Genomic DNA, 144179 nt, shown 5'->3' on the forward strand with positions numbered 1-144179 from the left:
TACAATTAACATTGAACATGACAATGTTACATATAGATTGAACTAAATTACCCACAATTAAAAGTGTCCTCCAGCCTGTCCTCCTCTCATCCCTCCCAAAGATCACATTGAGACTTGCCTGCCATAATCACCTAGTCACCCTTCCAAACATCCAACCTGATGAAGATTTGGCCTTTCTTCTTTTTTTTGGTTGCATGGCCTTTCTGCACTACTGCTGTCTATAGTTCCTCAGATGGAAGATAAACGATCATGGTTATCAACATTGGGTGACTATTGTTTTAAGGTTGGTGCACTTGTTGGAAAAAAAAAAAAAGGTTGCCTTTATAGTATTTAAATAAGAGAATATTGAAGTAAAAAAATGCAAACATAAATAAAGCAGACCTACATCATTATCTTATCATTTGTATTTTTGTGTGAATTATCACTGAAATCCATAGCATATATTATAATACAATTCTACAGAGAAATAAGTTTGCTGTTCTTGAGCTGCAAGACTCATGAAGGGCCACACATCACTGAGCCATTAAATGTCCCTAACCAGAAATCTGGCACCTGTATCTGCTCCTTCTCAGCTTTGGTCACCATCCCCTAACCCACTGATGTAATTTCAAGTTCTTCATTAAAAACAGCTACAATAGGATGAATAATACCAAGATCAATATTTTTCTCCTTATGTAAAAATGATACAGAGATTTACATTTTGAAGTCTTCAAAATTTAGGGTATATTTCAGTTGTTAATAACCTACTTTATAGTAATTCTCTTGCATAGACAGCTCTAGTGTAGATGACAATTTTTGCTAACAAAATACAATAATCTTTATTATAGAATATAGGATTTTATAATAAATATAAGCTGGGGCCCTACTTTATATCAAGTCTTCTCTGAGGACTGAAATTAAACTAGCAACCTAAGGTCAGAGAAGCATGTGAGGAAAGAGCATTTCACACAGATGGAGAAGCAAGAGCATATCAGTCAGAATTGCTTTTGGGTATAATTACTAAAATCGTGCAAATACATGATTTTACTACAGACATGAGTTCATTTTTTCTCAGAAGAAAATAGTTGGTGAGTAGGGAGTGTTTGGCTTCTGTTCTTCATATAGATTGAAAAATTATGTGGAACTTATGTATCCGTGATTCGCTATCTTTTCCACATGATGATCACTGTTTGTATGTTTTTGTCCACATTACAAGAATGAAAGGGGAAGGAAGGTGGTAGCATTAACCACTTTTTTTCTCTTTTATAAGTAGATGGCTCCTCCAGAAAGTTCCCACATGCCTTTGGTTAGTATTCTGTCACATATTTACTCCCAGAAGTAAGGGTGGCTAGAAAACACATATTCAGCTCTTCTAGTTCCTGGGGTGGAAACTGCAAGTAAGCCTTCTATGATCTGGGTCATGAGGCTTGCACACTTAAGGTCGGTAGATCTGACATGATGTGTATGGAAGTCTGTAATTTAGTTCCTTCTAGTCCTGAAAGGCTGCAAGAAGAGAAATGGGTGGGAGAGAGAAAATGAGGAAGGCTGATAACAGAGCTTGATATTGAGAGGTGAAAGAGCAATTTAGATATATTTGGATATACATGGAGAAATTGAGGACTTTAGGCAAATGGCTTTCTTCCTTGGACTTAATATGGGAAAGACTTGAGCTAAGGGGAATTTGAATATAGACTTGGTTTTTTGTCTCAGGTGATGTGAAAGAAATAACAGAGCACCAACTGTGGGAAGGAGGAAAAATGAGGAATTGAGGCAGTATCCCTGACTCCCAATGTCTTTTTTAGGATACCCTAAATGTCCTTTGTGCTCCAGTGAAGGGATACCAACACATGGAGTATGTTGGTGTTCCTGAATGCTAACTGAAAAAAAAGCAAATGCCACAGGGAAGGAACTGGGGCCAGATAAATTGCTCAGGACAACTGGTGTAGTGATGAGACTAGTCACACCTGTGTGGACACCAGCAGCAGACTCAACTAAAATGCAGATGAGGGACAACATGGTTCCCTTCCCCACATCTTCTTAAAAACACAGTAAGCCTGCACTCTTCCTTGTATTCAGATACCACCTTAGAGGACAAAAAAGGAGAGGGTACAAAATCTGATGATATACTAAGCCATTCAAAGGTGCCCAAACCAGCTCTGACAGAAATTTGAGTCCTGAACTGACAGGTTTTAAAATGAAAAGACATTTGTTTAAATTCAAAGGAATGGAAACTTTTTTTATTTTATTGGAAAAACTTAGTGTATCAGTTACTCAGGTTGGTGGAACCTTAGGGAAAAATAAGATCACCTAGAGACAAAGACATGTTTTCTTGACCCATCAAATGTAGGGTGAGTAATTTGTGACTCCACTGTTCCTCATCTCCATTACCCTCTATTCATTCAAGCTATCTCTTTATTCAGATCAGCATAATGATATTTCTTCTTAACCTCAATATTTGTAAACTGTACTGCACTGTTGCCCAACATCCTCTGCTACTCTCTCTACAGAAAATCTGTTCAACAGTATTGTTTACCCTTTGTGAATCTACCACTTCACTTCCCATTTGTTCCTCAAACCACTCCACCAATCTTATCTGGCTTCCTCTCCAGCACTTTGCTGAAATTGCTCTTGCCATGGTCTCAAAGACCTCATACCTCCAAAATCACTGGAACCTTCACTTCTATCAGTTTAGTCAGAGAGAGAGACCAGTTGGCTACCCTTTTGTTCTTAAAAGTTTCTCTTTTGTGAGCATCTATTACAACATACTTTTGTACATGATTGATTGTTCTAGGAAGGACTCCATAAACCTGATCAACATATGTAGAATGGCTTAGGGCTCCACCAAGGAGCCTCGATACTCCCTCTTTTTTCAATTCTCTCTCACCTGTTCTCGTGGCATTATATCTCAACCCTAGTTGATGAATCTTAATTGTCTTCTATATTGAATCCCAAGCTTGAATATCTCACTGCTTACATGTCTATTAGGAATGCCATCCATCATTGATAGGCAAGTTTTATTTCTAGACAGTATAGTCCCACAGTATTGCAGGCCTTGCCATTTCCACTGCAACACATTAAGTCAGATCATATTCACCTTTAGTTATCACCTATTTCCTCAAAATTCTTTGGCGAGCTACCTTTAAAAGCCTATGTAGACCTGCTCCCACCTTCCCTTAAGATTCCCTGTCATATGTGTCTTCCAAATGCCCATTCGAGAATGCAAATGCACCAGAACAACAAGATTTAAACTACTATTTTCACTAAGATAGCATTAGTGATAGACTGTAAGAGAAAAATTAACTATTCTTTGTTTTGGAAGATACTTTTATATCAATACATTTCTTGCCTACTATTTTTAAAGCAAGAATAAAAACAAAAAATAAAAAAATAAAATGATTATAATATTCCAACATAAAATAGTAAAACAAAAAAAGTTAAGAAAATAATTTTGAGTTAAAATGAGATACAAAAATAAAAATATGACATCATTTTGCAATTTAACTTCATTTTATAAATGAGATTTATCATGAAAATTTACTGTCAGGTGGTCTTCTAAGTATTTTATATGTGTCTAATTTAATCTCCACAACAATACTAGTAAAATTGCCATTGTGTTTATCCTCATTTTATAGGTTAAGAAATTGTAGTAGAGGTTAAAACAAGAAAAAAAAAAAACGCCCAAGTTTAAACAGCTAATAAGCGGTAGAGCTGGGTTTGAAGCCCAGGGCCTTGGATATAGGACCCACACTTTAAATTTTTCCAATGTATTGTCTTATATTGATTTTACAGTCACAGTTGTTTGTTGTTATTTTGTGATCTTGTAATATATTAAATTAATTTACTTATGTTTTTTCATTTAAATACATAGATTTTCTTGTTAAGAATTGTCGTATACCACACATTTAACTTGTCATCTAATCTCATAATTTATATTCAGTAAAAATATTGAAATTGCTTAAAAAAGATAGGCATCTCTCTCTCTCTCACATAATGTAAGTTGATGTGAGAATGTCCAGGGTTTGTGAGAAGTTTCATGCTTATTCAGAGACCCAGACTCATTACCTCTCTCTGCTCCATCATCTTGCAGCACAGAGGTCAACTCAATGTGGAAAATAATGACTGGAGCACAGGTCCTAAACCTCAGGTAGGAGAGAGAGGGCAGAAGGGCAAAATGGCATAGTCCCAGCAGAATAATTTTCACATGCTTTTATCACTGCATTGGCCACAAATCAGGCTGGGAAATTTAGTTTTTATATAAGCCTCCCAAAATATAATAAATGCTCCATAAGTAAGACATAAAGGGACAATAGATATTCAGTACAAAATCAGTTGCTGAAATGTTGTCAGTATATCTGGCTGAACAGCAAGATACTAAACTAATTCTCTTGCTTTTCGGTTGAGTTAATATTCATTGTTGCAGAAGTGGCTGATTTGCAAGTATTTGTAAAGATAATGTTAAATATCAGTCATACAAACTAATTTTGTTAAGGTGTAATATACAACCTGTAATATGTAGTAAATTTTATCCTGTTCCAATAGCCTTAAGGGCATTATTAGATAAATGTCAATATATAGGGTAAGATACCTTTTCTAAGGCACTAGATCATTTCCAGTATAATTCTGAACCTTTGGAGAACTCCATATTTTTTTCTTTTCTCTCTTATGACAGATCTTTAAGGAAGAATGACAGACTTATAATTTCAACTAAGGTGCTGTAAGTCCTTCATAATAGTTTAAACATTAATTATACCCAACATCCCCGTGAAACACATGAAACAATTCTTGTTTTCCCAATTGGATTGCTGAAATAAAGTAAGGGCCCATTCTTTGTTGGATAATTTACTCCATTACTATTAATCCTGAAGATTTTCTTGTTAGGAGATGAACTGCATAAGAGACTTTCTAATTACCCTATGTTCCATTAAAGTATTTTAATGCTTCATTAAAGCTGATGGATGATACACACCTTTGATTATTCAGGTGCTGATTAGTTGTGAAAAACACTTACAACACCAAAGTGTCAGCTAAATGGAGTTCACATCTTATGATATTTTAGGCTGTGCCTGCAAGGAGTAGATAAAGTCGATCTTAGGAGCTCCCTTGGGCATTATTTAAGAACCATTTTTTTCATTATATTTTGGTTTAGTATTTCCATTAATGTCTGGAAATTTAAAGCAAGAAAACTATAAAAAGGCAGTTCTTTACACTTGTAAGATGTGTGAATAGTAAAAAAGAAGAAACAAAGAATTATAGTTATTTTTCTTCCTGTTGTAAGCATTCTAAAATACTCAGTGTCTCTTTTACAATTAGGAGGAAATAACTTGTTATGTTAATTGGCAATGTGACTAAAGTAAAATAGAGGTAAGAAAAAACACATAATCATGAAATTTAGTTTATAAACAGCAAAACCTTCTCATAACATAGACATTGTTCCCAGAGTTTGATAATTTGAAACCCCATGGTAACTAGCAATCAATAAACAAGAAACGATTAAGAATCAGCTTTTGGATTATTTCTAGCTTCAGTTGTCTGTTGAACAATTCAAATACTGATTTTTTTCTAATATGAATTCCATAGCATTAAACGTTCAAAGTTATCAGTGATATTCATTTTAAATAGCTTCATGCATTAAGAAACAGGTGTATTCACATCACTTCTGGGAGGACCCTGTGTCAGAATGGCTTAAACATGCCTTGTAGCCATCAAGGATGGCAAGGACTCTCTCTTTTCTTTCTTATCTGCCAAAAAGCTTGATGTCTCTGTGGTGTTCGTGAAGTATGCTTCATTGGAGGCAATTTGTTAAATTGCTTATTTATAGCAGCATATTTTATACTGCAAAATTATTCCATGCACTATTTGTGTGCTAGTGTATTGGGAGCTGACTCAGATAAGTTCTACATGACCAAATTTTCATGAACAGTTGCAGCTCAAACAATCCTTTCATTGCTTTGGAACCCACAAAATAAGAGATGTCCCTAAGCTATATGTTTCTATGGCAGCCTAGAATTTAACTAATGCCCTTACATTATTCTATAAGCATAATATGTTGTAAAGCCATTAAGATGTCATTTGAGAGAACAGTTTCTGTCAGTAAAGATTAGTGGTGGAATATGTGGATTCTGGATCCTGGCTGCCTGGGTTTGACACCCAGCTCCACCGTTTATTAGCTATACAAATTTTTTTTTCTTTTTTTCTAGCTTCACTGAGGTATATATATATTTTTAAATGTAAGATACTTAAAGTGTACAATATGATGATTTGATAGACATATATATTTTTAAAGGATTTCCCCCATTGAGTTAACTAACATATTCATCACCTCACTTACTTTATTTATTCATTATTTATTTATTTATTTATTTACTTGGTGAGAAACATTTAGGTTCTACTCTCTTAGCAAGTTTCAATCGTACAGCTCAGTGTTCTCAACAATAGTCACCATGTTATACATTAGATCCTCAGAACTTTCACATCTTATAATTGGAGTTTGAACGCTTTTACCAACTTCTATTTCCACCACCCATCATCCCCTGGCAAACACCATCCTATTCTGTTTCTATGAGTTGGGCTTTTAAAAAAAATTCCACATGAAAAGTATACTGTGTCCTATTTGTCATACTCTGCCAATCTTATTATGCTAGCATAATGCCCTCCAGCTTCATTCATGTGGTCACAAACACCAGGGTTTCCTCCCTTTTAAAGGCAGAATATCATTCTTTTCCATGTTCAGTACATACCCATTTTCTTGATCCATTCCCCCACTGACAGACACATAGGTTGTTTCCATAACTTGGCTCTCATGAATATGTCGCAATGGACATGGGAGTTCAGCTCTCTCTTCAAGACAATGGTTTAGTTTCCTTGGGATGTGTATGTGAAAGTGAGATGGCTGGACCACATGATAGTTCTAGTTTTCATGTCTTGAATGCCTCCGCCCTGCGTCCTGATTTCTTCAATGCCTGGTGGTGGGGTCCCTGACAGTTGCCTTCCTGACCCTGCCAACGTGTTTGAAGCCTTTATTTCCCAATATAAAAACTCTTCATCTTCAAAATACTGACACTGGCTGTATTTTCCTGAGTTCTACTTGAAATCCACAACGTACAATGCAGAGCACACAGATGAAACACACAGACATAAAATACTAGACTGTGTTGGAGACATCTGAAACTGATGACACAAATGCCATTCTAAAGTCAAATAAGACTCCAAATAGTATCCTCCACCACTCATGAAAGGGGCTGTTTTTGTTGAAATTTCTAGTTATTCACTATTTACAATCATTGGAAAACTGATACATAAAATGGGGTGAGAAAAATATTCTACTATCACAAGTAGCAATTTATAATATATTGTTGAAAGAATCCTTGCCCAGCCGGGCATGGCTCAGCGGTTGAGCGTCGACCTAGGATCCAGGGAATCAGGGTTCGATTCCCAGTCAGAGCACATGCCTGGGTTGTGGGCTGCAGATGATCAATGACTCTCTCATCATTGATGTTTCTATCTCTCTCTCCCTCTCCCTTCCTCTCTCTGAAATCAATAAAGATATATGAAAGAAAGAAAGAAAGAAAGAAAGAAAGAAAGAAAGAAAGAAAGAAAGAAAGAAAGAAAGAAAGAAAGAAAGAAAGAAAGAAAGAAAGAAAGAAAGAAAGAAAGAAAGAAAGAAAGAAAGGAGGGAGGGAGGGAGGGAGGGAGGGAGGGAGGGAGGGAGGGAGGGAGGGAGAGAGAGAGAGAGAGAGAGAGAGAGAGAGAGAGAGAGAAGAAAGAAAGAAAGAAAGAAAGAAAGAAAGAAAGAAAGAAAGAAAGAAAGAAAGAAAGAAAGAAAGAAAGAAAGAAAGAATCCTTATCTAAGCTAGTTTAAGAGGGTACCTAGCTTCTCCAATGGGGCTAGATACTGGTAGGTGACCAAGAGTTGGACGATTATTGCAGAATGATATTTTACTTCAATCACTGGCACCATAATTTATCTGAGAAAAATACGTAATATATATTATATTCATATGTAATATTCAATATGGAGACCTCAAGTTTTCAAAGAGCCTGATCATCACCAACAAAATGTTGACCTTTTATGGAAAGGAATGTTGGAAAGATCAAGGAGACGCGGGAGTGTAAGAGGGAAAGGTACCAGGTGCGTGCAGTGTGAACCATTGATGTGATTCACAAAGGCTCATTTCACTCTAGTGCAGAACTCTCGATGTGATTGGAGTGTGTGTGTGTGCGTGCGTGCCAGCCAAAGAATAACAAGAACAAATTTTGCTTCCAGGCTGATGCGGGCAAAAGATTGTAAGAACACAGATGCCAGGGGCAGACAGTAGTTTGAAAATATGCCTCTGGGAATCTGCAAACCGTGGGGAGAGTACTTTGGACTTCTTAAAATCCCATTAAAGTCAATTGTACCTGGACTTTTGAAATGAATATTTCACACATTTGTTTGGTTACACATCTCCAAACTAATCCTGAAATTTGTCAAAAGGACACAAGTGTTAAGAGTAACTCCCCCCTCCCCACTTTGCATCATGTTAGTTGGCATAAAGGATATTACTGTTATTTTTAGAAACCATTAGGGAAGTATAAGTAGCAATATTAACCCTGATGTTGCTATTTTAGTTTATAACTAGCTCTCAGATATTTTTCCCTTAAATCACTTGATAATCCTATAATGAAATTTAACCTCCTTACTTTAATCTTAAAAGGATGACAGTCGTTTAACTGTTAAACTACAGGCTTCAGGTAAAAAAGTAAATAATAGAATTGAAATCACCATATTCTTTTCACTATAACTCTCTAAGTGATTCATTTTTCTGGGTTAAGAAGAGGTATGAGTTGAAGAATTTTTTTATTCCAAAAAAATATACTGGGTATAAAGACACAATTTATATTTTCATTCTGCTGTCAAAAAAATGACTCTTTTGATGGCAGTCACTTAAGTCACTGAAAATCAAGTTGATGTTTTTGCTTTATTATATTTCATGGTCAAATATTATTAAAATTGTTTCCTAAAATAAGGCTTCCAATATAATTCTATTTTGTGTCTCATGCAAGAAAAATTTTACCTCAAAATTTGACGCAAACATATTTCTCTTCTCAAAAGACCAAAAACTCAAACCTCAGAATCTCATACCAAATATGCAGCAATGTTTTTGAAATTTGTAAGTGGTTAGTTCAATTTTTGTTGTTCTATTTTCTAGACTTTTAGAGTAAATTTTCCTGCAAAACCAAATTCATAACTGTTACTTTTCTGTTTGCCCTTTTCCAAATGAAGGTATTTTAGTCAGAAGATTTGTACTTTTGCAAATAATGCTTTTAACATATATTATCAAAGATAATTCAGTATTAAGAGCTGGTTCTGGTAGTTATTGTTGTTGATTTGAAGCTTTCTATTTTTAAATAATTTTAGATTGAAAGAAGTGTTGAAACCTTGAGCAATGTCCATGTAGTATAATTTCACCCATTTTCAAATGTTAACTTACATAGCCATAGTAAAACAATCAAATTCTTGGAAATTGATTGGTTGTTTCTCACTTGCACCCCAACTGGGGGTGGGGAATGGACCTGCAACCCACGTACGTGCCCTTGACCAGGAATTGAACCCAAGACCCTCTGGCACACAGGCTGAGTCTCTAACAACTGAGCCACTCCAGCCAGGGCAAAACATTGGTATTAATTTATGATTCCTGACTCTGTTTCCTGATTTTGGTACTAGGTTTCCTCAAAGCCAGTCCCCATTCCCCTCACTCCCCTATTCCTCCAGAAATACAGGACTTGACCATCAATGTGATTCTGTTTCACAGTGTAATCTGGGTAAATCACATTCTCATTATTTTCCTAGTTTCCTAAATCAGGTTGTTTATCCCACCAAAAGGCATCAGTATCACAACTTTTTAATTTCCAAATTTAAGAACATATATCTTCAGTTTGACCTGTAACTAAAATTATCTTAATAATGCACTGGCATTTAAGATGCTATCAATAAATTCAATTATTTCCTAATTAACATGGTTACATTTCAAAAGTAATCTTCTAAAGAGCTAAAACTATGGATAATAAAAATTTCAAGTCATGAGTGTGAATTAATTGGAATGATTAAGGAGTAGAATGCTGTACTGAAAATGGACATGGCCTAGCAGTAGAGTATTAGGTATGTATTCCAAATTATTCAATATTTGATAAAAGGAAATATGCCTTTGCTACTAGGAGTTTGGGATCCATATTGACAAAGTGAGGTGGCCTTTGGGGAACTTCAGTTGTAAACACATAGTTAATTTCTCTGCAGATTAGATTGTTCTGTCATTCTATAAATCATCTGTTCCCTTAAAAACCATGTCTAGCCTTGTAGGTCTCTGCCCTCAGATGATTCAGCATCACAAGGGAGTAATTCTCCACTTGCAAAAAATTTCAGGCTTTCTGTTAAACAGGGAATTTTAAGTAAAGATCCTGGGAAGCATCCTTGGGTCAGTGGGAATTGCTGAGTAACAGATGACAAAATAGGATCTGGAAGAAATGGAGATACTCTTGGTTAGGGAATTACAAAAGCTTAATACAATTTTGGATTAGACTTTATGAGTTCTATTGTGCAAATTAGCCATTTCTACTCTAAAAATTATATACATATTATTCAAATTGGTAAAAATATATTTGCAGGATAGCCAACAATTTATAAAACTTTAAAAAAAGCTAGAAAAATACCAGTGTGACTGACTCATAATTTGAAGTTATGCCATATTCAGAATAAAGGCATCTATGATCCATGATAATATGGTGACTACTGAGATTAGGCTTCACTATGGATTATGATGATAAAGCTGAATATTACGTAACTAGGAAACAGATGTAGAATCAGGTCAGAAAATACATTTAGGTAAAAAATATTCAAGGGAAGAAACAAATAAAACAGTAAATAATCAATGTTCAGCATATGAAGACTAGATAGTTCAAGAGCAATTAAAATCATTGTACAGAGTAAACACTTAATAAACATTGGTTGAATGTGTTGAGAACTGTCATGAGGACTTAGAACACTCAAGTGATAATCCTTGTCATCCCATTACATAAAAAAACACACAAAGATATTATATTGAGAAAACCTATTTTCATATATGGCTTGAATTTTTATCTTTTGGGCTTCTCAGTACCAGTGGATAGTCTATCTCTGGTGTGAAAGTAGGGGACATTCCATCATCTATTACATTTCCATATATTTAAATACAGACACACACACACACTGTTCTCTCTCTCTCTCTTCCTCTGTCTCTCTCTCTCTCTCTCACACACACACACCCCCATGCATACTTTTGTAAACACAGACACATTTTTTTTCTTAATATATCTTTATTGATTTCAGAGAGAGGAAAGGAGAGGGAGAGAGAGATAGAAACATCAATGATGAGAGAGTCATCGATCGAGCCCACAACCCGGGCATGTGCCCCAACCAGGAATCAAACCCTTATCGCCTGGATCCTAGGTCGATGTTCAACCACGCCCAGCCGGGCCAGACACATATTTTTCAATGATTCAAAAGTAGGGTGATTTGTGTAAAGTTACCTAACTAGTAAATATGAAGCTCAGATTTTAATTCAGATTCTTTCACAGCACATTCGATACTGGAAAATTAGGATACAAACCCTGTGGTTTTCATCTACTATAATGTTATTTTCATTTTAATAAACTACTTTTCTAATATGTTTAGCCATGTCTGTAATTTTCCTATTGTCACCTTTGTTAATACCTGTCATTCTACATAGGTACTACCATTACATTCCACATTAAATTTAAAAATATGTATATTAATATGCTTATATCTCAATAAAGCTGAAAAGAGAAAAAAAAAATAGGGATTTGTGGACAGAATCCATGCAGATTATTGGTATAAAGCAGTTAAAAAATGACAGTGACCTAAATGCCTGAGTCTACTGGAAGAAAAAAAGGATGGGCAAGAAACCAGCTCTGTGTAAACATGTGAGCCTCCTGCTCTAAATAGGCTCCCCTACTTCTCTGTATTGCACAATTCGTCAAAACGAATTGATTTTAATTTTTTTCCCTCCAATCTTTGCCTTCTATCATGCTTCATTGAATCTCTTTTCCTTTTCCCTTAACTACATTTTGGGCAACTTCCATTACTTTGTGTTCATGTTCAAGTATGTCAGAGGTCTAGTCAAGTTTAAAAATCTACTCCATGTTCAATTCGTATTAGTTTTTCTCCCTCCCATCAGCACTGGCAAGGAGGGCCTTAGGGAGGGAAAGGTAGATGGTCTTCTTTTCCTGAGATGACTTTCCCTCCAACTCCTCCTCTTCCTTTGTCTTTCTTTCTTTTCTTAGTTTCCTCTCCTCTGGCATGTTCATGTGGGACAGAGGAATAGATCTGGGAGGAAAGTGCCTTCTGTATATGTATTTATTCACTGTTGGAGACCCTAGTTTGCTGCTGTTTTCCCAAGACAGACTTAGTGAAGTTGATCAAATGGATGAATTGGGTGAACAATTCAGAGGACCCTGCAGGCAAAGGACCTTTTGCACAATTTCCTGATTAAATAAATGCAATCCAGTATGGCTTCTTCAGTTCCACAGCTATGTACATTTGCAATATCTTTGTTCAGCAGCCAGTGTCCTGGGTAATGGGTCCTGAGTTATTTCATAAAATAGACTCTCTTCGCAGGGTCCTCTTGATCTCCGGGAGATTCCCTCATTCTTAGCATTGTAAGCCAGTGGGAGGCTGGCTATTCCATCGTTTTCCCGTATATATATTCTCCTTTTCAATGACACTCTTTTCTTCCAGTTGCAAGTAGTAATCCAGAGGCTGGGTCAGTGGGTTGCATAAGCAGATATCCAACAAGGGAAAGAGATGCCCGTCTATGCAATTGCTCTAGTTCTTTTATTATTAATAATGACAATTACTTGTTGTTGTTATTATTATTATTATTATTATTTTATAGCACAGGATGATTATTCCCTATTTGTTCCCAGTTGCCAGTTTTGGTATAATAAAGAAAATCCTGCTCAAAGTGTTATAAACCAAGAAGCAATATAAAATCACATTTTAAAGAAATAAACCCATTGATGCTAGATACCAAGAAGGGACAAAAAAACCCTAAAATTATATGTATATGTTATACCTTTGTGGTCTATGGAGATATGATTAGGAACTTACAGACTAGGGTTTTAAAAACTACCTGGAAGGGATGATGTAGCATTTGTCTCAGTAGAAGCAGGAGGCTAGAACAAAGGCCTATTCTGTTCAAAGACTATAATTTGAAAACATTTGATTTACACTTGATGCCATAGGAGGAGAGTCAGTCATGGGAAATAAAAAATCAGAGCCTGTATCACTCATTGATATGAGATCTGGAAATGCATTTTTACTTGGGGGTAGGCAACCAATACAAAAATAAAATAATAACCTACAAGTTCAAACTCAATTACTACCTTAGGATAACATAAGCCAGAGCTGCAAAATTGTTTTGAAGGAATATTTTATAATCAAGGCATATGGAACTTTCTATAGGGGTGAACATAAAAAGACATTGCCCCTCAAAGGTGAGTTCAAAAATTAAAAGGCCACATCATTAGGAAACAAACTATCATGAGGGGAGAGTCAATTGCTATCAACAAAAGAAATAGCACATTCAGAAAATAAACATAACAGAAAAGTTAAAGGAGATCATGAAAAAGTATTGTAAAACTATGACCAAAAATGTAAAAATGACATACAATCATAAATACTATTTTTTCATTCATAGCTAATATAAAGCTATTTGAAAAATAACTCAATATAACTTCTAAAATAAAAAAAAATATGGTGATTAAAAATGTTTAAATATCTTTTAAAATATATAGAATTATATAATAGATTTGAGGTAATAACCTCTATAGTATATTATAGGAATTTTAAAAAGTGAAAAACATGAAAGAGATGGTAAAAGTGTTCAGTGTATAATCAAAATCCATGGAAAACATAGAAAGAAAGAAGTGTAATCAGTATTCTAAGAAATACTATTGAGTGTTTTCTAGTTTTAAAGAGAATACTGAATTCTTACATTGTACACCAATCTTCAAACATTATAAAAACCCAATCTTTACTCATATATATCATAGAGAGAATGCAGGGCATTAAATGTAGAGGCAATCAAAAGAACTTCAATTGATCAACAGACTTCTCATCAACAAGAGTAGATAGATGGCTGATGACAACTAATTAACATGTTTGAATAGGTAAAAGAAAATATTTAACTGTCACTAGCCTTATGTGTCCATCTAGATTATCATAAAACAACAAGAAAAAATAGCTTTCAGGTCACACTTAGAATTTCATAAAGAAAAAACTACTAAGGAATGATTTTTCACAGAAATCAAAAGGAAGCCATGTGAAAGAAAAATAAATGGTAAGTTAAGGAATTAGTAAATATATGCACTAATTTATTCCTCATTTGTTGAAAAATTAATACTGATAAATGCCAGAGAATTTTAAAATTAGGTCAGAGATAACATGCTACACACAAAAATAATACTAAATACCAAAGGAGAAGGTCTGAGATAAATATTTTATGTTTTTTTTTATTGTTCAGAAGGTGGTAAGTATATTGATTAGTAATTTATAAGAAAAAAAGCTCAAAAAACTAAAGTAGAGAGTTTTTAAAAGGAAGAGTAATAAAGAAAATTTGATGTATCCAGAGGAAGGTAAGATGGAAAACAAAAAAACAAAAACCAAAATGGTACACAAAGTAAATACAAAGTAACATAGCAAGGAGTCCAAATATGTCAAAAATAACACTACATATAAGTGACTTGAACTTGGCTGTTAATAAGCAGTCACAGACTCGAATTTTAAACATGATGCTGATTGACATATTAAAAGTTTAAGGGACCAAAAATATATTTAATGAGGTTAAAAAGTACGGTATAATAAAACAAAGAGTGAAAATTAGGTGCATAGTTGTACTTAGGTGATAAGATGCTTGAATTTAAGATATCAGACTAGAATAGTTGCTAATGATAATATTCAAATATGACCATAGAAATGGAAGAACCTGAGGATCAAAGAACTCAAAGGTTAGGATATAGGGATATTTGTCTACATGGATCTTTGCATTCATCCCAGTTAATACCAACTATTGGGCTAGTAAGGCAGACTTTAGGTGATGAAGTAATCACTAGAGTGAGAAGATCTAACCGGAATATCAATAAAGAAAAAGAAGACAGGTTGACAGAGGCCATGAATCTTAAGTAGAAACAGTTGAAAGCTATTGACGCATGGTGTGGATATTATCTTTGTTTTGAAAAGGTTATTCTTGCTTTGGTTAGGAGCAAATGCAGAGTGGCTACTGCAAGATTGTGAAGATATGGAGGAGTTTGCTAATTACATTTAGGAAGTAATTGTTGACATATAACCTAAGTAAGTTAATTGATGGGATGTTGAGTGTAACAGTTAAAAAGGAGGGATGCTTTGTTTATGGATTATCTCAAACTGAAGCAGCACCCTATGCCCTATATATATATCAGAAGTAATCTGTTCTATTTGCAGACTAGACCATCAGCTGGTGTGTAATAAAAAATGAAGTCAATAGCAAAAAAGCAAGACCAGTTGGTGCTCTTATAATTTAGAGACAGTAATAAAAGTATATGTATGCACTAGAACTATTCAAATTTCAGTGGGTTAAAAATATAAATCTCTAGCCCAGCCAGGAGTGGCTCAGTGGTTGAGCATTGACCTATGATCCAGAAGATCATGGTTTGATTCCCGGTCAGGGTACATGCCTGGGTTGTGGGCTTGGTACCCAGTGAGGGACATGCAAGAAGCAGCCAATCAATGATTCTCTCATCATTGATATTTCTATTTCTCTCGCCCTATTCCTTTCTCTCTCTGAAATCAATGAAATTATATTTAAAAATAAATAAATAAATCTCTAAATACATATGCATATAGTTTTCCTCCTCAGACTTAAAAATTACTTGTAAATAGCTGATCATTTCTGCTCATATCACATTGAATTTATCTGAACTTTGATGAACAGAATTCATGAGGTATTGTATAAATCTATTAAATAAGTCATGCATGAAACACAGCATAACATACGTGAGTCATAAAAGTGTTTTAGGCCCAAAATTGCACACTAATTTTGGAGATATAAATAGATTAGTTTTATTTTCCTTCTAAATCCCAGACTTCACTTTATATGTCCCTATGCTTCATAACTGTTTCATTTAATTTAATGTATTTACTCTTCAAACACATGAAGACCTCATACTTGATCTGTCAAGAAAAAATAAATTTGTCTATATTGATACAGAAATTACCTTTTATTGAATTCTTTGATAGTAGGATATCAATGGTAGTAGATGCAATGGAATCAATAAAGGCAGAAAAAAGAATCCTCCAGCAAATATTACTAGGAAATGGTAAAAATGTATAGCACAAATTGGAGTTTACACTTGATGTCCTGAACTCCTGCCCCATGGAGGTGACTGCATTATTGATATAATAAATCTTTGATTGAAGAGGTCAGAAAATTTGAGAAAAGCTCCAAAATCTATTTGCCACTGATAGCAAAGATAATGGGAGAATGTGATATAATACTTAGGCTCATGTGTAAAACTTCATAACAATAAGCCAATACTATTGAATCATTTCAAAGAATTTTTAAGCTCCTTTAAGAATAGTATGAAAGATAATAAATGGTGGACTGGTTGGGATTTTGCAAATGTATTATAATGGGTGTAAGAAAAGTGCCATAATGCTTATAAGGAAGAAAACTCTCAAATCAACAGTTTCTTCGGTGAATCTATTGGCTGCTATTTTCCTTCCAAGGTTAAGAAAACTCCCAAAGTAGAATGAAAGGGACAATAAGAAAGCCTGCAGAAGTGGCTAACATTACACTCAGTTCTAAAACTGGAAAACAATTAAGTGTATGAGTTATTTGACTTTGTTGATTTTTTCAATCATTACCTAATACATGAGTCAAAAGAATGTCAGATAATTTTTTAAAAAATATTTTTATCACTGATATAAAAAATAAAAAGGAAGTCACAAAGCTAACAACAAAATAGAAATGATTCAATATAATCCTGTAAAGAAATAAAAAGATGGAAATATAGAGGATATTAAAAAAAAAAAATTGGTATGTAAGAAAATTAGAAAAATCAATTTGTGATGGAACACACAGTTTTGAAAAAGATCAGAAAAAGATAACCTTTTTTGCATCATCTAAATCATGTACTATATGTTTTTATTCAATATGTAACATTGCTTATATAAATATGCCATTTAGTAATTTATTCACTAAATTTTTTAAAGACTCCAAGAAAGCCAATAAAATATTTAGAAAAGTTAATAATTAGTTAGATTTAACAACATTCACCTCTTTTTATGTAAAAGTTGGCTTAAAATGGGTGAAAGGAAAATGGCCCGAGTTACTGTTGTTTTTCCTGGTAGATTGAGATGCATTGCTGTAACTTCCTTCCAAGGAAATTAAAATTAAACAGACATGGCAGAGTTGTTATAGCCAGAATATATGTCTTTTGATTTTTTGTCATATGCTACATCTTTCTAAATAAATATGTACACACGTACATACATATATACATTCATATACAAGATAATGTAGTCTAGGTCAGCAAAAATGTCTTTTCTTTGGCAAAGTTATATTTATATATGTGTGTGTGTATATATTTATATATGTGACACACACATTTCTAAAACTAGAAAATGATTAAGTGTATCAGTCATTTGACTTCTTTGTTATTGATTTTTTTCAATTATTGCCTAATATATTCATGCCAAAAGGATGAATATACTTACTGTCTTCATCATCTAAAGATAAAATCTGCCATAGATATGTAAAATATATAGCTATTTCTTCCCCATCTATTTAATTAATTGTTTTCCCTCTTATTTTGTTTATGCTGTTAGAGGTTCACAGGGAGTTAAAAATGATTTAATTACCTGCTTAATATTTTATAACACATGAATGATTATTGTCTCCATACCAAAAATTGTATTTGGAGGCAAAATGTTAGAAGGTTTTATTATAGTGCACTAACAATTATTGAGTTTTAATGGGAGAATTCCTCAGTAGAATAAATTAAAATTGGAAGTTGAAGCTGCACATGTTCACAAAGGGAATGACTATATAATTTTAAGTTGCCAATTTAACATTTTAGTAATGGGTCATCACAGTAGACTCAAACTCAACAGGGGTGCCCAGCAGAAGCATTTTAAGCACTCCAGAGAAGAGGGCTGGCCAGTATTTTACAGTTTCGTCTTCAACTTAGTCATCAGAAATAAATGCCATGTTATACCTCAGTGAGTTTTGCTAATAATATGAATAGAATGTTTCAAAACACTTTGGCTTCCTTAATCACAGGTTTTTATAAAACCTTAAAAGCCATAATAATTTTACAGCCTCAAGGTAGAATGATCATTAAAAAAGTGATATGCCTTATTAAGAAAATATGAATTTTTTTGATGAAGCTAGAGGTTAAGTTTAGAGGAGTGTAGATATTTAGTCTACTATAACACTGACATTTGAATCAATTTAGTTGACTATTATGATGATCAAAGCATAGGTTGTAAAAAGTGTACTAGGCAGTATGTTTTCCAATTTTAAAAATATTTTCTAATAGAAATGAGTAGCCCTAATGTGTCATTTTTGAGTAATTATTTGCATACCCATACAAATCTTATAAACGTTAGGGGCATTTGCTCTAGAACTAGACTGCTTGCATTTGAATTCCACTGGTTGCAATGACTGTGATTACTGCCCATAGAATCACTGGCAATTTATCTAAGCTCTCTGTGCTTCAGATTGCTTATCTATAAAATGGATACAAACACACCTTCTAAGGACAAAATAATTTACTTCACAAGATGCCTGGAACAATAAGTGTTAGCTATTATTGTTATTATTTATCTATTATTATTATTGATGTTTCTTATTTAAGAAAATAAAATGAAACTATGGTTATAAAATGTTTGCTATTACAAACTGCTTTTAAGCAGCTTTTTAACCTGCTTAAGAAGTACTGATAATTCATTTCTTCATTGTCATGATTTCCTTTCTTCAAAGGGAAGAAAAGAGTTTTAAAAGAAATGAAACAAAAGAGAATATTTTATTTAAATGGTGATATTCAGTTTATAGTCAGTTTTCTCTGTTCTAATTTCTATTTCTCAGATGGCACATGATAAGTGCATCTTCGTTTTCAATGGTAGAGCTCAGAAAGCACTGATGCCTAAATAAATATTTCTAAAGAAATATCTCCCCCATAAATACTTATAAATTTCTTTCAGATTTCCATGCCTAAGATAAATTAGATATTGAAGCCAATGACATTAATAATGCAAGAATAAGCTGAAGCCAAAACACTGTATCTCTGAAATTCTCTAAATTTTATAGTACCACTATTTTCCTTATTCTTGCTTCTATAAATTTTCCAGTAAATTATACTGTTTCCTTCTGCTAAAGTTGAAAGTTAACATAGGTCTACTCAGAGATTTTTGCATCACTTGTACTCTCAGAAACCAAAGAATGCCATAACAGAGGAGGTGATTCAAGTTCACATTCTTTCAAGGCAAAAAAGATTGAGTTGCATTTAAGTATGGGTTTTCTATAGCTTGAGAGCCATGCATTTGTGAGCAAAAAGGTACATACCTTGTATCTTTTTGCACTTGTCTTGTATAGTATATTTATAAGGTATTTCTATATTGGTACTCTTTATAATTATTTAAATATTTGTCTTTATTTTAAAAATATTTTTTCAATTTATTATAAATATTTTATTAGAGAGTTACCATTAAATTTCATATATTGGTAATTGGTTGTGTAACCTACAAACATACTTGCTTGACTGACCAAGTATATTATTATATGGGTCCCTCGATATTAGATAATTTGCCCTAGGAGCAGCAAATTCCTCCATACAAAATCATGTTTCTGCTTAGGGATATAATTCAAGAAAATTGAGCTCAAACATCCAAGGGGAAAATTCACGCATACATACATCTATAGTCTGCTATTTCTTTTTTTACCTGGAAGAAAAAAAATCAAACAAAAAGCAAAATAGTACTCTATAATGGTGAAAACAAATTTGTTCAAGTTCAGAATGTAATTGCTACCAATTTCTAATAGATGCTGTTGTTTTTATCACTGCACAGGAAATACATCAGTTGCATTATGTAGCTAAAGTATTTTGCCTCGACAGTGCAATAATTTTTATGACTCGTATAGTAATGACAGGTTCTACAAATGAAAGTCAGGATTATTATTTTATAGAAATGTGTATGGCTTTGCATACATCTATATGTTATAGGAAGGGACAGCTTTTTTACATAAATGGTTTTAGAAAGCCAAATTTCACCTTTTATCGTTGCTCTGCTCTTGATGGGGTTTTGCTTCCTTGGTGGGATTTTGACAGGTATTTTCTACAAAGTACAAAGTCCTCATGTTACTTTTACGCAAGTTGATCAAGTTTAGGAAAGTTTTCCAATATCTTTTATTAAACTAAATTCTTATTACTTTACACTGCTTTTAAATTTTTATATTTTTCCTAATTGTGGAATACAGAGATAGAAATAAAGTAGAGGTTCTGATTTTATTTAGGATGCAGAAAGATGCAAGATATCATTGCTCCTGTACTAACAATGAAATAGCCACGTACCCTAAAAAACATAAAGTTGGGGATGAAGGAAATATTCTGTATATCGACTGTGCTGTGGCTACGCAACAGTCCACACTTGTCAAAACCCATTGATCAGTACATCTAAAAAGGGTGAATTTTATTGTATTTAAATTATACTTCCATAAATCTGAATTAAGTAAATATAAGAAAATAGAAACATCATGACATGTTAGCATTCCCAATGCTATCTTATTCTAACATTTGTAAAATTAATAAATTCATCATTGATCTAATCATATATAAATCATTGTGTCATTCATAGTCTGTATGTGTAAGTTATCTGTTATTGAATAACAAATGGCCACAAACTTAGCAACTTAAAACAACACACATTTGCTATTTCACAATTTCTGTGGTTCAGTTTCTGCCTGGGCACAGCTCAGCTGGATCTTATGCCCCAAGGTCTCTCACAAGAGGACAATTAAAGATTTAGGGCTGAAGGCCTGACTAGGGAGGATCCACTATCAAGTCTGATTGCTGTTGTCAGGATTTCATTCTCATGGGCTCTTAGACTTGGCTTCAGTTCCTTGCTGGCTGTTGGCTAGAGGCTGCCCTTACTTCCTTACCATCTGGCCTCCCTACTATGGTGACTTAGTTATTTAATGACAGAAGTGACATCTTATCAACTTAGCAGTATTGTATTAGCTAGAAGCAAGTCACAGGTCCCACACCCCAAGGGTGTTAGTAACAGGAGGTGGAGACCAGTGGGGTCCATGTTAGAAACTACCTGCCACACCAAGTTAAAAAAATGCAATCATTACATGTCTGTACATTATATTTAGAAAGTCAATGCCTAAGCTACATGAAGATAACTGACATAATACATAATGATTAAAATTATTTCATCTATTATGTTTTGTTCCATATTTTAATTTGTCAGAAATAAATGCTAGAAAATCAATTGTTTAGCTATACACTCCATTACAGTCATTGTTATATTGATTTTCTTTAAACAAACACATTCCTTTTTATGGTCCTGAGCCTGGATATTTAACATAATTCTGTTCTGACTCAGGCATAACATATGTTTAATTGCTCTTAATTTCCACCATTATTATGTATTATGTTAGGTAAAAGATTTTATGCCTTTGAAAGTTATATTTTGGAAGCCAATAATGCCTGTCATTATTTATATACTGCAGTGGTTAAATATGTAGCATATGATTTTCATTAATGTCTGGTTAAGCAAGTTGTCAAGAATTCCACTAGCTAATTTCATTAGCTAATATCAATATGTATGATAACAACTTAATCCTACTATAAAATACTTCAAATTTAGTCAAAACTTTTATGACATATACTTAAAGACTTTATCTAAAGTTTTAATTAATATTCAATGGTTTTTGATATTTTATTTTGATTTACTCTTTCTAAAAAATACATATAAAATATAATTTCTTTCTGAAAGTCTATTTCAGAGAATATATTTTAAAATTTGTTTTATATATTCAATTTTTAGTTTATTATTTTACATGTAATACTTTACATTTAATGTTTTAACATTAGTCTTTTTATATCAGATATTTATTTTATATTCTTTGTCATTCCATTTATTTGTTTTTAAACTTCTAGATCTTAAATGATTCCTGACCACTGCTCCTTAATCTGGAAATTATTCTATATAATGACAGATTATAAAACTTTTTTCTCCAATTGAAAAATGAATTGTTTAATGTTTTATAGCATTTCTGGGGGGGGGGGGGGTTGTGTGTGTTTTTTCATTTCGTTACTAAACATTTTATAGTATAAATTGTGTTTTTATAATTTCAAAGATATTTATTGCTTTAACCATATAGTCTACTTCTGAAAAGCTGAGAGAAAAAAGTCTATACCATTGTATTATTTGAAAACAAAGTTTATTTTAATATGAATGATAAGTTTACTCCCTATCAACCTCTTTGTCAACAATAACAGGTAGACAAAAGTTGCAGCACTGAAAAACACATAGTATATTGTCTACCACATACTGAATTATTATTTCACTATTTGGGCTCTAAGGTATTTATTCTTTTTAACTAGATACAATTAAATTATATAATAACAGGTATTTTACTTTTGAAAAGGTGTTTCAGGATAAAACAGATTGAGGCTATTTCTTTTATACACACACATACATCTATATACACACATATACATATATTTAATTAATATCATTGAAAGATATTTACTGAGTCATGTAATCATTCATTAAAGGAATGTTTATTGAATATGTACTACATATCAGACATTGAAGATGCAACAGTAAATTAAAGTCCCACTTGTATGGTGCTTACTTTCCAGTGGTTCAAAAGTACATAAAATAAATAAATTAATATCTGTCAATTAATGATAAAATGATAAAAAGATAAGTAGAGAAAGTGAACAGAAAGAGGAGATTTGAAAGAAGGAGAAGTAACATGCTTACAATTTATCTCAAGTGCTTTTAAAATTGTTACAGAACTTTAGAGTATACAAGGGAGTTCAGAGTTAATCAAATCAAAGCTCTTTATTTTATAGATGAAGATATTGCAGCCCAAAGTGGAAAGGGGAATGAATCAGCCAAGGTCTTATTAGATCATATATTGGCAAATTTGACTTGGAAACCAAATCATGCATTCCCAGATGCATTTTACATTACTAACTTGTTCCAGAATGTTTTGAGTTTGCTCCTGAGAATTATATCTAAGGTAAAGGCCAGGACCTTTTTTTCTGTACTCCTTTCCTAATCCTCATATCAAAAAGAGCATTGTCCACTCTTTTTTAGATTTTATAATAATGATTCTTCATATAGAACTTGTAGTTTCAATCACATTCTTTCTTACTCTATATTTATTCATATGGACTCTCATAATTATAAAACACTAGAGAATAAAATGTATATTGATGTGTGTGCATGTGTACATGTGTGTGTATATGTGTGTGTCTCCACATCAAGTAACTTAGTATGGTAGATATAGTTCACACCTAAAGCACTCTTGCTGCATTTTATGAGGCACCTGGTGTTTCAGCCAAGACTATTTATAAGAAAGAGTCAAAAGATAAAATAATTTACATACATATTTTGATTGTTGGCCTCCTACAATGCTTTCAATTGGGCCCCAGGAACAAATATTTACAAACCTGAAAAGACCTCAGGAAAAAATGACTAGAGTTGAATTGGCTCATTTATTTGGGTTCTTAAAATACCAAAATCAGCCTAAGGCTGTAAATGGGGCTTGAAAGCTCCATTGGCTTCAAGGGCACATCTGGCTAGAGGGCCATCATCAGGTCTCAAATTTATCCCCTTAGAGTTGAGTACAAATTGAAGCCCACAGCTATGAGAAGAAAAATCTTAGGGTTATTTAAGAATGTAGTCAGTCAATTGGAAGGCTTTTTATTGTGTAGTCAATAACCATCTGCAGTCAATAAAAACTACCCGTTGGCCTAAATATGTAGATGCACACTGGTCACTTGTGTTTGGGGGTAGATTTGGTCCTATGCCCTAGAGCACCTGTTTATACATGCCCAAACACTGTTGTGTAGATGAGAAGAGGCAATAACAACAACACTATGGGTGGGATATGCAATACACCTGCAAGAAAGTATATTCAGATTCTTATCCACACTTGCTTTGGAGGAAGGCTTCTACTAGTCAATGAAGGCATACCAACAAGTTTACATCCGCAAGCCCAAATTTAGTTACAAAATAAAAAATAGAAAAACAGGTGAATATGGTCTTCGTCTACCTTTATTTCATGAAAATATAAGTTTAAATGAGGGTTGCAAAACAACTCCATAAATTGTTTCAGGAATTACAGTGATTCAATATAACTGGAGTCACAGCTAGCGTTGATGTAAGACTACTGTGAAGAATAGCTTTGCTTAAAGGTGCTGCTATCGCTTGGTCAAGGTTGTTTAAAAGTAGGAGAAAGGGCTGTGGAATAAAAGTAATGAATAGCAAAAATGAATAAAACAGAGAGAAAACTATTTGTATACCATGAAAAAATATAAAATCGATTAAAGTAATAACACTCCAATTTACTAAAATTTCTCAAAGTATCTTGTAAAATAGCTCTGCATGATTTCTCCTATTTTCAGCTACAATGCTCTACATAAATGGGTTCAGGTTCTGTTGTGGGTATGGAAAAGTGAAAAGCTTCAACTAGCCTTCAGAAAAACCTAGAGTCAGAAAATAGGAGTTGCCACTACTTGTATGAATTTTGAGAAATATTTGTATATCAGGGATCAATAGTTTCTTAATTAATGAAAAGAAATCACAGACAATAGCTCAAACATCTTTTCTTTTTAAAGAAAAGACTTAGCCCAGAGGTAATTTGCTTTAGGCTATCAAGTGAATAATGAGACCTGAGGCTAAAGTTTATATTTCCAGATTCTGAGTTCAATGTGTTTTTTAAGGCTTTTCTCTTCAGAGTATGGTCCCTGGAGGAACATCAGAGTGACTGGGGAGCTTGCTAGATATGCAAAAAGCTCTCTAGACCCCAGATCTACTGATTCAGAACCTGCATTTTAAACAGATCTCCAGGAGATTCCTCTGCACACTAGAATTGGAAAAGCAACACTTTACAATCTCCTGCCTTCTCACTCCAAGGTTTTTGGTTAACAAATGAGTTGATAATGTAGAACAACTACGCTCAATTAATGCATTATAACTCTACTTAACTGTTGCTTTAAGTATTTTTAATTCAAAATTCAGAACTGAATAAGTATGCCTTTGTAACAATGTCACTAATAATAACCCTCATTTTTATCAAACCCACATATTCCAATGAAACCAAAACTATTCTAGATCAAACTGAGAATAACTATTTTAATTAAATATTCATACAGCACGATGCAATATTTAACCTACAAATATTTCATCAGTGGGTGCTAGAAGAGTTTACAGAATTTATCGTTTTTCTCCTGCTCTCAAAGTTTGTTTATGATTAGATGAAAGCAAAGTTATAATCTAAGAGGAGTGGGGAAATTGTGCAAGAAGGTGGTAAAGGAAACAGCATGAATGTTGAGCCCTTAAAGTAATAAGAGGAGTGGAATCAATCTTAAATTCTCCGTTTAGGTAAAGCACCTTAAATATCGCAATTGCATCTTCTTTGAAATATGCGTCCCCAGTGCTAAATATAGTGCTTGGCTAGACTAAGTGCTGAATAAATATTTTTTACAAGAAATCCTGAAGGGGGCAGGGAAACCAGCTAAAAGCTTTATTTGTTTTTTCCAACTAAAAGAATAAAGAAGGAAATGGAATGATTATTGTTATCACCAGAGGAAAATATGACAACTCTCAACAAAATTGAAGCTTAAGATTTTTATATTTAATTCTGATTTTGACAGGAAGAGAGACTCATTTATGAAACATTGCACTAGTATGATTAAAAAGAGCTTTATGCTCTTCCAATACTGGACAGAATAAAGCCAAATGCAGCTTAATCTTTATGGCTAGAGATAAAGTTAATTTTCTTTTTTAAAGGCAGCATGTAGCCTTAAAACAAAACAAATACACAGAACTGGTTGATATATGTTGGGCTCTATTTAATGTCCTAACAATAAATGCAAACATATGAACATGCAATAAACCATTACTGGAAATATTTTTGATTCTGGAGTATGGTAGACAAAACAATGTCTGCTCGAAGATGTCCAGTTCCAAATCCCTGGACCTGTGAATATGTTACATAAAATGGCAAAAGAAACCTTGCTGATATAATTACAGTTAAGGATCTTAAAATAAGGAGAGTGTCCTGGATTATATAATTTGGTCCAATGTAATCATACGTCTTTAACAGCAGAGAACTTTCTTCAGAGAAGCAGAGGGATGTGTCAGAAAATGAAGTCTGAGAAACTTCAAGTGTGAGAAGATTCAGGGCACTGTTGCTGGCTCTGAGATGTAGGGAGCCATCTCAGGCCTCTAGGAGCTAGAAGGGGCTGATGATGGTCAGCACGTAACAGGCACTTCAGTCCTACAATCACAAGGAACTATCTTCTGCCAACTACCTGAACGGGTTTGGAAATCGATTCTTCCCCATAATTTCCAGTAAAAAATGCAGCCCTGTCCCTATCTCTATTTCAGTCTTTTGAGATCTGAAGAAACGGAACATGCTGAGCCACAATGTGACCAATGTTTTTTTTCTGTTTGTTTGTTCTTTTGTCAATTGCCACCTAAATTATAAAGTTTATTTCAAAGACAATTACCTTAACATTAGTAACTGGAGCCAGAAGGTAAAAATGACTTCATTTTCCTCAAAAAATATGAGCTAGAAGTTATGGCAGTGGCTCTCAAACAAAAATACAGTAGGTATATATTAAAATTCACATTACTAGGCCCTGGTTTCACAAGCTGCATTAATAAAGCTACATGAGAGCAGGAAAGTTGAATTTTGAAAAAAAGCTAAGTGCTTTTCTTATACATGTTTTTTATCATGACCACCCTTTCAGTAACACTACAACATAGTTTTAAAAAATATATGTAAAAAAAGGGACATTTGTAATATTTTAAACGAAATATATATATATATGTAAAAGAAATTATAATAGCAGTGAATTAGAATTAACTTAATGTGTATGTGTGTGTGTGTGTATATATATATATATATATATATATATTATTAAGTACTTTATTTTAATTATGAATGTGTAGAAAGAAGTGAGTGAAAGCTTTAGTATAAACCAAATACATTCAGTTGGAAGTTTTAATGACAATCTGGGCATCAACAGTATCCAGGATGGAACAATGACTATCAAAGCAAAACAATGGCTATATCCACAACCTAGTAATGAATGTAGAAAGAAAATCCAGTACCCCAGTTCTCTATTTAGTGGAAAGAGAGAAACACAGTTCTTTTTTAATAGAGCAAATTCCTCCAATGTGACATAAGAGAACAGCATGAAAAACATTTTATATAGGTTTACAATGAAATAAGATAAAACTTTATGATCACTGCTGAATGATCCTTCTAATTGGCCTGGAGAATTTGGTTAGTTTATTTTTACCTACTGGAATAAACTATCTACCAGTCTATCATTGTTAAGGATTATTGATCTTGATAAATGGTTTCACTTAAGAAATTATAACAGCGAATAAATTGCAGAATCCATACATGATCCATACACACTATGCACATCCTTTATACTAAATTCTGTGGTCCTACACTCATACACATAGTTTGTTTGTTGTTTCTATTTCATTGCAATCTGATAAGAACAAAATGCCTTTCAATAGGCAGAAAAAAATATGAACAGAAAATTTTATGGTCTTTTTACTTTAAACTGAAATACATTTACTCTGGGCATTTCAGGGCACCAACATTTTCCTGTCCCCTCATCCTAACACCATCACAAACAAGGGACCGAGATGTGAAGAAAGAGAAAACGTGAACACAAGTTGATGTTACACACTTCCTTGCTTATGGACTGCAGTACTAATAACTCTTTCTATCATATGTCACAATTATCAGTAATTATATCAAACGTACATAAGGGGGCATGCCTTTTAAAGCACATTAGGGGCTTTTATGTTCTGTTCATTTGAATTTAATTACTTTAAATACTTTAATTTCTCTCAAGCCACCTCAAATTGATAACTCATAATTTTGTTCTCTCAACACTCTTCAATGTAATGCATTTTTTTCTTATGCTATTACCCCTTGTGAAGTGAAGAAATTGACAGTATACTAAACTAGCAATCAGTGGAACATACGGAGACTCCACTCAGGTCTGTCTTGAAATCTTATTTCATTCTTTTTGTTTTCAACTTGTTTCATATAATTTTATTTAGGTTTTTGATTAAACATAATAAAAAGGAAAAAGAATCTAAAATGATTGGAAAACAGTTACCTTTTGTTTCACTTCCTAATGCACCTTTTTCAAATAGTGACTACATCTTCATAAGTTCTCCATTTAATAGCTAAGTTTGTTCTCTGGGCCAGTGTCACCCATGCAACAAATATGAATGACCCTTTTCTACCTGATAGGTATTTTGCTACGCTATACAAAGTGTCCCTCATGAAACTTGATGTTGATGATGATGACAAAAGAAGAGGAAGATGAGGATTATTACAATGAGGACAAAAAGGATGGCCATAGCTAATAATTTTTTAACGCTTCTTACATACTATAAACTTGATAAAGATAATTTGATACATCCATACATATATGCATACATACTTAGGTAATTTATTTTATATTCACTTTCATATGTAATCCTCAGGGCAATCTAAACAATATACACTATTAATAGCAATTAAGAAATAGATTGACAATTAACAATCAAGACAATAGGTTTGAGATGCTTATTAAATTAAAATGGTGGTGACACATATTTTTGAGATACAACTTCTGCAAATATTAATTTAAAAATTAATAAAGTACCTTAATAAGACTGCTGACCATACTTGGTTTCCCAAGTGTACACTTTTTTGAGCACCTACTATTTGCTCAATACTGTACTAAATTATTTACAAAATTTATCTCAAATGATCTTCAAAACCATCCAAAATTGGTACTTTTTTCCAACTTAGTAGACAATGAAATTACTTTTGAGATGTGCCGGAGATCTGATGCAATCTCACTCTAAAATGTAAGCTCTGTTTACCAGTGTTTCCCAGCAGCGTGCCCCACCTCAGCTCCTACATTGAACATTTCAAGCAGTTAGTTATGTCAAAATATTGGCAAGGTCTGTTATCTATAACAAACCTGAATAACTAAATTAGGAATTTTGGGTCACTTAAGTGAGTAACTGCTTTTTTTTTTTAATTGAAGGCATTAAATTTAAATATAATAGCAAAATATTTACGTTATGATTACACATTATTCTAACTCCTCTAAAATATACACGGGGATATTTCAGACAGATATTAATAGAACTTTGTTAAAAGTGGTGGTGAAAAGCACAGGGAAAAGGTGACTGTGCCCTTTACGTGCAACACTCTCCCACACTATGCTTGATAAGCAGATATGATTTATAAGAAGCTTTATTTTCCTGGATAATAAAAATATTATATACAATTTTCAAAATTAATTTTCCCCAAAGACACAATTCTGTTTACTCTGCTGAGACCCAAGTAGGGCGGCCACGAAATGTGGTTTGCAGATAGCCTGCTGCAGAGATCCTAGCTGACTGACAGCCCCAACTGCTGCCTACCAGAGTCCATCACCATGTTTGCGCTGAGGCCGTATTTCCACCTGCTAATTTCCATGAATAGTGGGGACATTTGCACCTGAATAGAAGCCTTCGGACTGAGGACTCCCCATCAGCCTGGCCATTTTCTTTGAGCTGCACAGGAGTCTGACTCTGCCTATGCAATTCACCTTCCCTTTACCCTCTTTCCTCACAGTTGTTGGATCTGTTTGCAGTCAATGGACTCTCCTTTCCTACCCTTTATTATTTACTGTCCTGCCCATCTTAGTGTCTGCACTGCAGAGCAACTGAACTAGCACACCAAGTCAATACATCCTTGCCTAGGACGAGGGCTGAGAATGAGTGCAAGTGAACCATTGTAGTGTATTTTAAACATCATTTCTAAGACCATTTGTTGAATGTAGATACTTGAAAGTAACTTGAAAAAAGAATCTGTTAGATTGCTTGATAAATAAAGTGTTCACCTCCAACCCTGAGAAAAGGAAAAACATGCAATTCCAACAGGTCAATCCTCTTTAAGGAGAAAAAGCCAGGCTTTTCTGAGTTCATAGCTACTTAGTTCACTGTTCACTGGAGAGAGATACTGCACAAAACTGATTTCACATATAAACTTTGGGAACTAAACTCCTTTTGCTAAGAGGGGGAAAGAAGTATGAATGAAGTGAGCTTTGGTTTGGGGATCTAAATGAAAAAGTATCTTTTCATGTGGTTCAAAATCAAGAAGAATATAAGCAGAGAATTTGGAGATATTTTATAATCAAATTAATTTACTTTTCCATTCACTTATTCGTTCATTCAACATTTTTTGAACTCCTAGCTGTGGCAGACAATCTACTAGGGATTTGAAATACAGATGTAAAAAAAACACAAACCTTTCCACAGTCTGATTAAAGTGTCAAGCAATGAAGTAAACATTTTAAATAGCATGAAAAGGTTTGTGGTAAATAAGTGAAAAATGTAAATGAAGCACAAAAGAAAGACACCTAATTCACTCTGAAGGTATTAGCAAAGGTATACCTTAGGAAGTAATGCTTCTGATGAGCCTTGAAAGGTAGAATTAGTCAAGAAAATAGGGTAGAGAAGGCATGTCACTGATATCATGGGTGTGAAAGAAGGGCTTTAGTAGAAATGACTCAAACCACAGAAGCACAAAATAAGTATCGGGCGAAGTGAGATGAGAATTTATGATGAGGATAGAGTGAAACAAATTAGAAAGCACATTGCAGTAGCCCCGCAGTACTAATTACAATATTAGTAGTTCGCTCTCCTAATATTGAACGTTATTCTTTGGTCAGTGTAGAGCTATTCATGCATCTTAAGTAGGGGTTGTAGAGTGAGCTCACAGAGAAAAAGTAGCAGGCTATAACAAAAGTCCAGATAATAAAGAATGAGCATCTGAACCAAAATGGCAGGGATAAAAAAAGTCAGTGGCTTAAGGCAATAAATGTCAATGGAAATTAATGGGATTTAATGACAGATCATGAGAAGTCAGAAAAAGTCTCAAAGGTGAATTCCAATTTTCTAGCTAAACAAGCTGGTGGGTAGTAATGCTATTAACTTGGATAAAGAATCAGACAAGGAATAAAATTAAAAATGAAAGATAGTGCACTTTTGGTGATATTGAGTTTATTGAAGGCACATCTATGTAGATAATTGTATATACATTCTAAACATTAGAGAAATAGTTTTATCTGGTGATACAGACTTGGTGGTTATCAACTTATAGTAGGAAAATCTACAATATGAATATAACCATGCAGGGAAACAAAACAAAGTAAGAAAACAAAAGAATACTGACAAAAGCCTGGAGAATATTACCATTCAATCCCACTGAAGATTAATAACATTTGTGTTATACTAAGTTTGTAAAAAACTGATATTTACAGAATGATATAAAAGAGACTATCTTATAACTTGTTATACTTTAAAACCTGTCTTCTCTCCAGTTTTTAACTGATTTCTTACAATAACATTGTGAAATAGTTAGGAAATGTATTATTTTTCTTATTTCTTTGATACTTGGGAAGGTAAACTTGAACACTTGTGTTTGAGTATTAAATTTAGTGAACTTCCAATATTTCATATTGCAACATGCTCAAATGAAGCTTAAATAAAGTCAAAACAATGACAAAACTTTTGAATTCAATGCCAAATTAAAGCTGATATGTTGTAGTAGTTTCATAAAGTTATTTTTAGCCACTAGTTCTGCAGGAACATATTGAAGTCATATATTTACATTTTGATTTGGAATGTTTGTTGTGAGGGCTAAAGCTGATAACCATGCTCCTTCCCACACGAGACTAAGTCAGCAATACAATTAATAAATAATCATGACACAATTTTCCCCAAGATTAATTAATTACACTTCTCAATAGTCAAAACAGTCTTTGCATATTTCCCTGTACAATGCAAAGGTGATAAAAATGATATGTGATATGGCGATGAAGATTATATATTTTACATAGTAGGTTAAATCTAACCTAGAATCTTGGGAGGCAGATCAAGATAATAAACCTTCATAAATAATTAAATGTTCTATTATATCTGCTCAATGTAAATTTAAGAGTGTGATAATTGAATGAAATTATCCAGAAGTCTTTGAATTATCAACCTGATACCAAAAATTTCTTCAGTTGTCACTGCTGCTCCTCTGGATTTGCCAATGTCTTCCTGCTGCTAGTGTTGCTATGAATATGGGTTTTGGTATGGTCTGAGGCATCGCAATGGGAGTCACCAGTTTGGCTTGTGTTCGCGCTACATCAGAAGCAATCTGGGTATCAGACCCATCACTGTGGTAGGGGGAGGAGATGGGTTGGGGAGAGCCAGGGCACAAGCTCTGCTGTCACAGCTGACTGATTACCTGTGGTCAAAGTCACAGTTACTGCATCCTGACTCTCTGCAGCCTAGGGAGGGACCAGAGTCACAAAAGCCAGTTATTCTGCCTTTCTTTTCCTCCGAAGAGGGCATGATAGGAGTGGAAGGTGGAGTCACAGGTCCTGTGTCCACTGCTGCTACCACACTCACTGGGGCTGTGGTCTCAGCCATCACCACCAGGAGAGGACTGGTGGTGCAGCCACTGCTTCTGCTGCTCATCCCATTCTACCTTCCCTATGCATTTCAATTCCCCTACCTTCAGATATACATATGTGTGCATCTCTCAAGTGTCCCAGTGTGTAAAGCAAAGAAATCTTCGTTGAGTTATATATTTCCCACTAATTGTTTGTAGAATGGAGAAAAATTGATCATCTCACTCCACCATAGTGGTGACATCACTCTCCCTAACTTTATAATGGGTGAACCTTTGTTGGTGCTCCTATTTTTTCCCTCTAGGTATTCTCTAGCTCCTAGTTTCATTGACATACACTGTGATCATCCACCAAGTGTGTCAACTTAGGCTTCACTAGCCTGGAGTCAAACTTCCTCAGGCCTATGACTTCTTATCATCTTGAAATCCAATAGTTTGTTTGTTTCAGAGCCATATTGCCTTTTTTCTGTTTCTGCTCATCATATATTTATTTTTTTTTATCATAGTGCCTTTTTAATTATAATAAAATGTGCCTCTCACACATTTTATCTATGTTGTTGAGATAGAAGCAGAATTTAAGAAGACATTCATATGTTCAGCAGTATACTAAATATTGTAAGTGATTAACACATATGCCCATACACATGCACACACAAACACATGCATTCCTGCCCTCAAGAAACTTATGAATTATTTAACTTAAATATGTAAATTTCCTGATTATTATATAATAGACAAATCAGGAAGATCATAATTGTGCATCACTTTTTACAGATATCAATTAATTTAATTTTTCCTTTGTCAAAATGTCTACCATGTCTCTAAGAACCATAAAATAAAGCTAAAGCATTTCTATTTCCAGAGAGTATGACACTCAAGCATAGATAGGGCCATATAATTTCTGTATCATTTTGCTAAACAAAAATAACCCATGTAGCAATTTCCCCTTTCAACCTTTGGTCTCTAGATCCCTTACTATTTCCTTTTCCTAATAAACCTATCAAATTTACTCCATGTTCTCAATGCCCCCACAATGCTGCCATGAAAATAATACACAGTTATTGAAACAAGCGGCTTTTTCAATGAGCATACATTTTACTTCAAATCTTCTCCCCAAAGGACTTGCTTTCTGTAATACTGTATGAGAATATTTAACTTGTATAATAGGGAAATAAATGATGTGTCTCTTCTATTGAAGCTTACATGGAAATACCTATTACATGTTTTGATGTTTGCTGTATGTGATGTGAAGCTATTATCAATGTAGAAACTCAGAGAAAACATGCCAAATATAATTTCTCAAGCTTTTAGCTTGCTTTTCTTTGTTAATATCTGTTCACAAAAAAGATCTAAGGCAACCAAAAACAGTATGTTCCAAAGATAATAAAAGATAATTCAACAGATTAGATTAGTTGAACTTTACATAAATGTGGGTACATCATGAAAAATTTTGCATCATGTCAGACACCACTGTCTGTTTGCAAACATTATACTTGAAATCCTGAAATAGTCCTCCATTTATGTATGATTTTCATAGTCAAGCAAAACTGAGGTATTTTGGGGGGGGGGAGGGGGGAACAAGGAAGAAAAGGTTTAGATGAGATTGGCAACACATTTACCTAGAATGATTTGATTACATTTGCACACATATTCTGACAGGTCTTATCTAGAGGTACATCAGCATCATTTGACAGTATAAAATTATAAAACAATATAAAGTACTGTCATGCCATTTATATGCAGTGCACACATGCAGATCTTGTTGCTGTTACACTTTAACAATTTAAAATCATCAAGATATTGTTCTGTCTTATTTCCTTTGAAAAAATAATTATATGGCCTGGCTCAGTGCTTGAACATTGACCCATGCACAAGGAGGTCACCCAGTCAGGGCACATGCTTGGGTTGCAGGGTCAATTCCCAGTAGGGGGCATGCAGGGGGCAGCAGATCAATGTTTCTATCTCTCTCTCCCTCTCCCTTCCTCTCTCTCTAAAATAAATAAAAGCATATTTTAAAAAAGAATTATTGTGAATCCAAATTATGTCTTTAGCATTATCTATACAGTCCAAACATAGTTTTATAGCTCTTTGTTAGGCCTTTCCTATTTAGATAGGTTTTTTATTGCTGTCTAACAAAATTAAATACTACAATTGTTTTTTTCTATACTAATCAATAAATGGTGCATAATATTACCTGCATACAAATGAGACCTCTTTCAGTATTTGTATGTGCTTTTAGATACTACAATTTAGTTGATAATTGACTGAAATGAAAAAGTAAAACCTAAATATACTTGGTCTGTCTGTGGTTGCAAAATATAAATGTAAAATTGAATAAAAAGAGAAGAAAGATAAATTGGTCAGAACTTTTGCGGCCAGTTCACTTTATTATCTAGATGGGCTGTAGCCAAATTAGCTAAATAAAATTCCAGACTAATCATAAAAATTGCAAGTGATAAAAAGTACTTAATGATTTCTCCATGCAGGATTTGATATAGTATAGGCTAAAATAAAATTAAATGAAAGCAAAAACTATTAACTAATCAAGTTGGGACAAGTTCAGATGGATTTTACAATGTATAGTTTATAGCTCTATATACGTATTGGAAACAAATTCTAAAAAGTTCTGTGTGTAGATCTGTAATAATTAAGGAAAGTCAAAGACATCAATTCAATATATTTCTGAAGCCAACTGTCAATTAAATTCTAGATATCATCAAATAGATAAGACGGGTTAAAACAGCAGCATAACTGTGATGGCTAATATTATATGTAAACATGGCTAGGCCATGATACCCAAATATTTGGCCAAACATCATTATAGATCTATTTTTGTTAAGGTTTTTTCGGATGAGATTAACACTAAAATCAGTAAAGCACATTACATCCATGACATGGGTGGGCCTTATCCAATCAACTGAAGGCCTTAGAAGAACAAAGACTGACCTCCCCTGAAAAAGAAAGAATTCTGTCAGCCTACATTTCAGATTATAAATGTACTGAATCTACACAATCTAATTAACCAATTTCTCAAAATAAATCTCTCGATATATATGCTGTTGGTTCTATTTCTCTCTGTTGCTGTAACAAATAACAAAGGGGCTTTGGAACTGGGTAATGGGTAGACACTGAAATAATTTTGAGGTGCATGTTATAAAAAGCCTTGGTTGACTTGAAAAGATGTTAGTAGATATATGGATGTTGAAGGTCCTTCTGGTGAGGCCTCATATGGAAATGAGGAATATGTTATGGAGCATTGGATGAAAGGTGATATTTTTAATAAAGTGGCAAAGAACTGAACAGTGCTCAGTTCTTGGGGAAGGTACAGTTTGTTAAAGATGAACTTGTATATGTAGCTGAGAATTTAGTTAATTGAAGTTTCAGCCTGGTCTCTCCTTACTGATTATGGTAAAATGTGCAAAAAGAGTTTTAAATTGAAGAAGGAATTGTTAAGCAAAAGGAAACCAGAACTTAAAGATTTGGCAAATTCTCAGCCTATCCATATTGCAAAAAATGAGAAAGTGTGTACCTTCACAATCATTTGATAAAGAGATTATTGATATGACTCATGAATTTAATCAGATATCTTAGAAGCTAAGAATAGAGATGGGGTTACATCAGTACCAGTAGAAACACTGCCAGTTTGGACTTAAGAGGACAGAGATGGGAAAATGAAAGAAGGCTGTGGACTTTGGGGATTTGACAGGATGGGACAATAGAGTTACCCAAGAAAATGGAAGAATGGCCCTGATATCAGCAGGCTTGCCCTTGCCACCACAAGACCAGAGGGCACATGTCCAAGGGAGCAAGGATGTCTCTTCTTCCGTTCCAGAGAGTAGGGCCACCTTCTTGTTTCAGTGGTCCAGGCTGCTACTCCAGTGGGCCCATAAGTGGAGGTGCCAATCTGGTGGCTCATAGGACAGGGCACTGAGACAAACAGGGTCATTCTCCATCCTGAAAATCTTATGAAATTCACTGCTAGATTTTTTATTTCCTTGGTTCCTGTGACCATTTTTTAGTTTTCAATTTCTCCCTTTTGGAAGGGGAATATCTACTTAGGCCATGATACCACTGTATTTTGAAAGCAGATAACTTGTCTGATTTCATAGGTTCACTACTAGAAAGGAATTTTGCCTCAAGATGTATCATAATTCCAGTGTCAACCATAATAATTTAGGTGAGATTTGGAATTTAGAGTTGATCCTGTAATAGGGTAAGACTTTTGGGTTGTTGAGATGGGAATGAATGTAATTTGCATGTGAGAAATACATGAATGTTCGGGGTCCAGAGTGCGGAGTGCTATAGGCTAAATTGTGTTCCCCCAAAAATGCAGCTGAAGCCCTGAGCCCCAGTACCTCAGAAGGTAACTGTTTGAAAGAAAAGTCCTTTAAAGAGGTGATTAAGTTAAAAATGAAGCTATTAAAGTGGACTTTAATTCAGTCTGACTGGTGTCCTTCTAAGAAGAGGAAATTCTGACACTCAGAGAGACACGAGAGATGCATGTGCACAGAGAAGAGACCATGGGAGGATACTACAAGTAGGCAGCCATTGGCAAGCTAAGGAGGAAGGCCTCAGAGAAACCAAATTTACCAAAACCTTGATCTTAGACTTCTAGCTATCAGAACTGTGAGCAAAAATATTTTTTGTTGTTTAAGCCACCCAGTCTGTGGCATTTTATTATGGCAGCCCTAAGTATCTACTATAATGATTCTAACAGTGCCAGGATGGTTAATATAAATTTAGAAACTTCCAAGAATTTCTTGATTTCAAGACATACTTCCTGGAAATGGCCGATGAGAGAAAAATACTTCAATTTAAATATAGACTAGATTAAATTTTATTAAACTTCTGCTGCTGAAGCTTTTGAGCATGAGTATGTACTTAAATCAGACAGTTCTAAAATTAGCTATGCTCTCTAGGAACTTAAAGTAATGTAAGAAAGTACCAATTTGCACAATTGACTGGAAAAGTAAAGTCATAGCTTTGAGTAGCAGCATTCATTATGGGAGATTATAACATTATTATAGAAGAATTAGCATATTTGCAGTATACCCCTAACCTTCGAGACAGGCATTGCAGAGGACAATGATGCTCTCTAACAAAGCATTACTTGAGAAGTCTATAAAGAAGTTAAAGAGGAGTGCATTAACTATTAACTTCCACAGCACAGGATTTCTGAGATGCTTAAGAGTAAGTTTTTCTTTACAGGAAAATGTTTCCTCTTCCCTCACCCTATGAGTCACATAATTGGGCAAGCTCTATATATAATTCTTCTAGTAAAAATGCAGTAAGAATTATCTTCCTGCAGAATTTGCCACAGGGATTTTTACATATCTCATCAAACTTTAAAATTATTTGGGCAGCTAATGGGGCAGTGTGTAAATGAGGAATCAGATACAAAGTTGCATACTTCAAAAGATCAGGTCACTGTAGTCAAAATTTAAAGAAAATTACAAACCTTAACTTTCCTTGAAGCACTATAATAAATTTAGTTAAATAATTCTAATTCAGTTTACTTAATGTTCTATAAATTAATTTCTTCTTTTTTGTATTGTCATCTGCCTAGACCATGCTTTTATCACATCATAACCTTACTGTTTCTATAGTCTTATAAATTTTATAACATTTACAGTCATGTATTTAAGGTATCTTAATACTTCCCCTATCAAATTTCAAAATTTTGACCAATAATGTGTGAGGAATTATATATAGTGCTCTAAAATAAATGTTTCTTAAGCTAAGTGTACTCACTATATAAAGCATGGAAGGAGGAGTAGATGGAGTGAGGTGAAACTAATACTTGTCAAGCATTAGGCTAAGACTAATACTTAGAGAGCTGTGGTATCACATTGACGGAATTTATTTTAAATGATTAAAAAATATCGGAGCTCACGAATTGGAGATAATTAGGTCTCCAATCTGAAGTCATTTGTATATTTGTGAGTTTTTTTCCAGTAGGCAATTGAAATGGAATTCTTGAGGCCTGGTGGTATAAAAGGAGGGTAATTCACTTTAGGAAAACAGCTGAAACAGAGTCAATAAGCTCACCAATAAAATGAGAGAACAGATTACCTGGACTTAAGGGTACCTATCTATGCATTAGTCACATCCAGAAGGACATGGAAGTATAGCTTGTACCTACGGTGCCTGCTGTAGAAACACAACAAAGAAAAAGCTACTGAAATTGTATTCAGCAGGGTTATTTTCACCTGCCAGAAGACGATAAGCTGTCAAGAACCATATGATGAGCAGTATAAGGGCGGGAAATTTATTTTAAAGAACAAGCCCTGGGTGGGAACCTACTGGATTTCATATCTAAAAGAAGAATGTCAAAGTTCAAGAAAAGAGAAAATGTTTCTTGCCAGTGATTTATTTTAGGAAATAATGATAACACACGTTTTATTGAATGTAGATTCTTTAGTCTAATTTGACAAAGTAGAAAGGAAAATAGTTCATTGATGATTTAAAAAATGTATTCAGTGTTTTCCACATTTCTTGGGATATGGATTATATCCTCAGGGTATAGAGAAGGAAAAGCCAATTAATTACAAAACAAATAAACAAAAGAACATACACAGTGTGTTAGTTACAATTCTAAGGCTGCAGTAAATCAATAGGAATTTAAGGTTTAATTTTATATTACACAATCGTACATTTAAAAATTTTTTTTTTTGTTTTTTTGTTAAAGGAACATATCCTCATTTAAAATTTTTATAAAATGAAAAATAGAGCTGAGCAAAACAAACCAATCATTAAACTTTCTTATAATTTTTTATGAGTTTCCATTTAAAATAATTAGCAGAAATATAAATTAACGTGTAGCTTTGAGTGATTTTGTAACAAGACTCTAATGATTTGGATATTCTCTCAATGTATGTGAATAGTAAACAGATAAGGTCCTTGGCTAAACAGAATAGTAAAATCGACATTGGTGGTTAAGTTTTAAATGTGAATTACCCTTAGTGCGGGAATATACTAGCCACAATATGTTTACATATAAATATATGAATACAAATAAATCATGTAAAGTAATAACACACATAGCAATTTTGGTGTTTTAAAACAAATTTACATAAATAATTCTAAAATTTATTTTAAATTGTCTTATCTGTTTTCTGGCCAGTAAATATAAAATCTTTAATAATTTATGAAACCATTTGTTTGAAAAACTTCTATAATTATTCAATTTAGAGTATCAAACATTTGTTTCATGGAATATTTGTTACCAACTTCTGAAGACACAAATGAATTATCTTGGTCTTATTTACGTGAAATAACCTTGTGCTGACAGCATAATAATACTGAAAAAAAGCTTTTAAAATAATATCAATTTCCATAATACATCATGCATGGTGCATGATAATCAGTTACTCCACAAAACAATTTTTGATGTGATCTTTTCTCTTCATACCTTTTTAAAGTTGCTGAATCATCAAAACATTGTTTCCTTATGAGTTTCAAGAAAAGAGAGTAAAAAAAGAAATCTTGTGACTTTCTCTGCAATTGGCTGAAACTTTCATGCCTTTCATTCAGGTCTCCATTAGTCGAGAGTGGTTTTAGCTAGCTGTACTCAAGCATTTCAGTCAATTACCAGCTTTTATCTTGTTGTTATTATAAAGGACCATTTCTTTGCTAAAATGGTCAATTAAGTTCATGAAAATAAATGGTGAGGAATATACAGTTTGTTAGCCTACTGTCAGAAGTACACAGGTCCTGGGGAAAAAACATTTAAAAGGATTTCTTAATGAATAGAAATAGCTTTCATCAGACTAGATGTTTGTCTGCATTTCTTTTTTTTCTGGCCACAATTCACAGTTAACAACGCAGTAATTGAGTATTTGAAAGCTCTTAAAATACCTACCATATACTTAAAAAAGGGTCCCATGTTTTTACTTAACTATTCCATTTGTATAAAGTACATTTTAGAATCAATTGAGGTAGCAGGTTTTACTTGAAAAGCACCAGGAAAGGTTTATTTATTTATTTTTAATCTGAAAAAATGGGATAGGAGAAAAGCATTTGAAGAAATGGGATATACTCTATACAGAAATGTTATAGCAATTAATATAAAACTTGAAATAGAAAAAAAAAGTGGACTGTAGACTCTTAATTTGCATAATAGTGTAACATTGTGGATGCTCAAAGCAAGAATGCAGGCTTGAAGAGTGCTGCATTCATTTTTTTATACTTTAACTCCTGCTGTTGTTCTTAAAACAAATTAAAAGTATTTGCTGTTTGTCATACCATACTAGGGTCAATTCTAGTGCTGATAGGCAAAACCATGTAAATTAAATCTTGCTATATGGTGTCTACCAGTCTACCCTGGAAAATATGTGCTATAAATGTGAAATTTGACCAACATCTTTCAGGATTATGAATAAGTGTTAAATGGTTAGAGGTAAATCAATTAAAAAAAAAAAATCTGTATATTTTTTTGCTATTTTTATTCTTGCAAATATTTCCTCCACAAATATTTTAACTATAAACACTGTGATTCAAACATTCTCCTAGCAAAAGTATCCAATGAAATGCCAAAAAATAAAAATAAAAATGTATTGAATGAATATAATTATTTCACCAAAATAATTTTCATTTTTCCTTTTGTATTTGAAAACCAGAAGTTAGGATATTAGCCCCTGAGAAAGAAGGAATTATTTCTTCCCTGGATCTCCAGTCTGCCAGTCTTGCTAGCCCCCACAAACACATAAGCTAATTCCTTCTCTCTTTTTCTCTCTCTCCACATATATACACACACACACACACACACACACTTATCCTATTGCTTCTGTTTCTCTGGAGACCCCTAATAGACATTTTTGTACAAATGTGGTGGTACAACAACCAACAGACAAAATCATTGTGCACTAGGAATGCTCTATTTGCAATTTAATGGTGGAAAAGAATCTAACTCATATAAGTACAATGAACTCAAATACATTTCAAGACATCTTTGATACTCTCACATAATATTTTCTGAATGGTATACAGATACATGTTTTTTCATATACCCAAAGAAGGATTTGAAGACAAATGTCTGTGACCTAACAATATTAGTTTAACTTCTGTTTTATAATGTTTCTTTTTTGGTTTGATCACATTTATTATTCTACCTAAAAAGAAACTGAGGCCTTGAATTAGATATTTGTAGTATCTAGGTCAAACAATCTTGACAGTACTTTGGAACATGTGATGTTGTATTTAAAAAATATATATTTAAATGGAAACTTCTCATAGAAGAAATGCAAGATACAGTAAATATTTAATGTAAATATATAATGTAAATATGACATACATTCACTAAATCTATATTCATAAACAATTATAAATTAAAACTCGGAAATAAACAGCTTGATGTGTTCAGTTACAAAGCTGGGACAACTAAAATAGTAAATATTTCCTTGTTTGTGCTCATTCTTTTCCGTTTAATGAGTTTTACATAATAGAAAGCTGTTGATTTAAAAAATGACTTGCTTTTTCAATATGTGCTTTCTGTGAAAATTAAGAATATTTTTATATATAAGAAGTATTTTAGTATGTAAACACAGAACCTGAAAAGGGAGCTTAATATTTAAATAAAGGCTATTTCCACCACATATTTTATTGAGTCTCTTGCTTTCTTTTGTCAAAGTCTCAATATCTATCTATCTATCTATCTATCTATCTATCTATCTATCTATCTATCTATCTATCTATCTATCTATCTATCTACCTACCTATCATCTATCATCATCTATCTATCATCTATCTACCTACCTATCTATCTCATCTATCATCATCTAATTATCTATCAATGTTATTTGCCTACCTACCTACCTAAGTAGAGTATTAATATTTATGAAGAATAGTATGAGAAGAGATAGAGAAATATAAAATTAATAGTTGCTATACTCCTGTCTTTGTTCTTCTTTCCCAAGATTGCTTTGGATGTTGCAAAGATATATGCACTCTTATGTTTATTGCAGCATTATTCACAGTGGCCAATGCATGGAAACAACCAAAGTGTCCTTTGATAGAGGATTGGATAAAGAAGATGTGGTACAGATACACAATAGAATACTACTCTGCAGTAAGAAAAGATGACATACTGCCATTTGAGACAACATGGATGGACCTTGAGAACATTATGCTGAACGAAATAAGTCAGTCAGAAAAAGTTAAAAACCATACAATTTTACTTTTGTATGTGGGATACAAAACTGAAACTCATAAGCACAGACAACAGTATGGCAGTTACCAGAGGGAAGGGGATGGGGAGGTAGTAAAGGGTAAAGGGGGCCAAATATGTGGTGACAGAAGATGATTTGACTTTGGGTGTTGGGCACACAATACAATATTCAGATCATGTATCTTAGAAATGTACACTTGAAACTTATATAATCTTACTAACCAGTGTCATGCCAATAAATTTTTAAAAAAAAGATTATATAAGACAAAATAAAATAGTAATCGAAACAGCATGGTATTGACACAAAATTGACACATAGATCAATGGAACAGAACAGAGTCCAGAAATAAATGCACGCAAATATGATCATTTAATTTTCAACAACAGAGACAAGAATACACAATGAGGAAAGCACTGTCGCTGTAATAAATGGCGTTGGGAAAATTGAATATACACAAGCAAAGAATGAAACTAGACTTCTGTCTTACTCCATACATGAAAATGAACTCAGTGTGATTAAAGGCTTGAGTGTAACACCTGAAACATATCACTTCTCAAAGTAAATACAGAGGGTAAGCTGTGTGACATTGGTCTTGGCAATATTTTTTTTGGATTTGACACCAAAACAAAAGTCAACAAAAGCAAAAATAAACAAGTGGTACTACATCAAACTAAAATGCTTCTGCCCAGAAAAGGAAACCATTAACAAAATGAAAGGCAACCTACAGAATGGGTGCAAATATTTGCAAACCACATATTCAATAAGAGGTTCATATCTACAATATACAAGGAAGTTATACTACTTTATACTTAAAAACAAAACAAATAACCTAATTAAAAAATGGACAAAGGACCTAAGTAGACTTTCTTTTTTCCAAAGAAGACATACAAATGACCAACACATACATGAAAAGCAGTTCAGCATCATTAATCCTTAGTGAAATGCAAATCAAAGCCACAAATATATCACACCTGTTAAGATGTTTCTTATCAAACAGACAAGAGACAAATGCAAGTGAGGATGTGGAGGAAACGGAACTCTGTATACTGTTGGTGGGAATGTAAATTGGCATGGCCACTATGGAAAGCTGCATGGAGGCTCCTCAAGAAATTAAAAACAGAACTACTGTATAATTCAGCAACCCCACTTCTGAATATATATACCAAGGGAAACAAACTCAGTATTTCTAAGAGATACCTTACTCCCATGTTCACTGCAGCATCTTTCACAAAGTCAAAGTATGGAAACAATCTAAGTGGCTGCCAACAGATGCATGGATATAATGAAAATATGAGATAGATGATAGATGATGATAGCTAGCTAGCTAGACAGATAGATGAGAGATAGATAGATAACAGATGAGAGATAGATGATGATAGATGGATGATAGATGGATGATAGATAGATGACAGATGATAGATAGATGATAGATGATAGATAGATGATAGATAGATAGATAGATAGATGATAGATGATGATAGATAGATAGATAGATAGATAGATAGATAGATAGATAGATGATAGATAGATAGATAGATAGATAGATAGATAGATAGATAGATAGATAGATAGATAGATAGATGATAGATAATAGAAAATTATCAGCCTTAAAAAAGAAAGAAATCCTGTCTTTTGCAACAACATGGATGGTCCTGGAGGGCATTATGCCAAGTGAAATAAGCCAGATAGAGAATGACAAATACTACATGGGATCACTTTATATGTGGAATCTAAAGAAATTTTGAAACTATAGAAATGGTAAAATGGCTCTTGCCGGGGCCTGAGGGTGGTGAAAATAGGAAGAGTCTGAGAAAAGAATACAAAGTTTTAGTTATAAGATTAATAATATCTGAGGATATAATGTATATCATGGTGATTATAATTTGTAATACTGTAATATAAAATTGAAATTTTCTATGAGAGTAGACCATGAGTATTTTCATCATAAAGAAAGGAAAAAAAATAAATGAGTAATATTAAAAGATATTTTTCAAACTTAGGTCATTGTGGGATGCTGAAGTGCCTCACCATGGAATAAAAATGTAGGTACCTTCTTGTGACTTGCTGGGAACTGAAATAAGAAGAAAGAGTGTTACAGGGTAGTGAGAAGCTAGGAAGACTCCTAAGCAAGTGGAATAGGGAAACTAAGACAAGAAAATTAAACAGGATCAAACAGTTTGGACAGTTTGCAGCTGGATGTAAATAACAAGCCATTATCTTCCCCAAACCAAGGAAACTTGAGAGCAAATGGTTAATGCCTGTCACTAACCAAAGAATGCAGGAAAGGAGGGAGGAAGGCAAAAAGTAAAAGAGGGCAGTTTTATTTCACTCCATAAACAGAGAAGCCAGAAGTTTTGAGGCTTGGCAAGATAAAATTGCCAGGTGCTTCTCATGAATTCTGGGAAAACATAACAAAGTAAAAAGGGAACCTTGAGAGTTAATCTGTACCAAGATATTTGGCAGAGGAATTTTGAAACATATAGACAGAAGGGTATATAACCCCTTAATATCCCACCAGGCTCGCTTCCCAAATTAGTTGCGAAAGCCCTTCTGAGCTCGAGCCCAGGTGTAGTTTAGTAAATTTGCTTGCCTTGCTTCTTTAATAAATTTGATTGCTTTAATTTTTTTAATAAATTGGCTTTATTACAACACAATTATCTGAAGTCACTTGTTTGAATTCTTTCCCATGAGACTTACGAGAACTGAGGAAGGGCCCGCCCTCTCTCTTCAACTCAGGGCCTGTCCAATAACACCTCTTTTGGTATTTTTGGGTGCCTGTAGCAAGAGTACCAAACTTTCTTTATTTCACAGAACGAGGTCTCTGTATTTCTTCATTAACTACCTTTTTTCCTCCTATGAAACTCAAGTACATTTTTCCTAAATCACACAAGAGTAGATTAAAAATGGTAAAGTAAACTTTGCTTTGAACAACAGCATCTGTGTCATTAATTCTCTAATTTTGCTAAAATGTGCACCTTAAACATTACTTGCCAACACTAACACCCCAACCCCCACCAAAAAAAAGGGTTAAACAAGCAAATGAACATGATTTGACTTCTCAACAAAACACAACTTCTGAATTTTAAAGAATAATTATAAAATGTCTGTGGAAAATTTTAAGAAATGGTTAACATTGTACAGTCAGTTTAAATATTTACGCAGATTCTTACTTCAAAAGGAAAAGATTTCTTCATATAGAATTATTTTAGAAGTGGAAATTGAAAAAAATTAAGCAGACTATTCTACTGAAATATTTTTATTCTCACATTATTTTTAATTAACTTTATTCAAAATTTTAATTAATTTAATTGAAAAATATGTTTAATTAAAAGAGATACTTGTGTATGTTACTGAATGAAAGTGAAAATATTTTTATTAAGGACTGCAAACTATGAAATATTTACTAAAACAAAAGTCTACCTCATAAAACGAAAAAGAAGCTTAATTGGTTAAAGAATATTCTGTTGTATTTTATAGATGAAAAGTCCTACTTTTTAATAAATCAAATCTCATTGAAAAAAAGAGAGTCTATACCAACTAAATATATAAGTTGTCATCTCAGTCTTCAACTCATCATGGAAACATTCAAGGATGAATTCAATTTTAGCTGATTTCCAAATAATAGTATCGTATCTAAAATTTGTCCTAGAAATTTGGGATTAGGTTATACATTTTATTATATATTCTTCTAAATGTAAAAGGAGATTTCTGGAAAAACATATTCTTAAGCCATTATAGAATGTCACATGACCTATTATAATATTACTCTTTTATACTATAATGACTATACTATGCAATATATATTCTATACTGTGTAATAACTAGGAAATTGGGTGATGAGCTTTTAGTATTAAGCAAAATCAAACAATTCTAATGGCTTATATGCAAATTAAAATATTTTAAGGATAACTGCATCTGGGCATACAACTATCTTCAGGCCCATTTTAAACATAATATACATTCTAAACAGTCAACCAATAAGTATAAAATCTCCTTGAAATTAAAGAATGTCTTATATTACTGTTTTTTCTTGGATGTAGATTATTTACCTGCTTTTTATCTCTTTTTTTATTAAGCCATTTTGTTGTGATATGATGGTTTTATATATAGACCTAGGATTCAAATCCAGATTAATTTAATACAGAAATTATATTTATTAAAATTTCTAAGGGTTTTTTAAATGTAGAATAATATTTGAGGCAAAATAATTTAATTGGTAAATATTGTACTGTCTCCAATTTTAAGTTTAGACTTAATATGAGAACCTTCAAATAGCTAAAATTGAGTTATGAAAATAAACACATGGAATCCAAATGTAATTACAAGGTAGAACTAGATAAATTGCCAATTTTAATTCAGATTCTACAAATTATGGAAAATTAAAGAAAGAATATGTATCTCTGTATGAATATACCAAGAACTTGTAAAAATGTGAATTCTAAAATAATAAAGACAAAATATAGTCATACTTGATAAAGATAATTAAAATTGCTAACAAAAACTGGGTAATTTTCTACATTTTTTCCCCCCCAGTTTCCACATAAAATCAAAGAGAGCCAGTTCCTAGCTCCTAAATTCTTTAACAATTAGATACACTAGTAAGAAATAAAATATTTTTAACATATTTGTTTCTAGAGATTTTTATAGCAAATGGAGCTGGGCGCAGATTACGTATACAGTCCATTTACAAATAACATAAGCCCCTCTTTCATCTCAAAGATAAATGAGACCTGGAACATCAATGTTTTTTGAGACTGATGCCAGGTTCATAAAAAATAGTGACAGTCTTAGGCAAACAAGTTTCAGGAATTAAATTCTGGATACTACAGAACTCTAATAAAAGAAAACACAATACAAAGCATGTGGGGATTTTTACAGCAGAAGAGGGAACACAAAATGTGAATTGCTTTAGTTGCATTAAGCTTTCTCATTGTTAGGTTTTCTCAAAGCTTAGATGCTAGTTTCATCTTTCAGACCCTAAATTAACTTTCCGTTCTAAAACAGAAGTAATTTCAGATTATTTATTTTACCTTATCATTTATCATTAACTACATGTATACACATCCTGGATGTTTCATGCATTGAGTAATTCATGTTTTTATTACAAAATTCTCATGTTCATGATATAAAGGTTTAAACAATATACTAATAGAAAAAAAATAAATTAAGCTCCTTCCTCATTTTGCCATCCCCCAAATCTACTCCATATTAGAAACAACCATGTTTGAAACCTCCATATGGTCCCAAAAAAGCAAAGCTGGTTATTTTTTTCTCATAAACCTTTATTATTATTTGGCAAAGCAGGATACTTATAAAGCTATTTAATCAAAACTCAATACCGCAGACACTGTACAAAGTTATCTGTGAGTTTAAAAGTCCCCTAGGGCTCCTTTGCAATACTTTTACTCCAAGGTGTGGATCTTTCTTTTCTTCTTTTAAAAAGCATTCTCACATAGTGTTTCGGAGAAGATTTTATAAATTAATAATATATATTCTATATTGTATATGTTATAAATATATATATTCTATATATTTTTTATTTAAATTCTGTAATAAATTGTAAAATTTAACAAAGTAATTGATCCCTTCATTAAGAAATTTAAAAAATTGCTATTACTTAAAATGCCATAGCTGTTATATAAATCTACATGTAGCTCAATGCTTGACATATTGTAGGTGTCTAATAAATATCCATTCAGTGAATAATGCTAATACTTTTTTGCTTGTTGCATGTGTGTGTGTTTCTATTTCATTTATTTATTTGGATCTAGAGCATTTTAGTGCCTTAAAAATATGGATTAAGCTAGGCTTTGGTCTTCTCACAGTGCTGAAGTGCAGGTGACCCTACCCTTCAGCAATAACCCCAGGGGCTCAAATAAAAAAATGCCTATAGCCTGACCAGTGTGGCTCAGTGGCTGAGCATCGACCCATGAACCAGGAGGTCAGGATTCGATTTCCCGTCAGGGCACATGCTGGGGTTGAGGGCTTGATCGCCAGTAGGGGGCGTTCAGGAGGCAGCCAATCAATGACTCTCATCATTGATGTTTCTATCTCTCTCTCCCTCTTCTTTCCTTTCTCTGAAATCAATAAAAAACATATTTGAAAAGAAAACCTATAAAATCAAATATTTCTGAAAAGTCATTGTTAGGTTTTCTCAAAAAACTTAAATTCCCATCACTCCTAATAATTAGTTGTTTATTTAAGGGAGTTAAAGAAAAGAGTAGTAAATTGAATTTAGAATTTTGTTTCAAACTGACATGCTTGCATATCCTTAAGAATCTAGGATGTAGATAACTATTTTAATGAAGAAGCTAAAGAATAACAAATTAGCCCGGCCGGGCGTGGCTCAGCGGTTGAGCATCGACCTAGGATCCAGGTGATCGGGGTTCGATTCCCTGTCAGGACACATGCCCGGGTTGTAGGCTGCAGCCAATCAATGATTCTCTCATCATTGATGTTTCTATCTCTCTCTCTCCCTCTCCTTTCCTCTCTCTGAAATCAATAAAGATATATTAAAAAAATATATATAATAACAAATTAATATCAGCCTGAGGTATGCATGTCTCTAGACCACGTAAGAAGTTTATACAACTCATCTTAAATATGGATATTATATTCCATGAAATGGTTTTTATTTTTCATATGTAGACCGTTTTTAAAAAAAGACAAAACATGCATATGCAACTTTACTTCCTTTTTCCTAAATTCTGTTTTCTTCCCTGTCTCTGATAGCTTGTCCTCCAAAGCACAATTCCAAGGTCAAGTCAGTAGAAAATCAAGTGAATGATTTCTTTGTTCCCATCAGAAATTGGTGATAGATCATTTATTAGGGAACTAGTTTAAAAAATAAGTTTTTGAAAGTCTGAAAACATTCAGAAGCTATTGAGTCACTAGCTCTTTTATGACATATTCTCTCACCTTAAAAACAAAAGTACTTACAGTAGTTCATACACCTGACACATAAATAAACACTCACCAAGGATTGCTACCATTTTGGGTTTGATTTTTAAACGGAATGGGATACAAAGTTTTAAATATCCTGCTTACTATAAAAACATTTTGCCTCCAAAGTGTCTTCTCAGAATGCTTACAGGCTATCTAAAATTTCATTAAAGTCCTGGGACAAAGATAAATGTAGTTCCTGGCTCAAGGTATTACAAGATCAATTAGCAACATATAAAATATAAATATGATCATAAATACATTAAAATAGAGTCTTTAGGAGAACTAGGTCAATGACAAACTTTGAAAATAATGAGATTTACAAGGCTAAATACCCCAGAGGGCCATGAAATAATAATTTAGAAGAAAGTACTATATATTATATTTTTAAAATGATATTTTATAGCAGTTGACACAACTACAAAAGATGCTCTCCAAAGCTTAACATTTCTAAATTAGGCTTATCGTCTTCAATTTCCTCATATGCCTCTTCAGTAAAGTCCATCACAACTCCCAACATTCTAAATGTATAGTGCACTATATTCCCTGTCTTTCATAAATACTTATTTTTCACACAAATCCTTTTCTTTTTTCCTTAGGGAAAAAAGGGCATACTTTCTGCTAAGTGTATTCCTTTATGTGTATTGTTGAATTCATGTTGTCCCATCTTTTAGAAGAATTAGTTTGTTTTTATTAACTCCCCCTTTCACACTTGCTTAAAATTGTCATTTATTTTCCTTGTTAACTCACAAGGGTCCATACTTACTCTTCCCAATTCCTCATGTTATCATTACATCTGGACTATCACAGGACTTAAGCTATCACCTCTGCATTGAAAATTTTATGATAAATTCGTAAGTGAGAATTAAACATTCCCACTCTCTTATAAAAATACCTATTGTCACAATGGAAGCACTTCTTTCTACATTTGTGATTCAACCAATCCCCATGGATACAGACAACGGTGTGGTGATGACCAGAGGGAAGGGGCTGGTAGAGGCTGGGTGGAGGTGGGAGAAAAAGGGGGGAATGCGGGCATCTGTAACAGTGTCAACAATAAAAATAAAGAAAAAAAAATGCAGCATCTGTGAAGCCCAATACGTTGAGGAACACATACACGCGCACACACACACACACGCACACAAGAGATTCAACCATTCTCTTTCAGAAACACTCCCACATTGAAAGTGTGTCAACCGCTAAACTGAAAGCCTCCTAAAATCCCGCATGAAAGCTCCGCGCTTCGCTCAGGAAAGCGGTACCACAATATGCCTCTTACTTGTCTAAGCAAGCAGCACATTTAGCTTTAGTGCTCAGAATTATTCGTATTCACTTTACTTTTTTTTTTTTAATTTTATTATTGTTTAAAATATCACAGATGTCCCTTTTTCTCCCCAATGACCCGTTCCACCCTGTTCCTTCCCCCTCCCCAGTCCCTCTCCCCGCCATTGTTACACCGTGGAATACGACGCAGCTGTGAAGAAGAAGAATCCCCTACCCTTTGGGACAGTATGGATGGACCTGGAGAATATTATGCTAAGCGAAATGAGCCAGGCAGAGAAAGACAAGTATCACATGATCTCTCTTATAGGTGGAATCTAAAGAACTTAATAAACTGATGAACAGAATAGATTCAATGACGTGTTCCCTTTTCGTGACCGGCGAACCAGGCGAGCAATGGGCGGGCCACACGGTGAGTGTACGGTTAGCTTCACAGGAAACGTGGACGGCATCCAGCCTTTCGCTCCGTCCCGCCCACTGCTCCCCGACAGGCTGCCGCCGCCTCCCCAGCGCTCCGTTTCCATCTTTGTCTTCCTTTGGCCACCAAAGCCACAGCACCGATTCTAACGCGCGCATCAGACTCTGTCATTCCCTTATTCAGGGCACTTCAGCAAGTTCCTAGAGCCTCACCCAAGGACATGTGTACTGATCTGGAGAGAGAGAGGAAGGGGGGAGGGGGGGAGAGAGAGAGAGAGAGGGAGGGAGGGAGAGAGGGAGGGAGGGAGGGAGGGAGAGAGAGAGAGAAACATCCACTGGCCGCTCCCCACGCGCCTGGACCAGGGGCTGCATCCAGCACCCAGGTCTGTGCCCTGACGGAATCGAGCCCGCACCCTTTCTGCACAGGGGATGGCGCCCCAACCAACCAATCGAGCCACCGGCCGGCGCGGGTTTCTGCCACTCTCATGAAATGTGAAGTTCCCACCACAGGTGCTGTCACCTGACACCCACCCGCGCGGCCCTCCGGCTGCGCCGGCAGCTGGCCCCTCAGAGCTGCGCAGCCACCGCGCGGGCCGCACGTGGAGCCCCCGCCGACCTAGCCTCTCACCTGTTCTTAGCCGCATTCTTTCACCTCCCAAAGCTGATTTTGAAATGTCATCGCTTTAGAAAGCTCGGTGCAAGCAACCAGATTTTAAGAGTGTTCACTCCCCTTTAGCTGCGTTTGCACCCTTCTATTTATAGCATTTGTCGCTTGCTAACATATTATAAATGGGTTTACTTGCTTCTCTGCAGCTGGCGCGAGGGTATAAGTTCCAGGGGGTGAGGGAATTTTTTTTTTACACACACTCTAGAACCTACAATAATACAGTGGTACCTGGGTTTTGGAATGTGCTCCGCTCGGGAGGGAAGGCCGTTGGAGCTCTGAAACCTCGGGAAACCGCGGGAGCCGCAGCCGGCAGCGGGCCTCAGGGTCCGCCCTCAGCGGAAGCCGGGCAGGTTCCACTTCCGAGGGCTTGGGAAACAGAAGCCTTTCCTTCCGGGTTCACGGGTTCAGGAACCAAAATGTTGGTCCACGGAGACGTTCCAAAGGAGCTACCGCTGTACTTGGCAAATTCGAGTCACTTATTGTGATAACAACTAACACATGAAACATCCTATCTTTGGCCCTATTGCCTCTGAATCACCAGACTTCACAGAAGAGGTGAGAAATGTAAAATGTATCAAAAGCAATTATACAACCGAATTGAATGACCTCAAAATAGTTTTCTGTTTTCCCCCCATCATGTTCTCATTTTCTAGCTTATATTCAGTAAATAACAATTATAAGTAGAGCTTTGCAAAAGGCTCAAATCTTTAGTCTCTGTTAGTTTTGGTTACAGTTGCCTAATAAACCCATAGTCGTGATAAACTCAGTACACTGATTGTTCACAGGCACCTCTGATTAGGTGAGCATCACTTCTGAAAACCACGTATTCAGACTAGTATCCAAAAAATTCAAGGCCTTCAAGGTCAAACTGACAACCCAAACTTCCTAGCAAATCTATCATTTTTGCCTTTTATTCATAAATTTTGTTTGAGAACAGCTATTCTCATAAAAGTTAGAATCTACCCTACCCATTTGTTGATAAAGTAGAAGTCGTCAGACTGGTGGGCTTTCACCTTCCATCACTGTTTATTGAAAGCTGTCTGTTAGGTAAGCTCTACCTCCTCCTATTTCAAAAGGAGGCTTGTCCCTACGTCTCTCAAAGCTGAAGCCTCTCATTGTCCACCGGCTCCCATCCTCCTCATTTTACCCTTTGCATGGCCTTTTCCCCTCTCTAATGGATTATTCCTATAAATGCAAAACCAGGTTGTAATATTTTATATCCTAAAATCAAAACAAAACAAAAATCCCCCCCCTCCTATTTGCCTCTAACACCATCCAACTATAGACTCATATCTGCTCTTCATGACCATGCTTTCTGAAACAGTAATCTGCATAGACTGTCTCTTCTTTTTGATTTCTTAACTATTCTTTGACATCCTCAGATCCGGGTTGTACCCTGATTCAAACTGATCTGGGTAAGGTCACCAGTGATTCCATGGTGCACAATACAATAATCATAGGTAACTTCACCTCATTCTACATCTCAGTTGATTCTATTAAAGACTCTTTACTTTACTATTTTCCCATCTTTGCATCTATGATAGTACCAAATCCTACTTTTCCCCCTCATACTGATCATCTCATCTCAGTCTCCAATGCCATCCCATACTGAACCTTCCCCAAATGGAAGTATATATTTCCTCACAACGCACACACACACACACACACATATACACCTTCAAACAGACATGCGATCTAACACACAAACACAGATGTGTACATCTCACAAATACATTCACATTCACACATGTATAGCCCCCACATAAACATACTTACACATGCATATCCCTGTACATATGCATACACGCACTCACAGACACTACCAAAAATACTGTATAAGTGTATGTGTACTTCACCTAAGTTAGTTTTCTGTCTCACCTAAGGGGACAAAATAAATTGCTTTGTCCTATTGCTGATGCCATACATTTTATGTGTACATATACATATAATCCCAGGAGAAACGGATATTTCTGCAAACAGTCATCATTCATTTTTCTTATATTAGTCCGGCATGTATCCTTTCCAGTATTCTCCATTTCCTTCCCCTTCCTCATGCTGTCCTAGGAGATTGCTTTTCTTCTGCCTGAAACACCACCTTTAGCATTTCAGTGAAGATTGATGATGACAAATTTCCTCAGGTTTTTGTTGGCCTGCTAACTTCTCAATTTTGTTTTTATTTAGATTTTAAAAATAAATGTATATGTTCATGCAGAATATGAAACAAATCTAAAGTATACGGTTTGATTCACTTTGATAAATATATGCATTTGTTTTAACTCACACTACTATCAAGACAGAGAAACTTCCCATTGCCTTGTCATCCATTTACAGACAACCCATAGTCTGATCTCTATATCTATAGATTAGTGTTTCCTACTCTATAATACAAATAGAATCATGCAATATGAAGGGTTTTGCATCTAATTTCTTTTGCTCAGCACAATGATTTTGAGATTTATTCTTGTTGCATACATCAGTAGTCAAATCATAACTATATACATGCACAGAGAGGCTAGGTAATCACAGGGGCATAGAATAGGCAGTTTTAACTTTTAATAAAACTACCAACAATTTTTCCTGAGTAGTTTTATATTCCTTCTAGAAATGTCCCATTTAGTACATACTTTCACCAATATTTTTTGTTTAAATTTTCCCCCCAGATGATTTCTTCAGAGCATTCTTCTAGACAACTCAGATTATTAAGTAATCAGGTCCAAACATTTGATAGCTATCATTACTGTGATATTTCACAGATGCTACCATGTTTCCCTGGAAAACTAAAATTTCCCACTGTGCCCCTGTGAATTTGCTCTACCACTTCATAGAACCTTGGCACATGGTTTGGGAAACCAAGGCCACAGTCATTTCTGTGTACGCAGAAATTAGAAACAGTCAGATCTGAGTTTTGAGGTGTGTTTCCATGTATATGTTTGTGTGTATGTCTGTATGTTTTTTATTGAGTTAAAATATATAGAGAGAAAACTGAATAAATATCTAAAAGTTAAAGCTTTTATTTTCCCGAAGATATAAAATAGAATGCATTGTTTTGTTTAAAGTGTCACATTGGAATACTGAATTTAATACATATATTTAATTTCCAATTCCATTTGGAAATCTTATAATTGATTACCTTCAGATGACTAGTCATATTCTCAATGTTGGTAAAATAAAATAACACCATTTTATAACTAAGATAAGCATAATAGATATAAGGCAGCACTTTAAAGAATTTGAAATAAAATGATTAAAAATGTAAACTCATATACCCAAGTTCATATTAATTGCCAGGATGATTTAGTACTAAGTTGTTTTCATTCTCTATGCACTGCTATTTTTATAAACATGCAAAATATTTCTAATCTGAAGAGCAATATTTTAGTTAACTTATCATATATCTTTCTCATAATTATATGACTTCATGAATCAGTGTATTATTTGATATTTACTCAATTGTTTGCAAGGAAATGTGTTTTAAAGGAACAGAGTTTACTTAAAAAAATTTCCAACTTATAATAACTTTTATCTTGCCCCTTTGTGACAATTAATAGCATTGGCCAAAATGGAAACAAAAAGAAACAATATTGCATCTGCTTTTCCAAATGTAGGGGGAAAAACGGTATGTGAATGTAATCAACTCTGATTTACATTTGGTTTAAAAATACATGTCATGAACAATCAGATATTTTCTCTTTGTCAAGTCATAAGTCATTGAGATAATCTAAGTTTTATTGGTATGATAGCAGTTAATAAATTATTTCTAATATATAACTATAATTAAATTCTGACTGTTGCATTTCCAAACTACATATATTTTTATTTCCTTGACAAATTTTAACATAATGGTAATGGATTAATGCCCACCATACAGTGAAAAATTCAAGTTTTCATTAAGGGTCAAGTTTGGGGACGAAGCCATGTAGCAACTTTGCTCCTTTATTAGCTCCATTAGAGTGAATTGAAATGGCAAAACTGTAATGTTAAAAATCAAAAACAAAAAGCAACAACTCAGTAACTCTATCTACAATAATGCTTAAAACCATGAACCAATATTGATAATTTTAGTTATAATTACACTATACTGGAATTAGGAGTAAAATAAATTTCTTTTGAGCAAAATTATATGAAGAACTAAGAATTGTTGGTGATTCTAATTTGTGACAAATCCTGGAAATAGCAGGACAACTGCTATAAGAAGATAGGATGACAGCAGAATGAAATGCTGTTAAATCTTTTGGATTCATCATTGTACACTTGTACAGTTGTTTCTTTAAGAAAAATGCCCCCAAATGGGGTTGCTACATTCCAGGATATCCATTTTTAGACTTCTGACACACATTGACAAATCTTCCTCTAGTGTCTCTTTCCTCAAATTCCCACTAATACCAGTTGACACCAATCTTTTAATGTTTGTCAACTTGAAAAATGGAAAGATATCTATGATTTTAAGTTTTCCAATGGTAAAGAGAATAAATACATTTTTATATGTTTATTGCATATTTATATTTCTTCTTATTGTCATTTTCCCATACTTTTCAAAATGTTCTGTTGAGTTTAAATCATTATTCACATAAATTAGCAAAACACACTAATATAGTAATGGCATTAACCTTTATTTACTATTTATATGAATTGAAAATATTTTTCCAAATTTATATGTTTTTAAAATTTTGGGTGGAAATATTTTAAATATTATAATGAAATCACAATCTTTGCTTTTATGAAATTGTTTAAGTTGTATTTCCTGAAAATTATTCTTTAGTGCATATAGTCACCAATTAACGATAAAGGAGGAAATCTAACCTTATGCATTTTCAGTTTTGAATTTGTATAAATATAAAATATTATTTGTCTTTTACTAACAAGTAAAATGCCATCTACATAGCAAAAATCATATTGAAGCATATTACTTCATACTATATTGATACTTTTATATAATACAAACCATAATGTATAAACATTATACATGAAGTAGATACATTAGGTAATGTATAATGTTGAAAATTGATATTTGATTGAATGCCACCCTAGACAAATAATTGTTTAGAACTTAAAAATATAATAGTCCTTTATTTGAAAAAAACATACTGGTACTTCAGAGACTTCACATTTTATCCATCTCTACAGCTTGATATATGTAAAATACAGTATTCAACTAGGCCAATGCTTTGATTTAACGATATGGAAATTGCATCCAAGGGAGTTTATATGTAAGACCTCACAGCTAACAATGGCAAACTGGAACATGATTTAAGATCCCCTTATATTCTTTATTTTGGTTAATGATGCTTTGTAATCTGTTAAAACTGAAAGAAAATGTGAAATAGTACTGGTGTGACTAGTAGAAAGTCAAGGAACTGAACACTGAATCAAATAGCCTCGAATTGAATGTTTCATTTTTCACCCAAGGGTCTCTGTAGAACCCCAGAGCAATACCTTTGACAGCATCCTGGAAATACACATGAATTTCATTCTGAAATAAAGCAATAAAGCTTTTATTTTACTATTAAATATATTCTCTTGAATAATTTACATTAATCTGGAGATCCAGTAAAATTCCATATAATATTTTAAGATCTTTCAGAGGTAAAGGATTTAAAAATAAAGATGCTTGAATTTAAAAAAATTAATTCATAAAAAAGGTGATTTAGGCTTCTGAATTTAAAGAACATCAGGCTTACCTTCTAAAGGTTTTTCAATATTATGGATAATCTTATATCATCACATCATGAAAATTTTTGAAAGAAACTCATTCGAAAACCTGAGATTAAGGGCACATTTTTAAAACATTATAAATGTTTTATATTAATAGTTCATGGTTTATCTGTGTTATTATGCACGGTTATCATAATAGGCATCCATTTTATTGAAAACTATAAAAAACAAATGGAGAAGAGAAATTTAAGGCAAAAACATGTTTCTGTATGAAATGACTCTTGAAAAACAAGAAATTTGGAAATGATATTTAAATTGGGTTACATAATAAACTGACCCGTACCCTCACATGGAAGGCATAAAGGCATCTAAGTCTACAGTAAACTTAATTATAGACATTTATATTTATATAAGTACAATAGTATATAAAGAAATACATTAATTAGTGTTTGTGTTTAAGAAAATACAGAATTCAGGCTTTGCATCAATTCTTACACAATTCCTAGAAAATAATTGTACTTCTCCAAAATATGGCTCAGGAAAGTTTACAGTATCTGACAATGGATAACTTATGATATCCAGGGAGAAATGTATGTTGTATGTAGAAAGCATCAAACCACTGAGAGTTAAATGAGTTAAATATCATTGACGTATGTTTTGATGCATGAAGTCAAACTATATTCACAGCAAAAATGTGCCAAACAAAATCTTACATATTATAAGCCCTTCTCTTTCTTCTTCCTAATGTCTAAATTACACCAACCACTTTCCAAATTTAACTCTTATTGTATCTACACCTATTTAAAAAGCCTGACAAAACTGAGTTTAGAAAATTGAGATTTTCTTTGGATATAAACAATATTTCCAATTTCAAACTAGAATTGATTATGGTGCTATCTTACAGTGTGGCCTCACTTCTGTCAGGTGTCAGTACAGAGAATTTGGGGCATTAGGGAAGGATTGGAAATAAGCATTCACACTAATATTTCTATTTAATTCCTTCATTTTTCTTTACAAGAACTGTTTTTTACCTACATTATTCAGTGGAGATTGCACACATTATAAAAATATTTTATTGATAAATGTTCTAATTTGTTTATAACTTTAATGGCAGGAATCAGTAGTAGCAGAATAATCAATGTGCTTATTTGATCAAAGAGGGTCCAAATTTGAGAGATCAAAAGTTTTGGTGTCATAATAGCTTAAGAATACACTTTAAAAGCATAAGAAACAAAACAAAAACTAAGAGTAAGTAATAAAAAAAAATGGTCTCAGTGGATCAACTTTAGTTTGTTTCTAAAGGATCTTCCAATGCCAAGGACAGTTTTATTGAAAGAAGCCTGTTCTTTATTTCTTAATAACTTATTTATTGTACTCTACAGTTTAATAAAAGTTTTTCGAGTTTCAAATCCTTTAAGCATGCTTAGCACTGTCTCATGAACAAGGTGCACTGGTGGCTAAGATAAGTTCTGATACAAAAATAACACTTTATTGGTCTTTTTACTTAGTTACTGACCCACTCCACACCTGAACATGTTTTGTGGCCACAAGTGTAAAGGCCCACACTTTTCAATATATATGAAAATTAAAATTCACAAGTTTTGTGCTTGCTGAATAAGAATAATATTTCCAAAGTAAATAATTTTCTAACATAGATTTTATAGATCATGTTTTCCTTAACTATTGTACTCAAATTTATATACAGCTTTTTTATTAATTTCATAGGATGACAAACTTTTGCAATAAGAAGTTAAGCTACAATTTTATGAGTACTTATCCAATGCTCAAATTTCTTGCTTATGAAATATTACAGATAGTAACATTCATTTTTGAAGGCAGCGTTTTTTTAATGTTTTAGTTTTGCTACACTAAACTAATTTTCATCTAGAGTTGAGTTCAAACTTATGATACTACAGCAGCAATTTATTAAGCACTGGCACTTTAAAGGTTCAGTATCAAAAGATTAACAGTGAATTATAGCACTGACTGCACATTAAACTACCATCTTGTGCAACAAATGTTATAGATAATCTGCAACCTGAAATATTAAAATTTTACTGCTTTGGGGATTACATTAATTAGAGTCACTTTAAGAATGCAATAATTAGACTTTTATGGTAGCCACTAAGGTCAGTTTATGCAAGTAATTATTCATCTGCTACAAAGCTTCATGACTGCAGTAGTAATCATATGTATACACATATACTCTGTGTGTCCGTGTCCCTCTCTCACAAGTTGTGATGTTTGGAAAGTATAACACTAGTGAATGGTGTTCCTGTGACAAAAAAGCATTTAGGATAAAAACAAGGAATCTCCAGCATCAAATTTAAAAAATAAAATATAATTCCTAGGCTTAAATGTGAATAATTTACTTAACTGATAAATAAGTGATATTTTCCTATGCATTAAAAGACTGTGTTGACTAAAAAAACTTTAATTAAATATTCCTGAAAAATAACCCATTTTTATGACCAAATAAAGGTAAGTTACTGTAATGTTTATCTGAATAATCACTATTATTAGCATAGTTAATGTATATTATATATTTAATATCATGTTGACCAAATAACTAATATGTGATGTATGAGAACACTATATGTTATTTTTTAAAAATAAGCCAGGCAGCGAAAGACAAATATCACATGATCCCGCTTATATGTGGAATCTAAAGAACTTAATAAACTCATGAACAGAATAGATTCAATGACATGGAAGCATAGATGAGACTGATGAATGTCAGAGGGATGGAGGAAGACGGGGTGGGTGGAGGGGGAGAGAGTAACCAAAGAACTTATATGCATATATGCACAACCCAAGGACATGGACAATGGTGGGGAGAGGGACTGGGGAGGGGGAAGGGATGGGGTGGAACGGGTCATTGGGGAGAAAAAGGGACATTTGTAATATTTTAAACAAAAATAAAATTTAAAAAAAAAGCATTCAAGGTAACTATTTGAAAAAAAAAGCAAGAAAAAAGATATACTGAATGAATATAAAAGAAATAGGAAGTCAATGATTGACAAATATAGAAAGAAAAATATTCCTATTGACTGGGGTGTAAAGGGCATTGAAAGCTCAAGCTTCAATAGCCGTTAAGATAATGGCCAAGATGAGCAATATTATAAAAGTGAGCCAGGCTAAATTCTGAAAGAATTATAAAATTGCCCTGATTCTACTATATATTATGTAGTTTAACTATAGCTTTTAAGCAATTATCACTAGGAGGCTCAGTAGAAAATTGGGGTATTAGACCTTCATCTACTGATTTGACAAATAATTACTAACTACTTGAAGTATGCCAGTACCTAGACAGAGTACTTCAAATGCACATAAAAGAAAAATGTTACGACATATTTTCCACATGAACTTCTGTCACCAACTACTTCTGTTCCTCCCCTGCAAGAACACATCCCTACATTTTATGCTTTGACATAAAAATATATCAATAGAATATAATACATGTACTATATGTCTATATTACCCACTCCCATTTCCAACAGAAACACAACAGATCTACAAATCTTAACTAGGTTCAAGAATCATAAGTGAAAAAGACATTATCTAAATCTACTTCTTCCTGGAGATCCAAGATGGTGGCGGACTGATTGGAAGCTACACTGACACTCTCCTGGGACTAATCTGGATTTACAACTAAAACATAGAAAAACCATCCTGAAAAACAACTGAAGAGCACCCTCATAACCAAGGAGGAAAAGTGGGGACCACAAAGAGACTGGTGGGAAGTGCAGACGCGAGAGGGCTGGCTGGACTCCCACAGGCAGCAGCTAAAGGTCCAGAAGGGGATCTCAGCTGTGGGGGGATCCCACTGAGGACTCTGGGGCATAAACCCCAGGCTGGGCTTCCCAGCCCAGAGCACCAGAACTGAGAAAGGTGCCCATATAACATCTGGCTATGAAAAGCAACGGGTTTCTGTTTTCCAGGGAGAAGCAACTGGAACTGCAGGCACCCTCTAAAAGAGCCATCGCACAAAGTTTTGTGTGTAGCCACTCACCTTGGGCTCCCGCGGAGGGAGAGTGAAATGAAATGGAGCTGTGTGGGGAGAATCTGGGAAGAGTCATACCCTGAGACTGTGGGGGACACCTTTCTTGGGAGGAGAACTTTCATCTTTTGCCTGAACAGGGGAAGCAATTGCCCCACCCTGCTGGAGAGCCTCTCGCCCTGCCCAGAGGAGCTTCTACAGCCTGAGGCTCATTAAGAGAATCAGATTAACCAGTCTGCGGACTGAGGCAGACATCAGCATGCTTTGAGTCTTTGCCTGATCTGTTTTGGGACCAGGGCCTTAGAAAAGCAGACTTTGGTGTGCATCTCTGTCCTCTCCAAAGGCATACAGCCCCAGCAGTGGAGACCTCAAGCAAGGGTACTCAGGGCCAGTCACAAACTGCATCTGACATTGGCCTTTACCAGAGACCGTCCAAAAGACTGAGAATCCTAGAAGATCTACCTAACATTTAGCCAAAATAGGGAAACCAAAAAAACAAGCTCCAAATGAAAGAACAAGAGAAGTCTCCAAAAAAAGAGCCAAATGAAACAGAGATAAGCAATCTCTCAGATACAGAGCTCAGAATACTGATTGTAAGGATGCTCAACAGCATGAAAAAAGATTTGGAAACTATGAAAAATGTCCAGTGAGAAATAAAGAATGATATAGCAGAAATAAAGAATACATTAGAAGGAATAAACAGATTAGAGGAAGCTGAGGATTGGATCAGTGACTTAGAAGACAGGGTAGAAAAAAATCACTCAATCAGAGACCCAAAAACAAAAAACAATTAAAAAACAGGAGGACAGCCCGGCCAGGCATGGCTTAGCAGTTGAGCGTCGACCTAGGATCCAGGCGATCGGGGTTCGATTCCTGGTCAGGGCACATGCACAGTTGCGGGCTCGATCAATGACTCTCTCATCATTGATGTTTCTATCTCTCTCCCTCTCCTTTCTTCTCTCTGAAATCAACAAAGGTATATATAAAAAATAATAATAATAAAATAAAAAACAGGAGGACAGCCTAAGAGAGCTGTGGGACAGCATAAAATATAACAATATTTGTATTATAGGAGTGCCAGAGGAGGTTGAAAGTAAGCAGGGGTTAGAGAACCTGTTTGATGAAATAATGGCGGAAAATTTTCCTAACCTGGTCAAGGAAAAAGACACACAGGTTCTGGAAGCACAGAGAGTCCCAAGCAAGAAGAATCCAAAGAGGCCCATGCCCAGACACATCATAATTAAAATGTCAGGAATCCAAGACAAGGAGAGAATCTTAAAGGAAGCTAGAGAAAAGCAATCTGTTACCTACAAAGGAGCTCCCATAAGGCTGTCATCTGACTTTTCATTGGAAACTCTATAGGCAAGAAGGGAATGGCACGAAGTATTCAAGGTAATGAAAAACAAAAGACCTGAAACCAAGACTACTAAATCCAGCAAAATTATCAATCAAGCTGGATGGTGAAATAAAGAGCTTATGAGACAAAAGAAGGTTAAAAACTTTATTACTACAAAACTAGCATTACAGCCTGCCCAGAAGTGGCTCAGCGGTTGAAGGTAGACCTAGGATCCAGGCGATTGGGGTTTGATTCCCTGGCAGGGAACATACCCGGGTTGGGGGCCCAATCCCCAGTCGGGGGCATGCAGGAGGAAGCTGATCAATGACTCTCTCATCATTGATGTTTCTATCTCTCTCTCTCTCTCTCTCTCCTTTCTTCTCTCTGAAATCAATAAAGATATATTTAAAAACAAAAACAAAAAAACTAGCATTATAGGAATGTTAAAGGGACTGCTATAATTAGTAGTAGAAATAAAGACAGTGAGAAACAGCTATAAAAAATCAAATTGTGAGTGAGTGGATAAGTATCGTTCAATAATAATCTTAAATGTAAACAGATTAAATGTCCAAATAAAAAGATATAGGGGACTGAATGGAAAGGAAAACAGGACCCAACTATATGCTGTCTACAAGAGACCCACCTCAGAACAAAAACTCTTACAGAATGAGAGCGAAAGGATGGACAAAAATTTTCATGCAAATGAAAATGAAAAAAAGCTGGGGTAGCAATACTCATATCAGACAAAATAGACTTTAAAATGAAGACCATAATGAGAGACAAGAAAGTTCATTCCATAATACTAAAGGGATCAATCTAGCAAGAAGATATAACCCTGATAAACATATATGCACCCAATATAGGAGCACCTAAATTTATAAAAAAAACTTCTAGAGGACTTTAAGGGACAGATTGACAGCAATATAGTCATACTCGGGGACTTTAACACCCCACCGACTTCACTGGATATGTCTTCCAGACAAAAATCAACAAGGAAACTGACGCTAAATGACACACTACATCAGATGGATTTAATCAACATTTACAGAACGTTCTACCCCAAAGCTGCAGAATATACATTCTTCTCAAGTGCACACGGGACATTCTCAAAGACAGACCACATGTTAGGAAACAAAATAAGTCTCTATAAGTTCAAGAAGATTGAAATCATATCAAGCATCTTCTCGGATCACTATGGCATGAAACTAGAAATCAACTACAATAAAAACACTAAAAGATATTTAAACACATGGAGACTGAAAATCATGTTTTTAAACAATGAATGGGTTACCATAGAGATCAAGAAAGAAATAAAACACTTCCTGGAAACAAATGAAGATGAACACACAACAACACCAAATCTATGGGATACAATGAAAACAGTCCTGAGACGGTAGTTCATAGCACTACAAGCCTACTTCAAAAAACAAGAAAAACTTCTAATAAACTCTCTAACCCTACAACTTAAAAACTTAGAAAGGGAACAACAAGAAAAGCCCAAAGTAAGTAGAAAGAAAGAAATAATAAAGATCAGAGCAGAAATAAATGACATAAAGACTAAAAAAAACAATACAAAAGATCAATGAAACCAAGAGCTGGTTCTTTGAAAAGATAAACAAGATTGATGAACCCTTGGCCAGACTCATCAAGAAACAAAGAGAGAGGACTCAAATAAACAAAATCAGAAAGGAAAGAGGTGAAATAACAACTCACCCAACAGAAATACAAAGGATTGTAAGAAAATATTCTGAACAACTATATGCCACCAAGCTGGACAACCTGGATGAAATGGATAAATTCTTAGAAAAATACAACCTTCCAAAACTGAACCAGGAACAGTCAGAAAGTCTAAATAGGCTGATGACTGCTGATGAAGTTGAAGCAGTAATCAAAGGGCTCCCAGCACACAAAAGCCCTGGCCCAAATGGCTTCACAGGGGAGTTTTACCGAACATTCAAAGAAGAATTAACACCCATCCTTCTCAAACTATTTCAAAACATCCAACAGGAAGGAACACTTCCAAATTCTTTTTATGAGGCCAGCATTAGCCTAATTCCAAAACCAGATAAAGACACTATAAAGAAAGAGAATTACAGGCCAATATCCATGATGAACATAGATGCTAAAATCCTCAACAAAATATTAGCAAATCGGATCCAGCAACATGTTAAAAAGATCATACACCATGACCAAGTGGGATTTATTCCAGGGATGCAAGGCTGGTAAAATATTTGCAGATCAATAAACGTGATACATCACATAAAGAAACTGAAAGACAAAAATCACATGATCATATCAATAGATGCAGAAAAAGCATTTGATAAAATCCAACACCCTTTTTTGATAAAATTTCTCAGCAAAGTGGGAATAGAGGGGCCATACCTCAACATAATAGAGGCCATAAATGACAAACCTGCAGCCAACATCATACTCAGTGGGCAAAAACTAAAACCATTTTCCCTAAGAATAGGAACAAGATGGGTGTCCACTTTCACCACTCTTATTCAACATAGTACTGGAAGTCCTAGCCACAGCAATTAGACAAGAAAACATAAAAGGCATCCAAATTGGAAAGGAGGAAACAAAACTGTCATTATTTGCAGATGACATGATATTGTACATAGAGAATCCTAAAGAATCCACCAAAAAACTAGTAGATTTAATAAATGAATTCAGCAAGGTAGCAGGATACAAAATTAACACCCAGAAATCAATGGCATTTTTATACACCAATAATGAACTCTAAGAAACTAAAAAAACAATCTCTTTTACTATTGCAACTAAAAAAATAAGATACCTAGGAATAAACTTAACCAAAGATTTAAAAGACCTTTACTCAGAAAACTACAGGACACTGAATAAAGAAATAGAGGAAGATATAAACAAATGGAAAAATATACCATGTTCATGAATTGGAAGAATTAAAATCATTAAAATGTCCATACTACCCAAAGCAATCTATAAATTCAATGCAATCCCTATTAAAATACCAACAGCATATTTCACAGATCTAGAAAAAACAATTCAAAAATTTATATGGAACCAAAAAAAAAAAAAAAACCCCAAATAGCAATGGAAATCCTGAGAAAGAAGAACAAAGTTGGAGGGATCACAATACCAAATATTGAGTTATTCTACAAAGCCACTGTAATCAAAACAGCCTGGTACTGGAACAAGAACAGACATATTGATCAGTGGAACAGAACAGAGAACCCAGAAATTGACTCATGCCATTACAGTCAATTAATATTTGATAAAGGGGGCAAGAACATAGAATGGAGTAAAGACAGTCTCTTCAATAAATGGTGCTGGAAAAATTGGACAGATACATGCAAAAAAATGAAACTAGACCACTAACTTTCACCATACACAAAAGTAAATTCAAAATGGATAAAAGACATAAATGTAAGGCATGACACCATAAAAATTCTAGAGGAAGATATAGGAAGTAAAATCTCAGACATCTCTCATAGCAATATGTTTGCTGATACATCTCCTAGGGCAAGAGAAACTAAGGGGAAAATAAATGGGACTGCATCAAAATAAAAAGCTTCTGCATAGCAAAGGAAACCGTCAACAAAACGAAAAAGGAGCCCACTATATGGGAGAACATATTTGCCAATAACACATCTGATAAAGGTTTACTATCCAAAATATTTAAGGAGCTTATACAACTTAACAAAATGAAGACAATTCAATTTAAAAATGGGCAATGGACCTAAATAGACACTTCTGCAAAGAGGACATACAAATGGCTGAGACATATGAAAAAATGCTCACTGTCCCTAATCATGAGAGAGATGCAAATTAAAACCACAATGAAGTATCACTTCACACCTGTCACAATGGCTACCATCAACAAATCAACGAACTACAAGTGCTGGCGAGAATGTGGAAAAAAGGGAACGCTAGTACCTGCTGGTGGGAATACAGACTTGTGCAGCCACTATGGAAAGCAGTATGGAGTTTCCTCAAAAGATTAAAAATTGACCTGCCATTTGACCCAGTGAATCCACTTCTAGGAATATATCCTAAGGAACCCCAAACACCATTCACAAAGTACTAATGCATCCCTATGTTCACAGCAGTGCAATTCACAATAGCTAAGATTTGGAAACAACCCAAGTGCCCATCAGTAGATGAGTGTATAAAAAAGCTGTGGCACATTTACACCATGGAATACTATGCAGCTGTGAAGAAGAAGGACCTTTTAGCCTTTGGCACAGCATGGAGGGAACTAGAGAATATTATGCTAAGTGAAATAAGCCAGTCAGAGAAGGACAAGTACTAAATGATCTCACTTATATGGGAATAAAATAAACAAAATAAACCGATGAACAAAGTGGATCCAGAGACATAGAAGCTTGGAACAAACTGAGGGATCTCAGAGGGAAGGCAGGAGGGGTGTGTGGGTGGGGAGAGATTAATCAGGGAACTTGTATGTTTCTGGGCATGGTCCATGGAAGTGGACATTGGTGTGGGGAGGACCTGGGGTTGGGATGGATGTGGGGTGGAGGGGATCAGTTGGGTTAAAAGGGGGACATCTATAATTGTCTCAACAATAAAGATAAAGAAAAATTAAATAAGTAATTAAACCTACTTTTTCCTTATAATTTACCTTTTCTGATATTGTGCTCTAAATTTTGTACTCTATCTTTTCATCCATGGACTGTACTGTCATGAATTAATTTTTTATCTGTAAATTCATTCACTATTCTGTTTGTGTTTTTATTTGCATCCAATCATTTTACTTACCCTTCATGAACACATACAGTATATTTGATGTAGCCTGAAGCATTTGGTAAATTTATACAATGCATTAGAACTATCAGAAAAGAAGGATGGCACCTCCAATTCAGATAATTTTTTCAGAGGTCTCATTATGTCTTTATTCAAGATTTCATTGTCTCAGAGGCCCGTCATAAACTCTCAAATGTTTATTGAATAATCTTTCTACTCTGATCTTTTTTGGCAATATGTGTATCAAATTAGTCTTTCCCTCAATAATTTATGCTAATACCAAATGTTTCAATCTTTGAAGACAAAGATTCCATGATAAAAATTACACTATTTAACAGATATAAGGACATGAATTATTGAGAGCTGTGATAGCAAAGAATGTTGACAGAAAACAAATTTAATTTTTGTCTACTTGGACAATCCAAATACCTCCTCCCACTCTCAATAAAAAGTGTCAAAGTAGCTGCAACCAAATACAGTGTTAAGTGAAGGAATTGGTAGAAATATGAAACTGAGTCTCTTCTTAATTTCAATAAGAGCATATCTGAACAAGGAGGAAAGCATGGATATTGTGTGGAAAGGAAACAGGAAAGAGAAGTAAGAAAGATACTATGTCACACAAGGTTGAGGACATTTTCTGACGTGATAGCACACTATTATGGAAAGATTTCTGATTAAAATTTGAATTTGTTGACTTTTTTTATGTAGAGACTCCTAGCTATAGAGTCCCCATATCATTTTGTGAGCATTCACATAATCTTCAAGGGAAGAAAGATTTTTCATATCTGTGAATACTCTGATAACTTAAATTTTTTATCTATGGACTCAAAAAAAATCACTCAAGTTAGCTACCATTCCATTATATGGTTGTTTTCAGGAATGACTGTAGAGAATTTCAAATGAAAAGAGAAAATATTTTTCTATCAACACTGTAACATTCTCATAAGTTAAAGAAAATAAGATTCCCTTTTAAAAAGAAAAACTCTAAGAAAACTGTAATTATCATAATGGTTTATTATAGATATCCAGTTTACAATATTTCAACAAAATAATTATCACTGCAAGATCTTTCACAGGTGTAATAATCAGAGGAAGGCCAATGGATTGAGATCATAAGAAACAAAAGAAGAGTTAACCATAGAAAAGTGCATTGAACCAAATGCTCAAGTGTTCTTGAATATACCATATTTATGTATCATCTAGTTGAAACATATTTGATATGAATTAAACTTGTATTTTGTGTTCATATTTAACTGCTTCTCATTATTAGAGCTGTATATTTTATAAACTTTAAAAAATACAGAACAACTGCTTTGTAGCTTTCAGTCATTTTTCTCTAATCAATTCTACAGTTCTTCTAAGCCTTATTCTAGAAGTACAATTAGATCACATTAATCCCTGGCTCAAAAAATAATCAATGATGCCCCATTGCCTACAGAATTAAACCCTTACTCCTTACAATCAGCTCTCCTTATAAATTGGTCTCAACCTCAATTTCCAAAAACATGCCCCTTCTCTCTTTTGCTCATGCTGTGATCTGGCAGCATAATCAAATTGCAAAATGTTCACATAGGGTAAATGATAAATTGTTCAACTTAGTAAAGCACTGTTTTTTTTCATCCTGTGCTTTGAAGAGAATTAGCAACTACTTGGCCTTATGTAGTGGTGGGATTTGAAGGGAAGGTGAATATTAGGAAAACTAAAGAGGACACACTGGCAGCGATGCACATTTCTCACCCTGATCTAAGCTAACACAGTGCATTTCTTTTCATATGTGCCTACCTCCAACCTTGTTTGGTTTTTAACATTTTACTTAGAGCACTGTCTGCCTACTTTATGTATATTGCTATTTACATACAAAATGCTACTGTACTAGAAAATAAACTTAGGGGAATACACGTTGATTTTTGGATTTTTTTCTTTAAATCGTCAGTATAGTTTTTCTCTGTACACCATCAAATCTAAGAAACAAATATAACCAAAACAATTGATATCCAGAAGATTTAGCATGACACTTTGAGCATGACAAACATAAAACTACCAAAATTACCACGTAAGCATGCTTCCAAAGCCCAAAGCAATGGGTGTGCCATAGCAACCAACACTTTATAAAAATATCTGGGTTTGCTTTCTGGTTCCCATGTAAAGAGACTGAAGTCACCACTCCATCCTAAAAACAAGTAAAAAACTGAACAAACTCAAAATAACTCTCCTTGGATCCATAAGAGAGGGAAGGACACAGGGCATGCTGCCCATGATGGCCACTGGATAAGAAGATAACTTCTATTACCTGCCTTTTCTTTGCTGATTTCTTTTTTTTGCCCAAACACTTTTTTTTTTTTTTTTAAAGAATAATCTCTCTTTATAACTATTTGCATTAAATTCTTCTTGCATAAGATTCTGCTTCTAACAAAACCCAAAGTAGGAAAGGTATTAACAGCTCTGGATTTTGGAAACAGTTTTCAGGATAAGATTTGGGAACTGAATACATTATTGTCCAGATGGCAGCAAGGATGACATTGCTGGTGGTAAGTGGGTGGTGATAACCCTCAGTGGGATGAAGTTTCATAATTACCTCAACTCTCATATATGATGAACTGGGATTAACACATGTGGAAGAGGATCCATGACTTTTGCAATATCTCTAGCCATGAAGAGATATGGGATCAATGGTGATTATAAGGAATGTGGATTTGTTTATTGGTTATTAAGTACCATTGAAGCACTAATGGAAGAAAATGAGCTCAGGTCAGACAGCTAGGGACTCAAACATTATATAGAAGTTATAGAGTCTCTATCACACTGTAAAGAGATTCTAATCGCTTGCAGCAAAAGGGATGCCTGTGCTCACATTCATGCTCAAGCCTTAGTTGTAAGAGAGATGCTGCAAATAAGGCTGAATATTGAGTACTTGCCTGATTCTGAGGCTATAGTAAGGACAATGACTTGGATGAAGTAGGATCCTGAGATCTGGGATAAAGATACCTGCATTGAGATACGGTACTCGAGAACTCAATTACCAGATTTCACCGGAACATCTGAGCTTACAAAGATGGTTGAGTAACCTCCTTTTGACAGTGGTTGAGCAAATACTTTACATGATGTGTTGCAGTATAATACTTGTCATACTTGAAGTCAGAAATTGTCCCTAACTGCCTCTAGATATATAATTAGGGTCAAGTTTCAACAAAGAAAAACTGAAGAACTATTATATATGATCCAGAAGGTGACACTAATCATGAAACAGAAATAACTGGCTAATAAGTAGAAGATGCCAGAGTAACTTGCATGGAAAATAACTTTGAATGTGGTGGATCCCAAGGATGGAATATAAGCCTGAATAAGTTGACTTTTAGTGTCAGAGCCCTTTCCCACTCTTCAGTGTTTAGCATCCTGTTAAGGATATCTGGGTACAATGATGCCCTCTAGTTAGTCAATTCTTCCAATGCCTTGACAAAGTATTGAGGAATATATTCAGAGATACAGGTATGCTAGAACAGACATATATTAAGACTAGAAAACACAACTCATATTTTTTAGGAGGTCCCAGAGAACTCTTCCATCACTAAAGCAATATAGAATGGGCTAGTGGCCCTGGTCAGATAGCTCAGTTGGTTAGAGCATCATCCTAATACACCAAGGTTGTGGATTCAATCCCATCAGGGCACATACAAGAATCAACCAATGAATGCATAAATAAGTGGGACCACAAATCAATGTTTCTCTCTCTTTATCTCTCTAAAATCAGTCAATCAATAATAATAAAAAATTTACTAGTGAAAGGAGCACTAATATCACTGAAAAACTCAGTAGTGACATTTCTCTGTCGACTAGAGCTGATTGTAGGGAAATGTGCTGTGGAATTTGACTTGACACTGTCCATGGTAAAGACAGAGTTCTGCAATAGCAGAGATCTATTGGCTGAGCTTGGCAAAAACTCCATGCAGAATCTTTTCTACATTAACTTCTCTAACACCACAGACTTTTTTCAGTCATGTGGCTTAAGTGGCATGCTACTTATATTAGAGCTTGTGCTTGTGTTAATGCTGTTTTAATCTGGGTGCCATTCAAGTTTGACAGCCTTCTTAATTACCCAGAGAATAAGTTGAAGTAATATTTCCTTTTGTGGTAGGCACCATCTCCAAAACTCAAGCAAGCTAACCAAGGCATGTGCCTCTTTTGTGGTGGTAGAAGTTGGAACATACAATAGCTTGTTCCTTGAGAGCATGACCCAGTGGATGACTCCTTTGTATGCACTGTGGGATTAGAGTGCTATCCTGCTAGATGTGGTACATTCTTTAAGTTAATTAAATCATGTTATATCCCTGATCATTGTGATGCTGTGTTATCAACCAAGGGGTAGAAAAAAAGAGCTTCTGTTCATTATCCCTGCACTTGATTCACCTAAGAAATGTGAACTTCCATTCCTACAGTCTTTGGCTCTGATAAACTAGAGTTCTTGATTTCCAGAGAGGATTAATGCTTCTATCAGAAGACATGGTAGGGGTCCCACTAAACTTAAACCTAAATCCATCTCCCAGTCAAGATTTGCTCCTCATGCTGGTAGATCAAAAGGCGAAGAAAGGACTTTCTATGCTTGCAAGTGTTCTTGACCTTGGTTATCTCGAAGAGGATAGGATTGCTGCTACATAATAGGGAAAGAAAGAAGTATCATGGTATTCAAAAGGTTCAATGATATGCCTGTTGGTGCTTTCACGTCAAACATGAACTTCCAATCTATTTATAATTTTAGATAAATCTTCCAAATAGCTAGTTATTAAAGAGAAAATAAAAACTGACATAGATAACTATGTATAGAGCAGTAACAAGTACACATCAATGAAGATGCCTCAAGCTGCCATTAATAGAATCATCTCACTAGTACTGGCTTAAGCAGTGAAGCGATGATGTATTTTCTATAACAAAAGCCTAGAGGGAGGCAGTTCCAGGGTTGTTCTAATAACTCAACAATATGTTACTGTAATTATATCTATAATTTTTATCACCTTTTTTCTCTTGACAATTATAATATAGCCACTCTGTATCCATTACCACATCCTAGTCTAGCACATTAAGTAAAATAAAAGAGGCAGAGTGTAAAGTCTTTCTCAGTGTAAGGCATCATCTTTTTATTGCACCACCTTGGCAGACTTTCCTATCTATCTTATTGGCCAGAAAGGTGCCAATAAGATGTATTGCACATACATTTAATTTTGAAAATAAATCATATATTATGACTGTGTGCCCAACATGGTAACTCTGATTAAGTTATCAAGTAACCCTTGACTTTGAGTTGGAACACCCAAAGGATATCTCTTTGGAAGTTTGAATAAAAATGGCTAAAATTAAGAATAAAATAAGATTAGTCTGTCATGTAATCTAAAATATTTTTAAATATGATCATACTGATAGAAAATTGACATATTAGTAATATAAAATTCTAAATGAAATGAAGCTTATAAAGGTAAGCAGTTAAATAATAATTTTGCTAATGGAGCTCTTTGTTTTTGGTTTGTTTGTTTGTTTTTCTTTTTATTGAGTTCATTGAGGTGACACTAGTTAACAAAATTATACAGATTTCAGGTGTACAATTTCACAACACATCATCTGCACACTGTATTATGTGTTCACCACCCCAAGCTGTCTCTGTCAACATTTGCCCCCCTAAACCTTCCTCTATCTCTCCCCACCCCCTTCCTTTTTGATTTATTTATATATCAGCAATGAAACAGTCATTTTATTAGCTAAATATCATCACTTGTAAGTAGCACATGGTTGTTTGCCCTGATTATCAAATGTTATTAGATCTTTAAAGATAAAATATGCATATATCTGTAATTTATGCAGAACAAATATCAAAATAAATCTATAATGAATGTTTACAACATCATCGTATTTGATTTATTTAATATACACTTAAAATGAAAGCATTTTAATTGCTTCTTCAAGCAGATTAGCTCTTCAAACAAACTAATGAAAGAAGTCTTAAGATTATATTTATACATACTTTTTTTTGTATAATTAAGACAGCCCCTTTATGAAATTACTTGTGTATAGTTTCAGCAATGCCAAAGCAACAAAGTCATTTGTTATTAAATGAAAAGCTTCTAACCTAAGTATGTGAACAAATTTATTCTACACATTAGAAAAACAGCTACCAGAAGCTCTTTGGATCCACAACTGCTCGATTTAAAGATACATGTTCTTGGTTTTGCACTGAACTGCACAGAACAGTATAGACTGCCATCAAGTTAAAATGGATACTAAATGCTGAGATAAAGACTATTTATTTGACCCTATAAGAATTTATGGGAATTTATAAGGGATTACAATGATTTAGTCAGTTTGCTCATTTAATAAATGTGTATCATAAGTGGGCAGTGTAGTATATATGAAAATATTGCATCATCTAAAATAAATAATTTTCACCAAAATATATATTTGTAGGTGGAGTTATATAATTTCTGATGAAAACTACAGGGATTCTCTGCCTTTCCTGAAAATACATGTCTCCTCATTGAACTGGACCAATGTTCATGATAAATAATAGCATTTCTGAATTGCTGGTAGTAAGTTTAAAAAAATTCAAAATGTGATTTTAAAACCAAATTAAATGGTGTGTGTGTAGTTAAAGTACTGTTTCCTATAACCTATGGGGATGGCCCTCCATGTTGTGTCTTCCTGATACACAATTATAAAAGAGGAAATTCATGTTGCTTACTGAAAAATCAGATTGTGGAGATGAGCAAGATGATCCTCAGATTTTGTGAGTGTCAGAATCCTGGTGATTTCTCTTTTGAAATTCATTAATATGTGGGATATAAAACTGAAAGCAAGACATAAAAAACACACACAAGAAAACAAAGAAACAAAAACCCATAGACAGACAATAGTGTGATGGTTACAAGAGTTTAGTGCAGGGTTTAGTAAAGAGTTAAAGGGGTCAGATATATGATAACAGAAGAATATTTGACTATGAAAGTAAACACACAATGCAATATACAGATGATGTACCATAGAATCATACACTTGAAACCTATATAGTTTTATTAACCAATGTCACCCTAATAATTTTAATTAAAAAATAAATGTTTAGCCTCTAAGCTTATAGTTCCCTTGAAAGCTATCTTTGCGCATCTATTTTTCTCTGCATACCCAAATCCTAACCATCCTAATAGGTACAATTCTATCCCTTATAGATGAGTCTACATTGACATATTACTTCCTAAAATTTCTACATGACCTATTTACCATTTAATTTACTTGATATTTGCTGATTCACATGTACCAACAGAGTGTTTCATGGCTTAAGGACCTTGAGGGAAAATATTGATAAAGCAGAACTGACTTCAGTCATTATTGGGATTAATCTAACCTCAAAGTAGAGATGAGGTAACATCATAATATGAGAAGAATTTGGAAAAAGGTAATGAAATATACATTGCACTATGATTTCCCTTTATAATGGCTGCCTCAAGTTTTTCTTATTTAGATTTATAGTAGAAAATGATCACTCCACTTAATAAGGAAAATGTATTTTAGATTATGTCTGCATTTTTTTTTTTCTGGATGATCCATAACAAAATATTAAGACAAGGTGAAATCAGGCTGACACCATTCAAGAGTATTCAATTACTCATATATTTTATGTTATGGTATCTTATTGAGAAGTTTTATAAATGAATGTGTTTTCCCTTTGTTTTCAGTTTTGTATTTTATTTAATTGCACAAAGTATTCTTTACATTTAAAATAAAATAAATTCATAAGGCAACACTCTATATTAATTATATTCATATTTCTAGAACTATACTTGATTCAACAGATGAGATCAATTTTATTTTCTTTCATTAAGTTTTCTTGGATTATACATATTTTAGATTCATAATATTGGTTTTATTTTTAAATGCAAATTATGTAACCATTAGATCTATTTCTCTCTTCTAATTTTTCCCCTCTAATTATGTTAGTTCTTTGTTCTTGCCTAATTCCTTTTGCCTGTTTTTCTAAAGTCTGTTCTAAGGATTCACTGTAAGGTTTCATAAAGTATCTTTTTCTTTTTTCATACTTCTATATAGCTTTTATTTTTATCATCATTTTCTCACACTTTTGAGCTCTGATAGCTCATTTAATATCATTTTGTATAATTTTCTAATGATTTTTTTACCAAATAATTTAATAAAATTATTTGGAAAAAGTTTGAACATAATTTTTATTTCTTATGTATCAAAAAATTGGTGTGTGTTCCTTACATGTTTCATGTAGCCTGTCCTTAGCTTTTCTCTTTCAGTAAATTTGGTGGACCTGTGCAGGTATTTGCCTCTATTCTGGCAGCACATCTTCATATGTATTATAGTAGCAAGATATGTACATTTCTTTTTCATCAAAAGGTTTTTCATTTCTGTTTTCGTTTTCATTCATTTTATAGAGAGTTGTAGAAGCTCTCCCTTCTTTAAATGTGTTATTCTATCTTAGTCTCTTCTTTTTAAATGGTCATATTGTTCTATAGTCAATTGATAATATCCCAAAGATTTTATTCTGGAGTCAGTAGTGGATAGTTTTAGATATATATTTTTTCAACTTTCATGTTAATGTTACCTGCTACTTCAAACAACTAGCTTTTAAAATGTTGCCTTCCCCAGTCACTCATACGCTGCTCTATTTTGTGATATTGTTATTTATTAGCTATGCAAACTTGGTAAATTTACTTGAATTATTTAAGACTTCATTGATTCTTTAAAATAAGAAAATAAGAATGGCTCACTCAAAAGATTGGCTATGGGATAAGATAATTTATACACAATGCCAAAGAGTATGTATAACATCTATTATTGCCTTTGATGATTGAGAAACAGCAAATATCACATCATGCAGTATGCGTGTAAGGTGCAGTTTTTGTTTTGTTTTTAATCAGGGAAACTAACATGCCAAATATCAGCAGAAGGGGAGGCTTGATTCTTTATTATCTTATCAGCCTTTCCTATCAGAGAAATGAACTGGCCCAGGCACTGCTGGACATAGCATAGAGCTGTGTTCCAGGAGAGGGACCCCACACTTTCTATTCTTATGTTTTGTAGCATAAGCATGAGAACATCTTTCTATGCAGAGAATAATCGGTGAAGGTGTTGATGACAAGAATCAAGTGTAGATGCCAGCTGTGCACCAGATTTAAATAACTGCAGAATTTTGGAAAATTAGATTTGGGATGAGGGGTCAGTGGAATCCTGATCTAGGTATAGCTGAATTCAAGCAGAGCCCTTTTCCCTGGGAAAGGAACTCTCCACCTCTAAATTGGGCCAATTTGTTTCTGGGAAACATTAGTCTCTGTGTTTAGTCACTACACATCCTGCTTGACTCTCCTCAGTCTTCATAAATATTAATTTATTATTTTATTGCTTTTCTATTGACATCATCAAGCAATCTGTTCTTTATTTCATTTATGATCTTCTTGAATGCTTATGGAAACTCCTGTACAGATGCAAGATAGTTGATTCTGTCATGACCCAGCCCAGATAATAATGTCTAGACCAAATCCAGTTTTGAGGCACTCGCTGCATCTTTCTTGAGCTAGAGTTTTACTTGTTGGGACCATATATATTTAAATGAATAGCACCAATACCGATGTCCTTTTATTTTTGACTTATTATTCTCTGAATTAGATTCTCTAATGACAAAAGAATAATAAAAAAATAAATTTAGGACAGAGGAAGCCACTTTCAGGTAGTCCTGAGCAGCAATATTCATTTTAGAAGATCAACTGGTAAGATGCAGAAATAGAGAAAGGTTTGCTTAACTTCTGTATTTCTTTTCTCTCCAGAGATTTGGCTCAGTTTTAGAAAACAACTTTGAGGCATTAATTGTGATTCTCAAAACCATGTCAAAGGGCTTAGAAATATTGAATATGTCTCTTAGATTCTGGCAGTTAGGAGATCCTCTTTTTTTTTATTTGCAGTGGTGCTGGTAGAATCCATCTTTTTCCTGTTTATGTTTTCTTCTTTGGATAGTTAGGAGTGAAAGACTAAGAGAATAGCCCCAGGTGTCATTTAAAGGGGATTTGACAACTATTTCTTATTAAAGCATCCGAAATGGAGTGAATTAAATCCCATCTTTCTCTTATACTTTTTATATAAGAATGAAATATATCACCTGAAGTCTTGAGTGAAGGAGATGAAGCCAGAAGATCAATTTTTATACAGCAATAGTAAATGAGTCTGGCAAAATGATCTGCACAGGTACTGCACTGCTATTTTTATGCTCCAGGTAAACACATTTATCCCAAGAATTCACCTATTGCTAAAGCTTTTCAAATAAAGAGTACATTCTTTTACAGTTTCTTTTTTGGTATACAAGAACCTATTTAAGTGAAAGGCTCACAGCTATGATTTCATAAAATTTTAACCTCACCCGTTCAGAGTAGGAAAAAACCCTTCTATATTACCAATTTACATTCAGCAATATATAAAGTGTGTTTCTTTGTGACAGTTCTTATGGATTTTGATTTTTTCACTACTGAGAAGGAGTGATGACATGGATTATAAACATTTATTAACAAGCTGAAATAGAGGTTGAGAAGAGATGAAACAAAACATAAACATGCATTTATGGAATAAAAGAAAACATTTTCAACAATAATAAAAATGTGAACATGAGTATGTGGTAGAGGTATAATAAAAATATCTAAAATAAGTTCAACTGAGATTGATCAGATACAAAATTTTAAACCCAGTGTGAATATTACGAAGCATATAATTCATATAAAACAAAATTCAAACACAAATAAGGCTAGGTTAGTTTCTATAAAGCAATCTCTGAAGATATTAAATTGTCTGATTTAAAATATCTTTTGAGAAAAGGCAAAATATTTCATGTACCCAGGTTCAACAGCCAACATTATCAAAATGCCATTATAAATCAAGTAAGTTTCAAAACTGGAACTGCAATAATTTTAAAAGTTGCATCAGATATTCAACTTTTGTTTAAAATCCCTCTCCTTATTATTATGCCCAAAGTAAAAGAGAAATGTAAATTATTTATTTTTAAATATAGAACGTACAGCTATTACAGAGTTCATGTGTTCATATTTCCCAGTGAAGATTCCTTTCAACAAAATGGCTCAGTTCCTAATAATGTTATTTATTTAAAATTATTTGTATTTTGAAAGAATTTTTTAAAATCTAAGGACTAATAAAAATTAACTGAGTATTTATCTAATGGATTCAAATAACTAAAACAGACAGTTTCCTATAGTTTCTATGAAAATACTAAGGAATGAATGCCTTTATTAAACTATTGTTGTACAAATGACTTGTTTTAATGTACTATGAAAATGTACTGTTAAGAGAAGATTAGATGATCCGTTTGTCTATTAGTCTCAGGTATATAAAAATATGAAAAAACTTTTATTCTTCTTAATGGTATTTTTTGTCTGTTTTTGTTTAAAATGTTACAGATGTCCTTTTTTCTCCCCAATGACCCATTCAACTCCTTTCCACCCCCCTCCCCAGTTCCCCTCCCCACCATTGTCCGTGTCCTTGGGTTGTGCATATACGCATATAAATTCTTTGGTTAATCTCTCCCCCTCCACCCCCCGCCCTCCTCCATCGCTCTGACATTCCTCAGTCTGATCTATGCTTCCATGTCATTGAATCTATTCTGTTCATCAGTTTATTAAGGTCTTTAGATTCCACATATAAGCGAGATCATGTGATGTTTGTCTTCCTCTGCTTGGCTTATTTCACTCAGCATAATATTCTCCAGGCCCTTCCATACTGGCCCAAAGGGTACGAGATTCTTCTTCTTTACAGCTGCATAGTATTCCATGGTATAAATGTCCCACAGCTTTTTTACCCACTCACCTACTGATGGGCACTTGGGCTGTTTCCAGATCTTAGCTATTGTAAACTGTGCTGCTGTGAACATAGGGGTGCATATATTCTTTCTGATTAGTGTTTCAGGATTCTTAGGGTATATTCCTAGAACTGGGATCACTGGGTCAAAAGGCAGCTCCATTTTTAATTTTTTGAGGAACCTCCATACTGCTTTCCATAGTGGTTGCACCGTCTGCATTCCAACCAGCAGTGTACTAATGGTATTAATGAGAAAGTATCTTAATAAGAACGTTTGAAAACAAATGTGTTAAAAACTCAAAAAACAATACTGGATACCATTTATATAAAGATAAAAAAAATTAGCAGACACAAAATGATCTTCCCTTGCTGAAATATTATTACAATTCCCCAAATTTTTCACTTTTAAAAAAGCAAAATATAGAAGCTTTTCAGAAGACTGAGATATCAAAAGAGTAAAGTAACAAATTCACATTAGACATAGAAGCAATTATAAGATGAACAGTAGAATTACACCAAGACAGTGTGGAAAAGAATGTAAAAACAGAGCAAGAAGGAAACAAGACACTAAGAGTATTGGATTTCCATAAATCTAATAAAGTTTAAGCATTAAGGCTCCTCACATGCACAGGCCTTTTTCCAGGTCTCCTCCTTCATTTTGTTTCGTAATTTTAAAGTCTGGGCTGTGCCAGATTGAAACATTTAGTTCTCATGAGTAAACTGGATCTGCCTCTGGGTGTTATTGCGCACACGTGTTTATATACTCAGAGACAGAGGGCGGGCATAGACATAGAAAGACAGCTGGGGGCGTTTGAAGGCAGCCTTGTTGCTAGTTTCTTTCCCCCTTTATAGCTACAATAGTCTAATCCATTTTACTACCATTCTAGCACTTATTTTAGCGAAGTAGGTAAGTGAAATACTGGGATATAAATTAAAATGTCTTTTTCTTTTAATTTATAAATCTGCAAAAACTTATTAGTTTTGCTTTTGAATATCTGGGAGAAAGAATGAAAAATAGTTTAGTGCTAACCGTTTATATAGACTTCTGTATGAGCTGTTTGGTCAAAGTCCTCTTAGATTGTGTTTAATGTGATTTATAAGTTACCTCTGTTCTTGTATTAATTAACTACAACATAGGAACTTGCACAGGAACTACACAGAAGTGACTTTTAAAAGTAAATTGTCAAAAAAATGTGGCTAATAAAATGTAGAGAAATGTGATATTAATACAGGAAGGTATCATCCCTTTCTGTGCCTAGGAGGGTGTTTTGCTGTCTTTTTGAAATAAACTTATAATAATGCTATTCATTAATAATTGTGTTACATTTACACCCCCACAGACACAGCTATATTAAATATACCTAGGCTATAAATAAATTGAAGGATTCAAGGAATTTGAAATAAAGGAAGCAATATTATGCTTGATGAAACTGTTTTGACACAGATTTTTGAAGTAACAATTTTTTTTCACTATTACTGAATAGTGTGGGTTAATGTAAATGAAGTCTCAAATCTAGAAGCTTCAAGTAAAATATCTAAATCTCTTTTCCCTCTAGTATTTTAATAGGTACCTGTGGCATTTTGCCCTTATTTGTTAATATGTAAACCTAGACAGAGTTGAATTCAAGAAAAAAAAGATAAATACTAATGCAGTCCATTGAAGGAAATGTATTCATTCTTTCAGTTACGCCAGCTAAAAATGACTATCTGAGAATATCAGCATGTTTTATCTTCTTTTTGTGCCAAATAGTGAACAAGTTTCGGGAGGCTCACAGGAGCATTCCAAAACCTGATCTCTTACATTTCATCCCATAATCTTGGTTTTGCTATAATACATGTGTTCTATGTCACATTGCAGTATTTATCATTTTCCAAATACACTTTGTACATTCTCAGATCTAGACGTTTCTGTGAGCATTTTCCTCAACTCCAAATACTTTCTCAGACATTGACTTATTGTACACCTGTCTTCCTTCTTTGGTCAGCTAATATACTACATCATTTGAGGATTCTTCCACGAGGTTCTGTGATAGGCAGAATTCTAAACAACAAAGAAAAATCCCCTTGGGGAGACATAGCTATGAATATGGATTATCATTGACTTGGTAACATGGTTTCATAAGTGTGGTTGGCCTTAAGTTAGTGCTGTTATCTAAGCGGGACTGACCTAGTCACAGGAGCCCCTTTAAAAGCAGTGAGTTTTCTCCCCTTAGTGCAGAGAAGTCAGAAGGATTTGAAGCAAGAGAAGGACATGACCCACTGTTTCTAGACATAAAGAGGGAGGGGGCCGCTTACTAAGGAATGGGAGCAGCTTCTACTTGCCGAATGAGGTCCCTGGTTGAGAGCCAGCAATGAAACGAGGGTCTCAGTCCTACAACTGCAAAGAAAGATGCTGCCAACAACATAAGTTTGGAAATGAATTCTTCCCAATGGCCTCCGAATAAAAGCTCATCTAGGCCAACATCTTGGTTTTGGCCTTTAGACACCCTATCCAGAGAAACCAGCCAACACCACCCAGACTTTAGACTTACAGAACTGTGATATGAATAAATGGTTATTGTTTAAGTTAGTAAATTTGTAGTAAATTGTTATGCAGCAAGAGAAAACTAATACCCTCTCCTCCCCCCAAAATAATTAAACACTTCAATCCTTTCTTTCATTAGAGTTTTGGCATTTTTCATCCATGCATTGATCCTTTGTTCTATGTCTCTCTCCCTCACTAGAAAAGTTTAGAGTATAGTGGATATACCTTTCTCATATTTATTTATATTACACATACAAGATATCATCTAAAAGTAGATATTCAATTGCTGATATTTTAACCAATGTTATAAATGCTTAATTTAATTGTATTAACTTCTTCCATATTGAATGTTGCTTCTAAGAGAAAATACTTCAGACAGTTCCAAATGGCAGTCTGGATAGTTGTCTTCCATCTAATGGGTGCAATCTTATAATAACAAGGAAAATGTCGCACATAAATACCTATTTCCTAAATGTGCACCTTACTTCACAGTGCTTGATATTTTCAATTTATATGCCATAGTCTCAGGCTTCTATGAGGTAGAGACTTTTTTCCTTTAAATATAAAAATACTCCTGGGAAATCTGATGAAGGTGTCTCATTTATTCATATATCTGGTAGAAAAATTTAGAAGATATTTTTTAATATTATATATTTTTCTAAATCACTTCTTAATGAATTTTCTAGTATGATTCAAAGCATTGTCATAATTTCCTGTTGCATTGTTTTATATATTTCATTTCAAATATTGCATAATTAAATTATAAAAAACTATAAATAATCTTTAAACGTTGGTGTACTGTGATAAATTCTATCATTAAATGTGATAAATTCCATTTTTGTCCAAAAAACTGTATTTGAATCATCATGAGTATGAAACACTTGATTAAACCTTTGCACATACATAGCAGAATTCTCACAATGATAATAATTGCTCAAAGGGAAAATATTTTTATCCATTACACAATGCACTTCATATAATGTACACGTGGTTACCAACTCTAAAGGCCTCTTTTCTCATTCCTCCTCTAGCTTCATAAAAGTACCTATGTTATCAACAACAGTCAGAACTTCTTTATTGATTTTATATGCAAAACTTTCCTGAGTTATTATTCAAGGTTGAAATAATATTTAAGTGATTTCAAACTATTTGTGAAGAACATAAGCATACAAAATAAAATATCTGAAAATAAAGCTTTTAATTGTCAATATACAGGGTGGGGCAAAAGTAGGCATGTGCCAGTTAGTCTCCCTCTTTTAGTTATTTTACTATATATTTTTTAGTTGGAAAATAATCAACTTTTTTTATTTTTGTCTATACACGTATCTCCCTGATTGAGAAAGTAAGCTCTGTAAGGAAAAATACCTAGACTACTGAGAACATCCTTGCTGTGACTGCATTTTCTAGCACTGCATTTTTTAGCAGTGAGGGTTGTTCTGTGCAAGGAATACTGACGTTTTAGATGAGCAATATCAAGGAATGGAATAAGAAATATTAGAAACTCTTGAGGTTGGGTCTGATCTAAAGCTTCAAACTGTACTTATTGCCAACCATTTTTTTCTAATATCTTTAAAATATACCAAGCCAACAATTGTGAAAGCTAACTTGTGCACACCTTAATTCTGGGATCCTTAATAAAGAGCAATGCTGTAACAGAAAAACACAAGGTTTCAGTATATTTTCCCCCATAATGCCTATGGTCTCTGGAAAGGGTGAAGGTCGCCACTTAGTTGGCATCTGAATTTTTAATTTCTCCCTTCTACTCTTTAGCACAATTGATTAGTTGAATTTAAATTTAGGTGATTCTATTGTCCTGGAAAGATAAACAAATCCTAAAATTTTTCCACATGTATATAAAAAGGGAATATGTGCAATATTTAATGGTTAAATAAATAAGTGGTATTTGAAATTCATATGGGGCCTTCTACTCTGAGGTTTGTTTAATAATTCAAAGTAAACCAGTGATAAAAAGAGCAATGCATTCAATGAAATGCTTATTAATTTTGTTAATAGAATTTAATAGAGAGATTTGGTTGTATAATATATAACATGTTCTTTAATGAAAGTGGTTTTATCTAAGTAATTAAAGTTTGAGTTATCTATCACAATATGATGGATTATTTATCTTCAGATTGTGTACCAATTTAGAAATGCTGTTTCTGTGCTTTAAAGCAGCTAAATTAGAAATATAGGGCTGTCTCTGGAGAAATAAAAATTAGAAATTAGTGAAAATAAAAAAGAATTGGCACAGATCACAGCCTTCAGTGACCCTGATAATTTCCCTAAAACCACATTAAAAATGATGAGACAGAAACGTGTCTACAGCCATTGTTTAAGTTGGGATTTTCATATTAGAAATATCATTTAAACGTGATAGCAATTTCCTCCATTTATTTTACATATTTTGTCATTAGGTACAATTTTCCTCTTGAACAACTTTATTCAAACATTAAATAAAATAAGTTTTTCTTTTTATCGATGAGGTCTTCTAAATAGCAATATCTAAAAATTTTCCAATACAAAAATTCAGTTCTTGAAGGTGATAATAACTGTTTCCAGTTAGAACATATAGCTGTCAATTGCACTGCTGATGACCAGTGTTATTTACTTATTATATAGTAAGTAAAATAATGGTTTCAGATACATGATCGGTGATTTATTCATGAAAATAATCAAGCAATGAAATGGTTAATATGCATCATACATTTATTGAAGATGAGCCAACTGTGATCTCATCATTGTTTCACCTATTTTGCATTAGGTATGGTTCTTGCTTTTCTAGATTAAAATATATATATGTGTGCGTATGTGTATGTGTATATATATATATACATATGTATGTATGTATGTATGTATATATATATATATATATTCCAGTGTTTTCTTGTGTAATGGATCCAAGCTGACCTCAAGGGAATTCTTGCTGCCTCGATTCAGGTGGCCACAAACTATATTGTTTGTTAGATCTTCACAATATATATTGAATGACCCATGTATTTATATCTTACATTATAATTTCCAAATACAACTGAAAGGATATTTTTAATGTGATTTAAAGGAAGCACAGAATATTCACTTCAATTTTTATTCAAAAAGATCTCAGTGATGTTAAATATTACACATCTATCTTTAATCTTCCATCAGTCACTAAACTTATAGTTCAGCTTAAATTATCTTTCAATGAAATAAAGAATTTGATATTTCATTTTATTTTACTTTATATTGGGCAAACTAACCGAAAGCTTGGCATGTTTTAAAAAGGTTCTAGCACATAGCTTCCCCCACTCGTGACTTTGACAGCACGCTAACTGGCCTATATCTTATTCAACAAGACAAGTCCATTGATCCCATTCTGAGCTTTTGCACCAATGTCAAATTGCTATAAAGGTTTCTACATGCTTACTTTCAATTTCTGTTTAAATTGTCATGGGCCAACAACGAACAGTTCTTGGTCAGCAGCAACAATCCTGAATGACACTTTGTGTGGCCGCATTTTAGGGAGCAATAGCTCTTAAAAGATTTATATAAACTTTAGGAGAAACACAAGTTTTAAAGTAGTATCGCTCTTCTGTGATCAGTACAGAAAGATTCTTAAGACCTTGGAATACCTCAAAAAATTAATTGATAGATACCTCTGTTTATGGAATATTTAAAAAATTAACTTGCTTGTTAATTTATCTAATCTAGGTTGAATTCATGACAGTACTACTCGAAATGCTCCTCTTTGTCTAAGAATGTCTAAGGTTGTGAGCTCCAGTTGCTAAGGTAAAAATGAAAAAACAGATCAAGCCATGCCATTATTGGTCTCTTTCTCTTATCAAACCTCCTTTTCAGCAAGGAGGGAGGATAAGAATTCAGGGAAAATGAGTTGAAATGATTAACTTATGTTAATTAAAAATAATACATTTTAAAAATGGACTGTGACTTTACCATGTTCAGGTTCTGTTTCATATGGTGAAGGCAACAAGTAGCATAGCTGAGAGAATGAAATGAGGACCCATGGACACTTGTTTTGTTAACTCTGGTTGCAAGGAGCTCAGGAGGCTGACAGGAACTTGGGGCATACAGGATACAGTCAATTACGCAAGATAAGAATGCATCTTTTATTTATAATGACCAGCCCAATGTAACCACCTTCCTTAATCACTAATCAAATAAATTTTCACCCCAAATCCTTTTTTCAGGTGAAGCGCTTTTGCCCCAATTATACCCTGGCGTGTAGTTTTATTTACATCCCTTTAGCAAAAGGAGGAGGTTGGTGACTTAATGATACTGAGTCAGATTCCAAAATGTCCTTGCCACACTTCAATTTTAGGTTGCAAATACATAAAACCTTCAAAAATTTTCCTGTTTTATGTGTCTGAATATATATTATCAAACAATCTACTTCTTTATTATATTTCATTTTACTAATAAAACATATATACTTATATATACAGTTATAAAATACAAATATGTTATATATACATGTATAAGAATATATTATATATACATGTATAAAATAGGTACATATTATATATATAAGTATATACTTTTGTATCTATCTATATATACACAAATATATACATACAGGCACAGTTGTAGTTATAGACAAAAATATATATAGATACCAATACTGATAAATATGAATAAATATTGATATTTAATCGGATAAATTTCCCTTTTAATCGGATAAATTTCCCTTTCCTATTATAATAAGCTATCTCTCTGATTAATGATGAATATCAAGATCAATTGGGAGCTATGCCTCTTTGGTTTAGAAACCATGTGTATGAGAAAACACAGATAATTAAATTTTTAGGTCAGACACTCAAATCAGCAATCTTGTGTGTCAAGGATTCAAGTAAGTAAAAGTCATCAGCGAAGCAGGAGAAAACAAGGACTACCAACCACAGCTCTGCAGGTCCTTCTTGGCTACATTCAAATGTATTCTGGCCAACATTTATGTGTTAGTGCTCTAACTAATGTATGCATCTCCATTACATCAGAGGAAAGAGCTATTTTGATCATGTAGCATCTGCGTTTTATAAACATATAGTTACATAGCTTTTATGACACTTTCCAGAGAACCATGTTCCATAAATCTGTACATTTTAGGTTATCATAAGTAATCTTAGACTAGGTATATCCCACTAAAAGCATTCCATAGAAAACCTCTCCTACTAGCAAATACCAATAGTGAGATTGCCAATCGGCCTATGGTCTTATACAGATATGTCATCTTCTTTCTTTCCCACAGGGAAATCCCCAGTAATGGAAGAGAATGGTTTGCAGACATCTTGCATAACTATTTTCTTTTCATTAAGAAAGTAAGAAAAATTTGAACAGAATATATGAATTTTAAAAGATATTCAATAAATGTCAATTAAATCCACTTGGAAGAGATCTAGAAATAATTAAATTGAGTAACTGAACACATTTTATTTCTGTTGCTGAAATAAAGACTTTATTCATACACACACGTGCCACACGAACAAACACAAACCCTAGTACCCCACTATGCAGCTATGCCTCTTTCATATCATCTAAGGTGAACACATGAGAACCTCAAAGATTGTAAAATCAATATAATGTAGTTTTCCCAGGATACATGTGAAAAAAGTAAATATCAAATTAATATAAAAAAAGTGAAAATCTTAATTTTGACTGAAGTTGAAATTTAAAATTGTAATACCTAGTAACAAATAATCTTAGGGCAAAAAGGCTAGTAGAGGATAATAGTCACATTTACATGAAATTAACAAATAATTTTAATTTGCTTATATATATTTTTTTAATTTTCACCTGAGGATATGTTTACTGACTTTTAGAGAGAGAGGAGAGGATAGAGAGAGAGAGAGGAAGGGAGAGAGAGAGAGAGAGAAACATCTGTACTGATAAGGCAAGGTGTTTTATTACCAAGAAATAACTAGAATACTGAAAAAGAGAGATGTATTTATTTGTTAAAGTAGAAACAAAATGTTACCAGATGAAATAAGTCCTTCCCTGGTACAGTGGGGAAAGAATTTTAGGGACATTCAAGTAGGAAGAGTTTTAAGCAATAGCTGTAAGATTTATTAGGTAAAAAGTGATAGTACCGGAGAGACAGAGAGCAAGCATGCTAGGGGATAGCGACTGCTGCCCTGAGAACTTTGTTAAATTTTCTTATACTTCCTTGGGTTGGGGAAAGGCAGGCTTTCTTTCAATCTATCCAGTTTCTTTCCTGGCTTCCCCCCCAGCTTGTGTTTGTGCCCTCCCCCTATCAGATTTCTTTTTCCCAGGCCAATGTTTTCCCCCTTTTATGGCTGCCATTTATTTTGGCTCCGACTGCCCATTCCTCATAGTTCCACTTTGTCATTTGGCTTCTACTGCATATGTGCTTCATAAAATGAGTTCCCTTGCCGCCCACCCCCTTCCCTCTGTTAGTCAGGGCTCCCCGAGGTGACTGAAAACCTGTTTGTTTCTGGGGTTTTCTCACAGAGTAAAACTTAATGAGAAGTCTGGGTCAGGTCACGCCCTCCTCTTTTGTTAATATCTAACTGCCTACTCTAACAAAAATTTTAGAAAATAATAAAATAAGCTTACCAGGAATATATAAAATATATATATTTATATTCAAATATCAAAGTATGAAATCACTTGAATGGAATTTATATAAATTAGTGGTTTGCAGAATGCAGGGAAGAATTTAAAGATATTTACTAAAAGACCTAACATCCATCCCTTTGAAGTATAATCATTAAGAAAGATAGAGACCCTATCTCCTTGTCTCTGTGGAAGAGTTAAGACCTTGATTCAATAAAGGTCAATTAACAAATATAGATTTCCTAATTGAATTGAACAACCTCCCCTCAAAGTCCTCTAGTACTTTCCACTAGTTGATATCACTTAAAAATTATCCTACCTCTGTTTTGTTGAAGTTGAGTTCAACCTCTCTCCCAGTGCATTGGATAAATAAATTGACATTGAATATTAGCATAACAATTAGATATCTTATCATTTGCTTGTTTAGTATCAAGTAAACAAAGTATAAGTTAAGAAACTAGCTCTAAAGAAATATCTGTAATAAAAAAAGGGTCTCTAAATTTAATAAAAGAGTAATATGGCCAGTGTCACTTAAATATTGCCTATGTTTAGAAGGTTTGTATTAAACTATGTTGTCAGCTGAGTAAAATTATCTTGTATATTTTAAATGCTCACCACTTAAAACAGGAGTGTGTGAATTTCATACATCAATGGGAATAATCTAACATGAACTCAATTACTAGTCTTGTTTTTCATAATAAAGGCATATAACTCTGAATTCTGTGTTATGAGTATCAGAGGACCTCAAAGTTACGTCAGATGGAGGAAAAAATGAGCAAACAACAAAAAACCACATTTGCAGCTTTATCCCTGATTTCTTACTTTTGGAACACTTTGGAACATTCTGAAAGCTGTCCGGTAGCATATATTCTCTGATGCTCACAGCTATTAGATAAAATGATTAAATCGCCATCAATCACTCCATGTGGCAGCAATAACAATGCCAGTGGAACAGAACATTGTTACAAGATTAGTGCCTTCTGTTCTGAGAGTAAACATCTCAGTTTTACCTCATTTATTTTTCATAACTTCCTTGCCTTTGACTCAGCATTTAGAAAGCAGTAGGAGACTGTTTTCTGATGATGTTCAATGTCATTTAAGTATTATATTTAAAAGTCAAAAAAGTGCATTATAATTCTGAGTCATATTTAAGATTCTAAAATACTAAAGTATGCAAAGAGCTTAACAAATTAGAAACCGTTTGAACAATTATGAAATGGATTTTGATTAATCGCTGTTATTTATGCATTTGAAGATTACTCTTAAATCCACAGAAGTCCTCTTAATCATTAAATATGTTCAGATTTAGTTTGCTCCCTGGTGTTGGCCCCTGGGGAATATCCAACAACCTCCATGTTATTTCTCTCTTTTAACATGGGGTTGTGGAACTATGGGCAATACACAAGGAAGTAAACAATGACACAAAGATCAAGACTTTCAAAAGGTGAATCTGCTGGCAAACGTTATTGAACACACTATCATGCCAGGACTGCTCAGAAGACAGAAACTTCCCAAAGTACTTCTAGCAGAAAATGATTGAGCCCAGGGACTTGGGTGTTCATCCAATCTTTGGAAGCAACAGAAGAGTGCAAGTTAGGACACTGCCTTTAGGCCTTTGGCTTTTAGATCTCACCACTGCCACCGCTATTACTCAAAGGTCATGAAAAGATCAGGATTGTACTTACCACACTCAAGGAGCTGGTAACTGGGCAGTCAGCTGTACAGGCCTGTCTGGCCACTGCTCTTCTCCCAAGAGCATTTCTGTTTCCTGCAGCATCTAAAAGATGCTATCAGCCATTCCATTGTCTAATTTTCACACAAATACATCCATCTGGCAAATATTACTTTACATGTAGTATCCTAGCTACAAATACATCTGGAATATTTTTTTTTTTTTAATTCTGCTGCCTTTGCATAGGAGGAGAGAAGAGGGAAGCCAAGGGAGGAAATCCAAGTACCTTGCACAAAGCCCTGCTAAAGAATGCAGAAGGCCTTACTGTCTGTAACAGGATGCAGAAGTGGAGAAACTAAACATTTCACTTCAGTGTTTCCTTTTTAATATGCCTCCCCATGAATTCAATTCTTGTGTGGAACTGTTTGCTTCATTTCTTTTTTTAAAATTTCTTCCACAGAATCAGAAGCTCTGCAAATTAGAGCAATAGTATCAAGACTAATAACCTTATGAAATCTTAATAAAAATCACAGGATTCAAAATTAGAACACTTATGTTTTATCTTAACTTTGCATTAAATTGCTGTTTGACCTAGGGAGGTAACTCGATCTGTGTAGGCTTAAACTATCTCATGATTCAACTCGTATTACTATTGCCTACTAGGTTCTACCAAGAAAAATATGGAAGAGGTTGAAACATCGTATAAAAGCCTCCACTTTGAGGAAATTACTATCTAGGGGCCAACATCAAGTATGTAATTACTGATTATATCAATAGAAATACAAGCTGGTAAGGATGACAAATTAAGGCTGAGCTTTTTGGAAAGGCTTTAAAGTGGGGATTGCATTTTGTAAAAGGTCACAAAGACATTTGAGAGAGAACTAATTACATAGACAGGTGAGAAGGTCAGTAAAAAGTAACACCATGAAAATCCCTTCTTTCTTTGAACAGTTTCCTCCTATTCCCTACCCACTGAATCTGGAAAAATTCTACTCACTCCTTAACTCTCATGATAAGAAACTTTCTACAACGAGGCTTTCCCTAATGTCCAAAACTAGTTTATGTTTCCATGTTAAAATTTTTGAAACATCATGTTCTTGCTCTTTTTAAACACTACATGTGTGTGAATGCTTTGGTGTCTGGCCGCAATTAGACATTAAGCTCTTTGAAGACATGGCTGGGGCTTACATTTACTGTACTTCTGCTGCCAAGCGTCATGGCATGCTTCATACTCTGCACTTAAGACATAATTGTCAATTAAATTCTATATGCATGGATAAAGATTTTTTTTTTTTTTTCTGAAGGCAAGAGAATAGGGAACAGAAAGGTAAGGTGGTAGCTCAAGATATAACAGGAAAGGTTCACTGCAGAAATGTTATAAAGTGTCTTGTGAAATAAGTTAAGAACTTTATAGTAGGCAAAGCAGCACTAACAAAGATTGTTAAGCAGTAAGGAGTAATTCTATATGATGTAGTTCATATAACTAAGTGGCTGGTGAGAAATAAATAGATTTATTAACTTCTTTGTATGTTCAAATTGAGGGAAATGGCATTTATGGATTGTTGGCAGTTTCAGCATCTTGAAAGATGAGAATAAATTACTTCTGGAAGAGAATTCCTGAGTTTTGGAAAAAATGGGCCCTTTTTAGACTAATTTAAAGCAAGTGCCTGCCTATTATTCTTGGAGAAAAGTAAGGTGTCACTATAAATCTCAATTCAGTAACTGAATTTGGAGAGATATTAATGTGCATTGTTGAGAAACATATATATTAAACTTGTCTTTAGTCATTCTGTGCCCTTGAAGAATTAGATATGTATTTTTCATAACTATGCATTAACCCAGATATTATTCAAAATGTAATTGATGTAAATAATTCTATATAAGACGTAAAAATCTAGACTTTGAGAAATGCCACTATAAATTAACCTGGGTTCTTTTTCTTTCTTTCTTTTTTGGTTTTTTGAAGTCGACCACTTGATGAGTATGGAACATTTTCTCTGGAGAACAAAAGTTTCCTCATTTGAGGTCCTTCAGCTGTAGGTGAACACTTTACCTGAGGAAGAAAAGATGCTCTTGCTTTGAGATTCAAATAATTTGGAAGCTTGGTCTTTGAAAGGAAAAATATAGAAATTTCTATTGGCCTCCTGTCACATAGAAATCTAACTGGATTTAGAAAGAAGCACTGAGGTTCACTTATCAGGACTTGTTAACCCTAGGAGGGCTTGAATACAGTCAAATTCAGTTCATTAATGACTATATTCTTGACCTATGCTGGTTTTTAGGAAGTTAAGGGAGTGGCTTGTGTCTGTACTTGGACTATAAATAAAACCCAATGACTGGATGCGATGCACTGATGTTTTATTAAAAACAGTAAAGATGCACAGTGGTCAGAATTGATACTGCTTTAAGTTTAGGTCTGCAAATAATGGAAGCATATCAGAGGAACTGCCAGAAATTAATTATGAGAGGATGGAGAATCACAGAAGAACAGATGTATCTTCTGTCAATGAAGACACAGAGGCACAGATATTTCTGGTTTCATCATGCTTATCTCCAGCCTCTTCTCTCTTATTGCCTTATGTTTACATGCTACTAATAAAAGTGTACTGCTGTGCTTTTAATAATCTATCTGCATAACTACATTTTTATTTGAAAGTCAGGAAGGGTGGGTGTTCTAATCAGGCAACTTATCAGTGATGAAATTTATTTTTCCACTCAATAAAAAAAAAAGTACTGATGATAGAGCCATGAACAAGGGAGAAAATTTTATTATCTTTAACAAGCTTCTTTTCAATGAAAATGCAGAAAATTAACAAGACAACACATGAGTAAACTACAATTTTAAGTGGTGGTAGAGTCTCTGAAAGAGAATAAAAATAGGATAAGGGCCATAAAATGGAAAGAGGTCTTCATACTAAAAATTTAGGACCACTCTTCTCTAAGGAAGAGCCAAAATTAGAAGTTTGAGTTCTATTTGAAGTTTGATGAGTCTCAAATGCAATTTTTTAAATATGTTTTTTTATTGATGTCAGAGAGAGTAAAGGAGAGGGAGAGAGAGAGAAACATCAATGATGAGAGTCATTGATTGGCTGACTCCTGCACGCCCCCTACTGGGGATCGAGCCCACAACCCAGGCATGTGCCCTGACCGGGAATGGAACCCTGACCTCCTGGCTCATGGGTTGACTCTCAACTACTGAGTCACGCAGGCTGGGCTCAAATGCATTTGAGCAGAAGAATGAAGTGATGTATATTTAAAAAATCATTCAGTCTTTTCTGTGATCAGTAAATAGATTATACTACACATGTGAAAGGAAAGAGTCAGTTTAGACACTATGACAGTAGCTCAGGTAAAACTTTTTGCGGAGTATTGTAGGATGGTGGTTGTAATGTTGGTAAAAAATGGTAGAATTTTAGAATTATTTTGAAATTACAGCCTACATTCATACATCTACACATTTTGACCTAAAGCAGTTGAATTCATACATTATTATTCTTCCTTTTTTAACCATAGCATTTAGATAGCAATTAATTAATTCATGCATCTTTATTAAGTTCCTATAAAATTTTAAGTGGTAATTCTTTTTAGTTTTTAACATTTTATTCCTTTTTATTACTTCTTTGCAAGCTATTCTTCATTATTTATTAAATGTCTATGTTACTTATGGTTTTGTTGTCAGCCCACATCCTCTTCTAACTAGAAATAATCTTCTTTAGAAACCTTATGTATCAATAAATTCAACAACCATCCAAGTTCTTGCAGCTTCTAAAATCTATGTGTTCTGTCTAGGTTTCTTTTTTACATTTCATATGTTTATAGATCCAAATACCTGTTCATGTTTTGCATTTTTATGCTGGCAATTTTCTGTTTTCCACACTATGAAGTGGTCCCCATCCTTTCCCACAATGTTTTGTGACTTGGAAAGCTGAAGTACATGGACTCAAAAATTCTGGGTTCCCTTACCCTCTGATTGTGAAAGATTGAACAAGACAGGAGAGAGAGATCAGTGTATCATTTCTGCAGACATGTCAAGGTATTTATGTCTCCCTGTTGTGAAGAAGTTCACCAGTAGCTAGGTTCATTAAGTTCACGGCTTCTGTGAGGCAGTCTCACTTCTAGAACTGTTTCTTCAACTGAATGCCAGTAAAGTGTCCTTACCCTTGCCCATTTGGTTCATGAGATGATAATGACTTCCTTTACATCTTAATCCCTAGATGCTTTGCTTTCAATGTTAGTTCCTTTAATCTTGCCCATAACCTTGTTAATAATCCCTTAATGAAATATATTAATTATTCATTAAAGATGGTGTCAGAAAACATTTTCTGTAAAGGGCCAGAATATTTTAGGCTTTGCAAGCCAAAAGTCAAAATTGATTATAATATATAATATAAAATAATAGGAAATGAGTATATTTTTATAATAATTGTGTACTAATAAGAAGAGTGAGGTTAGCTTTCTAGTTTCTGTTGGTGGGGAAGGATAACATATTGCTTAATTGGATTTTATAGTTAGTGTTCCCTATCATCAAATTAAATGGAAATGCTCATCTATAAAAACATTTCTTAGCAAATGATCCATAAGAAACAGGTGGCAGGCCTGGTTTGGCATGTAGGCCATAGTTTGCTGACCCCTCCCTAGAGTATGCCATAGGTTACTGCTTGGGACCAGTGTCCAACAGATATCTCAAACCTGTTTCTCCTTTCATAGTTCTTCTCTTGATACCATCATTCACACAGTCATTCCAGCTAAAATGTTTTGTTCATATGTTTTCCATTCTTACCCCCAGTACATTTTACCTAAAACACATATCAATAGCCCTGGCCAGGTACCTAGGTTGCTTAGAGCATCGTCTTGACACTCCAAGGTTGCAGGTTTGATCTCCAGTCAGGGTATATACAAGAAGCAATCAACAAATGCATAAATAAGTGGACCAACAAATCAATGTTTCTCTTCCCCTCTCTCAAATCAATAAATAAAAAAAATTAAAATACATATTGACTTATGCTCCTACGCTACTCTCTTTAATTTCTTCATTAGCTGCTCAGTCTTCAGAACAAGTGATTATTTTTATTCAACTTTTGTCTTTCCATCCTACATCCTCAGTGCTCTTTAACATGCACCCTGTGTTCCAGCCATATTGATTCATTTGCAGTTCCTTGACTTGGCCACCTCCCTTCCTTTACCAGACTTCTAAATCATCTGTTTGCCCTTTACTCCTTCCCTTCCTGTCTAATGCTTCAATGAAACTTTTTGAGGTTACTTCTAAACGGTAAAGTAGCCTGGAGGTAGGAAAGTGTTCAAGCTTAGATATTTTCTATTTAATAGGTTAAATCATATTAGTAGTCAAGATAGTTCCTAGAAAAAGTATCAGTGAGAATTAAAGAAGAGGTTGGATCCTCTGAGAATAATGATATTTAAATATTGGGTGGCAGAAGGAATGTGGGGAAGGGGATAAATTTGTTGGAAATCTTTATTCCAATGATACTGAAATAATTAGGTTATATTATCTGACTTTAATAAAATTCTAAATATTATTTTAAGGATAATGAAATTGACAGTTAGAAAGGTTAATAAAGATTAAGTAAGCCATGGAAATGGCTTATCTCTGAGTCTAAGACTCTGTGACACCTGAAACTATGTTCCTTTCTCTGCCATTTTGCCCATGGGTGTCTCCTGCTGTAGAATGAAGTTGTATCAGGTACTCTCTTAGGGAAATTCTACAACATTTTCTAATTATAGGTAATAAAAGCTCTTACTTATAGAGTTCTATTGTGTCAGATAATATTCCAAAATGTTTGTATATATTAATTCTTATTTAATTCTCACTACAAGACCATAAGATAATTGATATCATTGTTCCCATTTAAAATTTGCCAAAACTTTAGCATAAAGATGTTGGGTGAATTGACCAAGTCAACATAAGCAGGAGCTAGCAGAGTTGTGGTTAACACCCAAGCAGTACAACTCTGGAGTCTGTGCTCTTAACTGTGAAGTTATACTGCTGCTCCACTTTGGCAATACTTACTGAAAAACTGTTGAATCTCCTCATCTTGAAAATACACATAGGTAGTAGGGAGTAAATCTTGGAAGAAATTTGTAGGTCTTTGAAAAAGTAGAAGAAAATTGAAATGTGACTAAAAGTCAGTGAGTCCTGGAGAGGTCCTTAGGTTTTCTGATATTGAAAAGCAGCCTGTCAATAGAATGAGATGCTCTTAGATCATACTCATTATATATAGAATGAGGCAAAAGTAGAAGAAAAGAAAAAAGAATTAATTTCTGGAAAGACACCAATTACCAAAGATTATCCAAGAAGAAATAGATAACCTGAATAGCTTGATTTCTAATTTTTAAAAATGCATTTTATAATTATAAACTTTCCCACAAAGAAAACTTTAGACCCAGATGACCTCTCTGGTGAATTTATACCGAACACATAAGGAGAGTGATTACAGCCAAAAATTCATCTAGAAATTGAAGAGGAAGGCACTATTACCACCTAACAATTTTTTTAATATATCTATATTGATTTCAGAGAGAGGAAGGGAGGGGGAGAGAGAGAGATAGAAACATCAATGATGAGTCACTGATCAGCTGCCTCCTGCATGCCCCCCACTGGGGATCAAGCCCGCAACCCGGGTATGTGCCCTGACTAGGAATCGAACCAGGATCTCCTGGATCATAGGTCGATGCTCAACTGTTGAGCCAGCTAGGCCACCCAACAATTCTTTATATCTAGCAGTTGCTTCATACCAAACCAGACAAACAAGAAACAAAAAATTTAAAAGATAAAAAATCTGGTTTTCCCAGTAATAAAAGTCAATTGGAAAAATCAATTACATTTATCATAAGAACACACAAAATTTTTTTAAGAAACATGATAATCTCAATAATCAGAAAAAGAGCAACTGACAAATTCTAATTGCATTTATAAACAAAGATAATCAAGAAGGGATATTTCTTGACCTACAGAGTATATGTATAAATAAGCTGCAACTAACATCATATTTAATGACAAAGATTTAATGCTTTAGCCCTAAGTTCAGAAACAACACTATGAAGAACAAATGGATGTTCACTCTCGCCAATTCTATTAAACACTATATAGGAGGTGCCATTCAGTGCAATAAAATTTTAAAAATTAAATAATAAAATAAAGGCATCAGATCTCAAATAATAAAGTTAACTGCATTTATTCACAGATGATGTCATTATCTAGACAGATAATCCAATGGAATCTACAAAAAAGCTAATATATAAAAATGAGCTTAACAAAGTTGCAAGAAAACATATAAGTATACAAGTACCAATTATATTTCTATGTACTAGCAATGGACAATTGGAAATTTTAAAATACAATTTATAATAACATTAAAAATGTGAAATACTTAGGGGTAAATATGGCAAAAAATGTATAAAACCAGTATGCTAAAAACTATATAACTTTGCTGCAATAAGTCAGAAGTGATGTAAATAAATGTTGCCATATCCCTTGTCCTGTTTAAAACACAGTATTAGAGAATGAAAAGACAAGCCATATAATGAGAGAAAATATGTGCAATGTTTATATTTCATAAAAGAATTGTATCTAGAATATATAGAAAACTCAAAATTCAATTATAAAAAAAACAAACAACCCAATTAAAGTGGGCAAAGATTTAAACCAACACTTAACATTAGATGTAGATAGATAGATGGCATATAAGCATAGAAAATAATGCTCATTATTCATTAGTTATTAGGGGTCTATATAAAGTAAAACCAAAATGAGACATAACTACATAATGGTTAAAATTTAAAATTTGGATAAGTCACTGCTCCTGGGAATGTACAATGGCACAAATTGAGAAAGATTGCCAATTTCTCTAAATATTTAAATGTGCACCTACCATATGATGTATAAATATTTAAATATACACCACTTCACTTTTAGGTACATATTTACCAAAAGAGAAGAAAGAATGCATTCATACTAAGACAGGTACACAAATGTTTTAACAGCTTTATTAATAATAGCCTCAAACTAGAAATAATCCAACTGTTCATCAATAGGCGAACAGATAGATGGCAAGTTGTGGTACACCCACATGGCAATAATAATATGTGCAACAACATAGATGAACCTTAAAGTCATTCTATTGAGTCAAACTAGCCGTGCAAAAAATATTAACACTGTATTTTTCCAATTATATAAAACACTAAAAAATTTCAAACGATTCTATTGTGTGGACAGCAGATCAGCCGATGCCTGGGAATGTGGAGGGTTGGGGTTATAAAGAGCAGGGAAGATGCGATTACAAAGGGCATGGGAAAATTTGGGGGATATTGGATATGTTCATTATCTTGATTGTGGTGATGGTTTCACAGATAGAAAATGATCAAATTGTACACTTTAAATACTTGAAATTTATTGTATGTAAAGTATAACTCAGTAGAACTGCTAAAAATAACAATACGCTGAAAAGTTACTTGCTATCTGCACTGGAAGCAAAGAGCTGGATAATTTCAAATGAGACTATGTTTCATTATCTATGAATTTGATTTGATTTTCTAATTTGAATTTGAGTTTGATCTGACTTTCTAAACAACTACCTCCAAGTTGCTACTGAATAACCAGACCAGGGTCAATGTACCTAGGAAGAACAGTCTCTAGTGAGTCAATTTATATTTATGAAGAGAAGCCTATAATAACACGTTCTCTGAAGGCCGCTTCTAATCCTAGCACTAGGATTACAGCTGAGCGCACCCTACAAGGTTAAACTGCAGACAGAGGCGGTAGGCCTAATCATTCAGATATCAGACCCAAAAGCACCAAGGCATTTTGCACTTAAAATACAGCATTGCCAGATGAGAGGCTACAATAAGTCAATGTACTGAGAGACTTCCTGATCAACTGAAGACAGGGACTAGTAATATTTTTAATGATACACCTAGAAAACTGATAGATATCTATACAACATTTAAATACATAGCCTGCCATTCAGTTAACAGTTAATAAAAGAAAGTTATTATTATTATCATTATCATTTTTCCTGATAGTGTTTATTTTAAAGACTTGTAGAATCTCTAGAATTATATTTTAAATAGATTTGTCAAACAGAAATATATTGTGTTAATGTTTTTTTATTTTTATACAAAGGTGATAAAACGTAAACCTAATTTATGAAATAATTTCTAAATAATTGTTTAAATCCTCGTATCGTCATCCCTCTAGAAACTCAGTAATTCAGTTAATTATTAGTTAATAGGTTTTCAAATTATGTAATTAGTTTTATAAATTACATATGTAATTTTCAGCTAAGGTCATTTTGCAAATTGGATACTTTTTTTTTTTAATCCTCTAATGCTTTTACTTACCTCCTAAACACAAAATCACCTTATTTATTTAAAAACAGAACTCTCTGTAGTTCCTATATAACTTAAGAAATATTTCTTAGTTTGGACTTACTTTAAAAATCATTGGGGAGAAAAAGGGACATCTGTGATATTTTAAACAAAAATAAAATTTTAAAATTAAAAAAAATCATATTAGGTTTTTGAGATTTTAGCTTTTATTTGGGCTTTAAGATTTTTACATCTCTTTCATTGAAGAAGTGGAAAATATAATGCAGACCATTGTTAAGAATTATATTTTAAATATGTGAACATAATTTTATTTTTCTGCATGTTAAAACGTGCATGTAAAACAGAATCAATATTATATTTAAGAGTCAGTTGTTACTTTATGCTATGTTTTCTTTATCAGAAATACCATTATAAACTAATTTTGAAGCATATTTTTACCATATGACTCTGAGGAACATTAATTTTGAGAGGTAGCTCTGATTGTGATAAAATTCCTTACTTAAATATTTACTTATTCACAGTGATGAACAAATTATGTTTTGATCAATACTCATGTAAATATTAAAAAAATAAGAGATAAAATTGACCTAATTTTAATCAAGATTATGAAGTATGGGAAGCATTCCTAAATTATACTTAGTTCATGTAGCAACTGACACCATAGTTTTTAACTGTAAAATGTTATTAATAAACTTTGTGCTTATTAGTTATGTTGGTGATTTCAAAGTATTTATTAAGAGCTTAGATATTTGTTTTGAAGTGTTAGTTACTACTCACATTAGTTATTTCCACTTTATTTTACATTACAAAATCGATAAAAGACTAAGAGAAAGATAATTCTATACACACTGCCTTGGTTTTCATTATTCATTTCACAAAATCTCATTAGGAAACATATAAAACAGCTGACTATCCTTTATAAATAGCAGGCTACCTTTAAAAAGAAAGTGAACTCTTGTATGTGTGAAAAGCTACATTGGTTTATTTCAATTGTTGCTTCTCCATACTTAAAAATCCCTCATCCATTCATGACTTAGCCCAGTTTGTTTTCCAATGCCATCAAGATTTACTATATTCTCCTTCAGGAAGAGAATTTTAATAAGTGTAATTTATTGAAAAGAAGTATTCTCAACAAGAAGAAAAAAAGCAGAAATACACCTAAGTAGAAATCATCAATTCAAAAAATTGTGTCATATAAATATATCAATTAACAGGCTCTAAAACAGATTAGACACAGTAAAAAATAAGTAAATTTGAAGCTCAATCAATGAAAAGTTAAAACTGAAACATTTTTTTAAAAAGAGAAAAATGAAAGGCAGTGCGTCCAAGATCTGTGGGACAATGTTAAATGGTCCAGAAAATATGTTTCCCAAATTTGACGATAGATATAGACATACAGAATTATGAAGTTCAAAGAAACACAAGCATAATAAATCATTTTTTAAAATCACATCTCAGCATAATTAAACAGAATTGCTCAAAAAATAAAAATAAAATAAAAATGTAAATTGCATATATTTATATGTACCAAAAGGGGAAAAATATATAAAAGGAACAATGAAACAAAGACTAATTTTTAATGGAAATATATAGAAGGCAGAAAATAGAATATTTTGGAAGTTCTGGAAAATGAAAATTGTATTTAGAATCCTATATGCAACTAAAACTTCTTAATAAAATAGAAATAAAAATATTTCAGACAGACATAAACTGAGACAATGTGTCGTTTAAGAACACTAAACTACAATAAAAGCTAAAAGAAGTTACTCAGGCTGATATAAAATGATATCACATAAACCATAACACTGCAAAGGAGGAATGAACAGTACCAGAGAGATGAAATATTTGTATAAATGTTTAAAACACATTTTATCATCTTTAGATGGGAAATAATAACCATTACTTATACTGATTGTAGTTGTAGATGGGGAGATAAAGGAGTAATACATTTCTACCTGTGTGCAAAATATTTTCATTAACAATCCCCAGGGTGGTTTTTCTCAAATATTTGGCATTTGTAGAGCCTCATAGGGCACCAATTTTAAATAATTTAAAAAGTTAATTTTTTTAAACTAATGTAAGTATTTAATTGATAGGATTATTGTTGATGTAAGGTAGAAGGATAGTAAAGAACCTTTACCTGGCTTGATGATATACAGGTAAAAGCATGTGCTAGAGTCTGTGCTTTAGCAGTTTAAGTTTATTTTCTAACTTTTATTTATACTCCACATATAACTGAATATTAAAGTCATTGAAAACTGTTGATAGAATTTCATAGCTATGGAAGATGTCCCAGAACAAAGATCTAGAAACGAAGATTTCTCACTAAAGACTACTGTAAGCACACTGTCAGATACAAAGCCTACAGGACATTATACTAAAAAATGAAAGATTAAATGTTTCAGCTTAAAATAGTTGCAAATCGATTTCATATCTACTCTCTGATCAAATTCAGGTATGGAAGCTCTATGGGTTTTCTCCTGAGTTTGTTCTTTCCTGAGTTTGTGGTTCAAGTTGGATGCGGTTATACAATACGATCATCAGTTATTTTCTATTATAAGGGAAGAAAATCATTAGGTGTGGTAAAAATGTCAAACTCTAGATATCTCGGTGTTTTCCCATCACAGGTTGGTCTTAGAAAGCCTGATGTTTTCTTACAGTATTAAATGTTGTGATGATCCTGTAACAAAGTACGATAAGTTCAGGCTATTCAAGATTCTTGAAATCATAGAAAATAATGTTTACTTTTAAAAATCTCCACCCATTTCAAAAATATGATCATCTTTTTTCCTTTTATAGCTAACAGGCATTGGTATAAAGCAGAAGTCTCATATTTATTGTGTTATCCTAGTTCTGCACATTGAAAACTGGAGAATGCCCCTGTGATCGGTTAATGGATGTGTTTTTCAGTACCATCATGTGCTGTTTAACAATGGGGATACATTCGAAATGATGCCTCAACAGGCAATGTTGTCCTTGTGCAAACATCACAGAGTTCACTTACATAAACCTAAATGATAGATCCTACTATATAAGTTATATGGTATAACCTATCGTTCCTAGGTTACAAATTCATACAGCATGTTACTGTACTAAATACCATAGGCATTTGTAACATAATGGTAAATATTTATAAATCTAAATATAGAAAATGCATAATAAAAATGCAGTATAAAAGATAAAAAATGGCCTGGCTGGGCGTGGCTCAGTGGTTGAGCATCAACCTAGGATCCAGGAGATCAAGGTTCAATTTCCAGTCAGGGCACACGCCCGGGTTGTGAGCTTGATCTCCAGTTGGAGGCGTGCAGGAGGCAGCCGATCAAAGACCCTCTCATCATTGATGTTTCAACTCTCTCTCTCCCTCTCCCTTCCTCTCTCTGAAATCAATAAAAATAATTTTTTAAAAAAGAAAAAGATAAAAAACAGTACACCTGTGTACAGCATTTGCCATGAATAAAGTTTGTAGGATTGCAAGTTGCTCTGGAGTCAGTGAGTGATTGGTGAATGAGTGTGAAGGCCTCGGACAATACTGCGCACTACTATAGACTTTATAAACACTGTACATGAGGGCACACTAAATTTATAAAGAAATTTCTTTCTTCAATAATAAAGTAACCTTAGCTTACTGTAAATTCTTTACTTCTGTGTCTGGTCTTCAATCCTGGCCACTAGAAGTTTCTCCATGTCTGATATAAGCTCTTCTCAGATTTTTGTTAGTCTCATTGCCTTCAGTGAAGCATCCATTTTATCTATGTTTGTATGTATCTATCAGTCTGTGTACCTACTCACCTACACTAGGACAATTGAACCCATCACTAGTGTACCTACTACGCATCACTAGTGTACAGTATCAATGCTTAACATGTAGTACTGTAGCATCCACATCATCAGGGGAGGAAAAAAAGTCATTGACTTATAATATTAGAATTTATGATGTCCTAAGCACTTTCGTGTAAACAAAGTTATCAGAGGATTCCAACAAGTCCATCAAACATTCTTAATTTGCCTAAGCAAGCAATGCATTCACTTAATTATCAAATTTATATCATTTTCCAGGCAAATAATAAACAAAAACAGGAAAACATAATGCCTTCATGCAATGTACATCCTTGTCAGTGAGGCAGATAATAGGCAAATAAATATATATGTAATTTTTAAAGAGTAAAAACTGTCATGAACTCAAGTAAATCAAGGTGTGTGTATAATATATTATGACAGCTTTATTTCACATAAAGCAAAGAAAGAGGAAGACCTGATATTTGAGAAGAGGGCTTAATTAAATGAGTGGGTTATTATATATCTATTTAAGAATGGTCCAGACAGAAGATAAAACAAAGACAAACCCTGAAGAAGGAATAGTGAAAGGACCTTGAGCAAGGAAAAGAATGAAAGAGAAGATGCCAACAGGTGGTTAAGAACCAGACGGTGTAGGGCAGGGTAGACCACGGCTCTGAAATTTTACTTCACGATTGAAAAGATGCCCTCAGAGGAATTTGGTGAAGAGAGCAGCAAACTCTGACTTACATATCAAAAGTGTTATCAGGTCTGTTGCAGAAAAAGAGCGGCAGCACAGAAATCAGGTAGGAAACTTTTACGATAACTATTATGAGAAGTGACGGTGGCTTGGGCCAATGTGGCAGCAGTGGAACTGCTAAAAGTGTTTAAGTTTGGCAAACATTTCAAAGTTAGAGCTGGCCAGAATTTCAGATGTATCAAATATCTGATATAAGACAAAAAGAGGAGTCCAAAACATTTTTAATTAAAAACTGAGCACATGGCCCTGACCAGTACAGCTCAGTTGGCTGAGCGTCACCTGTGCACCAAGAGGTCACAGTTGGATTCCTGGTCAGATCACAGGACCAAATTGAGGGTGCAGGCCCTGGTGTGGCCAGAGGTGTGGGCAGAGACAACCAATAGTTGTTTCTCTCTCACATCAATGTATTTCTCTTTCTCTCTCCCCTTCCCTTCCTTTCTCTCTAAAATCAATAAAAAAACATTAAAAACAAACAAACAAACAAAAAAACCAAATGAGTTCATGGATTACCAATTTAGTTCAATGAAGAACACTATGGGAAAACTGATTTAAAATTCATCAAATACCAGTACAAATGCTAAAAACATTATAGAATTCTCTTTTTTTTTAATGTACAGAAATTTTAACGCTGGGAATTGTTACAGAGGGGTTGGAAGCACAAGTTCATAGAGTGGAAGATAAGGACACTGCTTATTAATTCTCTTCCAGAAGTATCTCCAGCTTTCTAAAATTTGAGAGATAGGTGTGGGCTAGTGACTTTATTTGTCTAATGAAATATGAAAAGTAGCTCTTTACTGCTGCCACAGCAGATAGCAATATTCCAGATGGTGAATGTGCTATAATTTCGCATCCCTGGGTTAGGCTGACATGGTCAGAATCCCCAGATTACCTAGGGGCGGACATGTAGTCTGAGTAATAAACAAGCCAGTGAGGTTTTGGAGTCATTATAGCAGTTTAAACTATCACTACTCAAAGATTAGTTACTTCAATAAGTTGGCTTTTCCTCTTTGCTTGCATTCAAATCCTTTGCCTGTGTCTTACATTGGAAGAATGCCGTGGGGAAGCCAGCTGGCAAAGCAGATGGGGGCATATAATTTATATTTTCTAACTTGAAGGTTGAGATGAGGTATGGAAGGGTGGGTGTAGAGGTGAGACACAAGACAGTACTTGGCACTGTTCACAATGTTCACTACTCAGCAAAAGACAATAGCCATGCTTATTTCTACTAGAATGCAACTATCCTTCGTCCAAAGGAAGACCTTTTCACTTTTTAAAAAAAACAAAGACCAAAATCATCAGTCACTGCATCCATCTCTTCTAATTTATTTCCCACCATTAAGGATGTCATCTCTTTTTCCAGGCCCAGTTATGTTAAATAACTAATCCCAAAAGAGCCCTTCTGTCTCAGGACTTGATCAGTTAGTCTTCAATCATGCAAACAGAAAGTACTCTAGGAATTTAAATGGAGGTAATTCAGAGAATTTGTTTTTCAAAAGTATGATTGAAGAACTATAAGAGCAGAATGGGAGAGGTAAGATTACCAAATAATGATTAACTGCAGGAAGTCACTATTACTCTAAAGGTTGGAGAAACGTGGGAATGGTGTTACCTCAAGCTTGGGATCACTCTTCCAACTTAGGCTTCTACTGCTATGTTTGAACTGGCTAAGCAGAAAGCCAGGGGCCTACCCACACTCACTCTGTGCAGCTGCTACTGGTGCCATAAGTGCTGTGAAATAGTTCTGTAGCTGTCTCCTCTGTTACTCCGGCTCCCCAAGTTTTGCTCAATACTGTCTTCTCCACCAGCCATTGCCAGAAATACTCTGAAGCCATAAAAATATATTATAATTCTTACCACCTTCTAAGTTTGTGCCAGAGTTTCACATCAGCAGAACCTAACAGGCAGCCACCAGGCAAGAGAGTCTATGAAAAAGTTTGTATTACGGGAATGGTGACGAGTTTAGATGGATTCCTAGGATGCTAGCAGATATGAGACACTATCCTAGAGAGGAAGGTAGTAAAGAGAATAGCTTAAGGCATGCCACATATGAGTTGCTGGGTGGATATAAATGTCTAAAATTCAGGGGAAAGGTCTGGGATGGAGATCAGATTTTGAAATTATTTCTCTGTAGGTGGCATGATCACTTGGATATGATTACCCCAAAATTGACCGTAAATATAGAAAAAAAATTGGTAGGACACAATCCAAGGTTTACTCTTAAAAATGCGTGTCAGCAAAGAGAAAAAAGTCCATCAGAGGAGAAATACTCATTAAGAAAACAAGATCTCACTACAGCAAAATTTAATGAAAGCAGTGTTTCAAAAATAAGAGAGCAATCATGTCTAATGCTGCCGATCAGTCAAGTAAAATGAGGGCCGAGAACTAACCCATAGCTTGGACACTATGGGTGGAGGTCATTACCGATCTTGATGGTAGCTGCTGCTGTGGCATGCTGGTGACCATTGGATGAGGTGGCAGATGAACAGGGGAAGAGGAGATGATGACTGTGAATATGTACAGTAGTTAAGTGATCTCATTTGAACTGAGAGAAGTGCTATAAAAGCTGGAGAGGGGAAAGGAACAAGGAAAACTTAGTTGTTTTATCTTTAAGGTGGAAGATAATAGAGAGTATTTGTGTACCAATAGGAATGACACAGTATAGAGGAAAAATGAATGTTTTAGAAGGGAGAGATAAAAATTGTAAAAGGAAAGATCTTAATTTAGTGATATGGGGTGGAATTTCTATATATAGGGAGAAAGATTTTCTTGTATAAAAATAGAGACATTATATCTGGCAAAAACTAGCTAAAATACATTTATTACAATATTAGATATGTATATTTGGTACTAGGAAGATGTAACAGTTATCTTCTGATTAACACTTCGTTCTTAGTTAAAAGGGAATTGTGAAAGAGGAAAGAATCCGGGTGTTCAGAATCTGCCAACACTAACAGCAAGTGGTCAGTGTTTTTAGAAGCTGGCCTGATATTCACACTTAGGTCAAGATGTTCTTTTATTGAACGCAAGTAATTTCACAGAATAATATTAGAAAGGATCAACCTGGTTAGGGAATTTTCTTTCTTTATTGTAGTGGAAGTTATACAACTGTATTCAATTACCAAAATTCATCAAACAATACATGTAAAATAAATAAATTTTATTGTATGTAAATTATACCTTAATAAAAATATATATCAGTGTAGCTAAAAAGGAAATGAGTCTTTATATATATTTCTGAGAACATAAATCAAGATAATTAGCATTGGGTGTGGGATCAGGTAAGCAGTTCAAAATAAAATCAATTATTACTTGACAGTAACCTTTCACCCTCATGTCCTTCGACATACAATATTGGGTTGTATTAGTTGTGCAGCTTCTAACCTTGGAGCTTACTTAGAACTGTACACATATATATTCAGAATTGTACACATATATATCCATTTAATGTCAAAGGCATAATTCCTTGAAAAACTCCACAAAACTTACATTACATGGCATTTAAAATTGAGATTACGAAAACATGTGGGTGTTAGTGCGAAACTGGCTAAGCTCTAAATTGTGGTGAATTTATCGAGAAAATACCACTCTTCATAGCCATATTGTCAACTTTTACAAATGCCAGGTTTTCATAGTAAATCTTTTATTTTCAGATGTAGAGTTGTTTATAATTACTCAAAACTATTAAAGAAATTTTTTTGGGGGAAAAAGAAGTGTAACTCTGGGACTAATCCTGCCTAAGCAGGGACAGAATTTATATCACTGCGCTACTTACATAAATACCATGTACCCCAGTGACTGTGGGCTGCATGACATTGACATAGGAAGGTGATTAGTTAAGAAAAAGTGGATTTGGGAGTAAGAGGAGACAAAAACTAACCTGTAAAATAGTCACATAGGAGAACAGGAGTATTAATTAAGTTCAGTCAAGAAAGAACAAGTTTTAAATATTGCAGATAGTACTCTAAGGGTAGGGTAATTGAATTTGAGATTTAAGATGTGCTGCATTTATTATAATGACAAGTTTTAGGGTATCATCTTAGGAATATAAGATGGCGGTAAAAAAATCAATAAAAGTGAAGACAAGGAACCAAATGATCAGAATACTAGGTGGGTTATTCAAATGGTAATTTTGAAAAATATTGACCAGAACAGTGATAGAGTAGATGTCAGTAGGAAAGGCAGATATTAAAATCATCCCAGAATAAGGAGAACTGACCAGAAAGACTGAACAAGGATTGATGATAGGGGTACAAAGTGACACCAAACTTCCATGGAGTTGATTGTCTGTGTGTGGGGGGGGGGGGCAGGGGATGAGGGGAGATTCATGATACTCTGAAAGTAGCAATTAAGAGGAAAAGAATCATCTACTCTAAAGGGGAAAGAGTAGATGGATCAGCAGTTGAGCATCGACCTAGGATCAGGAGATCGGGGTTCAATTCCCAGTCAGGGCACATGCCCGGGTTGCGGGCTCGGTCCCCAGTCGGGGGCGTGCAGGAGGCAGCCGATCAATGACTCTCTCATCATTGATGTTTCTCTCTCTCTCCCTTCCTTTCTCTGAAATCAATAAAGATATATTAAAAAATAATAATAAAATAAACAAAGGGGAAGAGTAGGCGTCTGCATGGGCTGAAGTGGAAATAGTGACTTAAGAAGAGAACCAAGGTCAAATTAGAGTAAAAATGTGAAAGGATGATTCAGAGAAAATTTTGAGGATATCAGGTGTGACATACTTTGACAGCTCGGGAGTTCCAGGGGAAAAGTGAAAGGATTAGTGGATTGAGAATGAGATGGCATACAAATAAGATATTAGGATATACAAAATAACATAAGGATTAGAATCTAGTTATTAGGAAACAGCAAGACAGAATTAGATTTCCGCTGGTGCTAGAAATATCAATCATATTGAAGCAAGTCCAGTTGGCCACTACAGGGAAACAGGTGAACAGTTCTCACTAAGACATCTTATTAGAGCAGGATATAGAGTAGTGTGGTAAAAAAAAAAAAAATGTTAAGGAAAGAAGAGCAAAGTTTTGATGTTATAAGGAGCATGCCTCACATCTTTTTCTGGAGTTAACCATATATATAAACAAATTATCCATTTATTATGCAAAAATGCTAGGAAACACTTTCCAGAACTAGGAAACTGCTAAAGCAAGGGAGATCTGAAGAGACTCAGGGCATAAACACTCTGGTATAAATTTCAAGCCAAAAAAATTGCAACTTTTTTCTGTACAAATTGCCCCTTTCAGAAAAATGCATTAGGACTAATAAATTCACACTGTATAAACATAACATCTGGCAATGAAAATATTTAAAAAGCTACATTGCATATTTAAAACATATGCTATATAAATAGTCTATCCAAACACTGTTTACACTGATTTTATGTGTACTTTCATTAGATTATCTATGAAGCTTGTGAAATAGTGACTATAATGAAGTCATCCCAGCACTTGACTTTCCCAAATTCATTTTAATATTTTTTAAATAATTTACAGACAACTTTTAAAACATTACTCGAACCCAAATCATTTAGAGAAAACCAGTATTAGGTAGTTGCTTAAAGTCTAAATTAACTAAAATAGCCCAGGCAGTTTTCACCATTAAGACCAGAACATTTAGTAAAGCAGCCAGCCTTTCAAAACTGTTACAAATTCATTTCTTTCTGCCCACACACACTTATTTGCATGGATATGTGGATGTAACAATGTTCATAAAGCCTTAAAATATGGTTTTTAGGCTTCAGGATATCAGCTTGTTTTTCTTTGGCACTGTAAGATATATATTTTTAGAACCTAAGTGCTCCTTCATAGTAGCTGATATACCTTAATACTATTGACACAGAGAGAGGAGGTTGCATTGAGGCAGAAATAGATTAAGTGACATGCTTCATCATATTTCAAATAATCCCTGATACCCAGTACAGTGAGATTCTTTCTACTCTCCTGCAGTACTTTTCCTTCGTTTTTCTATAATAGTGTCTCATGAAGTGACTTCCAGCAACATGTCACAGATCCGATTTGGAGTGACACAGCACCATCATTCCCATAAATGTTCAAACACTTCCAGGAATGATTAACAAGTAAGGCATTGCCCACTGACTGTTGGGGAAACATGTACACTAAGGAGAAGACAGCCTTATGGAGCAGTTGTCAATTATAAAAGTGAAAATAGTGACTTTTCTATTTTTGAGGATATTTCAAATATTTGGCTCTAATATGCGATACGCTTCTATCATAGGTCTGTAATTTCCTCTATAAACCTCAAATGAAAAGCTATGAGACAGTGTGAGATCAAGTTGATATATTTTCTATCCGATGTGTCTAATGATTTTTAATTAAAATGTATTTTGTTTTGAGGAAATTAATTTTATTCTGTTAACAATACCAAATGCCAGATGAGCAAAGCTAAGAAAATTAACTGCCTTATTAAAACTATTGTTAACCCATTTTAATTATAATTTTTATGAATTCTTATCTTTATATAACCTTATATTTAAAGACATACCTGAACTGTTCTTGATCAGAAAAGTTAATATTGAGTTACACTTAATTTAAAATACATTGGTAATGTACACAGAATCAAACAGTTAGGCTGCTTTATATGTGAAACTTTTTCTTTGGTTTATTTCAATCTGGGAAAAAAATAAAAACAACAAAAAAACCTCAACTGCTACCATGTGTTCATAAGAAAATTTTATATAGCTTTAATTCTCACTATTTGGAAAGCTTTGTTGGGACAATTTCAAGGGAAAAGGAAATTTTGCCTGAATGTGATATGTGGCCTGTATTCATTTTAATAATATAACTAAGAGCACTGGAAATGCATTCCAATTTTGTAATTGAAATATGCAGCAAAGTTCCAAAAATTGATTACTCACTATTCAAATAAGCTCTAAAATTTTATTTTCAGTTGAAACTATTCGGTTAATTCCAAAAGATGACACATGGATTCAAGAGGAAGATAGTAGTTTGTGATTTCATTTTATTCAGCAAGTGGAAGATTAAGATACATATAGGAATTATAACTGGATAGCTAATATTGAGGTTTATACTTTTATTTTTCACTTACACTTCATTTTAGGAAATCTTTCCAATAAACAACATATTATGTCAGGGGATAAATATAGAAACATGCATTATAACCACTGCATGTGTCTAGAGTAAGAAAGAAAAAAAATATTATTTCCCTGAGGCATCTGGCAAAGTTCTTTTCTAGTCTTACTAATAGAAATGTATTCCCTGACATCTCTGAACTGGTGTGTGTTACTAGACATATCCTGTGCTTACTGAGTAGGTCTAAGTTCCTGCAGAAGTCAATGTCACGAGAGACAGAATTGCTATTTCACCAGTCAGTCCCACACCTTCAGTTAGGGATCATCAATCTCCTATTAGTATTTGGGCTACAATTGGACAGAATGGGCACCAGATCATCTACTCCAAAGCCATCATTATTTTTAATAAATAAACTGAAAAAATCAAGGAAATTCTGTGGCTTTGCCAAGGTGACACAGTCTTATGAGTCTGAACTGAATTAAGTTATGTAAAATACCTTGGGACATGTAAAGAGCATCATATGTTTACTCACCTCAGTATCATTGTTAGTAAAGTCCATGGAAATCACTCCCCAAATGTAGGTTATAACTCAATATTTCATGAATCTTGTACAAGGCAAGATATTCCCTAGAGAGTTATATTAACATTTCTGAAAACCTTAAAATGTTTTGATTTTAAAACAAGTTATTAGAAAATTTTAAAAATTAGTAACATATTGGCATGCGTATAAGGAAGGCTTAAGTCTATCAATGAGAGACATGCCAAGGGCAAGACAAAGCTCAATGCAGTTTATCTTGGGCCAGCTTTCTTACCTGTCAGTGTTCATGTTCTCTGTTCCTTTCCTACCTAATACATTAGTTTCTGTGATCCCAGTGTCCTATAGTCTTGCCATTGCTTTTCTGGTTGCTGCTGTTGTTTTGTTTTGTTTTTTAAGCATAGATACTAGCAGGTTAAAATAATCTCACATAAAGTTCAAATGATTGAATAAAATATCTGTAAATTTGTTTCATAATATACATGAGCTAAAGACATTTGGGGTGAAAAATATTTTCTAATCTAACTATACATAAATAAAAGCTGTCAGGTAAGATCTAAGCATCTAACACTGCATTTGGCAAAGTTGTAAAATGTGTAACATAAAAGAAGCAAAGAGTGAGAGAGTATTTTTAAGTCTTCAGCATATGGAGTTAGTTCAATGCTGGAAATGGCATAGAAAGAATCTGAATTACTACTGGATAGGATTCAAAATGTAAGCTAATAATAATCATATATTAGTTTACCTGCCTAGAAAAATAACTGAGCTATGAAATAAAATGAAGACATTAGTGGAACAATTTAATTAGTGACATTCTTACATATACTTAGGATAAAGTTTTTGGAGAGGGCATGTGCTTAATTATCCATGGGAGGATCACGCAGTAGATGATCGATCTGTATGCTGTTATTGCTAGGAACATGTTTGAATATTGGCCAAATTCAGCACTTTCTCCAATGTTTTCAAGCTTAAGCTACATTATAGATCTTGATTCTTGCTCTTTCTTTTTCCCAATGATTCTAACTATTTTCAGGAATCAATATCCTTGAAAATTAAAAAGTTATAATCTAAAAAGTATATATTTTCAAAACCAAAATTATTTAAACACATTTTATACCTGTATCCTAAGAGAAAATTCTCACAGCATAGGCCAAATTCTAAATGACATTCTGCTCCATCCATTCTTATCTTCTTAAAAACTGTCGTCATGCTTTTCAAATAGTACAATAAAATTCACTTTAATGCAATGCCATTTTAACAGGAATGCTGGTTTTGTAAAATTAAAATGACTGCCTGGTAAGAAAGATGTTAATGATGCTTCTGAGCCTTTTATGTCAATTATTATTAAAGTTTTGTGCATTCTAATTCATTAACAAATGGGAGAAGAGGGAAGGCATGTTTTACTGCCTATCATTATTCTAATAAAGTGGGATTTTAAAAAATGAGAGTATTAAGGGAAATTGCCAATTTTCTTTTTTCCAGAAAATTCATTTATACAAAGTGACCTTGGTTTTGACCCATTCTGAAAGAAAAAGAAAAAAAAAAACTGTTGAACGTACTATCTTAATTTCTACCCCTAAGGTTTTTTTATTTTCTTTTGTTCCTTCATTTAACATTAATTTGCTCTCTCTCAGAAATTACACTGTCAGAGTGTCTTCCTTACCCAGTTTTCTCATGTTAGATCCCACTGGGTGGTCTCATTTGTATTTTTTTGCAATACTGTTATCTTTGGATAGGTATTTCAATAGTTCCCATTGAAGCAAAGTTACACCAAAATTTTATTTTATTTATATGTAAAATTTCCAAACAAATCAAAAACAGAAACTCAAAGGTTTAGAGAATAGAGTGGTAGTTGCCAAAGTGGGGGGAGGGGGAGCAGCAAAATAAGCAATGGTGATCAAAAAATAAAATCTTCCAGTTATAAAAGAAATGTCATGGGGATGTAAGCATGGTCACTATAGTTGATAATACTGTATTGTATATTTGAAAGTTTCCAAGAGACAAGGTTTTAAAATGTCTCATTACAAGAAAAAAAATATTACTCTGTATGATAACGGATGCTACTCGACCTATTGTGGTGATCATTTCACAAAATATACAAATACCAAGTCATTATATTGTACACCTGAAACTAATATATTGTATGTCAGTTATATCTAAATTAAATATTTATATACTGCAATGCAATAACATAGAAAAAACAATCTAGAAGTCTTGAGTTTAAAAAGAGCTGGAAACTTACACTGTGTATTTATCTATTATGAAATTACATTAATTAACATAATGTGTGAGGAGAATAAAACAGGCTGATGGAAGACAATAAAGAGTGCAGAAACAGTCTCACAGATATTCCCTCACCAGATTTACGAAACTGTGACTCTACAGTGCTTTGCAGAAATGACAGGCTTTATAATAAAGAATCCTGGGAAAATTTGGTGTCCATATGGGAAACTTTGCCTTTATTTTATACTACACACAAATCATTTCCAGATGAAGTGTAGAAATACATTTCAAAAGTAAAACAGTACAATCTGAAAACAGAAGAGTATCTTCGTAATCTTGGGCTGGCAAAAGACTTCTTCAACAGGCCACAAAAATTATTAACTATAAAAAAAGATTAAATGGCAAGGGTCTTCTAGTAATCTACTCAAGACAGATATTCCCAGCATGATCTTTTTGCCCTGTAATTATGTAGTCAAGCTAGAATGTCTACTCAGTTATGCGAGATGAAATCGTCAGTAAAAGTGACCCTGGGGGGGCGGATACCAGGGGAGTTTTGGACTTGAAGCAGCACATCATCAATTCCAGTACCCTTATTAGAGCCAAGAGTTAAATCCATGCATCTCTATATCCCCAGAAATAAGGCGAGAGATTTCTAAGTCTGCTGTAACTTACCTGTATCCTATTACAGTCCACCATCTGAATGTCGGTCAAATCTTTCTAATTACAAATTGCTCAACATGACTCCTTCTCTTCATCTTTTGCACCATTTTAAGGACAGAAAATCAAAAGAACAACTGCCAAACTGTTAATTATTTATGTCATCAAATGACATGAATTTGCTGTTTTAAGAAAAATAGCATTTCATTTCACCAAATGTTCTAGCACAAACTTCTTCATAATTATGCACAAACTTGACAGCTCTTTTATCTCCTCTCTCCCTGAAATTTGAACTTTAAGAAAAGTATCAAGAGACATTTCTCCCTTAACTCTAGTCATAGCCTCCTGGGAGGTTCCCTAGGACCAATTAATAGAATAAAGGCTTGGGATCAGTTCACTAATGAATGAACTTGCTTTGGCATAACTGAAAATGGACAGCTTCAGGGCTGCAGCACTATTCAAGTGCAGCCCTAAACAATCTTTGTTAAGGGGAATTCCTCTTAGTTGGCGAACGTCAAGGGATATATTTAATCATCTCCTTTGTGTACAGGAACAATGGTGTGAGATAAGGATAGGCCTTGCTTAGGGGCAGCAGTAGGTGCTGTGGCTTGTAGGTCAGAGGCTTAGACACAGGAAGATCTGAAAATCAGAAACAGTGATTTAGGGGGAAGAGGAATGATGGTGGACTCTGTGGAATATTGGCACAATATAAGAAACGGCCTTTTCTTTTTTCTCTTTGCTGGTATTTCTTCCTAAACTAGACTCCTAAACCTAGGGTTTGCCAGGTACTATTCTTATATTTAAGTTTTGACAGATACTGTCTGTAATAGGATAAATGGTGGTCCCCAAAAAGATATTTCTACATCCTAAAGCCTAAAACCTATTAATATTACTTTATTTGCAAAAAGGGTCTTTGCAGATATAATTTAGTTAAAGATCTTGAGATTTTCTCTTCCTGCATAGTCCTTTAATCGAATTTAAATTACTTTTTATGTGACTGGAGAGGAAAAGACACAGACAGAAAAGGAAAAGGTCATGTGAAGACAGAGGCAGAGATTGGATGATGCAGCCACAAGCCAGCGAATGTGACAGTTACCGAAAGCTGAAAAGTCAAGGAATGGGATCCCCCCTCAAACTTCCAGAATTACTGTGGGTCTGAAGGCACCCTAATTTCTGACTTCTTGCATACAGAACTATGGAGAAATTTCTTTTCTTTTTTTAATCTGTCCAGTTGATAATTTATTACAGTAGCCACAGGTAACTAATACAGAATCTTTAATTTTGTATTATTATAAAAAATAATAATTTTCTAAAATTTAAATAAATATAAAAAATTTACTTAGACTTTACTTAGACTTTAGTTGATCAAAGTACTCAAATTTCTAATGACATTTAAAAATTAATATAGTTATGTTTTATAACCCTTTTCAAAAAACATATATTTTTCCTTCCTTTGCTCTAATTCTCAAAGGTTTAAGTATCTGGCAACTTCTTAAAGAAAATTTACAGTAAAAACTTGAACCCATCTATTCAGAAATAATGAGTGTCAAGTACAAGAGAAAGATAACACCTACTGCAATTTTGCTCCCTGATGAATGTTGTTTAAAAATAATTTGTGTATATTTTCACTGTGACAATGAATTTTTATAGCACTGTCTAGAGTACTAAATAACTCTATGATTCACTTGTTCACTAAACCATTGTTCACATGCCCCCAAAAGAAGAGAAGTAGCCAAATCAGATGGCAGATATAATAGCTCCTTTACTTAGAATAAGTTATATACAGGAAAGGAACACTTGTGTATGCCTACAGTTTCAACCAACAAAATAGGCATATTGACAAGGCACTTTTGGTAAATTCATTTAGAATTTTAAGACAGAAAATATTATGATGTCTTGGAAAGCTGAGAACAATTCTTACATTTTCTCAGATACAGAATTTTGATTCTAAATTATTGCTCATCAACCCCATGTTGCAATATCTATAAGTAACAAAGAAATACTTTTTTTCAAATAAGTTAAATGAAATATTGTAATGGCCAAGAATCATTGCATATCAAACAATACATTATGATATGCATTCAAATTTTTTATATGTAAATGTCATCTATAAGGTCTTGGTTAAAATTCTGGACTCTTTCTTTATATCTGGCGATAGCACTTGCTCCAACGTTTCCTCAAAACTTACTCCCAGACTTTTCTTTCACGGGGAAAATATGTCAAATACAGCTTAAACTACCTATGCCATTGGTTGTAATAGTTAAGTATTTTGTTTACTAAGAATTGATTACACAATTAATTAGGAAGTGGGGAAAGATCTGTTAGAACACCTAAAGGTCTCTGTAAAGCAGCAGCGCACTCACAGGATCCTATGGATGACTGAACAGCAAGGCGCCCCTTCCTCTTAGCTTATGATTCAAATTTACCATTTGGCCTCACAAATATTTCCCTGGCAACTGGCCCACAAACAGTCAATGTGAGTAATCATGTGGATAAGCACCCTTAAGTTTGTATATTTAGCTTCCTCATAAGGAGTTTCAATACCACTTCATGATGGTAATAGCAGTAATAATTGCTTCATTCTGGAGGGATTATATTGAGTTAGAATTCTTTTATATACCAGAAAAATACCTGTTTCCTAGAGGATAGAGGGAAAGTATGTCATTCTTAGTTTGTTTGCATGTGCTTTTATGAGAAAATCTGTCTGTCCTGGATAATTACCATAATTCAGTATTGCTCATACAATATTTTACAAGAAAATGAAATAAGTTATTCTGTGTTTGACACAAAGGCACACCAAATGTCATTAGTTATTGAGAATTTTAAAGAGTGTTTTAGCAAAGCCTAAAGCCATATTCTAAGCATATTAAAGGTATGAATTATAAAGTAAGGCATGTCATAGGTATGAAATGATAATATTCTTCACTCGTTTTGTCATACAGTTATTTTTAAAGAATGAACAGACAATCTACTATAGTGTGCTTTTTAAACTAAGTATAATTAAATTAGATATGATAGTAAGGTAGACAGGGCAGAGCTCATTCTTTCAGGAACTCAGGACTCCATTAGAGGCTATCAGGCACCACAGTCAAGTGAACAATGTTACAACGAAAGAATATGTGATGAATAATGAATTATTTATGAGTCAAAGACATTGTTTCAATTAGATTTTTATTTTACTAAATGGTGCACAATTATTTAAAAGTCATTGTGATTTGGCAAATTTGTTTTTAAGCATGAAGAGTAGCACCCTGCATATCAGGGCATATTTGTTTCCTGGATAGACAGCTATTTCCCGTCACCTTCCGGGCCCAGCCTGTATCCTGACTCTGAGATAATTGAGAATGTAGATGCCTAAAGAGAATCTGATGGGCTGGGATCTTTATAGCTAAAGAGATCATGATGGATCATGGCTTTAATTGCCATATTTATTTCTTTGGAAAAGATTCATCTACTTCCAGATGCATAAGAATGTAAGAATGCTTTCCTTTTCTTCAAAAGGTTACATTGTTTTTTTACTCTTCTTCCCGTTCTTAGACAACCATGAAGCACAGTCCTTTGCATTGATTTTATAACAACAATGACTTTCTGAACTGATAGTTCAAAATTTTTTTAAAAAAATTCAAGATTAAATGTTCCAAGGAAAATATAATGGTATGGAATTGTGGATTATTTTTACATCACTTGTTAATTCTAGAATAATAATTTTAAATCCTGGTTATGCACTAAGCTTAAACTTTAATCTTTACAATATCTTCATTTCTAAAAATACAAATGTCTGCTATTGAGATTTACAAAAGTAATATTATATTGTATTAACTCTTTTGCAACACTTTTTCAACCTACCTTTTGCCTCAGTTGTAGTTAATTTACATCCTTGAATTGTAATTTTTGTGTATATAAGTATACCACAGCATAATTATCTGATTTCTGCTGAATAGTGTTTGGTCTTACAGTGGTATGTCTATGTATATCTTTGTACATATTGCTGGTATGTATACCTGAAAATTAATGACCCGTAGAGTTTCTGCATATTCAACCACATAAAATAATGTCAAATTGTATTTTCAAAGAGGTTGTTATAGTTTAACTTTCTAAAGCAATTGTGTCTGGCACTCTAATTCCTCAATAACACTTGAATGGTAAAACTTTTTATTTATTTATTTTTGAAATTCTAGTGTGTATAATATCATATTTCTCTATAGTCTTTTTTATTTTTTTAATATATCTTTATTGATTTTAGAGAGAAGAAGGGAGAGGGGGAGAGAGAGAGAGAGAAACATCAATGATGAGAGAGTTGTCATTGATCAGCTGCCCCCTAAACGCCCCTAACTGGGGATTGAGCTCCCAGCCCGGGCATGTGCCCTGACTGGGAATGGAACCACAGTCTCCTGGATCCTAGGTCTATGCTCAACCGCTGAACCACGCCCAACCGGGCTATAGTCTTAATTTTCAGTTCCTCAACGACTTATGAAAGTACTCTTCATTCCCTCTTCTTAAATACATTTAGTACTGTTTCATGTTGAGTGGCAAGGTCAGGAGTATTGGTTTTGTTACTATGCCTCACAGACATTATATTGTTTCCAAATTACCTTAAAATAATTTAATATTAAAAAGGGGAAATTTATATGTGTTGTTTTCTTTCATTGAATTGTTAAAGTATAATTTATACAATGAAATGCATCCACTATTATTACACTTTGATGAGTTGGACTATATGTATACATTTGTGTAACCACCATTATACTCAAGAAGTTGAACATTTTAGTAACCCCAAGAAAGCTCCCTTGTAAACATTTTTATTACATTCTTGCCCATCACAAGTTTCAGGCACTAACATAGACCATATATTGCACCATAATAAAAATCTTACTTATATAGAATGCATTTTCTGCACATATGGAATTAAATTAGAAATAAATAACAGAAAGATATTTTGATAAGCCAAATATTGAGTAAATAAGTAACCTAATTGCTATTTGTTCATGGACCATTTACTAAAAAAAACAAAATATTTTGAACCATGTGCCTTTGACAAGATGTGTATTCTGTTTTGTTGCAGTTGGAGGCATGGATCTACCTATTCAAGTAGGGTGAGTTGGTTGCCAATGTTGAAGCCTTCCTTAGCCACAGTGATTTTCCTTCTATTATTCAGTTATTAAGAGAGAAGAGTTATCTATTTCTTCTTTTATTTCTGTATAATTTTCTGTGGTGTATTATAGAACTGGGTTAGTGGGTTCACAGATATTTAAAATAGTTATGCCTTCTTGAGGAATCAAATCAATTTGTCATAAACTTTCCCTGGTAACATTTGTTTTCTCAAGTCCAGTTTGTATGATATTATTATAGATGTTGAAGTGTCCTTATGCTTAATGCGTTCAGCGTATATGCATTCATATCCTTAACCTATCTATGCTTTATTTTGTTTTGTTGTGTTTGTTTTTGTAGACCACAAATAGTCCTGGCTTCCTTTTTAAGCAATATGACAATCTCTGTCTTTTACTTGGAGTGTTAATGGTTAACTGGTTCATTTGCAAATAATAAAATTTTGGATTTGATAAGATTTTAGCCAATACAATGCTATGTGCTATTTGTTCTTTTTCTTCTATACCTCCTTTTATAAATAAGTGAATTATTGTTGTCTACTTGTTATATTTTGTAGTAAATTTTAAAATGCATTTTAACTTATAAAATTCTTCTTTGACATATTATATTCACACATATTAAAACTTACAATAGTATAATTCTATTTACCTTCCTTTATAATATTGTAATGATTTGTTTTTACTAGTATACATGTTAGAAATCACATAATATATCATTAATATTTTTGCTCTTAATAGTCAATTTTATTCCATATTTATGTTCCCTATCAGTCTTCACCTCTTTATTTATGCTAATTTGTATCTGCAACTCTGCTGGTGTCTCTATTTCATGTTTACTTTGAACAGTATTTGTTTCTCATTGTAGAATTCTAACTTGATAGCCCTTCCCTTTAACCTTAACACAATATCTTAACACTTTAAAGATGATACTATCTTCATGCTTGCATGGTTTAAGAGAATCTGCTATTTTGAATATCTGTCTTCCTTATTGTTGCAATTTTAAGATTTTCTTGATCATGTGGTTGTACCAGAGTGAATATAGTGTATATTTGTTTGGTTTTCTTTTTTCCTATTTTCTATAATATTCTTAAATTTGTAGCGTTTTAAATCTTAATAAAACTGGGAAAACACTTTGTCAGTATCTCATTCATATATTTTTCTGTAGCTCCTTCCTCTGAAACTCCGATTACACATAATACAGCTTGAAATTGTTCTATAAATAATGTTTCTGTTATTTTGTGTTTTTAGGTTTTATTTTTCTCTTAATGCTTTTATTTGGAAAAATTATATTGCTATGTATTCATTTTAATAATATTTGCTACTACAGTGCATAATCTACAATTAATCCCATTCAGTGAAATTTTAATTTTATATATTTGATTTTTAATATCTTCAAATTCCTGTTGGTCGGTTCTATCTTAAATCTTCCTTTTATGTTCTTAATATATTTTGGCTTTCCTTCAAACAATTTAATATTTTATTATTTCAATGATAAGGTCTTTGATAATTCTATAAATTCTGTCAATTCTGGGTCTGCTTTTATTGACATTTTGCCTGTTTTTAGGTCACATATCCCTGCTTCTTGGAAACTCAATTTTTTTTTTAATTGCTTGTTAGACAAAGTGATATAATATAAATATTTAATTGCTTGTTAGACAAAGTGATATAATATAAATATTATATTGTTCATTGTGTTTATTTTGCTCTCCCTCCTTGAAGATTGATGGACTTTGTTCCTGCAAGCAGTTGGTCCCTAAAAAGTCTTATCCTTCATTTCATTAATAGTTCAAATCTTTCAACTAAGACATGGTTCCTCAGAAATCTCCACTGAATACCTCAAGTGCTAAAGAAGAGCTCTTTACTCTGGATAGTTAGGATTTACTAAGTCCTTGCTGTGTGTAAGCTCTGGAAATGCTCACCTTAAAATTCTGCTTTACTTTTAAAGTCCACATTGTGGAGTTTCACCGGAAGTACAACTAACTTGTTTCTCATCAAAGACTCAAAGCAACTGCTATGCAGAATTATTGGGATTTTTTCTGTGTAATTCCCATCGCTCATGAAAAAAGTCTAAAAACTTCCAATGCCCTAAGCCTCCACAATTACCAAAACCCATTTCCTTAAATCAGAGGAACTTCCAGGCTTATTATTGCTTTTACTCCTTCTAATCATAGTACCCAGATTATTCTTTGCAGAATTTCAGGCTTATTGTAGGGCTCACCTGTTTGCTTCACTTTTCACAGGGATCACAGTTCTTCACTGCTCTTTGATTTTTGTGTGAAAACTAGTATTTTCTTTTTTTTACCCAGTTTTATAGTAACATATACCCTGTAGTAACTTATACCCTAAAGTGGATGATTGAAGTATACAGCTCATTAATATGCACAACAGGGGGTGGTTATTAGCATTAAAGAGTTCATAACCCATGGATCCAAATAGCAGATCTATGTACCACTACCCAAAATATTTATTAATTTCCATAAAGGATAGTAGTTTTATTTTTCATTTTGAAGTAACTGGTGTTTATAATATAAGTATTTTACAGTACATTTATCTTTGCAAATAATGTTCTCTAGTGGCTGGTAGGTGAACAGATGAACATTTTGAGTGCCATTTTATGCCCAGTCTATTTTCATTTTCATTCCTACATTCTCCCACAGAACCCAAAATGAAAGACGTTATAGCATTCTTAAACTACAAGTTTTGTTAGTCATGCAGTTGGTATATTGTTGCTTCTTATTTCAATGTACCTTTCTTTCAAAGTGCTTAAATGGCAGATAGATAGAGCGCTACTATTTAAAGTACAGACTGTTCTTGAGTCTATTTGCAAATAAATATTGGATATGTGGTAAAATTGTATATTGGACATGTTTGATTACAAGCAACTTCCTGGTAGCAAGGAAATGAACACTCACAAGTGACCCTAAAGGTTGTTTCTTATAAAAATAGCCTGACAATTATGAATGGAGATACACACACACACACACACACACACACACACACACACACACTCACAAAGTCCTTAACATCATCAGGTTCTGTGACTGTAAGTGAAATGACGTATAATGAAACCAATTTCACCATCGGTCAATTGATATAAACAAGAGTTAAGTTCCTATGGTGTCTTATCAATATTACAATGAAACAGTGTTAAACAAAACCATGTTATTCAAGGACTTGCTGTTTATAATTTAAGAATTAGAAATGCAGTGCCCATATCCCATCACTAAAGTACCCAATTTTTAGGAGAGGCATCTACATCTGTATTTTTAAAATCTCTACAAGTATTCTGATACACAGTGATGACTGATAAAGAGAACAGAATCTTTTCAAGGAACCTAACAAATAATATCATTTGATTCATTTGTTTATAAAAGAAGAAAGGTGACACAAAATAATTTTTTAAAGTACTTAGCCAGACAGTATCAAATTTGGCTTAGAGCTTCCAACCTATGTCCTTTTTTTCTACACCATATAATTCTCATCCTTAAAATTCATAGATTCATTATTGAGGAAGCTGATTAGATATAAATGCTTCACAGTACACAATTCTGTTCCTGCATGCATTTAGTTTCTTTTTGAATCCAGTGTTCCTGTCCTTATCTTTTTAACAGTTATTATTTTATTTGCCAAGAGCAACAGCAAGAACAAAGAAAAAAGCCCCTCAGGTTCTAACTGCCATTTTTGAAACACGGTTTCAGTTATATCTTGCTGCTTATTCTCAATTTACATAACAAGGATACATGAATTTATATTGTGGCTCATTGTCATGTAAATGTATGAAGAGTTCATAAATTTCAATGTCTTTCAGACATCTGTTTGACCTGTTGTGGAAAGTTTTTCCTCAAGGGGAATACATCTACTTCACGTTTGATAGCATGACACTTTCTGCATCTTATTGTCATATTTTAGGAAAGAAAACAGAAGACCATCATTGTGAGAACAGAGTGCCAAACTGGTAAAACTCTAATTCAGGTTTGAAAAATGCTTTGGGTTAGGCAAATCATTCAAAGCTCTAGCTTACTGAAGTGTGATTTTAGAAAATAAATTTGTTGAACGATAAAAATTATAATTCTAAATTCTAATAGACAAAAGATGACAAGATATTTTAGTGTTTTGTTTTATTTTAACATGTTAATTCAGATATTTAGAGACATGCTTACTATTTGCTTGTGAATTTTAAATAAATAGAAAGACCAGTGTAATATAAACACTCCATGTTAAATTCTGAAAATATGATGAATATTCAGAAGGTACTGACAAGCAGATGGTCATGGATATTTTAAACAACATTCTTGACTGAGAGATTTTTGCTTCATGGTTCAGAGGGGGAAAAAATTAATGGGTTTGAATATGTAAATATCAAAAAGAATGTTGATAGAAATTCATTTTGGATTTCTGGGCTTATCTGATGGCTATTTCCTTGGGCAGTTTATGTTTGGACATTAGCAGCAGACACACCCAGAAGCCCAAACTGAGCTGAATGTTAAAAATCTGCCTTTGCCAATGCAAACCTGTAAAGTCTGGAGGAGGAACCAGATTACTTAGATACACAGATACTAACATAAGAAATCAAGAATCACAAAAAACAACAACAAAAACAACAGCTAAGCATGATACCACCAAAAGAAACTACTAAATTTTAATAACTGATTCTAAAGAAATGGAGATCTATGAAGCATCAGACAGACAAAGAATTCAGAATACTTATCTTAAAGAAGTTTAGTAAACTACAATAACACAGGCATATAACTAAAAAACAATGCATGAACAAAATGAGAAGTTCAAGAAAGCAAAATAAACCATTAAAAATATCTCAGAAATCCTAGAGTTAAAAAATATAACTGAACTAAAAAATTTTATAGAGTTTCAGGAACAGACCTGATCATACAGAAGAAAAAACCAGCTACCTAAAATATAGGTCATTAGAAATTAACCAGTCAGAGGAACAAAAAGAGAAAAACAGTGATGAAAGCCTAGAAGACATATAGGACACAATGAAACAAACAAACAAAAAACAAAATATTCCCATTACGGGAATTCCAGAAAGAGAAGAGAAAGAGAAAAGGATAGAAGGTATATTTAAAGCAATAAGGGTTGAAAATTTCCTGCACCTTGGGAGAAAAATGTACATCCAGATCCATGAGCACCCCCTCCCCTCCAACAAAATCCCAAAAAGTTTGACTCCAAATAAAGCTACAATAACACACATTACAAGTAAATTCTCAAAAGTCAAAAATATAAAAAGAAATAATTTAAAAAGAAGCTAGAGCAAAGAGAGGTTACATAGTAGGGAACCTCCACAGGACTATAGGCAGATTTTTTAACAAACACTTTTCAAGCCAGGAGAGAATGGGATGACATATTCAAAATATTGAAAGAAAAAGCTGTCAACCAAGAATTCTATACCCTGGGAAGCTGTCATCCAGAAATAAAGGAGGAATAAAGAGTTTCTTGAAAAAACAAAAGTTGAGGAAGTTTACTAACATAGACCTGTCATATAAGAGCTGCTAAAGGGAGTCCTATGAATGAAGTAAAAGAATAATAATTGGCCTAGCTAGTTTTGCACAGTGGTTAGAGAGAGCATCAGCCAAAGAACTGAAGAGTCTTAGGTTTGATTCTGGTCAAGTCCACCTACCTCGGTTGCAGGCTCAATCCTTGGCCCTGGTTGGGGCACATGCAGGAGGCAACCAATCGATATGACTCTCTCTCATTGGTGTTTCTCTTTCTCTCTCTTTCGCTTCCACTCCCTCTGAATAACAATAAAAAATTTAAAAAAATCCCCAAGTGAGGATTAAAAATAAAGAAAATGATGAACAAAATAGATCCAGAGACACAGAAACATGGAACAGACTGAGGGATCTTAGAGGGAAGGGGAGGTGGGGGAGTGGGGGGGAGAGATTAATCAAAGAATTTATATGCATATATGCACAACCTAAGGACATGGACAATGGTGGGGAGAGGGACTGGGGAGGGAGGTGAGACAGGGTAGAATGGGTCATTGGGGAGAAAAAAAGACATCTGTAATATTTTAAACAAAAATTTAAAAAAAACCCCAAAACAGCATGATACTGACATAAAAAACAGAAAAGTAAACCAATGTAACAGCTGGGAAATAAACCTAAGCATATACAGTCAACCAATATTTGACAAAGGAGGTTAGAATATTCAATAGAGAAAAAGACAATCTTTTTAATAAATGGTGCTGGGAAAACTGGATATTCACATGGAAAAGAATGAAACATGACCCCTATCTTACACTACTCATGAAAATTAACTCTAAATGGATTAAGGACTTAAATGTAAGACCTGAAATCATAAAACTCCTAGGAGAAAATATAGAAATATAACTCCTTGGCATGGGTCTTGGTAACGACTTTTTGGAAATCACACCTAAAGCAGAAGCAACAAATCAATATTGCTTAATATTCTGCACTATTGATGCTGCTAACATATGTTTACTTTATCGACTATATTATGTAATGGATATTTTTGTTTTTATTCGTAGAGCTAAGAAAGAATTTCAAGGTGGGAGCTCTGATGCCAGCCCATGTTTGTCTGTAATCAATCTAAAACAAATTACTGCTAACATGGGAGCATGCAAGTAAAAGGTCATATTTCCATGTTACTAAATAAATCAATTAAAAAATAAGCTCCTAAACTTTTCTGGAGCTTTTGTGTATATGTGTATTGTGTATAAGGACTCTGTGTTTTGTTTAATTGTCTCCCTCTTATATCTTAAAAAAATCTTAGCCAAGTGCTGACAACCAGTAGAACTTAATATCTGGCATTTTGTTATTAACTGTATCATTCCTATGTTTCTTTGAGATGAAACTAATTTAATTACTGGTGAGTTTGGAATAGCTTAGTGTGTAAAACATTATAACACTGCTCTGAAACCAAGCTGAAGAGATATAGTAAGATGAATCTGAGGAGAAGATAGGCTATATTTATTTTATATGATATACATAGCATCATGAATCATATTAAAGATAAGGCACACTAAAGAGGACCCAAGATGTAAAAAAATCAAATCTCTATAGTCTTTTCCCCAATATATCTAAAAGACCATGGGAGTTAAAATGGGTAAGATGGTAGAAAGGTATTCCAGTATTGCATGGAAATAGGCATAAAAAGTACATGGTAATGACTTCATCTCCATAAATTTTAGATGAAACAGTGTATCGTCTAACTTGTATTGAAAATAATGATGTAAGCTTTATGAGCAACAATTGTCTGATTTTAAAAATAATTTAATCTGTGCTTTAATAAATGCCAATTTATTTTCTGTAACATTTAATCTCAGATGACTTAGCACAGCCAAACATAATTGACATGTTTTAAATCTCTGGAGTCACAAAGGCCAAAATATTAACCTTTGTGACTCCAGAGATTTAAAACATGTCAATTATGTTAAAAAAAATTCAGACACATAGGCACCCACACTAAGAACAGGATGTTATCTCATACTCAGAACTGTGGTCATACCAATATGGCTCTACATTTACTGTACTGTCAGCACTGTGTGCAGAGCCTCTTTACACGAAAAAAAAAAAAAAGAAAAAATCCAGAGTGACAATATTTTGGCCATTAAAATACATTTTCCTTTCAACATCTATGTTTGTTTGTAAGTAGGTCTGAATAATCTAAGGTCAGAGTAGAATAATTTCTTTTTAGCCACTATTATTCCAAAAGTGGGTCTAAAAGCATTTCCTGTATTATAAACCTTTGAAATTTTAAACAAACAGGGCTATGTAGACACATAGCATGTGGTAATGACTCATAATTTTCTTTTCATTCTTGAAAAATGTTTAGTATCTAAAGTGTTTTTCAAATATATGCTATACTCTCTGTAAAGAAATTATTTTTCTGCAAAAATGACCATTAATAATAATAGGTAGTATTTTTTGAGTGCTCAAAATGATCTAGACTTTGTATTTATTGGACCTTCTCAATATATCAATCAGACTCCTGTATACAATTAATGGATTACAGCTAAAAGAACTTTAAGTGCTTATATTTTAAAAGGACACCCAAAGACAATATTGAAGATAAAAACAAGGACACAATAGGAAATTTAAGCCTTTGACATCTACAGCTATAAATATGAGTGGTGGCAATTCACGGAGGAAGGAAAAACATTCTGTAATCTATATTATTAGGTCTTAGTTTTTTACTGAGTTTGTGACCCTGAACTGTAAAAGATGTATCTAGTAAAACTGAAAAGGATTTTTAATTCTTTTATTCTTGCTAGTAAGTACTATATTCCAATATTTCATTTTTCTTGACCTGGCATTATTAAAACCAAGAGATAAACTATTTTATCAAAGTTTTTAAAAACCTTTTGTTCTTGGAACATTAATTCATGTGGTTAATAATGCAGTCCTATTCTAGGACTATTAAGCACATTATTCCAATATTGCTAAAGAATAAAAGCTGTGTTAAACACTAATCAAATAAATGAATTTCACAGGATGATGGTATTTCAAAGAACTTTGCTTAATTTGTGAATTCATTGATTAAATCCAATAATTATTTTAATTGAGCTATTTGATAGATTCTGTAATCACAATGTATATACTAAAAACATCTATGTGGGGGCAATAGGAATAATTTCCAGTCACTTTAAATGCAATCTCTTGCATTTATTTTTTATTTATTTATTTAATTTTTAAAAAATATATCTTTATTGATTTCAGAGAGAGGAAAGGAGAGAGAGAGAGAGAGAGAGAAACATCAATGATGAGTCATTGATCGAGCCCACAACCCTGGCATGTGTCCTGACCAGGAACCCCAATCGCCTGGATCCTAGGTCAACGCTCAACCACTGAGCCACGCCCAGCCGAGCGCAATCTCTTGCATTTAAAAATGTTTTCTGATTAAAAAGTTTAAAACTTCAGAAGTGCAGCCTGGCCGGCATGGCTCAGCGGTTGAGCATCAACCTATAACCCAGGAGATTGTGATTGATTCCTGGTCAGGGCACATGCCTAGGTTGCAGGCTCCCTCCCCAGTAAGGGGTGTGCAGGAGGCAGCCAATCAATGACTCTCTCATCATTGATGTTTTTAGCTCTCTCCCTCTCCCTTCCTTGCTCTGAAATCAATAAAGACATATTTTTTTTTTAAAAGCACAAAAAAAAAAACACTTCAGAAGTGCAGACATTTGTGCTAACAACCTGAATATTTTGTTAAAGAGCATATAAGAATATACTGTAAAAATATTCAAGTACAGTCATTATATCTATTAGTTTTTTACAAAATCAGAATATATTTTAATTGCAATAACCACAACACTAACTGTTTGATTGAAAATAAATCTTATGTACATTTTAACTGGCCTCCGGAATGTTGAGCTGATATATACAGGGTGAGGTAAAAGTAGGTTTAAAGTTGTGAGTACACAAGGCAAAGTTTATTCTTGTAATATTACTTATTAATTATTGCATTATTTTCCACATGAACAACTGTAAACCTATTTTTGTCCACTCCTGTATATTAAATTCTTTATGATAAAGGATTAGAGAGAGAAATAGGAACCTCCAAAAGACTTACTTGTGTATGTTTAGAGTTGAATTAAGGAACTGTGTGCATAACTCATTTGTTAGCTATTTCCTTAAAATTTTACTCCTTTTCACCCCCATCTATTCTATACACATTTCTTTTTTTTTTTTATGTTTGTAATTGATTTTTACAGAGAGAGAGAGGAAGGGAGAGGGAGAGAGAGAAACATCCCTGATCTGGAATTGAACTGGTGACCTTTCAGTGCACAGGAAGACACTCAACCAACTGAGCCACACTGGCCAGGGGTACTCTGTACATGTTTCTTAAGAATTTCAACTGTTCCAAGCACTGGAATAAGTCTTAAGAATAAAAGTTTTGAGAGTGAAGACCTTTATCTTCCATGAAAGAGTTTTAGTGTGAGAAATGTGAATTGGCTTGCATTTTCTCTTGCTTATCATGCAGAATATATTTATAATTATTCCATATTTTAAATTTAATATGTGAGGGATAAGACTTCCCTCTGAAAACTATACTTGAAAGAGCACAAAACAGATGAGATGAATCATATAAATCAAGCATGTTTGTTTGTTTGTCCATTTATTTGACCAAAGCAATATGGAAATATTCATCCTGATTGCTCTTTGTGTTCTTATACAGTTGCCATAGGAACTCTGTTATATCTCAGGCTTAGCACAATATATTTTATCTAAAATAATAGAAATCATTTTTATCTATATTGTCAATAATGTGAGTAGAGACGTATCTGCATCTTAAACAATATCTGATGTATAATGTGTGAGGACTAGATTATCATTTCCTTGTTTTTCACATGAGCTGAGGTGGGAGGAGGTAGAAGGAAGAGAGAGCCTTGAAAATATTTTAAATTAATTTTTTATTAACAGTTTACTCCAGTTTGCCTCTCTTTGAAATCACCTACTTATAAAAGACTGTTTTCTATTTGTTTGTTTTTTCAAAATAAAATTTGCAGAATCACATTTTAGTTATAATGAAATAAACAAACAACAACAACAAAAATATCATCTTTGTTTGAAAAATAACTTCCTGGATAACATATATGCAATTATGTTGTACTTAGTATTTTCTCATAAATACTTTATTATTTATAATACATAAATTTCCTCTGAAGTATTTAACCATTCAATTCTTTCCTATTAAGGTAAGATAGTATTTAGATTAGTAGACTGTATAGTAAGTATATAAGGTCTGTGGTTCTTGGTTTATACAACCTAAAACATAGGAAATATAGACATAAACACTTTGCTTACAGAGGAGATAATTTTCATCACTGGAATGCAATGTAATCTGCACTGAATAGCTCTTTATAACATTATTGTTTAGGGGATATTGCCAGGATACTTAGACCATAATTTCATTTTCATTCATTCTAACCAACTTAAAATTTTTAAATCTTTTTTGGCCTCAATCGAAGATATTTTTCCATTGATTTTTAGAGAGAGTGGAAGGGAGGGACAGAGGGTGAAGAGAGAAAAAGAGAGAGAGAGAGAGAATGAAAGAGAGAAAGAGAGAGAGAGAGAGGGAGAGGGAGGGACATCAGTATGAGAGAGACACATCAATTGGTTGCCTCCCATATGCTTCCCATCCAGCCCCGGATGGAACCTGCAACCCAGATACCTGCCCTTGACTGGGAATTGAACCTGGGACCCTTTGGTGTGTGGGCCGACACTAACCACTGAGCTACACCAGCCAGGGCCTAACTAACTTTATTGCTTTATGAAAATTCAACTTACAGCCTGAATTTCTAGGTACAACCAGCTTAAACTGTGTACCCTTAGTGATTCCTTATCTTATATTTTTTAAAAGTAATAAAATGTATCTCAACATTTGGATTTATATTAAAAAGAAATAAGAATCTATTTTCTAACAACATTGCTTTGTAAATGAGCTCTGTTTTATTCATTAATTAGGGTTATTTACCTTTTTATCTGACCATACCTTTGAAAAGAGTCAAACAATTAAAATACTACATGATAAAAATAATAAAAGATATAAGTGTAAAAGAAGTTTTGAGGAGAGACAGTTACTGTTTAGAAGCAAAGCTCTAAAACAAAACAAAAGCAGGGATTTCCGAACATTGTTTTCAATGGAGTCATTCTTAGAAAATTTCTTTCCAGCAACAATTAGTATAACATAATATAGAAATGCATTCAGGAAAAACAGAAAGTTCCTAAAGTAGTCCACTTGCACATTAATCAGGTAGAACACAGAAATGGAGTGGCAAAATCTGCCAGAGCACCTGGACATTGCCCCCTGCGGCTTAGACACTTTACAAAAGGTTGGCATTGATGTGTCAAAGTAAGTAGCAGGTGGTCTCAAAGTCTTATTCCCTTTGGTGATGGATGTCAGTTGGTTCTTAATTTTTCCAAAGAAGGTGCCCTAAGAAAAGTAGCAAGCAAAACCTACAAAACTTTTTGACCACATTATGCAAAAGAAAGCCAAGACAGCATTTTCACTCATCATAAGATGTATCAACCCATTAAGTGTACATTGTTTTTGGTATTATAAGTAATCTAGAGATGGTTAAAAATATATGGGAGGAGGTGGATAGGTTGCATGCAAATATGCCATTTTATATGAGACTTGAGCATCTGCAGATTTTGGTATATGCAAGGGTTCCTGGAACCAATTCTCCATAAATATCAAAGGACAAATGTATAGCACCCAATAAGTTATCTCAGTTGAACAAAACATCTGGAGGAGGTGACTAAATATGTGGCCAGTCCTCTAAGATCTTAAAAAGAAAACACTTATAGTAAGTCAAGAGAAAGAGACATATGATGAGATGAGAGTGCAGATAAGTAAGGGAATATAGGAAATCTAATATGATTATCTGAAACAATAATTGTCGGTTTACCTATGGATACAAGTATTTACTGAATTCAAATTAATTTGAAGCAAATAAATTTTAAATGGGTTATGTTTTCAGAATACTGATTTTTATGCATTGCTTTGTTTTAATAATAAGTTAATTCATAATTCACACATTGTCAGATATTTCACTATATGAAAGAAATATAAATATTCCAGATCAAACAAAGACTAAGATTTATGCAGTAACAGGAAGAATATTAAAGTATAAAAATTAACTAAGAAATTTGGTAAAGAAAAATATTAGTATTAATGTGTTTCAAATAATTTAACATGCAATTACATAACATTGCTCTGATAACTAAAGGTACTACTTGGAATATTCTTTCACCAAAAATCTCTCGCTAACCTTCAAGATGCATTTTTCTTTACCACATATGTATGTTGCTAACTGTAACATAAATACAGGTTTTCTGTAGTGTGATCTCCCTTGGTAGGGAAGTGAGATGAATGACAGCAATGTAGAGTAAAATAGTTCTGATGAGAAGAGAAGCTACTGATAGCATGTCAACCTGATTTTATACTCTCTAATATATCTACCAATCTAACACAAAATCTAATTCATGGTTTGATTATCATATTTAGGCTCGAAAGCTGATATTGAGAACTCAAAATATCATCTTTCAATTTCTACCTAAATTTAATTATGATCCAATAGCTGCCCATTCTTTCAAAGTAATAGAAAAATTTTTGCAAAGGTCTCTAAGGGTGAGAGTCTGTGCCAGGAGTCCTGATTGTGTTGTCTATATGAAGGATAATACAAAGTCCATTTCATTCTTAAAAGAATCTATAAAAATTACACTAATAAATATTATGTTAACACTACACATGTGTTTATATGTTATTAGATATGATGTACATTTCTATCTAAACATGTGTGTATATGTGTACATACATATGCGTATACATTTTGTTCAAAAGAATAAATCTGGGATGATAGTCTGTTAGTTTGGCATTGTCTAAGTAAGTGGTCACTCAAATGTTAGATGATAATAAATATAATTATATAAATAGATAGTAAAGTGCCATAAATTCTGCAAAAATCTCTAAATGGAAAGGGAATCATCTCAAAAGAAAATAAGAGAGATTTGTTTTACTCATTTCTCTGCATTTCAAACAATTAAGAAAATAGAAAACCACTAAGCTTTCAAAATCTTTCAAGAGCACAAAGTGGTTTTCAAGACAAGGTAATTTCTAAGTATTTTAAGTTGAAGTAAAAACTTGGAAGGAGAGAAAAAGATAAAAGGAATGTTATCAAACTCGAGGACAGTAATAAGGAATAAACAACCTGTTAGAGGCATAATTCCTTTTAAGTTACATAAAATATTTAGGCACAAAATGATGTAAAAGTTTCCCATTACCTTCCTGTCTTTTGAGCCCTTACTTCTTGCAGCTTATGACAAATAAACGGCCAGGAAAAAAAAAATTCTGCTTCAGGTCTAAAGGAAGGGTCAAGAAATTAATGATTTTAAAATCTGATTAGGATCTTGAGTATTTTATGTACTATGCATTGGGAGGACTGTGACAAATCTACAAATGTTATAGAGTAGCAGTGGTAAAAGTGAGTTCTAGAATTTGAAACATAAAATAATATTTATAGAATAGTGAAAAAAAATGAACTAAATTCATTAGTGAATCTGCCTTCCAAACAGCCAGGCAGATATCATTAATTGATTATAATGCTCCAAGGTTAACAGCAGTTGTAGAAAACATCCCACACCATTAAACAAACAAACAAACAAAAACTACAAGTTGAATGAATTTGTAAGGAAAATAAAGAAAAATCTCTTGTTTTTACACTTAAGAAAATGGACATACATTAATATTACATGCTCATGGTCACACTACATATTGACCATAAAGCTAGGTCTAGAATGGACCTAACTTTAATGTTACATAAATGTTTAAAGTGAGCCCCAAATCCTCCATGACACATAAAGTCTGGTCAGTCATTTGGCACTTTAATTGGGAGAATCAACACACATCAAACAGAAAATAGGAGAAAGTATTTTGATATATCAAAAACTTGGTAACAGCAGTAAGTCCATTTTCTGTCTTTCCCCCTCTTATTTTTTTTTTCTCTATTGAATTTATTGGGGTGACACTGGTTCACAAAACCATACAAGTGTCAAGTGTACAAGTCAACAAAACATCACCTGCATACTGCATTGTGTGCCCATTGCCCCAAGCAATCCCCACCTTTGCCCACCTCCTCCTACCCCACACCACTCTCCCTCTGGCTATCAGCACACGGCTGTCTGAATCTACATGATGTATATATTTTTTGCTTAATCCTCTCACTTCTTTCATCTGTTCCCCTAAGCCCCTCCCCTCTGACAGCTGTCAATCTGTTCCATGTTTCCATGCCTCTATTTCTGTTTTGTTCGTCAGTTTATTTTGTTCATTAGATTCCACATATAAATGAGATCATGTGATATTTGTCTTTCTCCCCCCTCTCTTAATGTGTGTGTGTATGTGTGTGTGGGTGAGAGAGAGAAAAATAAATATACTGTAATTCAAGTAATTTTCCATATCATGTTATAGAAAACTTTTCAAACTTAAAACAATTTCAACAGTTATAACATGATATCTTACAGCAGCAGGGATTTTGAACATCTTTGGACAGCTATATAAAGAAACAAAGACTAGCAACATCATGTAGATCAGCTGTATGCTTTTGTAATTAAGTGAAATATATTTAGTTTTATCAGAAAATATATTCAAAATGTTTTAATGAATACACTGGTTAATGAGAGGCATTTCCTTTGTGCTGAGTTAAACCACCTTCAGAATTTACATTTTATAGTAACTTACCTGATGTTGGTGAAGGAAGGGCCTTGATAGGAGTTAGGAGAAAGTTCATTCTAGACCTGCCTGTTATTTGCCTTGGTTAAGCTTTGGGTGTATCTGAAACTTTGCTTCTCCTTCTATAAAATGAGCAGGTTTGTATTGTAGATCTTTAAAGATATTTCTAAGCCTACATTATATCAATTGTGAATTTATATTATGCCTAAAATGTAATTTTATTATAATCACTATAGGAAGCATTATTTAAGTGAATTAAATAATTTTTAAAAGTGCACATAATCTATAATATTCATAATATATAATCTCTAAATTAATTTCAGGTTTTATACCTGAACACTTTATCTCATTAAATTAGAAAACATGTTAATAGATCTGTCAAAGTAAGAGCTTAAAAACATGAAGAAGAGTCATCAAAATAAATTTCATTAAATGTCAGTAGGGATGCAAGTGTTAAATGTGGTTAAAGCATTTTTCCATCCCTGACATGACACAGTCCAAATTATGCATTGTGAAGGGAAGTGTATATGAGACATGTTCACCCCAGTGGAACAGGAAAGTCTGCCTAAGGACAGTGGAGTGGAAAATAAAGGGCAGAGAAGTGTGAAGACCAGACAAAATGACAAAGTCTTCGGTGGATTAGTAAATAAAGGCAATTGAAAAAATAGAAAATAAAAATTGATTTTTATTCCTTATTTAAAAAAATCAGTATGAAATAATTTCCATGATGCTAGTATTCTAATGTCATAAAGAGGGTTTTTTTTAAAGTTGTATTTACAAGCAAACATTAGCTGTAACTTCAAGGTGCATACTAATTGGAAAAATATCTTTTGGCATACACTTAGTGCAAATATCTGGACCAAATGAACTGGGAAAAACATATATGCCAATTTCTGATTCTATTATTCTTTTCATATTATTCTCCATTTTCCCACAGCAAATAAATACGTTATTTTAATTGTTGCCAACAAGTAGCAATGTAATTAAATTGTAAATTTCAAGATTAAAGAACCAGGATTCTTCTGAATTTCCATCATGGACATTTACCTCTGTTTTCTCTTAGGACTCTTAACAGTGTTTGCTGAACATTTAAGTCTGGTCCATTTCAAGTTAATATTTTGCATTTCGTGTTTAGTAAGTTCCAACTTCATTCTTTCACATGTAGATACCCAGTTTTCCCAGCACCATTTTTTGAAGAGACTACATATGTAATTTAAGTTCTCTTCTGTTCTCTGAATTATGTGTTTCCTCTAAGGTGGGTTGTTCTGATAGCATTCACGCACTTCCTTTTAGTGTTGGCTTTTCTAATTTGCCTTGAAAATTGCCTTGTTTATTTATAGTTTTGAATCAAAGACAGAGTTAATTAAGTAGAGTAACTTTTTCCCTCTTTAATATATAAAGCTACTAAAATGTTTATTTCTTCTGAGGGATAGATATACCTACTGTCAGGTTTCTCTTTTGTGTGTTTAAGTAAAAGAATCAGGAGGTGATGCCAGCTTTACTCTCACCTGCTATAGCAACACCCACAAGAGGATGATCTGCGGTGTTGCAACAGTCCCCTCAGGAAGCCTCAGGCCCACCTTTTCAGAGCTGGCTCTCCAGCTCCGCACTGGTGGTGAACACCTCCGCTGTGAATGTGACACGGGAAAGTAGGGGAGGTGTGCAAGCCAGAGCCACAGTTTGGCTGATAGTATTTTGATGTTCCATCTAAATTTTAGTGTCTTCCTCCATTCTGCATATGACACCTGAGGATTTCCAGGATTTCCATAAGGCTTCCTACTACTGTACATCTTTCTTTCTTATAATGTAAGATGTAATTGTTTCTCTTTTAATATTCCTGAGGTTAGGCGGATGTGTTTCTTCTCCCTTGATGCTTTTCTGAATGTGTTTTTATTAAATATATTTAAGTTGATTTCAATAGGTTTGGTAAGGAAGAATAATCATTTAAATAAAACTAATCTACAATCACTTACTGACATGTTTTAGCTTTGTCATTTCTATGGAAGCTATTTTGAAATAAATGGAATAAATTAATTATCAATTAGGGAATAATGTTATTTTTAATCAGGTCTAGAAACAAATTTGTTATGTAACCGATCTAGATTCAGATTCTTCTTGTGGCTCATTGATATTCTTATATAATGTAATTGACTATTTTTCCTTACATCAGACAAAAATATGTTTTTAGATACTTTCTCATATTAGTCATTCATATAGATGAATCATCCCTATTTATTTAAATGTTGTTAATTATCTGGTGGTTATTCCATAATGGAGAAAGTTGATTGACAATTTCTATGATTTATACACAAATACATCTAAAATATGAATTTCTTTATAATTTTAGGGATATGAAAATTGCTAAGAAATACACTTAGTAAATGAGATCACCAAGGAAATGACTACAAAGAAACAAGAGTAGGAGAAAACATCAAACGTTGTTAAACTCAAAGAATGAGGGGATATATATATTAAACACTCTAAGTGTAGGTAGAATGAGAGTGGGCACCATGTTCAGGAATGTTCATTTTACCTAATTTTTAAAATAAAATAGTTAAAAATATTTTGCAATTCTAAATATTTTAGGCAATTCTAAAATGAATATTGTGAATTATTTTTCACAGAATAGTAGATCCATGAAACAAAATTTAGTAATAAAATATACATACAAATTAAATCATTAAATAATAATAATCATGCATATCTACATAAACAAGACCTATTACATACTTAGTCCAAAGTATTGATTGTGGAATGAGACATATGTGGATTATTGTTCTAGTGCTCTGCCACTTACTAGCTGTGGCACCTTGGGCAAGTAAATTATTTATATTGTCTCAATTTTCTAATGTCTAAAATGGGGTACACTATTACCCCTATCTTAAGGGATGTGCAGAATTAAAATTGATAGTGCAGGTGAAGCATTTAGGATAATCTCTGGCATATTATAATTCCTCCATAAGTGTTATCTATATTTCTTAGTCTTAGTAATACTACTTGTAGGATTCCATTTTACTATAGATTATCACTAACATGCTATTTTATAGATTAATAACCTGAGACTTAGGTTAAGTATTATATTCAATACAACATGTAGTATACAAATGATCTTACATCTACAATGGGGTTTTGTCCCAAAAAACCCATTGTAAATTAAAAATGCATTTAATATTACACTGTGGAATATCTGTTGTTTACCATAGTGACTGCATGGCTAACTGGGAACTGTGGCTCACATCCGCTGCCCAGAATCACTAGAATATTGTATCATAAGATAGTATCCTAGTGCTACCAATAGCCTGGGAACAGATGTAAATTCAAAATTTGAAGTATGGTTTTTACTAAATGCGTATCACTTTCTCACCACTGTAAAGTAAAAAAAAAAGAATCATTAAATTAATGACTATCTATATATTATAGCAAATCCAATAGCTAAGCAGTATTTGACTCCAAAGTTCAGCCAATGAGCTATGGAGATACTTTGTTTATAATAGATGGAACATGCAATCTATTTCACCTTAGGATACTAGTTATGATTACATGAAGAAAGTATTCAAAACAATAGTTAAAGTATTGCTGTATTAGAGGCATTAATCTGGGTTCAGTGGGATAAGCAAGCATAAAAAAGGACAAGGCATTTGCCCACAAACAAATTACATTCATGAAAGACCAGCAGTATCATAACAGAGCACACTGAGGAGTTTCCTGTTTCTAGTGGGCTAGATTACTTGCCTTAATCCACCTGCTGAATTTACTACACAGTGATAAATAAAATGTATTTTTGTTATTACTCTTAATCATAGAAGCGTCAAAAATTTGTCAAGTATTACTATTTAGCAAAATAAGAATCCTACATGCAGACAAGCATGAGGACCACTCTTGCCTGGAGGTTATTTCTCTTCTTCAGATATTAAAACCTTGTTTATGGACTTCCAGAACAAGGAAAATATCAAAGTCCAGGTTACATCCAAGGGGATGAATAAAAAATGAGAGATTTCCCTCAAATGTGCAAGATCAAATAGCAGCAGCTTCGGGGTAAGGGTAGCCCAAGCAAACTCATAACCCAGTTCAAAATTCCTATGTAATACAAAAAACTTCTAGTCTTGAAATTGGCTTGATGTGATCTTTGATTAGTAAAGGATGCTTCACTAAAGCAAATACAAACCTCTCTGAACTTTACTGTATTTCCTATATTATCCACATAAACATATTACTTTTCATTTATGTTCAGCAAATGGCCAAAAACAAGTATAGAAGGAAATTAGACTTGAAAATCAACATCCAGCCAAAACAAACATCAGAAACACTTAATTTCTAATAATTCTATAAATAAAATATATAAAACACTAAAATATGATGAATGGGTTTCAGAGCAGGACAGACGGCAGAAAAAAGTTAGTGTTGTAGATGATATGAGAAGAATTTCTTGAGAATGCACTGGAGAAACCGAAAGAAATGAAAAATACATAAATACCTAATATTTACATAGGAAAAATGAGCTCTGTGAAGAAAAACTAGTAAACATTTTGTTGTCATTTTGATGTGTGTTTTGTTTTTCAGAATGAACATTAATAAATTGTATTTGGGAATTAGATGGACAGGATTTAATATATTATGAAGTAGAATCCACTACAAATGAATGTAAGTGGTGATGGAGAAAAATACATTGAGCATCACTTTAAGGTTTCCAGATTGGAAGACTGGATGAGCTCCAAAGGAGGAAAAGTCTGCATTTTCCCCTTGCATTAAATATAACTTGTCTGTGTCCTATCTGAATAGAGATTTTGAACAATGAGAAAATATGTGTCTGGGAATAAAATGAAGATTTGAGTGTTTCTAGTACAGATGATTGTTGAAGTGATGAGAGAAAATAAAACAACTAAGAAAAAATGAACAGTGAATAGAATACATATATAAAGGGTGTAAAGATGACTGTAAAGGAGGATCATAGAGGTAAAGAGAGAAGGCCTTTACTCAGGAAACTACAGTACTCTGAAAAAAGAAATAGAAGATATAAACAAATGGAAAAATATACCATGTTCATGGATTGGAAGAATTAATATCATTAAAATGCCCATATTACCCAAAGCAATCTATAAATTCAATGTGATCCCTATTAAAATACCAACAGCATATTTCACAGACCTAGAACAAACAATTCAAAATTTACATGGAACCAAAATCGCCCCAAATAGCCATGGCAATCTTGAGAAAGAAGAACAAAGTTGGAGGGATCACAATACCAGATATCAAGTTATACTACAAAGCCACTGTAATCAAAACAGCCTGGTACTGGAACAAGAACAGACATGTAGATCAGTGGAACAGAACAGAGAACCCAGAAACTGACCCATGCCATTATGGTCAATTAATATTTGATAAAGGAGGCAAGACTATATAATGGATTAAGGACAGTCTTTTCAACAAATGGTGGAAAAACTGGACAGATACATGCAAAAAAATGAAACTAGACCACTAACTTACTACACAAAAGTAAATTCAAAATGGATAAAAGACTTAAATATAAGACATGAAACCATAAAAATCCTAGAGGAAAACATAGGCAGCAAAGTCTCAGACATCTCTCGTAGCAATGTTTGCTGATACATCTCCTAGGGCCAGAGAAACTAAGGAGAAATAAACAAATGGGACTGCATCAAAATAAAAAGCTTCTGCACAGAAGAAACCATCAACAAAATGAAAAGGGAGCCCACTGTATGGGAGAACATATTTGCCAACGACACATCAGATAAAGGGTTAATATCCAAAATATATAAGGAACTTATACAACTTAACAAAAAAAAGACAAACAATCCAATTTAAAAATGGACAAAGGACCTAAATAGACACTTTTCCAAAGAGGACATACAAATGGCTAAGAGACATATGAAAAAATGTTCAGCATCGCTAATCATCAGAGAGATGCAAATTAAAACCTCAATGAGGTATCACTTCACACCTGTCAGAATGGCTACCATCAACAAATCAACGAACTACAAGTGCTGGCGAGGGTGTGGAGAAAAGGGAACCCTAGTCACTGCTGGTGGGAATGCAGACTGGGGCAGCCACTATGGGAAGCAGTACAAGTTTCCTCAAAAGATTAAAAATTGACCTGCCATTTGACCCAGTGATCTCATTTCTAGGAATATATTCAGGAACATAATTTGAAACACTAATCACAAAGAACTTATGCACCTCTATGTTTGTAGCAGCACAATTAACAATAGCTAAGATCTGGAAACAGCCCAAGTGCCCATAGCAGATGAGTGGATTAAAAAGCTGTGGCACATTTATGCCATGGAGTACTATGCGGCTGTAGAGAGGAGGGATCCCTTATCCTTTAGGACAGCATGGAGGGAATTAGAAAGTATTATGCTAAGTGAAATAATCCAGTCAGAGGAAGACAAGTACCATATGATCTCACTTATATGTGAAATATAATAAACAAATAAACTGAACAAAATGGACCCAGAGACATAGAAGCATGGAACAGACTGAGGGACCTCAGAGAGAAGGTGGGGAGGGGGGAAAGGGTGGGGAGTTATTAATCAAAGAACTTATATGTTTATAAGCATAACCCATGGACATAGGCATTGGTATGGGAGAAGCCTGGGGGTGGGATAGATCAGGGGTGGAGGGAATCAATGGGTAGAAAAAGGGGACATCTGTAATATTTTCAACAATAAAGATACAGAAACTTAAAAATAAATAAATAAATAAATAAATTAATTAATTTTAACAAAAGAGAGAGAGAGAGAAGAGCCATGAATATGCTGCTCCCAAATTCAGAGCAGGAAAGGATGAACGGGTTTAAGAGCAGAAGACACAGAGCAAGAGTAGGTTAAGGATGTGGACAAATTCACCAGATATTGGCAAAAACAAATGATTAATTGTAAAATATTTATTTTCTGAGAAGGTAAGTTAAAAATACTTTTTGTATTTGTGAGGAGTTGTAGGAGAATTGTAGAGTTCTAGTGAAGAATTTGAGCACAGACTCTTTAAAGGGACAGATAGTCACACATAACAAATAAAGATTGAACACACACACATAAAAAATTCAAGGGGAAATTAAAAAGCAAGGTAACTTTGAACAGTCCAGTGACTTTTACACTCTCTCATATGCCAGGGACATGATGAAAACATTTTTTCCCCAAACATAAATAACAACCTGTAATTTTTCTTTGTAAAAGAACTGGTTCTCCATTAATTTTCTTGATGCTAAGACACTTGTTTTTCTGCATTTGATTTTCTCTGAAACATGGACTCATCTCATCCTTCATGTGATAAGAAATCCTCATATCCTTCTTTTATTGGCAAGTTTTCTCTTTTTCTTTCTTGGTGGCACCTAAGATAATGATGCATTTTTACAACAGATGAAACTTTAGATTTAATGAGATACAGATGACAAATGTAACTGACTACTGAACTTTACAGCAAATTACTCTCAACTGAGATAAAATATTTTAAATAATGATGCAGATACATGACTTCCATTTATCTATTCAGATCCCAAATTCCTGATTGAGAAAATATTTCTATTTCTGTTAATTTCAAATTAGAATATTATTACTGCAGAGCCTATAGCACGTGACTAATTAACTAATATTACACAGCATTTTACTTCAAAAAGGGATTTCATTTTAAAAATCTAAGGCTGATTTCATTCAAATATTACAGAAAATAAAGAGAAATATAAAAATCATAAATGTATAAATAATACTATGCACCATAGAAAGTTTACATGTATACAAATTCTATTATATGTTTCACTTATTTCACACAGGTCTGAAAACATATAAAATATTAATTTTGTTATAAAATATGGGTTTTGCTCCATTCATTTAATTAGTATATGGATCAATTCTCAATAGTCATTTGGTAATTCCGCTTTCTGATTTATTGTTACATCTCAGAAGTTTACAGCTTATAGGTAGATCTTAAGCTAACATTTTTGGTAAAAAAATAGGATCTGGTGCTATGAGCATTATCATGACAGATGTATTTTCATCTTTGAGAACATCAGTTGCTTATAAAACTAATTTTATCAAGATGTATTTGTTTACCTATTAAATTAGATATTTTAACTAACCTCAATAGAATTCAGATGTGAAGGTGCATTACACTCTCATGAAGCACCAAGGAATGATTTCATTGTTAGGCGTATGTAGTATCACATTAACTGTTCTGAAAAACCTGAAAAGGAACACCCTTCAGTGACCCTAAACCAAGGAGTATAAATCTCAGGAAATCTAAAAACAATTTCCTCAAGTGCTTGATGTTTTATTATTTAGAAGAGAGACTTAAACAAATAATATTGCTGAGTTTTAGTACTTACCCAAATGGCTCCTGTATTACATTTTCCAGGTACTAAATTTAACATTGTAAATTAAAGATTCAACTAAATTCCAGAAAGCTTAACTTAGATGGCTGAAATAATTTAAAATAAATGCTAAATCAAACTTGAATGCTTTGAATTATAAAATAATAGATTTTTGTAATTTTGAGGTTTAACATATCCGAGACTATTTCTCCAATATGCTAAATTCAAGAAAAGGATCTTAACCAAACATACAAGAATAAAATTTCAACCACAGCCCGTCCAGGCGTGGCTCAGCGGTTGAACCTAGGATCCAGGAGACTGGGGTTTGATTCTCGGTCAGGGCACATGCCCGGTTGTGGGCTCGATGCCCAGTCGGGGGTGTGCAGGAGGCAGCTGGTCAATGACTCTCTCATCATTGATGTTTCTATCTCTCTCTCTCTCCCTCTCCTTTCCTTTCTCTGAAATCAATAAAGATATATATTTTTTAAAAATTCCAGCCACTAATATATTCATCTTAAGGAACATAATAAATAATTTTTAAAATATAGTTTGAAGTGAGAAGTGAAACATGTTGATGTCAGCGTGTTATTGATTTAGTATATAACAAGCAAACTGGCGCTTG

This window comes from Miniopterus natalensis, chromosome 3 (genome assembly GCF_054644295.1).
Source record: "Miniopterus natalensis isolate mMinNat1 chromosome 3, mMinNat1.hap1, whole genome shotgun sequence".
Taxonomy (NCBI): Eukaryota; Metazoa; Chordata; class Mammalia; order Chiroptera; family Miniopteridae; genus Miniopterus; species Miniopterus natalensis.